We start from the raw sequence: 142,265 nt of genomic DNA, 5'->3' as shown, positions 1-142,265 counted from the left end.
CTGGCCAGTAGTGGGTCCCTTTTGGAGCTGGCTGGAGCTGACTCTGATCTGATGTGGGGCAGCTGCTGGGCTCTGCTCACGGAGGCCACCACTGCAGCACCTCTGCTACCACAACTTTGCCTTGTAAACCCAATACACGTCTAGCTATCTTGACCAAGCAAAGCAAGCAATGTGGCTAAGTCACGCTATCATCAGCCATCTAGTGGTGGTAGGGACAAGAGAAACTGTTGCCTGGCCATACCACAGCAGACTGCCTGGAGGGCAAAAGATGTTTAGTGAAAAAGAACATGAGAGTGGTGGGTAGGGGAATATATGTCCTCCTAAAATGATTCAAACATAGCTAAACCCCTCAGGAAGTGTTTAACAATGACGTTAAAGTAGCACGTGAAGCATCCAGAGCGGTTCTGCTTGTGTTCGCTGACAGCACTGTGGGCATCTTCATGGGAATATTTCCAACCCCAGACAAGAGGTGGGCTCTAAACAACAAGTCAAGCCACCCTGCTCCAGGACTGACTTAACACTGCCGTCTCCTTCAGTCTGTGCCTCCCATCACCTTTAAGCTTTGCTCGGAGAAGGGATGTTTGCTTGTCTCAGCTCTGTGGAGCTGGGTTGGAAGCTGCTGGTCTGTTCTAGGGATGCCCAACATCCCAAAAGGAGCTGAACACGGATTTCTGTGGGCAGTAGGTGGAGTGATGTGTGGGTTTTCACTTCACATGCTGCATGGTCTTTGGGGGTTGGGTGGGTGTTGTGAGGATGGGATGAGTTTCTGCCCCGGGAAATGGGAACACTTGGCCTATGCCCACTGAGTTTATGGGCTTGTCAGGGTAGTGGCTGGTTCTGTGGCACTAGGGCTTGTCTGTAGAGTGCTCATCATGCTTTTGTGCCAAACGGAAATAGTAAAAGAACCTATCTGCAGATGTAGCAAATATGGGTGACCTATGTCAGCTTATTTTGGTTTCTTTTTCTAGTTAGTACATTCCATATAACAGTCAGTTTCTGTTATTAAAAACACTAATCAGAGCTGTATTTCTAAAGTGTGATTTTTATAGTTAATACTGAAAACGAGTTGAGAAAGCAAAACTTCAACCTTGAATTCTGTAAAGATTTCTTTTTTTTTAATCAGCAAATTGATCACAGCTACTCATAGTTTTAGTGCTGTCTAGCAGTATAGAAACAGATGTATTTTATGTCATGAATTACTTGGAGGCCATTTTCAGCAAATCTTTAGGAATTGCAAATACTGTATGTTAAAGAGAATTATCTGCTCCTGTATTGTATGCAAATGGAATAACGAAATACAGTTCAGTGTCTATACTATTTTTCCAACATTGCTGTCTCAGCTTTGGCTTACACAAGTTCTTCTTTGAGGGTAAAATGCAATTTCCCAAAACTAATGAGTAAAACATTTTAAGAAATGTTTCTATGTGTGTGTATGTACACACACACACTTTGAGTCGTGTAGTAAGACAACCTCAAAGAAACCAAAAAAAAAAAAAAAAAAAAAGAAAGGAAAAGATGATGTACTGATATTTTGGCCTATTTAAAAAGAATTGTAACAAATCTATGGCTTGAAGTAATGAACATTAAGAGTTTGTATTGCACTCTTGTGAAAGCTTTTCATCAGAGCGCAATGATCCTCAGGTATTTCTCTTCTGAAATAACAGACAAACCTGTAGTTATGGGATGTGGGACAGCAGGTATGAGATTCTGTGTGGCACACAGTCTGAACCCACTGTGAGCTAAGGTGGCTTTTCCTAGGTGATATACCAAGCCTGGAGCAGGAGCTACCTGCTGGGTGGGACGGTGTGTGCTGCTGGTGCCTCTGTCATCACAGGATGAATTGTGGCAGGACTGAGAGAGGAGGAGGATGCCACAGAGAATGAACTGTCAGATATGGAGGATCCCAGAGGAAGAAAGGGCGCTGCCTTAACGACTGAGCGTACAGATGTGATGGTGAGTAGCAGCAGTCATATATACTGCTTCTTCTCTCAAGGGGGAGGAGGATGCTGGGATCTCCAGCAAAGTCCTACATCCAACATTGTCCTGCAAACTCCCTAGGGAATATAAAATGTCTTCCTTCAGAAAACAGTAGTCACTGCTGCTACCTGCTCACACCTACTCTCTCTGACGTTTGACAAGAGTCTTATTCCCCTGATGAATGCACTTTTATCCTAGTGGTAGATCACAGTTCCCCTGAGCCTCTTTGGCAATACACAGGATGGGGCCCTGGGCCCACCTTCTCCTCTGTGCTCTTCTCATTAGCCATTTGCAAGGAATGTGTAGTGCTAGCTTTGATAAGCCTGAGAAGGAGGGAGCAAACAAATCTACCCCAGAGTAGCAAAAAAAAACAAAAAAAACAAAAAAAAAAACTTTTTTTTTTCTTTATATATATTTTAATTCCATATTCTCTAAACCTAGCCAACCCTTTCTGGATTTTTCTCTTCATCTCACTTTCTGAGATGGGTTTTGCCAATGGAAATGGGAGAAGCAATGGTGGAAACCTAGAGCCCTGGCCAGTTTTATGTACGTTGAATACAGGCAAGCACTTGTTGTTTCCCTTTATGTTCTGTGCACAGCCTGGGTCAAGATTTCTCTTGCTGTGCTATGAGGCCATGAAGTAAATTGTGCAACTTCTGTTCCTGCCCAGCCATTGAGGGTTTGGGGTTCTTTTTCTTCAGATGATTTAGTTTCTGATAAGGAGTTTTGTTTGCATAACTTTTGTTGCAAGTTTAAAGCTGTGTTATTGGGCAGATTCAAACAACTATTGATAAGTTTCCCTGGAGAGCGAGCTGTAGATGGAGGGTCTCTTCTTTGCTGGAGAGAAAAACAGTAGGATTCAGTGCTGCCATGAATCTGATAGAGGAGAGGAGAGGGAAGGAGAGGAAAGGAAAGAATGGTTAAACAGTCTTAGTGAGAGAGGAAAGTATCTGTCAGTATTTGTGCTGAATTACGGATGCTGCAGAGCTTCAAGGAACTTCCATGATACTATAAATAACCACTGCAACTGTAGTTCCAACCCAGTGCATCTTACTTATGTGGGCACAAAACATCCATAGTAACTTTCCGTTGAGGTTGTGCTGTAAACTTGCAGCTCTTCAAAGAAGCCTTTAAGGTTCAGCAGATGTTTACCAAGTAGCTGAAAGTTGAGAGTGTAGGGGACAAGCAAGGACCATAGTCAACAAAAAACCTGCCCTTCTATAATGAAAACAAGGAGGAGTGGATGAAATTAACGGTGACACCATCCTGAACTTGACCACTTAGACCTTGGCTGTGGAAAGGTAGTGAGAGCATCTGTTTTGAATTGCTCTTCTTTAGACTTGCTGGTGGATCTTAGCATGTCATGTCGTCATCCCCTGCCTCCACTCGTCCATCTGTGATGCTGGAATGTGGAATGGCTGTTTAGTCCCCTGTAAAAAAAAAAAAAAAAAAAAAAAAAAAAAAAGCCTTGCTGGTAGAGTGGCACCCGACACCTTTGTGTTGGTGTTGCCAAGATGGGGGAGACCCCATGGGGTGCTGCATGTGGTGGTCTGTCCAGGATGCAGCTGTGGTCTGGTGGTCTGGCTACTGCAGAATGTCTGTCTGCCCAGGATGTTTAGGACAGTGCTTACCAAGGCTGTCAGGTGGACAGGACTTCTCTCCTTAACCATGCTAACATGCTAGGTGCTGGTTTCCTTCTGACTCACAAGAGTGTGACAGAGGGAGCTGGCCCTGATGTATTGCCTCGATAGAAACACTGTGAAAAGCCACAGCTTACCTACAGTTCCCCAACGCTCGTGTGTTACCCAGAACTTCCTCTGCCTGCCTCACTAAGATCTTAAACAACCAGAAATTCTCAGAAATGGAGTGACACAGCACCTTAGCCATTAGAGGCTGACAACAGGAGCCATAGGCTGTAAACTCTCAGAAGCATGGGCAGCTTTGTTGCCTGTACTTTTCACAGCTGTGCTGTTGTGAAGAAGGCTGTGCTACTGCACAAGTAACTTCATGCTGCAATCGCCTGGTGTTTCCCATGCAAGTGTGATGTGCTGGCAGCAGAGTCGAGACAGGGTGACCTGACCTGCTGCCCTATTGTCCCTGCACCTGGAGGAGCTGCCCACCCTGGGCTTACTGCTGTTGTCCAGACTCAGTGTGGTGAAAGTAGGGGTGCTGCCGTGTCTGATCAAAGCAGGGACTGGCCCTGGTGTGCCAGAGGTGCTTGCATAAGGCTTCCAGGAGAGTAGGGTGTCTTGGTGCACCAGCTAGCCAAGTTATGGTGGCAAGGGTCTCAGCTCCTGTTTTCTACTTCACTCTGTCCTCACAGCTTGCCAGCTGGCAAGACTGAATGGGTCAGTGAACAGAAATGGCTGTGCATCCAAGTGGATGGACACGAGCAAGGTCAAAACCAGGTTCACAGGGCACAGAAAGCTTGTGGGACCAGGGAGGAAGCAGGGGAAACTGGGCTGCAAAGTCAGGATCCACAGTGAGGAGCAAAAGGGCTGCACCAAGCCCTATGCTGCACCAAGCCCTATGGCCCCTGATGCACATGGCGCAAAGAGCATTAGTGTAAGGCAAGTATCAGTGTCAGGACCTTTATTTTTTCCTCCCCTTACTTCCATGTCCAGTAGCAAGTCTGTGCTGACAAGTCACTCAGAAATTTTTCTGAGAGGTTTAGTTCTTACTTTGCTGGTGGCAATGACCAGGTCTCCTTGTGTGTAGATGCAGGGCTCCATAATGGGCTTTCGTATGCCATCATAGCTCCATCATTTAAGAAATAAATTAGTCACGTTTGACATCAATTTGGGGGGTCTACAGTGCCACTTCAGAGATGCTTATTCAAGGTCTCCTAGAAGGAACATTTTATGCCTGCATACGTGCATCCCACATATTCACTGGTAGGACAAATCCCTACAGCTTATGAAGAAGCTTGTGTTGATGGCTTGCATTTGAAGTTAAGACCTTCCTTTGTGTGGGGGACCTATGTAAAGGCCATTCTGGGCCTTTCCCAGGAATAAGCAATTTTAGTGCTAAAATGTAATACCCAGATTTTAGTGCTCAGTCTCCTGGTTCAGTTCTCATCCTCCCAGCTACCTATTTCATACTGCTCCTCACTCTCTGAAGTTGAAATACTATAATAAAATAAAACATTTTGCAAAAGATCAGTAATTCATTTGTTAAGCTAATGGTTTCTGGAGAATGTCAGGTCATGTCAGAAACATTACTCACTTACATGATGATGACAAGTTGTCTTTCCTGGCTACATGTCTAAGAGCAGCTTTTTTTCTGTCCCCCTTGACATTTATTACCATACCTATATGATACAAGACCTGCTGGCAACTGTAGCATCATTGTCACATCAAACTCATAACCTGTCAGCAGAGAAATGTTATCTCTGTACATGTCATGAAGCAAGATCATCTGAGCCAGACAATGGACACATTCCTGCAACTGGACAAATGAGTGCTTGGCCTCAGCTGTCCTAATATCTTCCTCGCATAGTCCATTATCTCTCTGGTGATGAAGAAGTATATTGTAGTTAATACAGGCCTTTGTGTATTTATTACTGCTAAGACAGGAAGAGACAGTTCTGTTCATCCCTCTGGCTTCTCATGTAAGACAGATTGACAGCATCATGCCAACAAATTTTTGCTTGAACCACAGCGTGTTTTGCAGTAGTAGTGAGGTCACTGAAATTGCTAGAATAAGACACCAAAAGTTAGATCTTAAATCTCTTTTGTTACAGATGATGGAAATCAGTGTCAGACAAGCAAGAGTGACATGCACTGTCTGCAAGAATAATTGCTCAATGGGATGCAGATCCTCTTGGGCCTAAGTCAATGCTGTGAGCTGCAGGTTTTCAGAGTGCTCTTTCTGGGACAGTTACTCTCCTTTAGACCAGGCTTATATGAGGTGTATTTGGGAGGCTTGGCTGTTGACACGTTTTTACAAGTAGAAAGGAAGAAAATGAGTCTGAGAGAGAGAGGACCTAGGACCGATGATATGGTGTTATGGAAATAGCAAGGGAGCCATTTTCCTCAAAACAAACAAACAAACAAAAAAAAAAACAGTCAAGGACTATTCTGTGTGAGTCTCTCTTGGAAAGTGCCCATCTACATTTTTTCAGAGAAGGATAAAAAGAAGTTTCTTCAGACAGCTGTTTCAGCACTGGCAGGGTGTGTTGCCATTTTTGGAATACTTCTGCTGTGCACAGACAAAGCAGTGCTTTCAGTTTGCATGTAATGAAGTCAAAGCCTTGGGCTCCAAGCTACTGAGTCAGTGTCTCCGCTGTCTTTGTTTTGATTTCATGACCTTCTTGTTTCCACCACTTTGTTCAAGCTGGACGTCTTTCTTTCTTGGGTGTGTTTATGTCAGAAGTGAAGAGAAGGGGATATGTGGTCTTCATTGGCCAAGTGGGAGAAGCTGCATGTGGAAGCCAGTAGATCCTCAGCGTTTCACAGTGCACAGGCAACTCACTCTGCCAAGGCTGGCATTACTTCTTTCCCACTCCAACCAGTGCCCACAATTCTCCCTGTCCTGCAAAGTTATGCTAAAGGAGAAGGGACTGTGCCATCCTGAAACCCTTAATTACCACCTAGGGCAGCACAGGTGGAGCCCAGCTCTTAGTCTTACAGGCTGGTATGCTTTATCTCCCAACACAGGAAAGCTCTCAGGTATAAAGTTTAGCCTTATCCAAAGCTTCCCTTCTACATCCTCCACATGATTTTACCCACCTGGTGTTTCACTCAATATCACATTCATTGCTCGCCTCACAAACTGCATCTGACTAAAGGCCTGTCTTTGTGAGAAATTTATAGGTGTGAATTTCAGTACTTGTCATCTTTCATGGTGAGGATCTCAAGTGGTGGTGAGATCAGGGTGTCTGCCTGACTCTAACTTTGAGGGAAGAGTAATGAGTCCCACCCAAACACCATTTAATACAACCTAACCTTGTTGTCAGACAAGGTGGTGCAAATTAGCAGATGGGCTACAAGCACGCATTAGTTTATTGCATGCTATCTTTCCTGGGAATAACATGCTAAGTGTATTTGTACTCTTTAGTTTCTAGTAGATCTAGTGTAATTGTTGTTTTTGTTTGTTTGTTTGTTTGTTTTGTTTTGTTTTGTTCGTCTCTTGAGATGCTCCCTTCAGATGTGTGGGTGTCTGTCACCTTTCCATGGAAATGTAAGTATGATACTTACCTTCGTTCCCTGTGAGGAAACTGATTAGAGTATTACAAAGAACGAAAGAGTAAAAATGAGAGCAAGCAACAAAGACAAACCCACATGACTATAGTGCTTTGTGGGTTTTGCAGTGGAAACAATACCACAGAGACAGCAGTGGCTGCAAAGAAACACCCCATTGTCATGGTTGCATTTGGTCCTCTGGTTTACCAGGTGTCAGAAGATGGAGATTTCTAGCAATGCAACGGGCTAACCAGAGGCCAAGAATCCTTAGCCATGAGCTGGATGAGAGGCCTAGCTGAAGACAGGTCCAGCACTTTGGTACTGGGAGACATCTCCTTTTGTGTCTGTGCCCTGTTTTTCTATCCGGCTTGTGTTTAGCCTGGCAATGTTACTTCCTGTGTATCGAGTAGGAGAGAGGGTTTCTGCAGTAAGCGGAAGACTGTGGGGCCATGGTTATCTCCATGCCTAGTAGGCTCATCACATCTTGGGGTGGTGTTTGGGCTGTAGCAGCACGCAGCTGTGAGCAGCAGCTGGTACAGGAGGTGTTCGATGCTGGCTAAAAAAGGGGCTGCTCAGTGGGGTGAGCCATGACCACCTAGCATGGGTTCCCTGTGAGATCCTGGCATGTGGGTGGTGGGCCCCTTTGCTTGCCCGGCTGTGACATGGTGCCCAGAGCTTTTACGTAGGAGCTTTGATACGTAGTCCTATAGTGTAGGAAGACCACGTGGCTGAACCTGTCCTGAGGCCTTACGGAAGGGGAGGGAGATTTTCTTGTACAAAATCTCTGAGCAAGTTGGTTTTGTGCACACACCCCGACCTACTCACAAATGCTCAGGCCTGGTGTCACTTCTGTGATGCACAGTGTACAGGGGACAAAGACTATCAAGTCACAGCCACCTCTCTTGAGTTTCTCTTCATTGGGCACAGCAAGCTCATTTTCTGAACAGACCTTCGAGAAGTGGTTTCTTGCTGCTTTCTGCCTGTTGCTCTACCGGGGAAAAGTTTGATGGCTGTAACCAGGCTGTTGGGACATAGGGGCCACCCCACTGAGTCATTTGGGCTGTAACTTTACAAGGGTGTGGGCACTGGGTGTGACAGAAACTTGATTATCTGGAAGTAGTGGCCATCATTAGGAGTACAGGATATCATTCTGCTGTTGGAGCTTTACCTCTCTTCTCTCTCGCTTTTACACACTGACATCTTTCCGCTTGCATTTTAGTCATGCCAGTCTTAGTTCTTGTCACAGCTTCACAGCAGGTGTTATCCAGCGAGCAGGACAGCACCGTGCTGGCTCTCTCTGTGCCCAGAGCAAAGGGACAGTCCCTGCCCCAGTGTGTTTGTGGTATGAACGTGCTGACAAAAAGCTGGGGCCTGCTGGAAGCAGAAGTTGACGTCAAGGGATGCTGCTTTGAGGAAAAAAAAAACAGACAACGTTGAGCAGAATGTGGACATTGGTGTCAACATAGCAGGGCCTCCTTTTGCCCTGCTTGATGGGCCCAATGACAAAAGCTTCCTGTGGCTGGGAAGAGAGGTCCCTGCAGCCCCGTAGGGCCGGCACTGCCAACACGGATTGCTTGCTGGGAAGATACCAGGGCATTTTCCATGCCTCAGCCTGTTTTTCTTCCACTGAACATAGAAGTCAGACACAAAAATGTCATCTTGCTGCTGTTGCTTTTTCTCTCCATTTGCATGTGCCTCTGTTGTGTGTTCTTTATAAGGAAACAACAAAAAAAACAAAGAAAAGCTAGGTTTTCCGTGATGTGGAAATCAGTAATGTGTGGCCTTGTCTGTGGCCTTAGTGCATTTTTCCTCAGGTAACTTTTTTCCTTTTGTGCAAACAGAGGTGCTTGCTAAAGATGAGAAAGATGATAAAGCTGAAGAAGGGGAGGGGTTTTAGAAGATCTTCCTATAACTTCAGGAAAGCAGAATGACATGAATAAATGAGAAAGATTTATCTAACGTTGTACATCTCTTGTGCCGCAGCTTTTCTTTTGTCTTCTTTCTTGGCTTACATCTGCGATAAAAAAGCTGATAGATTTCAGTGGCTGCTGTTGCAAAAGGATTGCTGAGAATGATAATTCAAAATCCTCTGCACCCCATCTGTTTCATGTTGGAAACAGGAATAAAGATTTTATTAGCTTCTCATATTTTTTGGACCTAACTCCAATCCCTCCTCCCATCTTCTTTCCTCACGTTCTTTCCAACACCAACCAGCTCTGGGGCTAATTTCTGGCTAGACCAAGGCAGTGTGCTCATACCCTTCCAAGCTCATCCCTCTTCTGCAGCTTGCTCAGATGGATGGCTATGCTGGCAGGACACCCATGTGTCGCACTGGCCAGCCCCTTGTCGATCAGATGCTGATGTGAAGCTGATCTGATGCTTTCCCAGGGAAGTGCATCTCCTTTCTACATGTCGCCCAAGAGCTGTCAGTTCCTGCTCCCCACTAGGGGACCTGGACTTGCTGTCCCCTCTCTGCTGATGGGTCGCAGGGGAGTGGAAGGGTCCCCATCACTCCCTCCCCCAAAAAAGATACATCTGTCCCGGAAGGGAAGGTGGCACGTGGTGTGGATGCTGGAGCTGAACTCTTCACATGAATATGGAAGAGGACAAGGGCACCGGCTGGCCCTCCAGCTGGGTAGGCAGACCTTGAGGGCATGCACATTGGTGTACATTTTCCTTGTCACTGCAGATTTCCCCGTCCTGATACAAAGCAGCCTGTCAGAGGGTATTTCTGTCTGTGCTTTCTGTGCCTGTGTGAGAAACGAGAAGTGCTAGAGTGAGAGGGGGAGGAGGGCACGAGGGCTGTGCAGGCACAGCCCACGACCGCTTGCTTATAGCAGACCATCCTTTCACCTGCCAGGAGCTATCATTAGACAAGGCAGCACTGGCTTTTTGGACCCTGAAAATGAACTTCAGGAGGATTTTCCTAGTCAAGTGCTTGCTGCTTTGGTTTCCCAATGTAAAAGGTAAGCCTTCATTAAGTTTTTGCTTTCTCAGGCTGGTGTTGTTAAAGTTGCATTTTAAACTATTTACAACTTGGTGGGATGTTACTGATAAGAAACTAGTTCCACTTTCTTAGTGGGTGAGGTGTTTGGGCACATTTGGATTATTGCTATTATTACTTGATTTAATTTTCAGCCACGGTGAGGAGGGTAGGACCTGAGTTTCCTATTTCAATTATATTAATAAGCTGTAAACAGTTCTGGTTTTAAGTTAATGAGCTTTAATTTGACACACGTATAATGAGAAATGTCAGCATGCAGTTTTCTCTTTGCCCTCAAGGTAGCTTGTACTACATTAGAGATCTAGTTCACAGTGCGTTGTGCAGAACCATTATCACATGTAATTACCTTTTCTTATCAAAGAAGAACAAATCTTTTTGAAAGTGCAAATTATATTCTTCCATAAATATTAACAGAAAAAGTGATAGATCCCCTTGTCAGCAGTGAGGCTGAAGGAGCCTGTTATGTGGAAACAGTAAGCAAATATGTACTTATATTTTGTATAATACTGCTCTCATTTTTTAAAACATTAATCTAAAAACTTAAGGTGTTAACGTGTAGGTTAGAGAAGGTTTTAAGAGGTGAAGACAACACAACCAGGCACGGATTTTTTTATTTTATTTTTTTTTCTGTTCATTTCACTGCAGATTGTTTAATTTTTTTTCCCTTCAGAACAAAATGAATAGATAAATAAGGAATTTATTTTTGGTACATGATGTATAAAAGAATCTTCTCAAGCAGAAATAAAGTATATTTCCCTTGAATGGAAAACTGGTTTCAAATATACACGAAGCTGTAAAACAGAAGACTTCCTTACTTCTCTAAAGCTACTATTTTGAGCTTTTATTTGTAACTCTTTCTTGCAACTGCAAATGAGCTCTCTGCTGCCAGTTCTGATATTTCTGCCCGTTGAAGAACATTACAGTTGGCAATAGCAGAATTGATGTTTCCTTAGCTAAACAAAAAGCATTAGCAGAATTGATGTTTCCTTATCTAAACAAAAAGCATTAGCAGAATTGATATTTCCTTAGCTGAACAAATTTTAATATCACACATGTGGAAGCCTCCACTTTCCATCAGCAAGTCTGAGTGTTGATGTGATTTCTGTAGAGATATGGCTAGGTGGTCAGTTCTCAGAGATTCCACTGAATTTTCCCTGAAAATGTAGATTTTTTTTCTTTACTTCTGGAGAGAAAGAAATAAATGCTAGTATCTGTTATGTACAGAAATCCTATTACTAACTCTAAATACCTGTTCATGACTAAGCAGAAATGAGTATTGAAATTCAGACATTTGATTATAACCTGTAGTGTCATCAAAGTGGAAACAAGCTGTTTCCAAGTCTGTGTGATAGCTTGATTTCAGAATATTTCATTAGAGACATCAAATACCTCAAAAAAAATGCAATAGTGAACTAAGAGCCTCTCCTTAGACTGGGGGTGAATTGTAGGAAACACTTCAGTATTAATTTCCTTGTTGCAGAGGCACAATATTTTAATTCTTTGGTTATCTCCAACATTGTTAGCTTTGTGACACAGAAACCGGATTTCAATTTCTCCTCTGTCATAGAGTTTATCATTGTACTAGATACAAGGAATAAAAAATTATATGCTACAGTGAAGGAGTGTAATAAATGCGTAAATGCAGTTTTTCTGCCTGTGGGAAAAAGTGTTTGAAATCTATAAAATTAGAGCAGAATCAGCTCTGCCTGGTCATGTGAAAAGAAATCCCATCCTGCCTCTGCTTTATCCTATAAATTGAAAAGGAATGAATACAGAATATAGAAGAAGACAAATGAAATAAGTTGCAGTTCTGAATTAACGTTGTTATTCATTAGCATACTCCATCCGACACTTGTAAGCACTTCTGGTGTTTTTTTATCTCCTAAAAATTTTCCACCCACACTTGGGATGGAGGCAGTGCCTGCATTGAAGTGACCTCCCGACAAAATGTGTGCTCAGAAGCCCCTGCTCACCAGAGCTGTGCCTTAAGGAGGCTGTGGAGCACCCTTGAGCGTAGAGGACATGAGACCCAGGCACAGCGGGAAGAGTATTTGATCTCCAGTGGCAGTAACGTGCTTAACATTCAACAGCCCTTGCTTTTTCTGAATATTGTCTTCATGAAAAGTGCTACCCAGTCCTGGCTGCACCTTTGTGATGTAGCCTCCTCTCACCTGTTTTGCAGAGGGCATCTATGATCAAAGGGCACCTGTCAAGAGATTTTTTTTTTTTCCTTTGCTTGTCTCCCAGTATCTCCAGGGCCTGATAATTTTGCAGGCTGAGGTTAGCTGTTTTTCTCCCCCCTTACTTGTCTGCACCATGATGGTGTGCTACACACACCAGGTGGATGTGCTGCAGAGTGGCAAGGAGGGGGCACCAGGAACCAACAGTCCTGTGTCTTCCTCCAGTTCGGTGTCTTGCACTCACTGATCGACACAGGCACGTCTTTTAGACCACTGTTGTTATTATTATTGCCGTCACTGTTGCTGCTGAAGTGATCCCATGTTCCAGTTTGCATTCTTGCTGTCCGCAGTAATGATTGCAGTGACAAGAGCTCTAAATGTCAGCCTGTGCCAAATGCTAAACCCAACGAAGTGACCTTATCTTCAGGTAGGGTTAAGTCCATGGGCAGCCATGAAGCTCAGCATCTGAAATCACTCTGAATAAATCAGCCCGAGATTAGATAGCCTGCTTTTGAGAACTGTACCCTTTACTGCCTCATGTCTCAGGTTTAAGCTGGGTGCTGAAATTTAGCTAATGAACGATCAAGAAGAATTTTGGAGCAGGAGAAGAAAATGTAAGTAACAGAGAGGCTTAGGGAACTCAGAGTAGAAATGAAAACCTTTTGGGTCACCGTTGTGGCTGGTGAACAGGACAGCAGTGGCTGTTCAAGACTTGCTGATGGGCTGGTTGTGCTTCCCTTCAAAGGTGCCGATACCAGAACGATTTACGTGGTAGTGAATGGGTCAGCTTTTTTCAACATCATGACTACTGAGACTGTGCATGAGGCAACATGGTCAAGAAATGATCAGAGGTTACTTCAGATAAAAAATAAGAAAATTAAGTATTACACAGACAGTAAAGGCTGCAGGTGTAACGTACTCTCCAATGGGACTCTACAAATACAGAATGTGGTGACAGAGGACAGTGGCATGTACACAGTGCTTGTTTACCACGAAGATGGAAAACTGAAGGCAGAAGAAAAAACAACACTCATTGTTCAGGGTGAGTTTTTACTTTCCCCATAGCATTCCCAGCCACAGATGAAAAAGACCTGGTGTTCCCACACCCTCATACAACCTTTCCTGCTCATTGCCCCATTTCTGTTTCGGGGGGGCTCCTGTGAGATGTCCGTCTTTGCTCCTTTCTATTACTCCTGTTGATTCCCTCTGGTCCCCTGTTGCTTTCTGGCTCCTCTCTTTGTCAGCCACCTGATCTCTCCATGTGCCCAGGCAGCACTAAAAGCCTGCAGATAGGCAATAGGAGACCATACTCTTCTTTTTTCTTTTTCTTTTCTTTTCTTTTTTTCTTTCTTTCTTTCTTTTTTTTTTCTATTTTATTTCTTTTTTTTTTTTCTATTTTATTTCTCTTTTTTTTTTTTTCTTTTTTCTTTTTTTTCCCTCAAACACAAGAAACTCCAGCAGTCACATAACATGAGATGCACCGCAATAGGCAAGGATTTGAATCTGCAAGGGGAGACAACTCCTGCATCCCCATCCTCAGACAGCATAATGCAACAAATAAAAGCACCTTTAAGCCCACGCCTAGGGAGTTCATCTGCATGGGTTCAAAGTACGAGGGCAGCCTCCAGTTCCGTGCTGTATCTTGTGCTGAGAGATGATAGTGGTAGCAGCCCAAGGTTTCTGAGATGAATAGGAAAGATGGGGATGGGTATTCTGCTCTTCAGTGGCTGCTATCACCTCTTCAGACTGCTAAGCCATAAGGCAAGATTATTTTTTTGTTGTTGTTGTTTTGTTTTGTTTTGTTTTGTTTCCTAGCAAGTGGATTGTTTTTGCTCTGTTCTTCCTCAGCCAGCATGCTGACCTTTGCCAACCTCGAGTGTGTGGGCATCAGCTGGCACTACCGAAATTATGCCTTCACGAGGCAGCAGCAGCAAAGACAGCTGGAATGGCAGCCTTTTTGTGTAGTTTGAAGGCCCCGTGACTAACAAAAAGACTGCTGAGAAGTGAGGGTGTCTCACTACTTCGAAAACCATAATTGCAAACTGTCTGCAGATTCAGGAAGTTGTTGAGGCCTGAATCTACTTACTCATGCTTTAAGGCACTGAGCTGTCATTGGGGTTACCTGAGTTTAATTTTTTATTAAGGCAATAAGTTGCAAGTTAGCTGTGTGCTGCATCAAGTCACCTACTGTGCAGCAGAAAGCTTGCCTTGCCTCTGGTACACAGTTTTGGAAGTAAAATCCTCTAGTAACTGTTGGGTGAGTCAATTGTCATCCAGTTTTTACCTTGATATTAGTGTTGGAAAATAACTGTTCTATAACAGAAAAAAATATGTTTAGGTGATGACATCATCACCCAACTCCATCACCAGAACCTGGACTCTGGTGTTTCACACTGGGACATTCTGCTGAAAGATAACTTACAGCTTGCAGAAGAGGAGCTTAATGAGGAAAGGGACGCTGCCATTCCTTCTCAGTGTGAAACTAGACATCATTTGCTATGAGCAGCTCTTAATGGCTTTAAAATTTATGCTCTCCATAGCTTACACTGCCTACAGCTATAGATGAGCCTGGTGTGTAGTTGTTTGCCTCGTTTAAAAGGTAGAAATTGAACTTTTTCCATCTGATGCCCCTGCCAGTTGTCCCTGGTTGAGCAAAAGTCCTGAAAGGCTTTTCTGCTTCAATCAGTGTCACCAGTGACAGAGAATCTGGAACTGAAACATAACTCGTTGCTTGCAGGACAAGGAGAGACAGATATTGGTTCTCTCTGTCATATTGCCTTGTTGAGAGCTAAGAGTGGTCTGTTTTGTTTTGTGATTTCTGTTCTGATGGGTTTTCATGCTGTGGCTGTCATGCAAGCTGAGTGCCTTTGGTGATACATAAAGCACCGTAAGCAGCTGTTTGTTCTGCCTTAGAGGAAATCTCTCCTGATGGGTACAGGCAGATCAGAGCTCACTTAATTTGCACCAAAACACTGAAGCAGGAGTTGCAGAGGGCTGATTCCAGTCCCCCCCATTCACCTCCTTTTCCTTCTTTCCCTACACTCGCTGAGCTGGCCATGAGCCAGGCTGGGCCTGGAAGTCATCCAGCCACATTGGTGCTCTGATTTGCTGAAACGCTCTCAGACGGCTTCCAGATCTTGGCAGAGCTCCACAACCATGGCTCCTCCCTTCCACCCCCAAATCACTCGAGTAAGCTTTAGCATCCCTTCAGGTTGCACAGTATATGGTTAACTACCTGGAGTTAAAGTGCCCTTACGATGTGAACTATTCTGAAGAGGAACTGGGGATAAAACTCAGGTTTTAAATTGTGGGTAATGCTGCAGTGAAAACGGGTACAGGAGAAGGTAGAGTGTAGAGTGTAGGTGTTCTTGCTGAAATAATCATGCCTTGTTTAAGGAAGAGACACTTTATAGAGTAGTGAGAAGGGAATAGAAGGAGACAAAAAAAGATCAGAAGTGTGTTAGAACACATGTAGACTAATATACTGCATTTTGGTTATCATTGCTGTGTTGCTTCTGCAGTAGAGGTCTAATTTGCTCTTTATTCTTCTCTGGTCTCATTAGCTGGTGTTACTCCCTCACTGCTTGTTGGTGGCTAATTTATTGTCCTGCTTAATAATGGAGATTTTCAAAAGGAGAAACCTTGTCAGACCTGCCTGTCCCCTCTCTTGTTTTTCAGAGCCCGTCCCTCAGCCAATCATCTACGCTGAATGCATTAATAAAACCACAGCTGTGAAATGTGAAGTGAAGCAGGCGACTAAGAACCAAACATTTATGGTAGAAGTGGTTCATGATAAAATTAAAAAAAGTAATTTAACAAGGGTGGAATTTACTACAACCCATTCTGGGAGGTTCAAATGTACTGTCAAGAATAAAGTCAGCGAAAAAACAACCGAGAAACAAGTCAAGTGCTCAGGTAGAAAATCCATTTTTACTACAATCTGTTGGTTTGACCTAGAGGGCTTGATGTAGTTGCACATATCTGCAGGATTGTTCCAGGTACCAGAAATATCAATGGTTCCCTGTACCCAATATCATGAGTCTAGAGCCACTGCTGGGTTTTTATTGCATGCAGCAGTCTGCAGCAGGCAGAAATCACTCCTCTCATTTTAATACTTCTTTATTCCTTTAAAACAAGTGGTACTTCCCAAATGATTACCGTGAAAGAGGTGATTTCAGTAAGATAGTATAAAACTACCCAAGCTACTACAACATAAATTAACAGATTGTTTTGGGAAATGTGGCGTGGGATCTTCTCCATATGTATATGAAGCCATGGCATTGACTTCAGGGGATTTGCTCTTGATTTACACCTTCATGGTGGGAAAATTTGTTGCAAGTTCTTTTTCTCCTCTCCATGCCTACAAAGGTGGTGGTTGTCTGCTATCTGTGGGTGTGCTTGGGTGCTCTCACAAGGGGAAAAATAAGCTCATTGGGCTCCCTGCTTGGCCAAAATTCAGGAAGGAGGTTTTGGAGAAGTTAGCTGAGCTTTGGGGCCACATGACTCAGATAAGCATGGCTCACACATACCATGGATTTCCTTACTCATTTGAAGTTTCACCTTCCTCAAACACCGTCACAGCAAGAGAACTGTGGGAAATGTATTTTAAATGGGCAGAATCATGCTGAAAATGATTAGATAGGCAAAAGTAGTTATACCCTTCCCTCCCTGCCTCAGTAAAAGTGTTTTGAGAGTTAAGGTGAAAACAAGGGACAGATCATACCAGTGTAAAACCACATACATGGTGCTCAGTTCTAAGCTGAGATATCCAGTGCAGCACCGGGGAAAAGTCCTTGAATTTGATGACCTTGGACTCATCCCTCCCAACTGGCAGCACTGAACTTGAAGCACTCACTGGCTCTGCTACAGCTAGTGGAGCATGGGGACTCATGGTAGCTGGTGTAGTGTTTCCAATGTCCTGCTGTTTCTGCCACAGCAAATTCCAGAAAAGTCCAAAGTTCAGCCCACAGTGTGAGAAGAGAAGGAGCAAATCCTTGAGGTACAGGCCTCACTAAAGTGACACCAAGGTGTACCGTGGCTGAGTGAAGGAGAAATAGCAGAGGAACGGGGTGGGCCTGGGCAGCCCAGGGAATGAGCCAAGCTAGCACAGGCCTGCATGCAGTGCTGGTGCAGGCATTATCCATCAGCCAGATGCTTCCATCTAGTGGGTCATCCTTGAGAAGAAGTGTTCCTTTTGCACAGGGTGAGACAGTTTGTTTTTCTGTCAAATAATTAATGGAGAAAGAAAATGTTTGCTATGCTGGTCTTGAAGGTACTCATTTGTGCAACACTGATAAAGTAACATAACCATGCATTTCTACCCTTCCTACACAAACTAAAACGTTCTCAGACCTTTCAGTGTGGTGGCAGTACATGAATAGCTCCATAGTAGATTTAAAAATCCCTAAAATTTCAGTCAAATCTTATTCCAACCCTGCTGCCATTCTTGAGTATCTTGTCCTGAATTTGAGGTCTATCACCTTGAATATTGACCTTCAGTGGACAAGGCATACTTCAGATGGGATTGAGCTCATCTAACTTTATATAAGCATAGCTTTTTGTCAGTCTGCTTGGGCTCAGCCTTATAGTCAACTGGGATAAACAGACCTTGGAAAGGCAAAACACATCTCAGTGCAACATTGGCAGCTGAAGCAGGTGAGATGAACTAAGTCACTGAGCGTGCTTGTTTCTCTCCATTACAGTCCAGACTGGTGCAGGTCTTCATACTGTAGATAAATGTCTTGACTTCAGCCTTGTGACTCATGCCCTCTGTGTGCATGTCTGGTGTACGTTATGGGTGGTACCAGTAGTGCCTTCTCTTTCGGAGTTTTGTCTCCCAGGGAGCAAAGGAAGGTGCACTTCTGTTGGGTACTTCAGCTCTGTAGCGCCTGTGCTCAGGCACAAACACCAAATGCCAGGAGAGCAGTCCAAACAGAGGTAGCAAAGGAAGGCAAAATTCCAACAAACCTTATTTGGCCAAAGTAAGGAAGGCTCACATAAATCTTTGTCCACCAATCAAACCAAACCCTTGTTTTGAGGCTGTAGGATATTTGGTTATTTTTTTTTTCCCATCTTCACTATCTTTTAATTTGCATAGAGCCAAAACTTGAAGCAGAAGTACCAAAATGCTATGCAGCAAGCTGATCTCAGTGTTTCCAGCTCAGTAGGAAGTACATAGAAAAAGTTTATTTCTGTTGGATGCTGAGCACTGCCTGGATGCTTGTTGTCCTTAAAAGGGTCCCTTGAAGGAGCAGACTATTTGTATTAATTTAAATAAGAGGAGCTGACACATGAGTGCTCTGGTTTCAATTTGCTGCAAAGAAAGTTTCCAGAGCATTCTCCAACACTGTGTCCTTCACAATGAGGACCAGTAACTTTCTGCTCTGTACAGAGAAAGGGTAAAGGGTGGGTTCTTCCACTGGGGCTGCCTTTATAGTCAATGGGAGAAAAATACAGAATTCTAGGTAGGCATTATGCAAGTTATTTCTTTTTCTCTAACAACCTCTTTCTTTCTTTTAACTAGGCCAGCTGGACTTCTATCTTATCATAAGCATAGCAGGAGGCGCAATTTTGTTTGTCTCTTTTGTGATTTTGCTTATTTTCTGCATCAGGAAGAAAAAAACAGAAAGGCTTGAAGATGATGGTAAGTGTTTAAAGGCTTTATGTTACTCTCCAGGCACCTAAAATCTTCAGGCTTCCTACTGATTGCACCCCTGTGGGCAGGAGCGTGCTGTTTGCCATAGCTTGAGCAAGAGCCCAATTTTCACATGCAGTGAATCTCAGCAGATCAGCTGCTATTGTCAGTCTTGGTTCCCCAGGATGTGCTTGGAACAAAAGACCTTTTGGTCTCAAACACTTCTGTTTATCTGTGGGAGAAGAATGGCTCCCCTAAATCTCAGCCCAGACCACCTGTCATGAACATCCATGGGGCTAAACATACAATTAGATACTCCGTCAGCAGATTTTTTTTCCAGTAAATTTATATAGTGTAAAATTAGGATCTTTGAAATCATTAGTCACATTTAGAAACACTGTACATAGTGGAAAGGGGCAAGAAGAGCTCAGCTTTTCCATGAGTTTCCTCAGGCATCTTCTGGTGCCGGTTCTCTCTACAAAGCAATGTTGTTGGAGGCCTATCAACACTGGAGGCCCAACATGGGGCACTTTATTAAAGACACCATGCTTTCAGAGTGGGCAGAGACTTCATCTGTCCAAAATTCAAGCTTCTTTAAGGCCACAAGAAATATGCTGATGGAGTCGTCTCTCAGCATGGACTCAGTGTTGATGGAGAGGTTTCTTTGAATTACAGCTTGTGTGCTGTCCCTATTTTGTGTGGGCAGAGGACACTGAGCTGCCACTCAGGAAGAGTTGGCTGGCCCACCCAGAAGAGGAAGCTGAAGTTATGAGGAGGTCACCCAGCAGCCAGGGGAGTCCCTTGGTGTTGCAGGCTTGTTTTCAAGTCCTGCACCCACATACTGTGTCAGGCTTCCTGTGTGGTCTTCAATAGCAGCTAGTCTCTGCATGAGTCAGTGCTCAGGCTACAAAATGGTAGAAAAGACTCCTTTGTACACCACAGCAGTCTTTGTCAAGGTGAAGAGGGCAACATTTGCAAGAAACTCCAGCTGATACCTCGAAGGTGCTTGTGGTCAGGCTGACAGCAGGTCTGAGAATGGCCTTTCCCATGGCCGAGGGTATGACATTAGTGCTGTAACTCACCATGGCCCTCTCACTTCACCTGGTCACAAAAGACAGGCAGGTGCTTTCCCTGTTCTCTGGGAGAGCTCACAGCAGTGCAACCACAGGATGTCATCTCAGAAGGCTTGGCATAGGCTGTGAGCACGATGCCAGTGTGAGCGTAGCCATCAGAGTGTTATTTTACATTATGGCTGTTCTTGTTTGAGTGGGATAAATTACTCCCTCAACTGTGCGGTGACAGCATCTCCTAAGTTCTTGGGTCTGGATTAAAAAAAAAAAAAAAAAAAAGAAAAAAAAAGATGTCTGGGAGAATGAGAACTAAAATAAGAAGGTGACCAGCCTCTTTGAAACAGTTTGGTGTGTGTTTAAAGACATTTCAGTGCCCCAAGAGGTAAATCCCTCAGTCCCTAAGCTAAGATGACTGACATTTCAGAAATGACAAGTTAATGATCAGCTGGCATGTATTTAATTCTTCTACATGTTGGGAAATTAATTCTGGCAATTACCAAGTGCCTGGAAATCTTCATGGCAATCCCACACAGACAGTGGCAGGGCAGAGTGCTTTTATGTTGCATACTGTAAGTGCATCTCAATTTCCATTCAGTGGTCTGTCTTCAAAAGATGACAGAGTAGCTCAGGCTGTGGGTGTCCCTTGGTGGATGACCAGCACAGAGGGGGCAGAGCTACCTCAAATGTCCCCAGGCACCTTGACCTCAGCTGGGCAACTGAAAAGCTTTCAGCTTTGCCTGGGGTGCATGGGTGACGGTGATTTTGTTTGTTCCACTGAAGCAGCAGGACAATCTGAGAGTGACAGCGGCCTTCCAGGTAAGACCAATATCTGGCTTTTTCTTCCCTGAGCTTTTTCCTCTCCCTTGCTGACTTAAATAACAGCATTGCCTTCTGCTTAGACCTGAGTAGGTGCCTGACTGCTGGGGTCTCCTGTCATTGCAGATGAGGAGAGGACGATGCAGATTCGCAAGGTGGAGACTGAGATGGCGGTGCGGGAGCTCCCTCGTCCGCCGGCCAACCCTACCCCCCGGCAGGTGCGCGTGCAGCAGAGGCCTCTGCCACAGCCCCAGGGGCAGCAGCAAGCCGTGCCTCCGTGGCCCAGGCCGCGTACCCAGCCGCGGACTCCAAACCAACTGAGAGAGAAACCTTGAGCATCTGGCCTCGGAGGGATGGAGCTCTCTCTGCTCCACGACTCGCCAGAAGAAGGAAGTTGGCAGTTGTCAGGGAACCCTCGCGCCCAGGCTTGTTTAATGCTCAGCTATGAAGCACTAGCTTTTGTTGCATAAAATTAGAGAGAACACCAAATAGCTGGAGATGGAGAGTCACGGTGGAGGACATTGAAGGGGCCTAATCCCTGGAGCCATGTTAATTCAACTGAGACTTGACACCAGTGTCTTTCTGTGGCTCACTTGTTTTTACTGCACCTTGTTGTAGTCTTGCTTTTTGGATGGATTATCTCAAGAAGAAGCTAGAGCCCTAGGGAGACAACACTGGCTTATGGATCTCACATGGTTCTGTCTCGTAGCTTTCTGTTCTCCTGCCATGCATTGGGACAGCCCTCTGGTTTCAGCATCGAATGCATGATCTCCTGGACAGAAAAATAAGTTGTACATAATCAGTCGCTTGTCCGATGTTGAAAGAATTGTGTTGTCCAAAGCAAAGAAGAAAACACTGAAGCCTGAAGCACGTATGTGGGAAAAGTAGGGAAGGAGTAAACCCTTTACTTTCTCTACCCTATTTAGAACAAGAAATTACATGCTTAAATTACAGAAAGATATAGGTTGGATTTTTTTTTCCAACAGACAAACAAACATGGAGACAAATTTCTGGGAGAGTATTGCCAACACTTGGGGTTTCAGAGGATGGATTAGACAACAACCTGCAAGGTACCCTCATCTGCTGAGGGCCAGGGGAACATACTGCATGGCTTCCACAAGGACTGCTTCAGCTGTTTTCTGTGACTTCTTGCTGGCAAATAAAATGAAACTATACTCCCTACGTGTATAACCAGGTGCTTGCAGAGAACTGTTGAGAGATCTCCCAAAGGGAGAGGTGTGTATCCAGACTGCAATAACTGCTCCTACATCACTCCACGTGATGGACAAATGCTGCTTACTCCTCTGGTCCTTGGAAATGTTCATAACTGCCTCTGTTGGACAGCTAAGGAGCAGGGAGAGGACATACCTCAGAGCTATGTCTGAATGGATAAATGAGCCCATTTGGTGTAACCTGCAGCATAGGTGGAGAAAGGGAGAGCTACCAGAGCCACAGAGCATGAACCATCTGGCCAGCGTTCTGTTGCAATAGGTAGAACATGTCGTACGTCTTTCAGGGTTGGTTATTCTGCGCGCATCATGGGAGTGAAAACAGCCATCCTTTGTTTCTCCTCAGAAATGTGACTATTTTTATCTTCTGGCATAAGGGCAGAGAAGAAACTTGTCAAAGAGAAGGAGGTATTTGCCTCATCCAGAGCTCAGTCACTTTGCTCGAACTCCAGTCATGGACACAGTGTTGGAAGTGCCACTTGTTCTTGCTTTAGCTTTCTGCAGCTTGTTTTAGGGTTTCTACTTATTTAAAGTTGCATTCAGTAAACATTTCATGGCTAATTTTGTAATACAAGCTATGTCCCTGTAGTGAATGAATAAAGAGAAGAGTGTGTGGTGAGTATTTCAGTTCATACCTGTGCTGCAATTCCAGTATCTGGATCTCACTTTGCTACAGAGGAGACAGGAAAAATGTTCTGGTCACTGAACCACAGAAACTTGGATGCAGGAGGTGTTGCAGAGATCATCAGTAGGCACTGGTCATCATGTGGGTACCTGCAGCTGGTGGGATTAGGTCAGCATGGGTGAACACAGCCACTGTGCCTGCCTGCCTGGTGTGGCCAGAGCTTTCCTTGTGCCCTCTCCAGAGCAAGCAGCCAGACTGGGACTGCTCTGGTTAGGGTAGTGCTGGTCCTTCCTGGGAGAGAGGGGGGCTACTGGGGCCTGGTGGGGAAGATGGGCTCCTCCTGGGACTCCACTGCCACCAAACAGTGCTGTCAGTGCCATGGGCTTAACAGAGCTGCAGGAGCACTTTGGAGATGCTCCTTCCCCATGGCTGGGGCTTGGTGAACTTCTGGCATGTGCCTTCCTCTTAGAGAGCTGCTTATGTCAAGGGACCTCACTCTGTGATTTACTTGGTGGGGGTCTGCAGCTGGTTGCCTTGTGCCAGGTGTCTCCATCACCCAGGGGCAGTCGTGCAGAGCCTGGCTCCCAGCCGAACCGCTGTGCTGGCAGCTCTGCAAACCCTGCCGGCCGCACTTGCAGCATGGTGGCAGTGCTGTAGCCACTCTCCTGCCCTGCCACTGACCCCTCTATGAAGTGCCTCGACAGCACATGCCCTCTGCCTGATCCCTGTTGCTGCAATCTGTGCCCTGCTCCTGGCTGCAGCAGCCGCTCCTGGGGTTGGTTTCGGGTCCTTGCTCTCCCCTTCAGCTGAAGAAGCTTTTCTGCTGTTGGTTGCAAACTGGGTCCAACCCCACCCTTGAGGCCAGACTGGAGACCACGCTGTGAACCATGAAATCTCAGTGTCTCAGCTGTTGTAAGGCTGAGCACACCCAAAATCTGCCTTTGGTTCCTGTTCCTGGGGGCAGGGCTGCCAGCAGATGCCCACAGTAGCAGGCATGGGTGCACTGGGGAGGTGCACATTTCAACCCACTGGGGTCTCCTCTGGCTCCTTCTCCATCGCTTTCTCTCTGAGGTGACAAGGGGCTCCAAGCTGAGTTAAAAAAGCTGAATATAGCCATGTTGGGTGGAGTTGTATGAAAATGTGGGCACCTTCAGGAAGATGCAGGGAAATGAGTGCAGAATACTAAGTCTGACAGGAGTCTCGTCAGGGCAGTGCTTATATTTGCTTCTCTTACCTGTTCTGTGGTAGTGACTCTTGCTTTTGTGATATGTTTGTTTCAATGTGCTGCAACAGATTATTTGTACGTACAGGGTATTTATACGTTCCTGAGTTCTGCTTGATGCCTACAAGAAGTCAGCAATTTGTGTGTGTATGTCATGGAGCATTCAAATCTTAGTGGTTTTTTTTTATGCTGTAGAGGATGTTTCAGTTCTGGAAAATGAGCCAACATTAAGACCTAAGAAATAACAGGAAGTGCTCAGCTCTGATGATACTTGCTGCAACCTTTCCTGGTTCTTCTTTCATAGACAAATCTATCAGTGAGTCACATCGGATGAAGTGTTTTTCTCCATTCCTGCCATGCAGGATGGGACAAAAGAGGGTTGATATGCTGAGCTGCACTCTACAAGGACGCTGGCTTGTCCTTCCATTCAAGAGATGCAACATATGCAGGAGGCAGCTTTGGTTGGTGATGGATAGCAAGACCTAGCACTGAAGGAATGGGAGGAAAAGTGCAACGCTATGATCAGAGCAGGGCAGTTGGGCAGTCATCATACTGTGCTCCAGCAGCTCTCACCTGTTGTGCAGTCTGAGTAGACATCCGAAAAGCAGTGGGTTTCTTTTGGGTCTTCTGTACTATTCGTAGGCCACTTGACATCAGCAGCACTTGCTGCCTAAACTTGGGCTTTCTGGTGAAACGTACAAGACCTGCTTGTAACCTCAGCCAGGCGTTAATCAGTCTAGAGAGCTCTTGCTCCTGGAACAGGCAGAGCTGGACCCAGTTAACTTAATTTCTAAAATTAAGTTAAGATCAGCCCCAGCTGGGACTGTCTTGCCCATCAGCTCCTTTCTCTGTTGTTACAGGCAGGGCATCATCGCCTCAGCTGTGCTGAAACCATGCAGTAGGCTCAAGAAATGCTGATTTTGTCTTTCAAACTGCAGTCCTGCATGGGGTGTGCTGTGGGTGATATGTCAGAGCAGAGCTCAGGTGCTGACCATGCAGCACATGGGCCATCAGGGCTATCACCTTCTGATTCCCAGAGTGACCAACGTTCACCCAGAGGGACCGAGGGGCTGGTCCTGCATTACGAGTGATGATGTCCAGAGGTCTGACTTCAGGCTTGTGAGTAAGATCAGTTTCTAGTAACTGGGAAATCTGTGAAATAACCCTGGTGGGTGATGCTATCTCACTCTGTGGGAAGAAAGGTTCACTGAATGCAGGCACAGGAAGAGGCCCTATGCCAACAAAGTGGCCTCCTCTCCCACTTTCTCCAAGGATGGGAAATCACCTTGCTGTGTTGGGCCACAGTCACTGATCAGCCATAGCTGGGCTCTGAGCATCTTCTGCCAAGAAGGAAGCCACACTGACATGTCTGCCCTGAAAGCCAGGAATGCGTCAGCATCCCGAATGCCTCCCTTTTGGTTGCTTTGGCTGCTGCCCCCCTTGATCTTCTGCTGGAATTGGGAAGGCACAGAGTGGAGCTGTGTGGAGAGAGGAGCAGGCTCACCAGGAGCTACCTCGTATCAGGATTAGTATGGGCATGCTGCCCTGGGGCTTCCCAGCAGGGATTTGGTCTTCTCTTTCCCTGCAGAGACCTCATCTGAGCTGTGGTGTGTACCTGGGGCAGGGGCCATGTGTTGCTGCCTTGCTGCCTCCCACTTCCTCATCCTCAGTGATCAGGACCGGTAGCCTTTCTGTTACCCTCTGTGAAGTTACCCCGAGCCTGCACTACTGAAGTGTTACTTTCTGTTCTAGCTCTCCCTTCCTACAAAACACCCACACTGGCTGGTTTGTTTTTCCTCTTTAAACCGAAACCTTGCACTTGGCCTCTGTGCCCCTCATGCCAGCCAAGAGAGAGTGGAGAGGACTTGTAGGGCCCTCGAGTGGCTACAGACCATGGCTCCCGCTCACCTTGCCTGCCCTGGGAAGCTCATCTCCAGGCTGCTTTGCTATTTTCAGCCTTTACCAGTGCTGCTGGAAACAGCCCTGGCTCAGAAAGGATTGAGGAGAGGAATGGCTCTGTTCAGAGAAGGCGGGCATTGCTGTGTCGAGGTGTGCATGGCTTACACTGACTCTCCAGGGCTCGCAGCAAGGGCAGGGCAGTGAGCCCCAACCGCACAGGAGCTGGGGTGCAGAAGTCCTGCTCACCCTGCCCCAGCACACGACACTCATTGGTGTGGGCAAAGAGTGTGTGAGTGGACGGAGAGGACGGAAACCAGGGCAGAAAAACACCTCAAGGTGACATTTGGTGCCTGCCCACTTGGCTGTCAGCAGCACCAGCCCCAACACTGCAATGGCGCTTTATGTGCCTTTGTTTTGGGTGATATTGTTAGATGGTCTCTGTCTCAGTGCCTCTGAAATGCAGGTGCTGAGATAACAGGAAGAGATAAGCCCACAACAGAGGAGCTCTGCGTGCAGCAGCGCTCATTGGCTGTGTTTCCCATGCGCTTTCTCTGCCTACATAATAACAGAAGGAAGGCATTTGGGGTTGCTGCCTGCCCTCCCACACAAATACCTGCTTTCATTTCCAATCCTTCTTGGTGACTTGGGCAGGTAAGCGAGCATGGGGTGACCGTGGGGTAAAATGAACAGCTTGGAAACCAAAACCAAACGGCCTGTGGGCATCCTAAAACTGTGTTTCCATGCTTACAGCTCCCCAGCTGAGCCCTGGTGAGGCAGAGTGGGCGGTAAGTCTGGTGTGTTAGGACAACTGAGCCCTTGACGAGCCTCCTGCTGATGTGTCATGCCTGGTGGGACAACCTGGGACCTCTCTGGTTGGCAACCCGAATCAGACAACCCCTTCTTCCTCTGTTAAATGCAAGGTGAGCTTTCCCATCAAGAAAGGGAACGAAATAAAGGGGTGTTGCTTTGCTAATGAGTCTCTTCAACGTAAGGGATCTCATGCTTTTCCTCTGTAAAGTGTGCACCTCACTTGCTTTCACGATGGGCTCTTCCCATGCCTTGGTGGCTCTCCTGGCAGATGCTGACCTGTGAGAGCAGGGGCAGGTCGTTGGCTTGAGAAGCTGCTGCTTGTGCTCCTGTGGGGGAACATGGTCCTGATTTCTCTTCTTGTCTGAGAAGGGAGCACCTGTGGGGTCTTGGTTTGTTACTGCCATCGCTGTAGCTCTCTGCTCTATTCAGCTTCCACTTTTCTGGAGCTTTTACAGCTGCTAAGCAAGCCACCTGAGGGAGCTGTGTCTTCGAGAATGGCTGCCTGCCTTGGGGCTCTACTCGCGGCTGTGCGGCTGGCAGGCGTGCACTGCAAGGGCTGCTGCAGGGCACGCACGGTGCGGGCACTGCACGAGCTAGATCTCCACTTTTACTTGGCTTCACCGTGATTTCAGTAGCCAGAGCCAGTGCGAGCAAGTGACAGAATGAGGATGTGGTTCCTAGTGCAGGGGAAATGCCTGTAACTCAAACCCAAGACTCGACCAGCAAAACCTCCAACACCCTTTTGCTGAGCTTATCATATCTGTAGACTCTGTTTTTGTTTCAGCCGTACAAAAAAAAAAAAAAAAAAAAAAAAAAAGAGAGAGAGAGAGATTAGCCAAAAGCTAGCCTCTGCAAAAGAGGAACTGAGCAGCACCAAGGCTTAAAAAAAGCACTGTCAGGAAGGAAATGTGTCTGCACAGAAAGTGATTTTTAGGGAGACTTCAGGCCTTGAACTGGGAAATTAAATTCTGCATATTGGAGGAGTTTCTGGGAATCCAAGGACCACAAAAGAAAAGTCTGCTTAACAAGCAAAAAATTAATGGAAATAAACGGAGCCCCCACTCTCTTTCTATATCACGCCTCTCATCTTAACTAGAAATTTGGGCGGCACACAGGCAGCCTAATTTCACACTGCTGGGAACAGCAAATACGTCCCCAGTGATTGCTGCCAAAGTACACGTGCTTATCAGACGCGTTCTTGCCTATCCCACCCCTCTTCCTTGTTGTCCATGTGCCACAGGAATAGCTGGGACACGTTTGAAGGTAAGGGGAGAGGCTGGGTGTACACTTCTCTGAATATCAAATGTCACCTGCAGTGGATGCAGCTATGGCTAGGGTCAGGCCAGCTGCTTGATTGCTCCCAAAAGCTGCTGCTAGGGACTTGAGGGCTTGTCCTTTTCCCATCTACCAGCCCTGAAAGTGCCCTGCTCCCTTGTGCCAGCTCTTCCCCATCCCTGAAATGGGCTGCTCAGCTCCCAGCCCTGCTGGTAATTAACCACTTGGTCCTGGTGGGGCTGATGTTTCTGCTGGGCTAGGGCACTGGACTGGCCCGTGGTGGTTGAGAAGAAAGGGAGATCTCTGTTGATGCTGGCAAGACCGCCTCAGGAAAAGTGGTTCAGCTGTGGGAAAACCACCAAAGTGCAGCTCCAAAGAGTCACGGGTGTAAGGGGAGGTTGACAAGGGAGGAGAGGCATTTCACAGTGGCACTGGAGGAAGACATGCCTGTGAGTCCTCTTTATCTCAAAGCATATGTGCTGGAAAGAGTAACTACTGTGACAGAGCACCTGAGGCAGATTCAGGCCCGATCTCTTATCTAGAGATGAAAAACTGCTCTGCTGCTGTCGGGCACCAAAGCAGCTGTCTCAACTGATTCAACGTGAGTATGCACGTGGTAAGTGGTGAGAACCCTCTCTGGAGGCTTTGAAGGATGTGTGTTTCCAAAGCCCTAATTAGAAGTTGTACAGAAGCACAGTTTAAAGGTCTAGGTTGGTCAGGTGAGAACCAAAAGCTCTTCTTCTCCAAGGAATAGAAACAAGGTTCTGTGTCCATTTCAAAACAAAATAAAAACCTGCTGTAGCTGCATGGGATGAAATAAATGAGAATTATTTCATTTTGTTCCTGGTCTTTAAACATGCTTATGGTCTAAAGTTGCACCAGGGGAGGTTGAGATTGGACATCAGGAAGAGTTTCTTCACAGAGAGGGTGGTCAGTCATTCAACAGGCTGTGGTGGAGTACCTGTTCCTGGAGGTACTTGAGAGACGTGTGGACGTGGCACTAAAGGATGTGGTTTATTGACGAGCCTAGGTAGGTCAGGGTGCTGATTGGACTTGGTGATCTTGAAGATCTTTTCCAACCTAGATAATTTCTATGATTTCCTGTGGAAGCTTTTATGCATGCAATGTGGGATTTTGGCTGGCCACAGCCAGTGGTGGCCAAGGCCTCAGGTGGTGAACATCATGGCAAGAAGAAGGGACACAAGATCTGTACCCATGCTTAAAAGGGTCAGCTAGCCCATTGCCACTCAGGGAACTGATCACTGCTTGGTCTCACCAGGGGGAGACGGGGATGTGTGGGCCATACAATGACGACAACAGTTTAGGGATGCCTTATTTAAGCACGGTACCTATTAGCCAGGTTCTGGCACACACCTCTAGGTAGGTAAGGCAGTGTACAGCACAGATCTACCATACAGCTCCTGTACAAAGCCTTGTCCTTGGGCCAAGCATGCTGTTCAGCTACCTCCAGAGACAAGAGGTAGAGGCAGTGGGTGCCTGCAGCATCCTGCTCCTTGCTGGTGGGAGCCTGGGGTGCACAACGGCTTGATAGTGCTGTCATCTAGCGGGACAACAGGAGCATGGTCTGGCCAGGCCCTTGTGCCCTTTTCTCCCTGTTACTTTGTTTGTTTGTTGGTTGGTTGGTTGGTTGGTTGTTTTTTGTTTGTTTGTTTTGTTTTGTTTTGTTTTGTTTTACATCCTGACTGGCAAGCCTGGGAGTGTTGAGGAGCTTTTCCCTAGAAGCAGCAGCGGAAAAGCTGCTAATGGTCCAGGTTTCCCAAACATTTTTTTATTAGGTTTGTGTGTCCAAGCTCACGAACTGGGCTGGCCCCTGATGTTCCTCCTCCCCATTAGGTACATTCTGTGTCTGCAAAAGAGACCAGCTCAATGCATAAATCGAATGAAAGTTGTCTCCCATCTGATGTAGTTCTTGTGTTGCGGTCAAGGAAACCTGGGCAGTCAAAGCTAGAGGCTTCCCTTAGACACTTGATTTCTGTGATTCATATTCAAAACACGTCAGTCATGGCTTTGTGTTCACCATCCCAGCTACAGGTAGGTTCAAGTTTTGGCTCCTCTTGTAGCTGCTCAGACTTGTTCTGCCACTCACAGAAGAGGAGGCACAGGTCCCTGCTGGAGGCCCTGGGCTTTCCCACAGGGGACACTGAGGTGACTTGTCTTCAGGAAGGAAAAAGCCTTGTGAAAGGAGTGGTATTTGGGAGGCATTCAAGGCTGAGTGGCAACGGAAGGGCAGAGGTGGGAGTAGGGTCTTGTAGCTCATCTTTCATTTTTTCCCAGCCTCTCCTGGCCTCGTCCTGTAAGTGCCTTGTTCCCCACACAGCAAGGGAATTATGGAAAATCTGACGCTGCTCGTTCTGGGGGTAGGAGCTGGGACACAAACACAGCTTGGGCAGGGAACTAATAGCAGCCTCCCAAATGAGAAACATTGGTGGGCTTTTCTTTTTAATGATGCAGGGATTTCTTAGCTGCATTTTAAATACTTGGTCTAGGTTGAAATCCTTCATCTTGTTATCTGTGGCACCTGTGCTTGTGTCAGAGAGGGTGATCTTGGCTGGTTGAGGTATCCCTTAGGAAACAGGGTTATGAAAGTGTACCTCTGGTGGCCCCCATTTGTGCTGTCCTTCTGTATCCTTCCCCAGCAGCTCCTTATTTATTTATCTTTAAGCAAGCAGATTAACCTGCAGGTTACACCTGCTTAAGTGACATAAGTGATTGGCTTCTGAAGGACTCCTGGTTTAATTTTCATTACTCTCTTCTGCTGCATGAGGCATTCCTGGCCCAGCTGACTACTCCAGCAAGGAGTGGCAGCCCCAGCAGCTGCAGGAGCTCGGTGGGTGGATGGAACTCCTGGTGGGACAATGGGGGCTGCAGAGGGCCAGGTAGGAGAGGGGGTTTTCCTTCTGTCCATTTGCTGAGCATGGACGTGAACAAGGGGATGGAAAGGAGGAAGCTGCCTTCTGCTTGGAGCTTGCTGGCGCTGGAGCACAACCCCAAGGGAAACAGAAGCATGGGTTGGGTGGAAGCTCCCAAATCACCATGGTGTGGTACCAAACCAGCCAGGACCAGGCCAGAAGCTTCTGATGGGGGCCCCAAGGGCAGCACCCACCATTCTTGCCCTGCCTGGGCCCCCACGGCAGCAAACATCCGAGGAGAAACCCCAGAAAGGCCAGAAGAGGGCACCTGGAAACAACTGTTTTGTGCACAGCTGTGTCTGCTGTTGGGCTCTTCCCTCTCCTTTTTTTTTTTTTTTTTTTTTTTTTTGTGTGTGTGTGCTTTTTTTCCTCCTCCCCCCATTTTTCCTTTGCTTTTCTTTGCACAGGCCTCAAGAGCCATTTTCATCTTCCTAGGTACTCGCAGCTTCATGGCATGGAAGGGGAGCCCAGGACATCTCCCACCAGCTGCTCTCCACCATCCCCACCCGGCTGTCCCACGTCCTCTCCCAGCCGTGCCCCCCCAGTGCACGCTGCATCCCTCTTGCACACGTGCCTGTGCAGAGCAATGCTCTTGGCTACAAAATGCACATGGGTGGGCGAGTGCATCATAACCACACAACGAAAGCAGCAATCCTGGCACCAAACCCAGGCCTGATATTTATTTATTTATTTTTTCCTGAAAAGCGCCCTGAAACATGCAGGCTTCAGTGAAACAGCACCTGCGTGCAAACCACAGTGGGGCTGGGAGGAAGGAAAAAAAAAAACCACCTCGCCCAGCAAGAATGTTAAGCAAAAAGCAGCTCTGGGCTTGGCTGCCTTTCTGAGGTGCTGTGGCATGCTGGCTATGAAACCCTAAAATTCAGAAAGCTGAAAACGTTGAGCCAGAGATCCTACACATCGGGACTGCAAATCGAAGCTCTCAGGCTGGGGAAATTTGCAGAGGTCAGCTGCAACACCCAGCTGGGTGCGACACTGATCTAATCCAGTTTACAGAGCCCCTGGGGTTCATTCAGAGTAAATTTCGATGAGTGCCGTCCCCGCACAGCATCCCTACCACGCTTCTTTCTGGGGGTGCCAGCATCTACGGTCTTTCCCCGTCTCACAGGTGCAGATACACACTCTTTTCACCCTCACCCCCTGAACACGCACTGCTTCCTCCTCACTTCCCATGGGGGCGTGCAGACTCAGGCATGAAATCTCTACCAACAAATGCTTTTTACGTGCTGTGCTGTGCGGCTGGGGTGTATGCTCTCATGTCCTAATTGCATCACTTTCCTGCAACTCCCTCCCTCAGGTGAGCACCCCTCTCTTAGTCAGTGCATGCACATGATAAACATTTCATGCAGCACAGCCATGCCTGGGTAACCCCCACACAACCCGCAGTTACATGCACATCTCCTCTTTTAGGTACAGAGGCATGAACTTCTCTAGGTGTTTACAGACATCCTTCCCTAAAGGTCCATACAATATCAAGTTTAAATACATGAGCTTTCTTCCTTGCACAGACGTGAGCACACACTTACTTTCCTTTCTCCAGAAAACACAAGCTCTGTTGATAAGCTGTCCCTGGTCTTTCTGTTCCCCATTGTTTCTGACGCTGTTTTCCCAAATTTCTTCTCTCTCTCTCACTTGTTCAGGCTGCCAGCTGAGCTGCAAGGTGCCACAGACAAGCCACATGAAGTTGTGTTTGTCCAAGGCCTTTTCCTGGACCAGTGGGTGTCTTGTTCAAATGGGCTTCACGTGTGCTCTCCCTCCTCCACCCCACTTTGACGGTACCACAGTGTTTTGATGACACATTTCCTCCCCATGGGATGCTCTGAGCTGTAGGGGCAAGGGCCGGGGCTCCTCCTTGGGGAGGTGCAGCACCTCTTCCATTGCTGTTGCAAGAGCCAAAAAGACTCAACATCCACTCCTGCAAACAGCTTCCTCTTGCCAGGACATGCGGGGCCACACATCCAGCCTGCCTGGGCTTGCTAACTGCCTTGGCCCTGGGCTCAAAGGGCAGGAGCAGCGGGAAGCTGGGTGAGCAATGCAGGCACTTGGGTCAATTGGGAGGAATATGGGGGCATCGGCAAAGACCTGCAGCTTTTGGGAGGGCACAGCTTGTGGCAGGGGATTCCTGTCACTGGAGGGAGGGCAGGCTGTGGTGTGGTGCCAGGGACAAGGGGAGGTGGTGAGGGTCTCTACCACCCTTCCTGTCCCATGCTGAGCATCTTGCACCTTGCTGCTGCGCATAGCCCAGGGCCATGAAGGATGCAGCCTTGCTGAGGCTTTTGCAAGAGGTGGAGTACCTGAGGTGTCAGGCTCTGCACCTGGGCAGGGGCTCTGCCCTGGGGAAAGGGTGTTAGCCCCAGCCAGCCTTCAGCTGTGTCCCCAGCTGTGCTTCACTTTTAAATACAGGCTTCCCACTGCTCACTGTGAATCTGCTCAGGCTGGGGCTGTGGAGAGGTGCAGGGGATGATGCTGAGAGGTATGTGCAGGCTCTGTGGGATTATCTCAGTGCAGATGTGGCTTCTGGCTTTGTGAACCTCAGCCTATCCTGGTGCATAGGTGATGGGTGGGAAAAAGAGCTGTGTCAAGTGCCTCTCTCTGCGCTGACCCCCAGCTGCATCCGTGTGTGGTTTGAGGCTCTGCTGAAGTAGGGTAAATGGGTGCTGATTTAGCTGGAAGGGTTCCTGTCTCCAAAATATCTTTGTGATGAGGTGTGAGGGGAAGCTCCTTGTTTGCAGGTCCCTCTCTGACCCCACTAGGGGAAGCAAGGCCCATCCCTGTGGTGCCCCCAGGGGCTGGTATCTTGTCCTAGGTAGCATTTTTGCCTTGTGGGTGATGCTGATGACAGGTACTTGGATGAAATACATTCAGAAACATAGCAGTGGGAAGCTGGGCTCCACTAGTTTCTCCCTGCAGTGCTGTGCTTGATACTGAACCCATTTTCTTCCCCTACTGGTCTCAGTCTCCTGGTTCTCTTGCTGGGCTTAAAGCCCTAAACCAGTCATGCCCCCATCTCTGCTGCCCTGTTTGCCTCTTGCATGGGGTTTCTAGACAAGCCAGAGGCAGGAGCCATGTGTCCCTTGTGTGCAGTACAGCAATGGCCCCAGCTCCTGGTCAGCTTGCTGAGGTGGAGACTTCTGGGTGTACACAAAGAGCATTGTTAGTGGGAAAAGCGGTGCAGGCCCGTAGGAAACACGTGAGCATGGATGGAGCCAGCTGTCCTGCGTGGGAAGGAGGGCGGCTGGCCCAGAGGGTGCGGGGGAGAAAGAAAAGCCTGACCTGGAGCGAGCTGCTCCTCTCCATGGCCAGGAAGATGAGCGGCTGGGGCTGGACGTGGGTGCATGGCACAGGGCCACGTGATGAGGAGCAAGCTCTAAGGGCACTGAGAGAGCTGTGGATGTCAGCTCCTGCGAAAAGGCTGTTGGATACCTTGTGGCCTGGGGAGGCTGACAGTGTGGTGTGTTTCTGCTTGTCATCATTAGCAGGGTTTTTACACAGGCCTGCTGTCACCTGGGGCTTTGTCTTCTCAGGGAAAGGCACAGGACCCCTGCCCATGGTCTGATGTGTAGCTCCGTGCTTTGCTTCTGGGCTGGCTCTGTGCCATGGATAAACATCCAGGGTATTTAAGGAGAGAAAACCTGCTCTGTATGGCCCCTTGCATCCTGAGCAGACAATTCAGGTGGCAAAGGTCATCCCAAACACCGTATATGTGCTGGGGTCTGGGCTGGATGTGGCTGTGGAGGCTGTGACAACCGTGTGTTGAGCAGGGGAACTTGTTGGTGCCTATAGGGAGGCCACAGCTCTTTATTCTTCTCTTTGAGAAATCCAGCTAGGCTCTGTGTTCAGGAGTAATCTGAATTTATATGCTGACAGCCCTCCCTCAAAGCCGCAGCAGTGGTATGGGACTCAAAGCAAAGAGTGAGGCAGCCTCCTCTCTGTGTACGGTGAGCCAAAATGGTCCGATTTTTCCTCAGAAGCTTCTGGGTGACCAGCCATGTTAACACAGCTGCAGCTGTGTCTCTGCAGGGGTGTTGTTTTCCAAGCTGAAACCCAGAACAATTTCCTCAAAGATGAGCTGAGGAAAAAAGTGACTATGCTGAGAGGAGCAGCGTTGTTACTTGAGTGATGGGTTGGCTCTGAACGATTCTCTCCAAACTGGAGAATCACCCAATTTAGGTGGGAAGGGACCCCTTGGAGGCCACCTAGTCCAAGCCCCAGGGAGCCCCCAGATGAAGGAGGAAGATAGCAAGGTATTTTTGTGTTGCTGAGGAGACAAAGTCTGGAAATAACGTTCCCCCAGACCTCCCAGGTTTGCATGAGTTTGCAACTGTGCTTTCTGCTACTGGTTGGTCTGGGCGTACGAGGAGAACAAACGTTGGACGCTGTTTTGCACTTCGGTCAGGTCGTGCTGCAGCCAGGAGGAGCAATGGCCCATAATGGAGAACATATGGGCTCGCACAAAAACACCCTCGCTTCCCTGCCTGTAAGATGGAAATAATAACTCAGTGCCTTAACGAAGAGTTGTAGGGCTCGCTTAAATAATTAAGACCTCATCTGGAGGAGATGGCTGGAGGGCATTGTGATTTTGATGGCAGGAGCGTGGCCGGTATGCCTCCTGCCCTCACACCCACATGAGAAGGCAATGCTGCCATGCCATGGGGATATGGTGGCCCTCTACACAGCCCTTGTGGTGGCTGTACACGGTGTGAGATCAGCCCCATGTGGGGTGTTGGGTGGTTTCACTGGTCCTGTAGCTGTCTGGGTCTGTTCCTCGCTGCTGCTGTAGAGAACCAGCTCCCTCCCCTCTGGCTGTCCTTGCACACGTGTGCTCTACATCAAACATTGGTTGACTCAGAGCAGGGGCACTAAAAAAGTCCCCACGGATATGAACATTTCCCAAGATAGCAACATCAGGGGACTATTTATTTATTTTTTTCCTCCTCCACCTCCATATTTTTTTTTTTTTTTTTGGTTTTTAAACTGAAACTTTTTATTCTGCCTTCAGGGAAAGCATTACTTATCTTTCTTAGAGCTGTGTTTAAAAGAAAAAAAAATTATATCATTTTCCCTTTCCATGCTGACCTTTCTGGGGCAGAGGAGAACAGCCTTTAGTGAAGAGAGTTGGGGAAGGCTCCCAACTTCTCCTCTCTGTCTTCCTCCAGGGCACCTCGTCCTCACTTTTCCATCCCTCGCTCTTGGCATTGGTTCCTGGAGGAAGGGAGGTCAGCTCTGCTCCGTCTCCTGATTGATGGCTCTGCTCCTCCCCACATTGTTTCATATGTTCTTGGCCTCTCTTCTCCTGCTGGGCCTGACACAGCGATGAGATGAGGTCAATGCTCAGGATGTTTCAAGAGCTGAAGCCTGGGCTCTGTAACACGTGAGGTCCTCTCTGGTCCCCTGGGGTTGTGTGGGGTCCTTCTGCTGCCCAAAGCTGCCTGAGAAGCTGGGTGGCTGGGCTGCACAAACTCATGGTGGTTTTGTTTGGTCAGGGTGAGACTGCCTCCAAGCATTTTGCCATGTCCTGAAAGCCTGTAAGAGTGAGCTGCTTCTGAAAGCACCAAATGAAGTGTTTATGAGAAGAAATTGCCCCTGAGAGCCTGGCTGCCACCATATGGGCAGGGAAACCAAATGGCTGGGAGACCTCATGGGACCACTGTGCCAAAAAGGGTCCCTTGCAGCCCTCCCTGGTGCTGGGACTATGCTGGCACCTCTGCCAGTCCAGGGCCTCATCCTGGCAACCCTGTGCAATAACTGGTTGAAGTCCGTCAAAGCTGAGAGGCACTGAGCAAAGCAACTCACCAGTAAATGAAGTGGCTTTTTTTCCAGGGAAATTTTTGCTCAGCAGAAACTATATGGTTGCATCTGATATGGAGTCTGAAAGTGGCCATTAGCTTGTTGTGGATGAGAACAACATAATTGAATTTAAGGGAAAGGTTTAAGAGGAAATAAACTTTTCCTTTTGCGTCGAGTTTCCTGCACCACCACCACCCCATCTCTTTTATTTTTTTCCTCCAGCTGATAGCTGCAAATGTCAATAGGTTGCAGTTAATATGCAGAGATAAAAATAAGAACAAAGGGAGGAGAAATGAGGAGGAAAACTAGGGATGTCCATCTTCACTAGAGCTGGGCGTATGTAGCAATAAACGTTCACAAAATGTGCTTCTGAATAAAACATGCAGACTGTCTTCCTTAGCGATTGTGACCCATTTCATTCCCAAACACTGCTGAAAAAAATGTTCTGCCTACAAAGATGTTCACGAAAGCAAGCCATCTTTTAGAGTAATGTGAATAAACGTAATTGAGCGCCCGCACTGGCGTTATTCTCAAAGCCATTTTGAAGAGCTCTATTGGTTGCGTGATAGGCTCGTGGAACAATTCGGCATGATTGCAAATAACTTGCAGCTAGAAGAGGATGTGTCTTCTGAGTGTGAAGCATGGCCTCTGGCTGGAAGCAGTGCAGTGTGACTTACATGACCAGTGGCATAAAGAAAGGGGGGGGCTAAGGGGTGGGATGTTTTCTGAGATGGGGTCTCAGGGAAGCCGTATGTTAAAATGCCTTCTTGCAAGGTACTTGTCAGACTCACCTGAGGGGCAGCCCTGTTTGCAAGGAGACAAGCTGCTTGCTGATAATTCAGGGCTGGGTAATGGGGCTGTGTCTGTCCAAGGATTTATCTGCAGCGAGCAATTTGATCAGCTTTAATCAAATGTGACAGCAATGTGAAATGCAAAGATTTGGTCAATCGGTTTGAATTAATCCCCCCCGTGCCTCCATCAATGTCACCGAAACAGGGATCAGGGCATGCCCGTGTTGCTTCCTCGCTCAGCCCATGGCCATGGGACATTGATCCCCAGTTCCCGCACTCCTCTTCCTCAGCCCTTCTGGCCTGGGCTTTCCGAGGTGGGGATGGAAAGGAGCTGTTCCTTTGCACAGTGTCTGTTCACCTCTGGCTGTTTCAAAGTCCTCTCCGGTGGGTTTTTCACTTTTTTTTTCCTGTTGTAGCAGCGAGTTGCGTTTCATGTGCCCTGAACGCTGGGGCTTTCCCGGCGTCTCCCGGATGGCTATTGCACATTAAGCTGTAATTGCACCGTCAGGGAGTTTTCCTTTCTGATGCTCTGCCAAAACATTCCCTTTGAAAAAAATTATATCTATAGAGGTTAGCCTGGGCAGGAAATAATCCAGACAAATGCATGCTACCCGATCTTCAGGCCAATTAATCCAAAACAGATACTCGGGGAGAGGGTGATAGCGGAAACGCTGAATGGGGTCTGTGGGGAGTGGGCAGCAATTTGGACATGCTGTAAGCTTGCAGTGCAGATGCTGGCAGCGGTGCTTAGTGCTTGTGGGCTATGGGGAGGGCAGGAGAGGGCTCTGCTCGCTATAGCGAGTGGGAGGTGATGCCTGTGTGCAGCACCACCACTGCTCTGTGCTCCTCGGGCATCCCCAGCTGCCTGTGGGTTGTGTCTGGAGGCAGTGGCTCACAAAGCTGCTGGACTGGGGTAATGTTGTGGTGGAAATAACCCACGGGTGATGTGTAGAAGAGCTTTCCCTGTTCCTGGCTTCCCCCTGGCCAGGAAAGCGTTTTCCATGCAGTTCAGGATGCGCCAAAGGGCGACCCTGCACAGGGGCCAGGTCTTGGTAAAAGCAGAGAGCATCCATGGAAAATTAAGAACAAATGGCAAAACAAAGAGGGGAAAAATGCCTTTTTTCACTTTCTTGATTCCATTTGTGAGGATTTGAGATTTTGGCTTGGAAAGGAATGAAAAATTGTTCTGAAAGCTTCATTTTGAAAATACTGAACTGAAGCCTGTTGGCTGCCTGAAGAGTTGGTTGGTCGCTCATTGCATTTTTATTTATTTATTTATTTTCACATGAAGAGTTGTGCAGGCTGTGCCATTCCACTGAAGGCTTTGGTGCCATCAGATCTGGATCGATGAGGGGAAAGGCGCTACCAGTCACAGCATCATGCAGTCCCCAGTAGGAATGGGGAGACGTTGTGGAGGCATGGCTTTCTGCAAGCAGTGCAATGAAATCTCTGATAAGATTAGTAGTAATCTGATGAACATTAACCATGGGGGTGGAGGGGGATGGGATGCGACTAGGAAAAGTTTGATAGAGAGGTCTAATAGCAGGAAGAAGATTTACTGTGAAATAATGAATGCTTTTGCACTACAAATTGATTTGGAAGAAAGAAAAAAGAGGAGTCAATCATTCTCTCAGGCATTCTCTCTCACTGCTGTTTAATTTGTAGTTGTAATGGAAATAATATCTATAAACTCTCACTCAGTAGCTCTTCTTCCCTTCCTGACCCTACCCAGGAGGAAAAAAAAAATAAAAATAAGCCTCAAAGCATCAGAAAACCTTGAATGAAATCCTTAAACAAAAAAGTTACCTTCAGGAAGGGGTAGCATGAAATATTTTTTGTATAGATTTTAGTCCTGTTAGCTGTGCTATTTAAAAATGAATTGGATGCAGCAGGGAGATCAGCAAGAGCTGTTGTTAATAGCCTCTCTCTTTTCAAGACACATCTTAAAAAACCCAAGCACGCTCCCTTTGTGGGATGTACAGCTGGAGTGATAGGAGCTGCTATCCAAATCTGAGCAGTGTGAAAGGTGGGTCGGGTGTCCAAGCTGCGGTAGGGGAGCTGTCAGCAGAGCCGGCAGTAGCCAAGCACTAGAGGAAAGAAGCCTGAGACAGCAAGAGGGAAATCTGCCCTTCACATCCCTCCTTCATTTCGGGGAGCAGGCCTTGCCTCTGCCTGCACCCCCGAGCCTTTGTGCTGCACCCTCCAGGCCGCTCTGAGTGTTCCTCCTTCAGGCTGTGCTCACTCTTCCAGTCCAGGTCTCTGCAGAAAGAGGTTCCTTCTGGAAAATGAGAAGAAATGATGGTCAGTGACTGGGAGGAAAGCAGGGACGTTCTTAGCAGCCTTTTGGCCAAAAGTTGAGAGAATGAAAGGTGGAAATTAGGTGGGGAAATAACTTCTGCTACAAACAGCTCTCTCAGCTCATGCTAGCAGTGCTGGCTTTCCTTTGACGACATTTTGATTGCTTTAAAGTCACGTGCTGTGCCTGCTGGGTACTTTTTTCCATGGCTAAGCTTGCAATGTGAGCAGCTGAGCAAGGCTTCACAGCCTGCAGGAGCGGCTGATCTCCCAACACAGCAACAGGTCCCATTAAATGGACCATGGGCCATGCAAGATGCATGGCCTGACCCTGCACGGCCCGGAGGGGGGCAGGAGACCCTCTGCTGCAGCTCCTCAGTGCCTGTTAGAGGTGCAGAGCCAGGTGCTGAAGGGTCCGGCAGGACAGGGGGACGGTGCCCTCCCCTAGGGCTTTAGGAGCCCTGCAGCTGGTAGTGGGGCTGGGGGACAGGGCCCTTTCCTGGACCTTTCAGGGAGAATGAGGTGAGCCAAAAATCTGGGAGCATGTGGGCTATTCTGCTCTCCGGGCAGCAGATGTGATGTCCTTAGCCGCTTCTTGCTGGCAGCAGTGCTTCAAAGGCCTGCAGAACAAAGCTCCTGTTTTCCTTCTGTTTCACCTTAAAGGCAAGAATAAAGCAGGTCTTCCCCATGGACTAGAGGAAACATAGGAAAGTGTGCCAAGGGGAACATATGCCTGCTGTGGGACGTGAGGCAGGATTTCCACTGACACCAGTCATGGCACACTGCACCCAGCAAAGCAGAGGTGTACAGGCTGGGGACCCCCAGTGAGGCAGGGATTTGGGGGCTGCCAGGGCGTGCTGCCAGGGTCTCACCGAGTGAGGTGGGAGCACACTCTCCCTGTGGGCAGTGGGCTGGGCAGTGAGCTGTGCACTTGCTGCTGGTGCTTAGTATTTATTAATGGCTTGGAAAAGTGGGGGAAGCATCGAAGCAGCAAGGTTTGCAGATGGCATGAAATTATTTAGGTGAGAGAAGGTGCCCGGCGGGACTTACCCGCGGCAGGTGAGTGGGCAGGCGAAGCTTGCTGTTGACAAACACGGTGCAGAAGGATGCCTCTGTGTCTTGCCAGCCTCTCAATTTACCATGGCCGGCCGGGTGATGGCAGGGGGAGGCTAGGTGTCACTGCACACAGCTCAGTGGAAACATCTGCTCAGTCTAGAGCAGCCATCTCAAGAGGGAGTAAAATGGCTGGCTGCATAAAGAGAAGGATTTAAAAAAAAAAAAAAAAAAAAAAAAGATGAAAATGCCACCTCTCTGCTGTCTGAGCAAAGTGGTTGATTTATGGACTGGGGCAATCTTCTATTGCACGAGTAATGCAGGTGAAAAATGGGAGCCAAAAGTAGGCAAAGAAAATGATGGATGCAGAGAGATGGAAAATAGTGACTGTGTCTTGCTCCCACTTGTATAAGGAGGGTTGTGGTGAGGTGTCTGAAAAATAAAGACAAATCAGTTTCTAGAATAACAGAATGGTTTGGGTTGGAAGAGACCTTAAAGACCACTCAGTTCCAACCCCCTGCCATGAGCAGGGACACCTCCCACCAGACCAAGTTGCCCAAAGCCCCATCCAGCCTGGCTTTGAACACCTCCAGGGATGGGGCATCCACAGCTTCTCTGGGCAGCCTGTGCCAGGGCCTCACCTCCTTCACACTAAAGAATTTCTTCCAAAACTCTAATCTAAATCTAAACCTCCCCTCTTTTAGTTTAAAGCCATTGCTCCTTGTTCTCTCCTGCAGCAGGGGTGCTGGCACCTCTGCCCTGTGCAAAGGCTGGGTCTTGCTTAAATTACTCGAGCAAGACAAGCCTTTGCCTCTGATACGGTGAGGAAATGTGACCTAGTTAAGCCCAGCCAGTTTTGAGTGTGATGAAATGGAAGAGACTTGTGTGTTGCTGAAATCTGCCGCCAGAAGCAGGGCATTAGCTGCACAGCCTGCCCAACAGCCACCCAGCGAGGTGTCTGTAGGCATCCCACCCCTCCTCATCCTCATTCCCAGTGCTGCTGCTGCCAGATGGGCAGTGGGCACCCCTCTCCCAAGCAGCCCTGGCCATCCCACACTGTGCATTGCACTGCTGCGTGAAATCCAATTAAAGGGTGAAATGAATTTCGGAGTCGCTGCGAGGGGACGGGAAATGCCCATGCACAGAGGAGCAGCAAGGAGACTGCTATGGCCTCGTTTTTAAGCCCAGCCCGACTGAAAAGCTGCTGCCGTGGCTGCAAGGGAACTATAAACGTACCATGCAATAACGTTACTGCTTTGATGGATGCTGTAAAGGCTCTGAATGCTTTTCTTTCTCTCTCTCTCTCTCTCTTTTTTTTTTTTTTTTTTTTTTTTTTGTTACACTATGGCCTTGTACCTTGCAGCCTCCCTCGCTGTAAGATGCCAGCTTCATTTGTAACTCAGCTCCTGCCCTCTCCTCTCTCCGTATCTTTTTCTTATTGGTCACAAAACCTTTATTTGCCACCCCTTTCCTTGAGGACAAAAAGAAGTGCTCTAGTATTTCAGGAAACAAAGCATTTCTCCTCTCCTCTTTCTGCTCCCAGTACAGGTTTATGCCTCTCTGAAGCAGAGATGACTAGCAAGGAGCTTCTGCATGGGCTGCAAAGCGCGTGGAGCATTTCTCTTGGGGGACTGCCCTTGAGGGACCTTGCGGGCTGTGGAGGAGAGCCTCTCCTCAGGCCTGTGGAGGAGAAACTTCTAAGTGCTGAAAGCTATCAGTTCTGTCATTTTCCCCCTTGGAAAGTCCCCCTTTCCTGCCCCCCTTCCTGGTATGTGCTCAAGCTGCGGGGCCGGGTGGGGACGGAGGCCAGCAGCACATGGGGGCCAGGCAGCCATTAAGTTCAGGGGAGAAGAGATCCCCAAGGGCTGGGAAGGCTGCAGGTGCCGGGCCTGGCTGCAGGAGTTCCTGTGCTGTGGGCTGCCAGGAGCTGGAGGGTCCTCAGGGGAAAGTCACACAACACTTCTGGCTTTTCTGTGCTTTTCTCTAAAATGTCTGCTCTGGGCCGCTGCTAGCAGCAGCGTCCCAAGCTGGATGCCCACAGGCCTGGTGAAGGGCAGTCGTTCTTGCGCCCTGCTCTCTGCTGTTTTTTGGATTTCATTCACCCTCCTCCTCCTGCCTCTCTGGTTGTTTCCCTGCAAGGATGACTTCTCCTCTCTCCTGTTCTGCTCTAGTTTGCTTGTGCCTTATAGGATTTGTTGCAGCATTCAGCCCTGGCTTGGCTCCGGCTGCGGGTGACTCATTCTCCGTGCCTTGCCTTGGTCCCACCTCCCTGCTCTCTCTTGGACATCTGCTCTGTGCTGCCTAACTCTAACGTAGCCTGCCCGAAAATGAAGCCCTGCTCTGTCTCCCTTTACAGTAAAAACCTGCCTTCCCCGGAGGGCTGGGGTCTCTCCAAGGGCACTGCAGGCTCCTCAGTGGTAAGCACCAACAGCAAGGCTTCGGGATGGTCCCCTCCACCTTCTTCCTCCTCCTGTCCCCAGCCTAAGATGTAGCTGGTCAGTGAGGGCGTGCAGTCTAACAGAAGCGGAAGGTTGAATTTCTGGCCAGTATCATCTGACCAGACAAAAACCTTGATGAATGTGTTTTCTTTTTCCCCTCCTTTACTTAAACGAATTCAGGCGAGACCAATGTTTCCTTCTTGGTGAGGGATTTCTGAGGTTCTGACTCCATGGAAAGTTTGACGGGCTTGGGTGAGCGGCCAATTTTTGAAGACAGCATTTGTTGAGGGTTTGCTCAGTGCCTGGAATATAAAACCGAAATAAACATATACATTCAGTAGCTCTGCTGAGAGTTCAGGGCTTGGTGTGTGTACTGTCCAAACACACAGGAAGGATTCTGCTGCTGCAAACCCAAGCAAACCAGTCAAATTAAACACAAAGGTATGCACTTAAGAAACACCCGTGCAGATCTGCAGTTGAATAACATCCGTGCTGTGAAGGGACAAATCCCAGGCACATTTCTGAGTGAAGATTTCCACAGCTTCTTAATCTTGGTAATAGTAAGTCTTTCTATAGGTGCTCCTCACCTTGAAGTGTCTCCAAATGCTTTGTGCATGTGTATATGAAGGTGGTGGTGGGCTCTGGGGTGGGATGTAGCATCTGGGATGTAGCATCCATTCTGCATGACCTACTGTGTCCTTGGGCTCATTCTCCCCCACACAGAGCCCCCCAGTACAAACACAGTGCTGTTAGCTCCCTCTGAATTCCTCTTCCAGCCTCCTCCCCCTGCATTTCTCTGGACTTTCTCCACATCCCTCCTTGCATCCCTTGCTCCCATGCTCGCCCTTGTGCCTAGAGCGCCCTCCCCAGTACTGCTGCACATACACTGCTCCTCTTCCTAGGCAGTCCTCTACAAATCCTACTCCCTCTTCCTCCCTCTCCTCCAGGATCCTCTGTGCTTGAGCTTGTACCTTCCAGTGGAATTTGCATGCCCTGCCTGTTTCAGCTTGTAAGCCACCTGGGACAGCAAAGATGTTTTATCTGCAGTGACAAATTGCTGTGTGAAGTTACAGTGCTACTTGAAAAGAACAACCTCCCTAACAACGTCGCAGCCTGATGGCCATGATATACCTGGGAGAAGGTTAAAGAAAACAAAGGTGAGTGCTGATATATTGAGGGCTGAAACTAAAGAAACGTACTTAAAGCTTTCTTTATCTCATGCTTTGCACTTAGCCCTTCTAAGATCACCTGTCAATTCCCAGCATCCCATTTTAGGCAGACGAAGAACAAACTTCTGTGTGCCTCAGGGGTGGCTGGGCCATACCAATTTTAACAGCCACCCAGCAAGCCCCCACAGATTCCTAGCTTCAGATTATACTGATTGTATGGTTTAAGTAGTCTAAAACCAGGACTCTAATGCCATGTGCTTAACCTCACTCATCAGGCCATACCATCTAATCTTCTGCCATACCCATTCACCTTATTTTTTGCTTCTGGACTAGGCTTCTTTGGAATTTCACATGTCTTTACAACTGCATGGAATGGCAGGCGGTTGGCAAGTAAGCTGCCTTGAGCTTCTGTTCATTGTCTTCTTGGGGGCTCACAGTTCACAGATTTCCACCCTTCTCCATGCCTTTGTCCCAAGCTCCATCTCTAGCTAGGTGGTTCCTCAACATGGAGAGCTTGGTATGCTCATGGAGTAGGGAGTGATCTCTCTCCACCCCGAGCAGGAGGAGAGCTGGTCACAGTGCAGAGGGAGACTCAGAGCCTTTGGCCCATTCCCCACAGACAGGGTGGATAGTGTGAGTCACGCTGCACGTGTCTGATAGAAACAGGCTTGGGGCTGGGCTCACTGATTTCTGCGATGAAACAGTCCAGAAAGCAGCCAGGAGACAGTACTAGGCCTTTGCCATTCTCTCTGTGGTCAGCAATATGAGGCAAACCTGGCAGCTCAAAGGCAATCGAACACCAGCTGTATGAAACCTTAGGTTGTTAACAAGATAAATATCTCTTATGAAGATGATGGAAAGTAGGATGGAAAGGATCTTCTGTGTTATACTGCCCAGTTCCCTGCTGTCTGAGGTGTAGGGGTGGTACCTGTAGGGAACTGCCCCAGCTCTACATTAAAACAAGCTGTGATTTTTGTTCTGATAAAACCTCGTGGAAGGCAATCCCAGAAAAGCACTTCTTGGAGAGTCAGAACCTTCTTCTCAGTTCCAGCTGAAATGTTTTCCTGGCAAATTTATACTCATTTCTGCCAGCACTGCCCTTTCACTCAAACAGTTCTCTCTTCCTGGTGCTTCCCTCCAGGGTATTTATAAGCAAAAAATATATCCCAGCCTGCATTTTGCTAGACTCAAGAAACCAAGCTCATTTACTCTCTTCTTGTAGAAGAAAGGTCTCTCCTCCCCTGGTCATCCTGAGAGAGGCCGAAAAAAGGCAATTTTAAATTAATTCATCTTTTAAATGGATGTACAGTATTCTGTACTTCTTTCATGGCGTTAAAATCTTCCTAGTCCTATTAGAAATCCCTCATCTGATGTGTCTTAGGTTCACATTTGTCTTTCTCACATCTGCATGATGTTGCTAGCTTGCAGTCATTTGATCGGCTAGTGCACTCAGGTCTTTCTCCTCCTCTGTCACTTCCAACTGATGAGCTCCCAGCTGGTAGCAGAAATTCTCGTTATTACTCCCTCAGGGCACGACCTCGCATTTTGTACTATTAAATTTGATTCCATCTCTATTGCTTCTGTCCCTTTTTCGTAAGAAAACTGCTCTGATTAGTCACCGTATAATGCCTTAGAGACCTAAAGACATATTCACTATATTTTTATTTTTAGAAACTGTTTGCTGTTTCAGTATTTTCATTCAGTGAATGATGCTGATGTCTCTCTGTATTACCACATCTTTCTAACAGGAACTCCAGACTGATGTGGAGAAGGGTAGTGGAAAATTGCCTCACGGATGAAATATATGGCAAAAACAGGTATATTTCCAAATTGTTTCAAGGAAATAATTCTTTAAGTTGGTTGTCATTCTGTTGCATGAAATGATCAGACACGGTGTCCAATCAGCTGAGAAGTGCAGGTGTGGAGATGTTCTGTTTTACCTATTTTTTTCTGAAGCAATCCACCTTTGCTGTGTCTGAATTTACGGCGTCTCGCTGTCAGAGCACATATCTCGTCTTCAGCACTGTCACAATGATGGCTTCCAGCACTTTTGGTTTGTAACCACCAAAACTATTTTTATGATGTTCAAAGTACTTCAGAAACAACTGTCTTTATTGCTTAATTATTATGCTCAATTACCACGGCAGTGGGCAGCTTATGAAGATCTGCGATGGTGATGAGAATTCATTTATTCTGACCTCCAACTCTCAGCTACAAATAATTGCTTTACCCAGAGAAGGCCTGATGCAATGCAAAACAGCCTCCCTTCACCTAGGATGCCACAGCAGCCCTGAAGAGCCTCTGAGGCTGCGCGTTGCCCACTGGAGAGAGTCCAGGACTGACAGTCCTGGGGTGCTTTGGCTGCACTGTGTGCTGCAGGCAGGCTTTGGGTAGCCACAGAGAGACAGAGAGCTTGGTTTTGAGAGCATGCTTTGGAAGGAGACATCTTTGGAGAACCATGCTGAAGGAAATTGCCACTGCGAGAGCTATTTTACGGACAAATGTATTGCAGGAAACAGATGGGGGGATGTACACAACAGTACTGCAGAATTTTATTTCCCATATCTGGATTGCTAGGTGTTTCACAGGGCCGTGAGCTCTTTACTGGACTACTCCTTTCGTAGCTGTCTGAGCAGCATCCAAAAGCAATGGGCCTTCCCTCCCAGGGGGATGTCTGCAAATGAGTATTGAGGTTACTTGGGCTGCTTGTGAACTAGACAAAGCCACTGTGTGCAGGGAGCCACAGTGGTGCTGTGGTATTAAAATCAAAGGCGGCTTTCACTTGTTCTCACTCCTGCAAATGGGGCACATCCCAGAGGCGCAGGACAATGTGCTATAGTGGTCTTCAGAGGGGTGAAACTTGGTGGCCAGGAAAGAAGTTTCCACACTGCCTCCCATGTGTGCACTGAGGGTGCCCTGTGTGTTGGGGTACAGTGGGGTGCCTGCAGGGAGATGCATTTCTGTGCCCTGCTGCCCTCAGTCAAAGTGGCAGAAGTGTGCACCCTTTCAAGATGTAAGTACCCTTTTTTTTTTTTTTTTTTTTTTTTTTTGGCAAAGAATGTTTCCTGCCTTGTCCAAGCCTGTTAACGAGGTGCCTGTGACACCTGACAGGGCCTGCCTATGGAGACATGGAAGAAGGAAGAAAACAGCAGAGGGAGAGGGAAGGCAAAACATCATTTTGGAAGCACGAGAACTTCTGAAACATTAATCTGGTGGATAACTCTCTGCCAGCTGAATTTCACTAAACCACTGATCTGAATCATGTCACAGATGGTATCGTCTTCCAAAGTGTTAGCAAAACACAGGGCTCAACCTTCAGTGGCCGTGCATCGCTATTTCTGATCCAGCACAACATGCCTGTAAAAGACAGAGCTTGTAATAACTGCAGCTCAGGAAAAAAAATAATAATAACAGTTTGAGATCTGAATAGCTGGCTTGCAGAAGGAGAATTGCCCATTTTGCTCAGTGCAGCAGTGAAGATGGGCTCATAGGAAAAAGAGCAGCACAAGCTCTGCTAGACTGTGAGATCTGCTTTGATGCCCTTTAATAAGTGTAAAATCCCAACTGGCATTTCTAAGTGGAAGGCAAAGGTGTTAGGCTTGGTGAAATAGGACCAGTCATGACACAGGCAGAAAGAGAGGAGGAAGAGATTGCCTGTCAGCTGGGAGCTTCCATTCCTGTTATTTCACGACTGCAGGAAGAATTTAGGTTTGAAACGTTGTTTTAAATATTAAAACCCGTGCTACCTGCTGTGGAGATGGATAAATGGTCATGCTCCTGAGCTTTTGTGATCTGATAACAGAAGCTATGCCTGTGTTATCTCAACCTGGGGTCTGGCACCTGAATTTCGGTGCATGTCCTGGCCACATCCCACCTTCACGGTGGGAAGTGGCCAGTGCTCCCTACTTGCCTACTCCTGATTTCCACACAGGAGGGTAGCACCCAGGCCCTATGCTGATGTGCCTGGGCAGACAGCCCCTCCGTGGCTCAAGGAGGGCATCTGAAGGGGCTGCATCTTCCCACCAGGCACTGAGCTGCTGGGAGAAATGCAGGAGCTGCCCTAAGCACTCCAGCATTATCATGGTGCTACCGAAGGACCTAAGAGGAAATTAAATAGGGCCAGAGCTGCCCTAAGCACTCCAGTATTGTAATGGTGCTACAGAAAGACCTAAGAGGAAATTAATAGGGCCAGAGTAACCAGATTTGAATAGTATGTAGTACAAAAGGCTGAGGAATCTGTCAGCCTGAGGCAAGACCTCTCACAGAAGATGTCAGCCCAGCCAGTTAAAGTCAGGCAGCCTCAGAAGAAACTGAGTATAATGGCAACCTGCATAATAGGCGCTGCTACCACCTATCACAGTAATGAGATTTCATAAAGAAAAGCCCATCTCAGTGGCTTCCAGGAGGATTTACTGCAGCAGACAGCTGGGCACATGGGCTGATTAAACACAGATGCAATTTTGAACAACTGCAACAGCCTCTCATGTTTTACTGTACCCAGGCAGTTCTAGAGAAAAGAGATACAGCAGACACATTCAATCCTTTTTTAGCTCGTCTGAATGTATACGCGCTGTGAGAAAACTAACCACCGATTCCCTGTGAGGAGGATGGTGCAGCACAGGACCCATAGCAGGACGGTGGCATGTCCTCCGGGTTAGGAGGTGGGAGCTGTCATGTTGCCTTCTCCATCCTGGAGGAGGACCTGGAAGCAGGACTGGGTTCTGAGTCTGTCCTTGTTTGACTTGGCTGGGATGCTTCATGGTCAGCCAGGGCCGCAGGCACAGCCCCATCCATCGCTCCTGGCTATAAATTGGTGAGGCTGCTACACCTTTTCTCCTGCCTCAAAGTGAGCTGCTGCCTGGCTCAGTTAAGGCACTGCCAGCAGGAGCTGTGACTACCTGCACTTGTGATTTTGATCTGCGATTGCCTGGTGACCTGTCCAAAGCACAAAGAGATAACAGGGAAAAGGCTGGGGTAAAATCTCACTGGCACTGAGCTTATAGACAGGATGCTACTTAGACCTCATTTTCCCCCAAGGAAAGGTTTTGTTTGATCTCAAGGTGGGCTGGATCCCACTACCCTTCCTCAAGGCCCCACTGCAGCAAAGCAGTGGCTCTAGCACCAAGCTTTGAAATGCTAAGTGAGCGCAAAGGATCTAAGGACCCACTTCACAGACAGGGCTCATGCAGTGGTGAGATAATCTCAAGAAAGAAGGGAACGGTGCAATTAAGCGAAGGGATGCTAAAGGCAGGGGAGATTTGGGCTTCTTCCCTTATGAGTCTTTGTAATACTGGGGCTGAAGCAAAGCCACGATTCCTTAAATCACCTAACACCTGGAGGGAGGCCTATGGCAGGCTCACAGCACAAAGTGGATGCTTCTGCTACTGGTGTTATTATCATCATCAGTCTTGCTAACCAAGCAATGATAGAAAAACTCATCATCTGAGGAGCTGTGTCCACCCTCCCTTTCTACAAAATATGGCTTTAATTATACTCAAAGGATCTAATGACAAATTAGGGACTAGTCACTGCCTTTTGAAGTCAACAAAAAGATTCCTGTTGACTGGATTTGGCATTGGCTGAGGACCATAAACTGCAGGAGAATGTTTGGATCTCTGTGAACCTGCACTGGACTCTGTTGAGGGGTGGCTGGTGGTGTCAGAGCCAGCAGAACTGAGCACCCATGGCTGCCAAAATCAGGAGCACGGTTTTATCAAACCGTCCTCTGCTGTCGTGTTCATGTTCACTCCTGGTCTGTAGAGGCATTGCAGGCTGGTCTGCAGCAATCACCACTTACCCACACACCGCCCCATTGCATCCCTGGACTGCTGTTTTCCTAGCTGTAAGGTGGGACCAGATCATCAACTCATCACCAGCTAAGAATCTGACCTTTTTTTTCTCTCTTCCCTTGTTCTAGGAAAAAATGTCAGTCCACGCTAATTTTAAAACTGACAAAGCTATCAAATTAGATTCAATTAGGCTCTTTCCACCCCTTGCACATGCCTGGAAAAAAAAAAAAAAAAAAAAAAAAAAAAAAAGCTCAGTTATTGGAGTTTAGCTGACGATGCTTTTGTGCAAGAAAGGAAAGGCTCCAGCGAGTTTCTCTGTAACTGAAGCCATATGGGATCGAGACTTGTTGGACCAATACTGAAACGTGTCTGTGTCACAGAGCATTTTGATTCCAAGACATACAATGGACTGTTTGCAAAGTCACGTTGCTGGTTAAAACTACATTTTTTTTAATTGACAAATAATTTCGGGACTCAGCTGCTTAGGAGGATATGGTCTAGCTGATTGCTTGGGAAAGTTTTAAAAAAACCCAAGCTAGCCTGAGGTTCTCTGTTGACTTGTTTTCATATTACATCTAACAACCACACTGTGGTAAATGTTTGCCAGCCTTTTAGGCAAGTTGCTTAAGGCACGTCAAGAGATAAGGAGAGTTAAAAATGATTTTAACCTCCTAATTTCCCATCCACCCTCCCCAACACATGCATGATTGCTGCACCGAGAAGCAGGTGAGTTGTTAATGCAGATTAAGTTGTCCTTCGAGGAGCTACTGCAATTAATCACCCAGTAACTCCCAAACAAAGAAGTATCGCCATGACACATCAGTGTTTCCAGATTTGGAAAGGACTTGATAAACGCTTAACTGAACTCACGCAGCAAGAGAGCTGTGGTGGAGAGAAAAGCACGCCTCCTCCTGAGGAGGGCATGGATTCAAGGGAAAAATAACTTCCCTGTTCTGCCTGCTTGGTCAGTAACCTGCATGGTCAATAATAGCTTTTATTTTATTATTTATTTATTTTATTTTACTTTACTGTATTTTATTTTATATAGGTGTTTGGCAGAAAAGAAGCAGGTTGGAGGAAGTCAGAGGTGTTTCATCCTCTCAGAGCTTGCTGATGACTGGAGGCTTCTTCACTTCCATGTAGCATCTTCCGCAGCAGCCCGTGACCACTTAAAGTCTCTCTCTATTACAATACAAGGTATTCCCCCTCTTTTTTGGTTCTTGTTCTCCATGTCATATGGATTTGTAATGTTAATGGAAGGTAGCATTTTGTAGTCCTCAAAGAGCTTTGGTAATTCTGGGTTAAGTCTGGCCCGGGGAACTGTATTTTATCACAGAACAGCGTTCATGTTATCGGTTATTGTACTGCAAAAGGGCCTAAAAATCTCATTATGATCCCCTCTCCAAAAGGTGTAGTATCAAAAGGCATTAACGAGGCAGGTAAGAGGATACCTGTGGTTATGGTGCCACGTGGCACTGTAAATTGAGGTAACCTGAGCCAGCGTGCACTGGAGAAAGGCAGTCACTGGTGGCAAATCCCTCAGATCACGGCTCAGTGCCTCCAGTGCAAAATCTGAGCCATGTAGAAATGGAGTGGAAACATCATGAGGGACAAGAATGGGAATGACCTTGTAGAATTTGTTGCTAACCAAAACAGGTGAAGTCACCTGCAGTTGTGTGGGAACCTGCCTGCAATGGGGCTAGGTATCAGCTTCCTGGTGTGGATTTTGCATCGTAATTTACCGCTCAGACAAAAAAACAAACAAACAAACAAACAAAAAAAACCACCACACAACACAAAACCAAAACAGACAAAATGAAATGAAAAAAACAAATGTTTTTTTGTGTAATGCCTCATAATAAGCTCTCTCTGTTGCGGCAGCAGCTGCAGTTTTTCCTCTCAGATTTCTCTTCTGTTATTACTGAGAAAGAATCAGCAGCTGCTTAGGAAGTAATCCAGAAAGATTCATTGAGAGGCTCTTGGTGATTTTTCAGATACTGATCGGACAGAAGTAACGTCATTGAGGAAGGGATGGGGTCTCCTGTGTTTCACCTGCTCCTCATAAATTAGTGGCTTGTGATAAGATGGTTTTCTACAAGGAAACAACAGGAGGAAGAATCGAGAAATAACAGGCCCAGGTGATGGGAGATGAGTGCATTTTTAATGTCACAGAAGGGGTGTGGGAATTGCTTAGGTTACTTTAATGATCATTTTTGCAGCTCTCTAAAAGCTTTTGCTCCACGACACTGCTTTCCAACTGGCTGTACCTGGAGGGATCACCCAGAAGAGATACACAGTGTCCTCAGTGTCCTCAAGTAGCATACCTTCAGGACACAACCAAGGTGGGGTTGATTTGGTGCTGTTGTCATGCCCTGTGTTTCACAGCTGGGTTGTCATCAGGACAGCCATGTCCACCCATGGCTGGAGGCCAAAACCTGCTGGCTATCCCCCTGCCCTCCTGCCTCTGAACTCCCCCTGATGACACCCCAAGCCCAGCTGGCTCCAGGAATAACGCAGGGAGCTGGGGTGAGGTGGAGCCTCCAAAGGTCTCAAGGCCGTGAATCTTGCTATACAGAGAATGAAATGCAAAAGTTTCCTCCTCCTCGGTCACTTGCAGGTAGGGGAAGAAAACAATTAACCCCAGGTAAAAGCAGTTGGGCCAGTGAAGTCCAATGCTCCCAAATGCTGTCCACTGAAGTACATGAGCTCTCAGGAATGTGGAAGAGATAACTGGAGGCTAATAGAGCCAATTACTTCTATGGAAAAATCCCAGCTCTTTCTCTTTATTGGAGTGGGCTCACGATCATCTATATAAAAGAAAGCTGTGTTCTGAGGACACACGCATTTGCATACGGATGGTGTTCTCTTGCAAATTATTTGAATAAAAATAAAAGAAAAATGAAAACAGGAGTTTTCACTCAAGGGAAAAGTTAATGAACTCACTTCTCTTTCTTTCACTCCCTGATTAAATATTATGTTACCATTTTATCTTTGTGCATGAAGAGTAAAGCCCGATTCTGTATTTTGCCAGCTTCATTCATGAAGCTTTGTATTATTTTTACTGTGCTAGAAAATTAAAAATGACTCTCTCCACATGAGAAGCAGAATGAAGAAGAGAAGAGCAGTAATTCCCAGCAGTGTGGAGGAAGGAGAAAGTGAAAGATGAGACATCTTTTGTTTGTTCGAATAGGCATGAGATGTGCTCCAGCATGTGCTGATGGGAGTATTTCAAGAAGACCAGCTACAGAAGCTCAGTGAGAAATACAAAAGGCATTACCTGCTTTGTAAGATATGTATGACCTTCCTTTCTGAAGTTTTTTTTTTTTTTTTTTTTTTTTTTTTTTTTAAACATTCATTGTTTCTGAGAGCCCATGGGCTCAGCAGCAAATTGCAGTGATGTTTTAGGTTTGACTGCTTGCTCGTTCTGATTCAGACCCCGTGGATTTTCAGTTTTAGTAGCTAGAGTGGATTTCAGCAGATTTGCAGCTAGATGAGCTGAGCATCATTGGACTTGCCTTTCTGCAGCGGGCAGGCGACTCAGCTGAGCCGGTGTTGCTCACATGGTGCACCACATTCTTTTAGGTGGCAGGCTCTTTTTTAGCATTGGCAACACTTAGAGAAAGAAGTCCAGACTCGTATGCCAGAGGTTGGCTCCAGAATTGGCTTGGTATTTTATTATCACATCAGAAGGCTATAGCCATGGATTTGTTGACTGCTGGATATAGGAATTTTGGAAGGAATGGCTGTCTGAGGCGGCACCAGAAAACCAGCTCTGTATGAAAGCAACATGATGGGGAAAGTCTGTTCCTGCTCAATATGGCTGTTTTTCAAATATTTTTGAGAATGAACATTGTTGCTTACAATCTACAAGTGGATGCAGGATTTTTTAGAGCCTTGATGCCTGAATGGCTTGCAGTCATGTACAGTCATGCAGCTGTTGAGATGTAAGCAGGGGTAACAAGGGATCACAGAAGAGATGTCCACATGCAAACCTTGTAAAACACTTTTCTGGAGGAAAAAAATATACATTCTTAGTAAGGGTGAATGAAAAGCCAATAAGCAAACATGCAAATGAGAGTGGGAAGAGGAGTTTTACCATTTGGAAGTAAACTCCTCCATCCAGGGATTTCATCTGTGCTACTCCTACTGGCCCATTTCAGTAGGAGCAAGTCTTCTAGCTGCCAATCAACCATTTTCTTTTTGATAATTATTCATATTGCTGTAGAAACGGAAATTATCTCTATTTTCTCACTTCCCAGTTGAAAACTGTAATTGCAGCTGCTCCCTCCCCCTTGTTTTGGAAGTTTTACATGCAGAGAGTCATCAGCCAGGCTTGCCTTAAATCAAATCTTCCCATGCAGCCTGGATGCTAATCTAGCAAGCACAACAGCTGCCTATTCTCAGCAAGGAGAAAAGCAACACATTTCTTCAGCCACTGGCTAGGGAATTCCTGCTCAAAGAAGAGGGCTATGCCTCGTCTGGAGCCTTTATAAAGTTATATGAGGCAGTTTCCTGAGGGCTTTCACAGTTACTGCTGATCATCTTAAACTAAAACAGGGCTTCCAAAAATGGCATGTAAATCCCCGTAACACACCTTCAATTTCCATCTCCACGGCTACCCAGCTGCCCTGATCCTCTGTGACAGGATCTGGAAACTCTGTGATGCTTCCTTTTGCACTACTTCTACCCAAAAATCTCTCCACGGGCAGATGTCCTGCTCGCTCTTGGCTCCTCGCTCACAGGAGACATCATCTCTGCCATGTGGTGGGTGACAAGCCGAAGGGGAAACCCATGGGACATGTGATTGGCAGGGGACACAGGGATCTCTGCTCTCCCACAAGCAGAGGGGTGATGATTTCCGCAGGGGTATAAGAGAAGAGCCGGAGCCCCCCACACAGGCCTGCCCTGCCTGGCTGTGCTCACTCATCTGCCCAAAGGCTGGGTCTGAAGGTTTCTTCAACACCATGTTAATAGCATTTATTCATGCTGCTTTTACTGAACCTTCTCATTCTGCTCTAAGACATGCAGCTTGTGAATAGCAGCTACTCCCCAGCCAGGGAAGCGGATTTGGGGGGACACGGTATATGCAGCCTTATTGGACATTTTCCAGTGACTTTATATGCAGACACTGCCTTCTCACTGAGAGCCAAATTCTGCCCTCTTCTGAAGTCTCTTGGGTCTAAATTAGTGAGATTTTTATATATCGTGACTTGAATCTCAATGTGTTTCCTTGCTTGCCATCCCTGCGGTCACAGGGTAGGCAAGGAGAATTTGTGCTGCAGTTTACCTTGCGATAAGTGAGCTTTTTTGGTTGTCCCAGTGAACCACATGATCAGCATGCACATTCCCCATGTTGCCAAAGCAGGAGCACTTTCTGCAAGGGACCATTTTCAAGGATGCAGGATTTGCAGAGGCACGGATGTATGGAGCAGTGTTCCAGCAGCACGCAGGATCCCCCGCTGATGCTCATCTGAACATCTGTGGTGAGGTGCATCTTCTCGGGGTAGCTGGCACTTGAGGTTCCTCCCCAAATATTACCCAGAACTCACAGAAGGAGTGCTGGATGCGCTAACAAACCTTTTGTGCTTGTAGATGCCCCCAAAGCGCTGCAGGGTCAAGAGCACAAAGCCAGACTAGAATCAACGAGGCCTTATGCAGGCACTCATGAATAACGAGCCAGCTAGTGGATTTGCAGATGGACTATAACAGCTTGTTATCTGATGTCTCTTGGGCTCAAACACTGAGACATCTGCAGTTTTTGACCTGTTTTTTCCCTCTGCTGGCTCAGTACCTAGTTAGCTGGTCATCCAACGTGGAACCAAAACAGAGGGAAGAAGACAGCAAATAGCAGTGAGCAGGAGATGCTGGAATAGTAAGATGCCAAAAGGACTGGAAATACAATAAGAACACAGGTTGCTTTGCTCTCCTATAGCTTTTTGTGCATAAAGCTTTCTAAGTTTGTTTCTGGAATTCTGTTGAAAGCAGAAGTTTCAGCTTGCCAATTGTCACTGAACTTTTATGTTGGTTTTATTCTGCATGCATTTTACATCTCTAATCACTTCACTCAGCACTGTGAGTTAAAAATGAACCTGAAAATCAGACGTTGGGATTTCACTGGCTTTCCCTGTTTTTTAATACAAAGCTCTCTTCATCTCATCTCCACCCGCCCCACTCCAGGGTGGGAAGAGCCCTCAGAGCACCCTGCTGGGTCATTCTGTGGGCTGTCCTCTGCTCCTTGGGGCACAGCGACCGTGCCAGCTAATAGCGTGCCTCTTCCCTGCTTCCAGGCTCTCATTCCTACAGAGTGCACCCAGATTGTCAGAAGGGGTCATGATCATCAACCCCAGCCTAATCTCCTAATTAACTCCCGCTAATGTAAGTGCACTCAGGAAGATTCTTTTAGCCACTCTGCTCAAGAAATTAGAAGTCCTCTCTTGACGAGATAGCGTTTCTTGCTTCGTGGCTCGGTGTAGTGACAACGCTGTCTTGCTGCATGAGAAGGATTTGCCTCATCCTGTGGTGTTCATTTCTCATCCCTGGATTATAGATTATTTAAAATCAACTCAGGATAATAGGTGACAGCTCAGTGTATGTTATCTGCAGCATTTCAGCCTTGCATAGGCGGAGGCCTCCTGGCTTCTTGCTTCTGTAATTTCTGTGCCTCAGAAAAGTAAAGAAGTACAGAGTGGGGTATGCACCTTGTAGTGACATGTGAGGCTCTGGGACCTCCCTGAGAAACGTGCTTTCGCAGCTTCTGATTTAATTTGCCACATTGCATGGATGTCCTGCTCATTGTAGGCAAGGTTAGAAAAGGATTTAAGCCTGTTTCTGATGTGGAAAGAGAGTAGTCCCACAGGTAGTAACACAAAAAAGAGCTAAGCTCAGACTGACCCCAGGAAAAAAAGCAAAGCAAGCTCCCAAAATGGAGCATAACTGGACTGCATCGAGAGAGTGAATCTGGAGCAGGATGAGAATTGTACCTGCTTGCCTTACAAGCAGAGACTCTCCCCGCCTTCCCAACTTCAATTTTGCCTCGGAGGATCCATATGAAAACAAACAAACGCCAACTGAAATGCTTCTATTGTTTTCTTTCTCTGTTTGTAATGAAAGCTGTTCCTTTAAAACAGAGCAATATCCTCCCCTATGATTTTTGCAGTCACAACACAGAAATGGAGAAAACCTGAAAGCACAATTGACTCCTTTTGATTTTTCCTAGACATGCCAGTGGGAAAGAGAACAAAAATCATGCCGAGTAAATCTAGATTTTTAACTGTCTCCAATGATCAACAGAAAACAACCAAATGTGTATTCTGGTTTTATAGTTTGCGTTTAAGCTGATCAGCAGATCTTCAATTTGATATTCAGTCATCATTACATAAAAATATCTTTTAGATCATTTCTTTATTAATTAATCACTTCTACAGAGTTTAGACAGCAAGTTTTTGGGTGATAATTTAGTCACATACTGCCTTGGCAGGCAGATTCTGTTCACAAATTCTTTGGTTGGTGATGCTCAGGTTGGTACTGGAGGTCAAATCCCCTTTGTACTGAACTTGACAAGAAAATGTCCAATAGTATGAGCAGGGTGTTGATTTTATCTGTACTGTATGTGCCATGGCAGGAGCTGCCATAACATCTAATGCCAAACCCTTCACACCCATATACTGCTCTGAAAGTACAGCTCCTCGTATCGGGTACCGAGCAGTCACAATTCTGAGCAAAAATCAAGGGAGGGGCTGCAGCCCTGCTACTGGAGATGTAAAAGAGAGGCATCAAGGAGAAAGATGTCTCGTTTATTGCCTAGCAGGTTGGATTACTCTTCTGTGTGTGGTTTGCTTGTGAGGCACCAGTGACATGGGTGTGCAAGCTGCAGCCACTCACAGGTCTCTGCAACCTGCCTGCTTCCTGGTTATTATCTTCCTCCTAGACCATCATAAACATTTCTGCAGGCAAGCATCTAAGGTCATGCTGCTAAATCTGTATGCGTGCACCGAAATATCATGATACATGGTTTTCTCCTCATGTGTTTAATGCTGAAAAATTCCATCAAATTCAACAAGAGCTCAGCATGTAATATAAAGCAGCTGTTTATGAGTGCTCAAGTACAGAATTAAGAACCAAACGTCAGGCAGCCAGATTTGAAAAATGTAGTCAGCCTGTAACTGATGTGCCCTGCTGAAAGGAGTCTAGTCTAAAAATGCTCACGAAGTGTGATAGTTTATGATGTAAAGGAACCTGTAGCTATCAGTGTGTGCTTCCTACTTGTTCTGGGTTTCATTATGCCTTCCTGCCTCACAGAACAGCTGTAACATTAAACCCATTGAAATTTGTAAAGTGCTTAGAGATCCGCTGAAGGGAGGCAGGAGGGAAGTAAAAGGTACTCAATTTTCATTGCTATTTTATCAGGCAAGATAGTTTCCAGAATGTCTTCATAATAAATAAGAATAAATAGCTGCAAACGTAGAATCTATCCTGCGCTCGCTAATAGGTGAATAAGGAGAAGGCGAGTGCAGATTTGAAGATTTGAATTCATATTTCATACCTTTCTTGGGACCATGGCTTGAAGCACCATGGTGCACTTCACTTCTGCTAACACTTGAATAACGGTGGCAAACAGTTTGTTTGACCATTTTCTCCTGTCAAATTTCAACTAGATTTTCAAATAAATCATTCACCAATATTTTTTCCTCATGACTTGGTTACCTCAATAGCCATCTGAACAATATTCATCAAATAAATTACCCACTTTTTTTTCCGTCAATCTGCAAATAATTTATTCACAAATACTTTTTACAGAAGGCAGCCAGCTCTAGCCAGGACAAATCAAGGTAATTTCCTGCCCTTTTGATCAAATGCCAGTAGGACTTTATCTTGGACAGCTCAATAGAGACAGGTTTTAATGCATAATACATAATGGGTAAGCTGAGTTTTTCACAGTTCTTTGTGAGCTCTCTGCTGTTGCCCATATTTCTGTTCAGCTACCGAGAGAGGAATGACAGGGGGCATGTATTTTATATCCAGGTACGTTTGGAAGCATTTCACCAAACTGACTGTGCATCTTAGAGGCTGTCGGGCTCGTGCCAGCTACAGCTGTGCTGGGGCAGCCCCTTGGCTGGTTAGTAGGGCAAGGCGAGATTGAACAGGAGCTGAGGATGAGTATTGTGCCCGCTCCAAAATCCAAAGCGAACCTCAAAGCAGAAGGAAATCGAGACTTTGGCCAGCACACTGGGATCATGTCCCTAGCTCTTGAGAAAAGGATCTTTAATGAGTACCCACGGCACCAGACGGCACATCTAGGTGTAGGTGTCTGCAGGACAGCTTTGCGCTGTGGTTCCCTTTGCCCAGGGCAGTTTGGGAGCTGCTGACGGTCTCCTTCCTGCCCTTAGTGTCTGCCCTGTTGCTGACAGAGCAGATGAGCATGGACTTACCTGTCTGCCTAGCCCTCTCTTTGTTGTGGAGAGCTTATGGCTGCCACACACCAGCAGCAAGGGCCCTCAATTACAGCAGGCAGTGGCACCAAAATATTGTTCCAGTGCTTAGGGTTCGCAGCCAGCGATCTGCGCTGCATGGGAGCTGTGCTTCTGCAGCCCCTGCCCCTGAACAGGGTGCTGGGTCCTTGCCTGGCTGGGCCCTTCCACTGCCAAAGATGCATAGGACTTCTGAACGCTGCACTCTGTGCTCCCAGTGGGCACTCGGCTCACATTTGTCCTCTGCTGCTCAGGCAACAAGGTGGGGAGCGCAGCAGCTTGTTTGTCAAGAGGGAAACTGCAAAGCCTGGCAAGTAAGTGTTGGAGGAGTGGTGCGAGTAGAGAGGGTTTGCATGTGGCTTTCTTGAGGATCAGTGTGTGTTCATGTTTATGCACGTGTGCGTGCATGTTGTTGAATATAACCCTTCAATGGTGATCCTTCTCCGAGAGACTGCTGGCTAATCTAGTTACCCCAGAATGAGAGGTGCCTTCAGCCAATGCATTATGCAGCAATCTAGGTATGAAGAAATGCAGGCAAACATTTCTGCAGTGTCATCAATAAATGAAATAGATGTGGTATCTACGCAACGACAACAATGCCAAATGCTGAAAGTCAAACTGGATGCCTTCCTAAGAAACAAACAACTGACCACATATTTACCCTGCACGTCGTAAATAAACATGGAGAAAGCACAAAAACAGAGGAAGATATTTGTCTTGACTTTATACTCAGAGAAAGCTTTTAACTCAGTCTGGCTCCTGTAGCTGAACTATACAAAATGGAATTGGCAAGGGGAAAAAATGACATAATCACATACATGTAACAATCCATTGAAAGTAGGACACGCAACAAAAAAAAAAAAGAAGAAAACAGGCTTTGAAGGAGAAGGTAGACTAACTCAGTGGTCAGCTTCAGCCCTGTTCTTTTTGGCATCTATGCTGGTGACTTATCAGCCTCAGAGAAATGGTTTTAAAATCGAATGAGGGATCTCAAACATCTGCTTAAATTGTCACAGCATTTCAAAACATTGTTTAACACAGCCTGCTGCAAGGCCACGGCGTGAGAAAGGAAGAATATCAGTAATGAATGGCTGTCTTGGAAAACAGATGCAAAAAGAGACTTGAGGATTCAGCATGGGTGATGGACTCCACAAACTGTTTGTGTAGGGTAGGCAGTTAATGGTGTAATTCTGTTTTCATGTATGTGGGAAGGGGAAAACCAAATAATGATAAAGAAATAGTTTTTCCTCCGTGTACAGCATGTGTACAGACCACGATGATATTGTATCCAGGGTGGGTGCCTGCATGTCAACAAGCACGTAGAAATGTGGGAGAATCCGAAAGATGCTGCAGGGGCTGGGAAGTGAATCCTTTAATGCGAGGCGTCGGCGAAAACAATCCATTCTGTTTAGCAGTGAGCAGTGATAGGAGCACTGTGTATAGTTACTTATCCATGAAAATGGGTTGTGAGTGCAGGTTTGTAGACAAAAGCATAACAAGTTCTGATGTTTCGAAGTCAAAGTCGGACAAATTCAACCTTGAAAGAAGCAATTTTCTAGCAGCAAGAGTAATGAGACGTTGGAGTAAATTAGCGGATGGAACAAGGCACTCTCCATTCCTTGGAGCCTTTAAGACAAGATGTGTTTTCTTTCAAATAAAACTGCCTTGATCCAGCTGCTGGGAAAAAATTCATGGCTTGTGTACACATGTCAGATTAAGGGGTTATGGTGGCCCCTCCTATCTAGAAGTCTGACCGTGTATATGGGAAGGAAATTGGTTCCTACTAAATGTGAAGTAAAAGGGTGAGGTGCCACTTGTTGGGAATACCACACACCACAACTCTAGGATCATAGGCGTTTATGTTTTCTTTTCACCAGTACAATTCCAGTGCCAAGCCATAGTGAAGTAGACACCTGCACCTGGCAGCTACAGTAAATGCAATGGGGCCTTCCAAATTGGACAGTCAGAAGGCAAAGCTTTCCACGGGTACAAAGAAAATCCTCAAGACCATCTCTTGGAGAAAGCTACTGCTGCAACCATTCAGTAATTCAGGTCCTAGCTCGCTGATCCTAACCCAGCAGCAGAACACAGGAAACATGAAGCACAGAGCAAACAGAGTGGGGCTTCTGCAGAGCCAGTGGATTGTGCATGCAGTGAACTTCGCAACCGTGACTACATCCATATGTACCTGTTAGGATTGCTGCTGCGAGGCTTAAGGGGTACAAGGGGACATGTTTTCAGGACTAGAGTTTGGTGAAGGATCAGTAGTTTAACCAGCATGACAGAAGTAGACTGGTAAGGCAGAGAGAGCTAATCAGTTTTCTGAATTTGACGTTAAGAAACATGTTTTGGTATACAGAAGAGATGCTTTTCAGTGAAGGAAAAGAATTTCAGAAAAAATGTATTTGAATGCTGGCCAGAGGAGGAGGTAGAACAGAATGATCACAAACAGGTGGCAAGAACAAACGGGCATAGAGGGTATTGTAAACACAAAAAAGTCCTGTTTTGTTTGGGCAGCCGCTGCTCAGTCATGTTTGTGGCTGCAGCCTCACTTGCAATTTGGAAGACAGGATAACTTCAGCATGGCTGGGACCAAGTGTCCCCCAGGCACCTCGCAGCTGCAGCTCTGCAAAGGTATCTCACTTGTACCAGAGCTCAGGTAATTGCAGTTGAAGCATAAACGTTCTCACCAAGCCTCACCAGGTGGCTCCTGTCTCATTCCTATCAGGCAACACCCTCCCTCCTGTGAAGCATTACGGAATTAATGGCAAAGTCCAACCCCAAATCCCATCTGGTAATCATTCCTAGGCGCGAACACAGTGCGCACTTCCTGCTGGTGGGAGCAAACAACCTCACCCAACCCAAGGCGTGCTCCAGGCCGAGGTGTCCTGGGGACACCGGAATAAAGCCTACGCCAGCCATTTGCTGCTGGAGGAGCTGCTCAAAACCGTGCACGGGCTCTGGAGGCTCCCTGCACAGCAATTGTAATGCGGGCCTAGCTCTGCCAAAGCACAGCAAACCAGGTGGCCTGAAGGGAGCCTGGGAAGACAACAGCAGGACACACACATGGAGGGTGACGATTTTGCAGCTAATAACCATCCTGGCTTGTATCAGGAGTAGTGTAACCAACAAGACCAGGGAGGTGATTGTCCTCCTGTACTCAGCTCTGGTGAGGCTGCACCTTGAGTGCTGTGTTCAGCTTTGGGCCCCTCACTACAAGAAGGACATTGAGGCCCTGGAGTGTGTCCAGAGAAGGGCTACGAAGCTGGTGAAGGGCCTGGAACACAAGTCCTGTGAGGAGTGGCTGAGGGCACTGGGGTTGTTTGGTCTGGAGGAGGCTCAGGGGAGACCTTATTGCTCTCTACAGCTACCTTCTTGCATATAACTAGTGACAGGACTAGAGGAAATGGCCTCAAGTTGTGCCAGGGGAGGTTCAGGTTGGAAATGAGGAGACATTTCTACTCAGAAAGAGCAGTCAGGCGTTCGGATGGGTTGCCCAGGGAGGTGGTGGAGTCACCGTCCCTAGGGGTGTTCCAGGAGAGGCTGGACGTGGTGCTTAGGGACATGGGTTAGTGGGTGATGCTGGTGGCAGGGGATGGTTGGACCAGGTGACCTTGGAGGGCTTTTCCAGCCTTATTGATCCTATGATTCTACAATATGGCAAGGAGATTGAAACTCCCCAAGTTTCCTGAGCCTTTTGCTTTCACGGGAGATCAGGAACTCAACCCCCCCGGACAAACCAACACGGTAAGGCTGCGGTGCTGCGGCAGGGGCGGGCAGGGGGCACCTCCTGCCCTGCCCACACCTCTCGCGGTGCAGGCAGCGGGCACTGCCTGCGGGGACGGGGCGGGCTGCGCGCCATGTCGGCCGGGCCAGGCCCAGCGGCCGGGGGGGCGGCGGGGCTCGGCGGCGGCTCTGCCGGGCCCCGCGTGCTCGGAGGCCGGGCGGCGGCGGCCGGGCCGGGCGGGAGGCTCCGGCTCCGCCCCGCTCGGGGCTCCGGGGGCCGTCCCCGCTCCGCCGCCCCCCCGCTACCTGCGGGCAGGGGCGGGCGCTGGGGAAAGTTTGTCTCCGTGGTTGGCTGCGCGGCGCGGCGCGGCCGGTTCGGGGCGGGCGGGCGGCTCCGTGCGCTCGGCGGGGCAGCGGGCGGCGAGCCGGGCGGCGGGGAGCGCTGCCGCCGGTCCCCGGGCCAGGGAGGCGAGCAGGAGGCGTGCGGCATGGGGCAGCGCGGGGACAGGGCGCCCTGCCTCCCCCTCCTCCTCCTCCTGCTGCTGCTGCTGCTGCTCGGTGAGCGCGGGGGGCCGCAGGTAGCGGGGGAGGGCAGGGCCCGCGGACCCCCTGCGCCGGGGCCGTGCCCCAAACTTTGGGGCGGGGGCTCCCCGGGGACCCCCCGGGGCATGGGGGGGGGCCGGGACCCGCTGGCGCAGGTGCTGGGCGCTGGCTCCTTCCCGCGGGGTGGGCGATGGCTGGCTGGCTGGTTGGTGGCTTTTTTATGATTTTTTTTTAATTCATCGTTTTAACATTTTGGGGTCCCGGTGAGTTGGGGCGGGCAGGGGAGGTGGGAGCCGGGCTCCCCAGGTCCGGGGGCATGGAGCGGGGTGCCCCCCGCCCCGCCCGGCACCGCCTGCCTTCAGACAAAACGCTGCCCGCCCGCCTGGGCTGCGCTCCTGCTTGGGACACGGCAGCGCCCGTGACGCCTTGTCTCAACTCCGCCAGGGCGCCGTCCTCGCCGGGTCTGCAGAGCGGGCAGCCGCGGCTGGCAGTCGGGCCTCCCAAATCTGGGCTTGCCCCCGGCTGGGTCCCGGGGCGGTCAAGCTGGGCGAGAGGTGCCCGCTCTGCTTTCCCCGACTTGCAGCCGGGGCTGGCTGCCTCGTTTCTCTTCGGGTGTCGGCACCGTGCCGGCTGGGGAAGCGGCGGAGAACCGCCGAGGACACCTTTAGCCTCTTTGGTTAGGAAACGGAGAGGGAATAAACATTTTTTCGAGAGAGTGGTTTAGTAGGACAAGCAGAAAACCAGGACTCTCGGATAAAGTGCTCGGGATCACCCAGCAAAAAGTAAATTTATTAAGGGTGGTGTGCAACAGGGAAGTTTTTCTTTGTTTTTCCTCCTTAATTCCAGACAAAATAATTCCCATAACTTAAAACGTGCATGCACAGATATCGATCCACCATTTGCAACGTGTTTTGTCTGTATGGTCTGTCCTTTTTTTTAATTGCAGTCGTGCTGTTAAAATTGAAAGTGCTTTTGTGTGCAGGAAAAAAATACCCTGAACTTTTCGGAATGACTTGTCTGGTGTGCTGCGGTGTGACTGTCTCCTGATACAATTTGTAGCTTCTCCGAGCTATTCCAAATGTTGCGAGAAGGCTGTGTGAGAGGTTGGGGAGGTGCTGCTCCTCTCACTCTGGGTGAGAAAAGTGTGCTTCTGCAAACATGTGTTTTCCAGGAGCTCTTTAATAGAGGAGACGGGCTGTTGTTTCTTTCTTTTAATTAATGTGCTGCAAGTGTTGATGAATTTCTGTATAACCAAGGTGAAGGGAAGGAGTTGAAGCATGAAAAAGTTCATCCCTTGCGTGTACTTAGGCTTGATTGTTTCGTTCAGATCTTTATGGAATAACCCAGCAAATGGCTGAAGTATCTGGCCATGACAAATAGGAATGTTTTCTCATCCTTTCTCCTGGATCGAGTACCACTGTTGTTATCTGTTAGTGCCAGTGTTGGTAAGGAGATGGTGGATCCTGAATTAAAGGCTTGATCTAGTCTGTCTGCTTCCCTCTGGTGTGGTTAGATTCTGAGGACAGAGGGCAGCACGAGGGAGTTTTGCACTGCCATTCCCTCTTTTATGTGTGATTTCATTCTGCAGTCAGCCTGCCTAATCAACCTGTGAAACACTCTGGAAACCAAAACATCCTTCCTAGGACAACACTTTAAAAAAACCCAAACCCACAGGTATCTAGCGGTTACTAGGCCTCAGACTGTAGCGTCTGAGAGTGAGCCTTGCAGCCTCTGGGTTTTATTTTTTTTCCTGTTCTTGTTTGAGATTTAAGGTAAGGTTTTCAGTGTAACTGATCAAAAGCTCATTTTTGTATACATGCTGTGGGACAGGAGGAGAGCAGGCGCTCACTAGATCCTGAGGGAATACCACTGATGCTGGGTTTCCCAGGGGTGACCTTTTTCTTACTGTCACTTAGACCTGGGTGACACACGCTGTCTGCTGTGATGGCAGCCAGTGCCAGCATGCCAGATCCCCAGAAGCCTTGTGTGCACATAAATATGTTATTTCCTACAACTTGCACCTGGAATTCTGTAGTGTTTGTTTTTCTTTTCCTCAGGAGCTACAGCAGCAAGTCATTTGAATCAAGCTTTAGCTCAGGCTCTGTGTTAGAAAGCTTATGGCAATTAGTGTAAGTTATTGCGATCATGAACTTAAAGGAAAAGCACGCTTTAATCTTTTCCTGGGTTTGCACCTAAAGCATGAGAAAATGGGTGAGCCATAAGGTTTAGGGCGGGGAAGTGGTGCATGGACGAGCGCCCACGCACCTTTCAAGGTGTGTTGCAGGGAATTTGCTTCCTTTCCCTGCTGGTGTCTGCTCACCTGCTGGCAAGCTCAGCGCTGGTGGCCTTTGCTCTCCTTCTGCTGGAAGGAGGTGGACTCGTGCCCACACTACTACTCAGAGGGGGAGCAGGCGGTGAGGCCTGCATACCTCTGCTGTAGCTTTAGCGGTGGTTAAAAAGCATATGCTGAACACTGGAGCTGGGTTGGTGGGGCACTGGAAGGCAGGTGTTGTTTCTGAGGAGGAAGCATTTCCCATGTGTTTTTGCCATGCTGATGTATTTTCTTAGAGTGTAGGCTGTGGGAGTACGTGGAAATCAGAGGAAAAGCAGTACAGCAAGTGTTTTTACCCTTGCACCCTGTGCTCCTTCAGGTCAGCAGATGATAACTTGGTCACCTCTTTCTGGCTCTTGTGCATCTTTCGAGGTCCAGAACTACTTTTCAGTAGCACAGGTGCTTTTTCTGAAATTTCTTCATCCCTGTTTTCCAGATTTCTCAATTGCTACGTTTCAACACTGCAACAGCTTGCTCTCTTTAGGTAGCCTCTGTTGTATTTGGCTCTAATCCCTGAATCGAAGTGTAAGCCTGCCCGAACAAGATTTGAACTAAGCAGTAGGGGTCACTTAAAAATGCAGCCACATGCTCGATTAGGGGGGATTGTAGGTTTAAAAAAAAAATAAAATACATATATGTAGATAAATCCACCTCTATATACAAACAAACATTTGGGGACATCTGAGATTTCAGCTTTCATGTTTGATAAACTGATGGGTTTTATGTGGTGGTGGTGTGTTTTGTTTTTTTTTCCTAGTTGCCACAGTCCTTTTCAAACACCTGCAAAACTGATCTGTGTGTCTTCTTAATGGAGAAAAAGTTGCATATCTAAGTGAGATACTTTTCGAAACTAAATGTTACGATTGTCTCTTTTAGATGCCTTTCACTGATACATTTTTGTGTGAAGTCCTGTGTTTTAGGAGGAAGAGTAATGGACACCTTATCTGAAGGTGTGAAGCCTTCCTGATATGTATAGAAATTAATCATGTATAGAATTATATTAATTATTTATAATATAATTAATTAATATAATTACATTAATTATATTAATCATGTATAGAATTTCACTAGGAAAGTTAAATTGTAAAGGACTTGAGGAAAACATTACTAATATCAATTGGGTCAAAGTAAGGGTTATGTCGGTGTCTGTCAAGGTCTCTGAGTTTTGAAGGCAGGACATTAGATGAGTTATGAAGTGAGGGTGTCTGTTATAACATGAAAAAGGTATTTTTCTTTGCATTTTGCTTTTTACTTTTCGTGGAGATGTTACCTACAAGGCCTAGCAGTCCTGCTTTTTTAGAAGATCTGCAGTAGTAAATAATAAAGCCTGATGTGTAAGATACCTGTAATGTTTGTTATGGATACTGATGTTTCACTCTGTGCCCAAGAATAATAACTCAGGCTGAGGGAGTTGGCGTTGTTCAGCGTGGAGAAGAGAAGTCTCTGGGGAGACCTTACAGTGGCCTGCCAGTACCTCAAGGTGGCCCACAGGAAAGCTGGGGAGGGACTCCCTGTCAGGGGGTGTGGTGACAGGACAAGGGGGAATGGCTTTAATGAAAACAAGTAGATTTAGATTAGATACAAGGTAGAAATTCTTTATTCTGAGGGTGGAGAGGCACTGGCACAGGTTGCCCCAGAGAAGCTGTGGGTGCCCCATCCCTGGAGGTGCTCAAGGCCAGGCTGGATGGGGCTTTGGGCAGCCTGGGCTGGTGGGAGGTGTCCCTGCCCATGGCAGCGGGACAGGAACTGGATGGTCCTTAAGGTCCCTTCCAACCCAAGCCATTCTGTGATTCTACAAGTAAGCCATTTCCTGCACAACCCTCGTTCCTAACCCAAAGAAGGTGTACGCCAAAACTGAATTAAAGAAGAAAGGGAGAGACTGTCACTCCCTTTCTTGTTTGGGTGTTGATATTTCTTGCCTTAAAGAAGGAATGAGTTTGTTTCAAGATACCGAGTTCTCCAATTGTCCTTTTTTTTTTTTTTTTTTTTTTTTTTTTTGTAAGTTGATTGTTAAGAAAATCTCAAATTGTAGCTTTCTTCCAAGGCTTGAATACCTGCTGAAAAGTGCTCTAAAATAATGAGATGAATGTTTAAAACATCTTATGCATTAGGTTTTATAGGGGGCAAAGGTATAAAAATAGATAATCAGTTTCAAAAAAATTGTGTTTGAGATAGGATGATCTGAAAAATAGCTTTTCAGATGCCAAAAGCCGTGAATCTTATCTTTCTAGATCATCCGCGTATCTAAAACAGGATTCAAGAACTTAACTTGAACTTACAGAACTTAGCTCGAAATACTGAGATACTGCTTTTTGTATCAGAATCTGGCTTATTCGTAGACATGAGAGTTTGCAGATTTGAAAAACAGCTGATTTAATCTAACTAAAGTCCGAGACAGAAAAAGGGATGGTCTTTTTTTTCCTCTGTAGTTGGGAGAGGTTTCAGAACTGGGTTACCACTGGAAACGGTCACAAACTTTAGCTACGGCATTACAGCTAGGCTTATGAGTGAGCTTAGAAGGTAGGACTAGTCCTGCTAAATATCTTGACCGAGTCTTCTAATGTTATAAAGCTGTATGGGAATGCTAGGAAATGTGAATTGATGTAATTGTCCTGGGGACTGCTTGAAACTTGTGCAAGTGTTGCAGTAGGTGCTTTTCATTATGCTGTTGGGTGAGGCACATTGGAGGGAAAGCCTTGTATGACTGGGTCTCAAGGAACAGCCCTGAGAACGATGTGTTGGTGCTTTTTTTTTTTTTTTTTTTGTATGCAGCGATGGCAAAATTGCGCTGCAGAAATATGAAGAAGAGCTGAAGCAAGCTGAAATAGCGAACTGCTGATAATCTCTACGGCCAGATGGCATTTGCATGGATGCTGTAAAGGAACTGAACTGTTAGCCAAGCTATGGGAAGAATAAGTCAGTAAATAAATAAGAGACCAAGTTGTGAGCAGTGTTTTACTCCTTTAAAAAAGGATTTGAGGATGGTTTTTGGAATTAATTGACTTGTGAACTTCAGGAATGAGAACTAATTAAAGACTGGAGCTCACAGGCAAGCTGTCACAGCTGCTGATAGACAGGGCTGCCAGCAATGCCTGTAGTACGTCTGCTTGCTACTTTTTGTTATGAGGGCCATCTCTTAAATTGTTTATTACTCTGCATGGCTTCATGCATTCAAGCTGAAATTTTTAGGGTTGGGTGTATACCCCACATTGGCTTTCCCCCCCCGCCCAAAAAACAAACAAACAAACAAACAAACAAAAAAGCTCAAACGTTTCCAAGCATTACACTTTGGGAGTGGGGAAGGCAGGAAGAAGCAGCTTTGTTATTATTATTATTATTTTTTTTTTTTCCCACATGTTCTAGCCAATTCCCTCTCCTCAGTCTCGAGCAAATAATAATATTGCAGCTGCTAAGCTGAGAACTTGTAGCACCTCAGTGCTTTAGAGCAAGGGCTGGAAATTTGGCTGGAGTTAACTTTGCACCAAGAATGTGGCTTTTGCTGTTCTTATGAAAAATGTCCAAATTTGGCCACATTATAAGGCTTGGAAAAGTATCCGTTTCTAAAGGCTCGTTAGGGAATTAGTCTCAGGTCCCTCGAGGAAGCACTCTGTCATTTTTTTTTTTTGAGGTGTCAGAGGATTACAGCTGGAATTGGGGGCAGGGAAGTGGAAGCTGCCTTTTTATTCCGGTTTCAGAGTTCTGTAAATGTGTTGTGAAGGTTTTTTCTTTTTTTTTTTTTTTTTTTTTTCCTCCTTCTGCCAAATTGGCCAGTATTGGAACAACGTGCTGCTGGTCTGTGTGGATCACTGATCATATCTGCTTGTGAGAGCATGCTGCTTACGGCAGACACAGTATATATCATCTTTCTTATATATGGCCTTAAAAAAAAAAATCAATGTAAACTTTATGTGTGGTTTTCAACTTCTGTTCTCTGGCTTCAGTTCTTCTCTCAGGCTTTTTCCCAGGTGTCCCCCTTTGTCCTTTACTTCATGCTGGCTGTAAACCAGTTCCTGCTGCTGCTATAGTTTCTCTCGAAAAAGTAAAGAACTTATAATACTCTTCCTGTTTAATAGGCTTGATCCGTCTGGGCTTGCCTCTCTGCTGACTTTCCTATAGATGTGGTTCAGCTATGCTGCTTAATGCTTGCTTCGTGATTGTGATTTGCATGCTTTCATGCTTTTTGGGTCACTCTTTTCTTGCCATATCAGTATCTATTAAAAAGAGGTTGGTGGAACCATTGCTGGGGTCGGGATGGTTAGCAAGAGTCTGCTTCTGACAAAAGCTAGCTCTGCTTAGGTTTGTCAGCCTTAAGAAGAATAATTGCCAATGTAAAGGACTTTGTTTCCGTGCGTGTTCCACTGTTAGCTCCAACTGCAGAGATTTAGCATCGTGTTTCAGTCTTTGATGCAATGTGGCTGTGGGGAATCTTTGAGCGGGCTGTAACAGCATTGTTCTCCTACACGCATTAAAATGATTGTTGCAAGAGAGGCATCCGCAGGGACCTCTGCCAGCTTCTTATTGATGTGTTCGGTTTCATCTATTGACACACTACCCTTCATTATTACACAGTGAATCCTGTGGCAGTGGAATTTGCTATTAAATCTGCCCTGCAAAAGAGAATTGGCAGTAGCTGCTTTAAAAGCAGCATGACCCCTGTGTTTGCAAAGAATAGCTTCTAAATATGAAACAGATGCTGAACTAACACAGGATGCTTCCTAAATTTTCAGGGTACCAAACATAATCGTTGAGAGAAAAAGTCAGAATTGACACAATGGGTGAATAAATCATTAGGTTCCAGTACTTTTTTTTTTTTTATATATTTTTTCTCACAGTAATGTATGTTTAATCAGTACATGCATTTTTTTGCTCTTGAACATAGTGAGTAATACTGAGGTAGAAAATAGGCAATTACTTGTTAGTGGAAACTGTTGGAATACACGGTGAGGTGTTGGTCATCTGTGCTAGATGGTGGGAAAGGTGGTGGCATCTTCCCTTGTCTTTTACCATAGCCACTACCTATTTTGTGCATTCAGAGCACTGCCTATAAGATGCACCCAGAAGTTACAGCCTCCGTCTTTTCCCAAAAGAAGTGGCATGTTCTTCAGAAGCCCAGTGGCATCCTGTGTTTCGGGAGGTGCTGTCAGTGGATGAAGTTTGTGCCTATATAAAGAGCCTGTGTGTTGTGTGTAGAGTGTGCTTGTTTATATTCAGTTTGTATGGAGATCTAAATGAATGCAGAGTAATAAGCCTATTGCATCAACCTCGTTTCCCTTTGATCTCATGGCTGGGTTCTAGGCAAGGCCTGCTGTGCCTTTTGGCTTAGAGAGCCTGAATGCCTGGAGCAGGCTTCATCAGTGAGAAAACAAAAAGCGTGACAGCTTATCGCAGGCAAAATCACCCTGCGGTCCTCTGCAGCGGGGAGGTGGCAAGGTAAGCCTGGGTCCTGCATTTCTGTCACAAAGCAGGGTTGAACGGGCATTAAAGCTATTGACTGAGCTCTGTATTGATAGGCACCTGTCAATAGCTGCCAAACTGCTGACAGCCCTGGGTTTGTTAGGTCATTCATTTAAAAAAAAAAAAAAAAAAAAAAAAAAAGAGAGAGAGTAAATAACAGCACTCACTTGGCATAGAACACAGAACTGTGTCTGTTGTTAGGAGTTGGAGTAAGGAAGGCTAGGAGAGAGTACTGGAGTAGGACATGCTCCAGAGAGAACGAGCAGTGGGAGAATGGCTTGCTTAACATGGGAGAATGAGTTAAAGGTGTGTCTGCTGCCTGGGGCGGTGCTGCTGGGGCAGTTATCCACAGAAAACAGCCTTGGTAGAAGTCAACAAGTTTCTCAAAGCTCTGCAAATAAATCTTGAAATACCCTAGCTTTCTGAGCAAAGTTTTCTGCTGACCGCTGGCAGGTAAATGGCATAGCTAATTTTCAGCTCCTGCAGAACTTAAAACAAGGAGTGAAGTGGGATGGGTGCAGCTGCAGGGTGTGTGGTGGTGTCTGGACTGATTTTTGGTGCCCGCCTTTTGAGTCCGAAAGGGAGGCTTGAGGGGGGAGGCTGTGGTACTGTGAGCAGAGTCACTGGGTGGGGGTGTCTTTCCAAAGCAGCAGGACAAAGGGGACTTCTGAGGGTCCCCTTGTTCCCACTCATGGCCAGAGGGCACAGGGAATGTGCCTGTCACAGAATTTGTCTTCCTGGTAAACCCATAGGGATCAACTAGATAAGCCAAAGCTACTTGGAAAGAAGCTATTAAGGGTCATTTAAAAGATATTTTTGCAACCTTTTTGGTGTGAGCTGGCAGTTTTTGCTTTGTATGCATTTAGAGAGATTGTTCTCCCTGCCTGAAGCCATAGAGAGACACTTTGTTTTTCATGCTAAGTCTGGTAACCTACAGACCAATGCAGGGCACTCTCCTGGACAAGGTATTTCCATACCCGGGCTTTGTAAGGTGGGTCCTTCCCTTGCATTAATGATTCCTATCTAGAATGAGAAACCAGTCCCTGTACAAGGCTTTCCTGGAACAAGTATATGCCATCAGAGTAATTTGCTGGCTTCTCTTTCTTCTGTATTTTCTTCTTGCATCACACTTCTGGTATTGGTGCATTGGGGTGGGAACTTGCTTTGCATCTGTGTGCTTGGCCAAAGTCCAGCGTGAGTTCTGTTCTCGTACAAGTGACAATCTGGGGGCAGAGTTGCCTTGTTGCTGTAGGATCTCGCTTGCAGTCGAAAGCAGGACTTTGGTCAAGTGCCTGTCGTAAGTAAACAGCCAGTCCTTGGGATTAAAGCCCCGCGACCGAGGTTTCCTCCTCAGAGGGAGCCTCTCACGTAAGACCTTCTGTGCCTGGCACTTGGCCTGAAATGCGTTCAGAGAAGCAGTTTGTGAGGGAAATGATCAGTAATCGAGTCACAGGGTGTGTGCTTTGAAGAAGAGCAGGTTGTGCACGGGGGTGGGAACCTATCTGGAGGTTTTGGTAGGTGTAGGAGGCAGTGGCCCAAGCTGCAGGTTCTGTGAGTGGCATAGTGATGAAAAGCTTTGCTACCACTTCATGATTTTTTAATTTTATTTTATAATCTTGGTCTGATGGCTTAAGGTCTCTTTTGAGCTTGTTTGCATGGGAGGGGAGGTAAAGGGAAAAACAGCAGCTGAGGTACTTGAGTGTGAGAAGGGAACATGGGCTTCTAGAAGGTCTAGCAGTGAGACCTGCTGGACCTCCTTTTGACCTTCTCCTTAGGACTTGTGTGTGTTAAAAGCTGCTTGTAGGTTACTGTTTCTTCCTACCTCCTTACTCAGGTGTCAGACTCTTATGTTGACGGGGATAATGTGGTGGACAACTTTAGGCTCGAAGCCTCGTGTTGATTGTCAGAGGACAAAGAAAACTACTATAGTACTCTGTGCCATGAATTAATGGTGGGGGACAACGAGTCGCGGGGAGTTTGGTAACATGAGGACAGCTTTCTGCTTTCACGTGTGTTGGTATGAACCTAGCCCAGTGGCTGCCCTGTGGTGGGCCTGTGTAAAATGGGGTTCTGGGTGAATGCATGTCTGCTGCCCTGAGTGAAATGGTGGCAGGTCCTGGGTGACACGCTAGTCAGCAAATTTGCTCCCTCACCAGCTCGGTACCCAGTTTCTGATGCCAAACAGCCAGATGTGTTGGCTGACACTTGCACACGGAGGCTGCTGAGGGGACATTTGCCCTGCTCTTGCCTCTTTTGTCTGAGTGGGCAAGAGAAGACCTTTGGCCTGAAAGTTACTGAGTGCTTCTCATTGCTATTTAACATCGCTGCTTCCCTCTGCACCTCTCCGTAAATGGCTGTTTTTATATGTGTTATAAATATGAAAGGCTCATATATTGACAACTGTTTTGTGTACATATAGCCAAGGAGATTTTTTTAACTCATGGTAATTAATGCCCTATCTTTAAGACCTTCCTGGAGTCTAGGGTGCACGCCACCAGATTATGACAGAAAATGACCTGATAATTGCTCTGATCTGTTCAACAAGACCCCTAAATCCCTCACAAGCTGTTTCATCTACCATTTTTGTAGTAATTTAATATAAAATTTGGTCCTGAGTGTTAAATTTACCCTTATGCTACTTAAAAACAGAGGTCTGTAGTACTTTTTGAGAGGCAGCAGTGTGTATGGTAAGTTGTGCTGAGCATAGCCCAATTCCACTTTGTCTGTAATGTATTCAGTTGATTTAAACTTGCTTGTTTTGGACACTTTAAAGATGTACAAGATGGAGCAAATATGGCTACCTGTGCTTTAGTTCTGCATCCTTTGTTGCACCTTTTGGAGGTGCTGGTTCATACATTCGGAGTAGTTTGGATGGGTGGTGGGAGCTTGAAGCAGGAGCCTGAGAGCATCTCCTAGCTAGCGTGTCTGTGCAGAGGTTGTTCTCCTTTCTGTCCGAAAAGATGGCATGCCTGCTTTGTATTGGAATAGATAAAAGGCAGTGAATGCCCACTGAGAAACTCGAACAGAACTCATTTAGTGAGAGCTGTGCTTATCTGGCGGTACGTACTGCTGGCATTTTCAGGAGAATGGAATCTCTCTTGCCCTCTTTCAGAACATCTATTTCTGCACATGAAGTCATCTTTTGCCTGCCTTTTCTTTCCTCCATTCAAATCTATTATTTCTGCCTAAGCAGTCTTCTCAGCAGCATCAGAAGCATGAATGCCAGCAAGGATTTTGTCAGGTCATTTTGGGTACTTTGTTCTGTGGGAGGATCGCTATGGGTAGAAGCACTGGAGTGTATACTTGTGGCAGGGACAGCCACGGGAGGCCGGGGGACTTTGCAGAGCCCGTTGATGGGGGATGATGGCAAATATATAACTGTGCATGTGAAATCGTACGGAAGGTCCTCACTGTGTCCGTGTCAGAACGGGGACTGGTGTGCCATCCCTTCCAGCTCTACCAGCTGGCCTAATGAAGGGTTTCTAAAGAACACTGCCTTAGACTGCTGTGGTTACATAAATACTGCTACTAGATTATACAGTTACTCTGTGACTCGAAGTTATAATTCTGATTATGATTTCTGCCACATGCATGCTGAATTATGCATTGCATGGAAGCTGTCACAAGTTTCAAGTAATAATAAAACTGCAGTTTAAAACCAAGTAAGCTCTAAAAATGAAATAGTTGGATGAACACTCTTTGAATTTATGGTGCTAGTCATTTGGAAGCTCTGGTGTCCATTTCTGGACTTTTTCCCCCATGCTTAGCATATTTTAATTCTCAGTTTGCTCAGGTTTTTAATTTTTTATTTTTAGTATGTTGAGATAGAAGCTAATTGGAATCAATTAGTGTTTTCTTTCCTCTGTCCTTTCAGATTTCTGGCATTTAAGGAGGAAATGGGGACAAATATTTAACTGAGTGACATCCAGCCTTAGCAGCAGCTTATGAAGTTAGGCTGAGAAAGCCTGTGCTGTGCTTCTCCCCCTTTACAGGCAGAAATTAAAGAGCATCAAGTAAAACTTTTCCTGCAGGAAGTTTCCCATAAATACAGCCCTGACCCATGGTATTAGCCTGTCTTTGGTATCTGTAATGCCTGTACTTCGACAATATTCAGCAGTTGCATATTTCCACAAACATACATAAATGATGAAACTGCCCACAATAACGATGCTGTTTTTGTTACTGGCTTCCAGTATTGGTGTTCAGGGTTGGAGCTTTCACCTCCGCTATTGTTTCAGGCTCTCTGCAGATGATTTAGAGCCTTGGCTTACAATAGATCTGTTTTGGGTGGATTTCACTCCCAAGTTCAAGCTAAAACCTGTGTAAATGTGTCTTCCATGTAGAAAATAGGGTTCTGATTATAATCTCAGTTGAGTTCTGCTTACAAGATGATTTTTTTTCAGTGATAATCAGTTGCCTGCCCATGCCTGTGACTTTTCCCTAGCAGTCAACTATGTACAAACCCTTTCTTAAAGAGCTTATCAGCGAGGAATAAGAAGTGTTTTTGATGATTTACAGCACCATGCCCAAGAGCTTTCTTTTTTCCAGAGATTTTGTAATGTGAATAATGTGATGTGAGTACAGCTTTATTAGAATTGTAAACTCCCATAATGATCAGAAGGGAAGAATACATCTGCCAGGCGGATTAATGAAGATGGTTCTTTTCATCAGTACAGAGATTTTTTTTTCAATAGGATCTCAGAGAATTCTGGGAGATCTTAGTGATTGTGCTAAGCAACTATAGATGATGGATAGGAAGTGAATTTCCTGCATTGACCTGCTAAAAGATGAAAGTACAGTAGTGTGAACAGGGCAGGCAGAAAATACAAATACCTTAAAGCTACCCAGGGAACATAATTACGAAAGTGTTAAACTGATTTTTTTTTTAAACATCTATTCTCTTCAGCAACGTGGATCTCCTTTTATGATAAAAGCAGAGCGCTGCTTTTCAGCCTAGGGATGAACTGGACGTCTGGTCTGTACTTTCTGTTAAGACTTTGTAGCTGTCCCTTGTCCGAGGCTTGCTTATGCCTTGTGAAAGGGACAAAGATCTTGAAATGATCTGTGTTTTGTCTGAGGAAAGGCGAAAGCTGAACTAGTAGCGTGCTTTGCACCCCACGTTTGGACTCTTGGTAGGGCTTAGGCTATAAAACTGCAAACAGTGGAAGCATTTGTGGGCTGCTCTTGCATTGCATTATGGCCGGCGCTCTTCTGCCTGGATTCTCTGAAACATCTTAATTTGATGTTGTGTGTTTTAACTGGCTGAAGCTCCTGGGAAATGCTCTTCAGATCGTTAATCTCTAAAAACCTGTTCTTATTTCTGAAAAATTTAGTGGGGAGGCAGGGAGTGAGGTGAGGCGGAAGTCGCGCGGTTAACTGGAGCTCTCTAAGTGCTGCTGTGCAGCTCTCCGCTAGCAGCAGGAGTGCCTGCTAGGAGCTTTGCTGGTTTCCTGCAACAGTAATAATTCTGGCTGCTGCCTAATAACAAACAAAATTTGTTATAGGGTAGTGCTGTTAACATGATCTACGGCTGCCATGCCAGCGAGAAAGCTAAAAGCAGTTCAATTTGGGATGCTTTAAACTCAAGAGAGCAGGGTGTGGAAGTAGTATTTGACACTTTAAAGTACAAATTACGAACAGAGTAGAAATTAAAAGAGAAATACTTTTGGTGTATTTACATGCCAGTCTTTGTTATGGTCTTTTTAAATTGTTGTCTTGTTGATGCTAGACCTGGCAGAGCTGCAGAGCTGGGAGGAGGAGGATCCTTTGTTTCAAACCATAGGTTGAGAAGTCTGGCTGCATTAACACTTGGAAAGAGACACAGGATGTGTGAAGGCGTAACTCCTTTTCTTTTGCCCGCTGGGGCTTAGATGCAACACTTTGACTTTCTCAAGTGATGCTATCCTTTTGAACACTATCATGAGGTATGAGAGCAAGGGGAATTTCCTGATATTGCACAGCGTTCAAGTGCTTTTCTTGCTTATTCCTTTTTTTGCTAATGTTTGTGAGAACAGGCAGATTGCTTGCAGCCTAAGTGACAAAAGAACACCTCTTGGGTATAGGTTGGTGTTGTACAGCTGCAGTTCACATTTCTGGTTTTCTTATGTATGGGTCAGTGTTCTGCGTTTGCATCCTGGAAGATATGTCAGTTCGTATTGTCCTTGGTGCTAAGGCTGGGTGAACAGTTTGCCTTAACCTCACGTGGCTTCTAGGACATGTTCTGAAAAAGGATCAGGACTTGCTCAGCCCATTGGACAGTGGTGCTTCATGATCCCATTTGCTGCGCTTAATCAAAGGTACTTCTGGGGAATGTTAGCCCTCCCTGTGTCTTGAGTACAGCTCTGTTACCAGAATGCCACTGGGGAGCCAGAGGGGCAGGTCAGAGAGATGAACGTTAGCTAAAATCTTGAAGATGCTTAAAAGATGCTACTGAGAATCTTTTCTCACTGTTTAAAAGTGTGGGCTGCTAATTCTAGTGTTTGTGGACACGTCTGCAGTTTTCCCGATGAATTTTAACACCCTTCGATTTCTAAATGGGTGTTGTACTTTCCACTTTCTGTTTGTATGCTGCTCTATATTGTATGCTGTTAGACAGCTGCTGCGCTTGCACCAGACATCATTTCTTTTCAGTCAGTGTTAAAATTACTCCTTTGTGTTAATACAGTGGCTGGTGTAAGACTTCTGAGACTTAGACCGCAATGTGCTGCTGCTGATGCAATGGTAATTTGGAACTTGCAATGTTGTCTGTAGTTCTTATGCCCTATACGTGTACTGGTTCAGGAGCCTGAAAATGTCTGGTATGCTCTCTGTTGGGGTGAAGCATGGCTGTGGAGTCTTTTGTGCTGCTGTAAAAGGCACTCTGGGTCATACCTGTTCTTCCCAGTGCAGCAAATGTGAGGATGCCCAGGGTGAAAGCAATCTGCTGTCTGTTGCCGCGTAAGCTGATTATAAGTGTTAGTTACTGAATAATTTCAGGACATCCAAGTTTCACCCAAATATTAGGAGCTACTTAATTTGTATGTAGGTTGTCTTATTAGGTAGTGTAACCCTGGAACAGCTCTGCAAGGAGACTGGAGCAGAAAAGAAACAAGCGGTTTCCCTCTGGGCTTCTCTCAAAAACTGTATTTTCTTCCTCCTGCTGCTTTAACATTGTGCTGGTTCTCTGCCCTTTCTCTCCCGTGTCATGCCCCAAAGGGTTCCCTCTCTTTTCATTTTCAGACTTACTTGAAAAAGCTATGTTTGTTCTTTGTTTCTTTTTCTTGCCTTTCTTCTCACTCCTGGGCACAGTGGAACCACCAGTTTGGCTGCCACTGAGAAGCAAGCAGTGGAAAATGGCACTTCCTCCAATCCTCCAGAAGCTGGAGAGAGAGAAGGGTGACCACAAATGTCCATTTAGCCTCATATCTTGCTTCTGACAGTGGCCAAGACTGGATGCCTAGGGAAGAGTGAGCACATCCTCCCCATTACCATCCTCTCATGACCATCTCTAGCTTGGAGACCTTCTAAGTTAGAGGTGGTATCCTCACATTTAGCCTCGGATTTTTCCTCCAAAAGTCTGCTGACTCACAGGCATTGCATTTGACCTCTTGAGGTTTCATTTTCTGAAGTGTGCTGGGTGAGGGTGCATATCAGCTGCTCTTTGTGTGTTAACTTTCCTCTTCTCTTTTATCACCTGTAATGTTGACCTTTCCTGTACGCAGCATGGCAGCGACAGCAGCAAAGTAAATACTTGTGAGATAAATTTCTTAATATGCTTCCTGTTATTCCAACTCTTAAGATGTGTATTTAGGCATGCTTATCTGAAAATTAGTGGCTTGTGGCTGAATGCCAACTGCTAAGACTTGAAGAAACAATATTTTGCAATGCAGTCTTTCATTATGTGGCTGCATGTGGATTTTCTCAAATGTCTCATGGTATAAAATTGTCCCTAAGCTTAAACGTGTGTGACATTCTGTAGTGGTATGTGCTACTGTGTATACAAGGGAGGCTATTCAGCATTGATTGCAGAGGAGAGTAGATACTATGGCAAATGCTGCAAGTTAGTCGAAGAAATAGCAGTGAAAACTCTCTGGCCTATAATCTAAAGGGAGAAGAGACTTTCAGTTTGTGATGGGGAACAGGAGACAACTGCTTGATTTCTTCAGGCAGGTACTGAATTGATGAACCTTGCTATTTTATTCCACTCCTGGAGATAACAAAATACCTGTGCTGAATGCAGGGCAAGTTTTTCAGAGGTGAGAGGAGGTGGAGAGCTTCAGGCTGTGAGCTTGGAAACATTATGAAGAGACTTGGAAGGTTAATGTTAGGGTTAATGTTCAGGGTTTTTTGAAAACTGAGCCTTTGGATTTTTTGAACTAGCTAACATTGATCATCACAGTGGAGTGTTTTTTTTCTTTTTTCTAGAAGGGGCAAATACGAAGAGGTTGCTTCTCTCCAGGATGGGGTAAATGGGAGCAGAGTTGTATCAGGAGTAAGCCTTGCACAGGGTGGTTCATTTCTCTGCAGGTTTCTGAATCCATCACACACTGCCTGCATGCCCGTACCTGCCCACCCATTCCAGCAAGCCTCCTCTCTTTGGCCGGCCTGGTTAGGATAAACAGCAGCCTCATACAATGTCATTTCCTTTCACTTGCGAGTACAGCTTTCTAGAGGTAGAGTACAGTTAAAAGACAGCTAATTACACAGCTAATTTGCCTTCAAGCTCTGGGAGGCAGTGAATGCCAGCAAATTTTCAACTCTTGCACACTTTTTTGGAGACTTTGTCCTTGGAATTTGTTGAGCAGGGATAAGGAGCGCTGCAGAGAGTGGGTGGATTCCATATCCCAGACACGTGTTGATGGCTTAACTCACATTTGTGATTTTGGGAAGAGTTCCCATCTCCACATTCAAGTTCTCAAAAGTTTAATATGAACAGTACCCTTTAGAAGGAGCCCTCAGGCTGTATCCTTGTTACCATTTTACATGGGATAAGGACTGAATTGCTGATGTGAATCTCCTCATAGCACATCTGCTGTGCTTCAGTTGCTCTTTTGGCTTATGGCACCAAATGCAGAGTGGTGCAAACCCCAAGCAGATGTGTAGTGTAGTTCTTGGGACCTCACCACTAACCTTCTACAGCCTTTTCTCCTTTGGGACCGGCTGCTGAAGCAGTTGTGCTGGTCTTGTGAGTTTAAAAATGATGCTTGCTTTTTAGATGTTATTGAAGTAAATAGACTGTCGTGTGTTCCATCTACTGATCTAAATACATTATTTTCAGTTTTCAGGAGTCTTAATGCAAGCAACCTGATTGATTGGATGTTGTTTGTGAAGGCTTTTCCCATGTCTTTGGAACTGTATATGCTGGTATTTAAGAGTCTCTTTCAAATAATGAAGAGTGCTGTGGCGTGTCTGTTTTAAAGCCAGCTGTTCTGCAGACCCATCTGGGGGTAATTTTATTTAATGTTCTGTGTGGGGTTACACATACCCTCTTAAAGACCTTGACCTGAATCCTTGCATGTCTTCTAGGTGTTGTTTATGCCTCTGGTCTCTTGTATTTTTTTTATCTTGACCTCTTCCTTTCTCTTACCCCCTTCTAGACCCCTTGCGGTCTTATACTTTGCAAGATGGAGTCAATACCGTAATGAGAAATGTTTCTTCCTGAGGTGGGGTAACTTAATGTGTAATTTTTTTAATGCTGGAGACCAGGCTTAGATGCCTTTTCTGGGGCAAGGGAGTTTCTCATAGTCCCATAGCAAATAATAAAAGCTCAGCTGCAACAAGTACTGTAAATACCTTGCACTCCTGTTCTCAGTTACAGAATTAGTTATGCAAATCTTATATTAAAGAAGGAAGAGCCCTGGTGTGTCTTAAATCATACTTCGGATGTGTACGCATGCGTATGAGTGCCCCTTGTCTAGAAGGAAAATATCTGTGCTCCTAACGTGCAGGCTCCGTAGAGATTAGCATACTAAACAGTAGTGCTCCGCATGACCTGAAATTGGCTTTTGAGTGCTAATTGGATCTAGGAGTTGAGAGGAGGGGTTGGAAAACATTGCCCTCTGTTTTTTCCAGGTTACAGACAAAAGTATAGATGCGATGGTGGTGCAGGTGACCACATGAAGGCCTCAGGGCCTCCCGAGCTATGGGGGCACCAATAGTTAGAGCTGTCCCCTATACATTTGCTCTTGTCTTCTTTGTCTAGTTCAACAGATCTCCCTGTCTTCATCTTTACGTGAAGAAAGAGTGTGCTACAGTGAAATGGGTGCTGAGCTTGAACCCAGGAGTGCCTGATCTATTTCTAATGGCTCCTGTTGTACCACATGAGCGTGGTCTCGTTGGTTGGTCTGTCCAGGTGTATCTTCTGCAGCAAGACAGCTGGCCCATTCGGTGTGCATCTGCTGTGGGCATTTTTAATGTGGCTCTTGCTCGGAGGTTATTTATGTTGAAGACGGACTGTTAGGTAATTAAATTACAGATGAAGAGGATTACTCAGACACTGAGCTCCGTCCCTCCACTGGCTCCTGTGGCTGCAAATCAGCTACAAGTCAAGCGCGGGGCCAAGGCAGGCTGGTGCCATATGCTGCTGTGGCCAGCAGTTCCTGCTGCCCCGTCACCTCCTTGAATCTCTCACCACAGCAGATGCAAAGAGAGCAAAGCTGCCCTTGGGGATCCCAAAGCAATTGGAGACTTCAGGAGCCTGTCGTGGTGTTGGGATGTTTGGTGTTGTGGCTGCTGCCTCCTGTAGCCAGGCCTGGCTCCGGTTTTGCTGAGGTCTGCGTCTTGGCTTCTCTCATCCCATGGAATGCTTGCTGGGAAATTAGCTCTGTGTGCTGAGATGTGAAATGATCCTCAGCAAGGAGTTTTGGGGAAATAGCGGGTAAAATCAGTGTCTGGATTATGAGAGTGTGTGTGGCTCCTTAATCTCCTCTGTCAATCCACGTTAGACTTTGGTATAGGTGAAGTGCAGGGTTGAATTGAAGGGGACGAAGAGTGCCAACTTTGAGCAGGTAAAAAAGACAAACAGCTATTCCGTGGTAGTTTTTCTGTTTTTTGTTCTTAATAGAAATGAAAGGTAGAAGGCTTCATACTGGATTCAGCATTTCCTAGCATTTTGAGTGCTTTTGTGTATTGCCTAACATTAAAGGTAACTTTGAAAACAAATGATCACTCCATGCCAATAAAAATCAATACCTGCTGCTCTGGGAAGAAAAAGGAGTGATAATCATGGAAATTGTTTTGAGGAGAGAGGGAAGTTGGGAGTGTTCTATGGTCTCCTTTTTAAAATTAATATTTTGTGAAATTATAGATTTATGAAGCACGTGGATATTGCTGTATGTGCATCTCTTAAAAAGTCTTTTGACAAAAATACTTTTTCTTGGCTTTAAAGCTTTCCCATCACTGCTAGGTGCTATGCTCAGTTTAAAATGATGCTGCTTGAAAAATTTATTAGGTTCTACAGTTTAACACGAGCTTGCCTTGGATTTAGATTTTTTCTGTCTTATTTTGGGTTTTCACACTCTGTGTGATTTTACTTAATGCAGATTTAGGAACGATCTGTTCTAGTCTAATTGTTTTCTCAAGTTAAATCCAAAGAAGGCTCAGTTCAATGCTAGAGGTGTGCTGCATTCCACACAGAGCAAAGAAAATGGCTGGTCTCTGCCCGGAGGAAATTACAGTGTAGAGCAAATGGATTTAGACTGCTCTGCTCCCTTCCAACTGCTTTGGAAGAGATCTGAGATAACAGATAAGTGCAAGTTAATGATGTTGCAGAACAGCACTGACTTTAATTCTGTATATTCCAGTTTGAGGAGGTTTTTTTACCTTTGATAAATGTATGTTTTTTTCTTGAGTTGGGATTAATATTACATTTTTTCCTATGACCTTTCTCCCCACACACAAAAAAAAAGTGGAGATATTTTTAAAATGGCATTTGTACAAATTGTCGCAGCCCAGCTTCCAACTGTGCCAACTCCTCAGCTTTGAGTCATGGGCTTTATTGCTTTGTCAACTTTTTTTCTTAAAATGTGACATGTTGAACCTGTCCTCTTGCAATACAAATTGCTTTGAGGTAGAACAAAAGAAAATCGCCTGTCTGGTGAGGCAGTCTAAATGTCAGTTTTTAGAGTCCCTGGATGTTTTGGATGTCACCAGGTAACTTAAATGGGGTGCTCTGTCAGGGTAAGGTAAAAAAGAAGTTCTGCGAGAGAATTTGGAGGAAAGTAAATGAAGATCATTAACAGGGGCAGGTCTTTCAGGTAAGAGCCAGGAAGCAGCATGTTGACTCTTGCATTTCATTGCTTTTTCTCTTTCCGTCCCACTTCGCCCCTAGCAGCATTTTGGAGACTTATCAAAAGTAGTTCTTTACATGTAGCCTTTTATCTTCAACTGTCAGTCAGTGGTAGATAAAGGAAATAGAGATCATATGTGGTAGTTGTTTGACATCCAGAGGAATCTAAAACACAATCTTCAGTATTATCTCTGCCTGTTAGACATTTCTTCTGTTTGGACTGGAGGTGCCGCAGTTTTCTGCCCACCAAAGGGTACGCAGTTTAACAAGCTAGGCTTTTGTTTTGCATAGCTGGGGAAGGTTTATGTGGCTCCTTATTTCCCCTTTTTGTGGTTACCCAAAGTAACATCATGTTGAGCAGAAGGGATCAGGCCTGATTCCCTGTGTGTTCATCTGGCCTACTGTGATGGTGTGTCTTGCATTTCTGGAGTGTATTTAAAAAAAGAAAAAGGGGGAAAAAAACTGTTTTTGTTTTCTGCTGATCTCAGGTGGTTCTCGCTAGGCTCTGGCCGTAAGCAGTGATGGGAGAGAAATTTATTGGAGTGCTTTTCTCCACTGATGACAGGTAGAGCCTAGCTAGCTAGCTAAGGTGACAGGCATCTAACACAGCTGTGCTAAAGGACTTTTGGAAATGGGGAGATGCACCGTAGGATAACTGGGAGCTGAGCCCTAGTGAAAGCCTTGTGATTCACTCAGGGGCATTTGAAATCCCTTTTCTTGGGGGAGATGTGTGTGGGATGAATAGAGGAGACAGTAGTTCGTTACTGTGCTGCAAAAGATGTTGTTTAATCCTTTCATGTGAATCGCAGTCCACGTGGTATAGATGGAGTCCAACTGTGAAGGTACTTGCTTTTTCACCCAGGGCTGGAGATGTGGCTTTTCGGAGATATCTCAGATAGCACAGAGATTAGAGCAATCCAGCAGCCTTACAGTTTGATAGCGTTTCTGAGGCTTCACTTAAGATGCAGTATGCGTTTCTTCATCCTGATAGAGATAATGGGTTTTAAGCAATTACACCCAGGCTAATTCCTTTTGATAAGAGCTCTGCATTATCTAAAAAAAGAATCCCAGCCGCCTGGGAAAGAACAATGTAAATGTCTCTCTCATGGACTCTTTCATTCGCTCTTCTCTGATAACTTCAGATGATGCACTGCACAGCTTTCAAGCCATAAAAACCTACCAGTCCTTTTTTAGGTAGAGTATATCAGGCAGGGAGGTAGAGCAGTACCGTTGCTTTGCAAGGGACAGAGCCCAGGCTGCTTCGAGTAATTCCAGGCTAGTATATGGCAATTACCCCTTACATGTAAGGGATCGGCTTTGGTCTCTTTTAAAGGAGCCCCTTGTGATTCAGGCTGCCTGGTTGTAAGGGACAGGTTGCTTCTGCTGATTAGGATGATATAAATTTTGTAATTTTGAAGGAGTAGCAAGAGAGCTTTGTCTAGGGTAGGTCCCAACCCCTGTGTGTCTCTTTTGCACTGGAAAGAAGAGTGTGATTTTGGTGCACGTTATGCAGGGATGGTAAGAGATCTCGCTTATTTCTTTTTAAGACCAGTAAAGAAATTTCAATAATTAGCTGGATTTCTGGTGCTATAAAAAATAAAAATCCTTTTATTCTCCTTAATCTCTTTCTGTCTTTCTCTCTTCTACATAGGCAACGTAGGATAGAAAATTGAATTGATTGCATTTAAAAAGGGGCGCGGGGAAATTCCAAAGCAATGTGCTGTTTGTGTTAAGGTGCAACTTCTAGGAAAACAGTGTTATATATTAAAAAAGAATATGTATGTATGTAAAGGCATTGAAAGGTTTTCAGACATTGTAGACTTGCTTGTTAAAGCTCCTTTCTCTCTCCCCGATAGTCACACATGTCATTCTTGATGTGGAGCTGCCTGATAATTGAAGCTGGGAGGAGAGGCGGGGGGGAAGACTGGAGATAAGGATTGTAATCTCTCCTGCTGATATGCTTTGGTTCTCCTTCCCTAGAAAAGAGCCTGTGACTGTGTGGCACGCTGCCTGTCTCTTTACCTGTCTGCTGGCTAGGAAAAGTTGCTCAGTGCCTTGGGGCAGGGGCCTGAACAGCTCTTTTCAGAGCAGAGGAAGAGGATTTGTGTGGACATGTCTCAGCAGTAGGAAAAAAAAAATGATGCCAAAATCAAATCCCTTTTTTCTTCCATGTTGTAAAATGCTTTCATGCGTCACAAACACTGTAGTTGAGCAGGGTGCTACAGAATTGGGAGATCAGGTGTTTTGCTCCAAATTGGAGGTGGAGAGCACAGCTTTTCGTGCTGAGGAATCTACTGCATGTCCTCTGGTGTGTCACAGGAAGGGTTGTCCCTGCTCAACCCCCTCATTTGTATAGGGTTGCAGCAGAGTTGTACCTGGATTGAAAATAAATGGAGGAGTTGAGAGAGGGAAAATCGTTACCCCTGTTTGCATAGTTGGGTGCTGTATGTTTCCTGTCATAAACCGTTGTGAATTTGGAAGGGCTGCTCTATCTCCTTCCCAGACATGCTAACGGTTAGTTGGCAAACGAAACAACCTTTTGTTTGGAAAGCTCTTCTGAGATGCTTTGGGGATGAAAGGCATCAGCAAAGTTGTCGTTACATCTCCCCAGCTGCCTTGGGTGAGGAGCTGGACAGCATGTCCTTTCAGATGCAGAGTGCTCAGTCTGAGCCAATTTAGTCAGTCGTCAGTTCTCACTTTTTGGGCTTTAATTGACTTCCTACTGCATGTCACATTGCGTTTTCCTTTGGAGGGTGGATGTAGAGAGTCAACCTCCTTCTCCCGGCTGCTAAGAGAACATGGTTTTGTATTAGGTGGAGCTGTCTCACGTGGGCTGGGGGAAGCACCTCATGTAAGACAGTGCTGAAGCAGAAGTGTGTTCTTTGCAATAATAATACCCTCTCAGCCTTGTGGGTGACTTATCAGATTACTTCTCATCGAGTTCTTTCCCAAATGATATGTAGATACACAACCTGTGTGAAGATGAAGTTCCCAGGAGGCTTTCCTTATCTATGGTAATGTCCTTAATGTAAGAGGAAATCCTCACCAGCTCCTTTCTTGAGGAGTTGCTGCTGGTTAAGAGTTTAAACAGACCACTTGTTATCTAGGTCCTTCTTGATCTTGCTGCCTTGTTTTCTTGGTTATCCTAAAAATGACAGGTTGCTATTTAATGTACTTGGATTGACTTCACAACCGATCTACTCAGTCATCTGCTTCCTGTGCGCTCTCTTTGGAAATATTTCATGTCATGACAGCAATGAGATGGTGCATCTAAGTGATGGGGCAAATTAAACTAAGTACTTCATGCAGCGTCAGTAGGGAACAAACACTAGCTCAAAACTAACTCGGCTGAGTCTGGGATATCTTGCCTCTATGTTGTTGACATGGCAGTCCCCAGATTATTATTCTACCTTTAGACATACTTTGCCTGTGTTTCTGGTTGAGTATTTCATGTATTTCCGAGGGAGAATTCTCTAAACAAGCACTTGATGAACAGCCATAAGATCCCTGTGGTTGCCCTCCTACTTGGGTGTTTCTGGCCCAAAAGCACTGATGTTGTCAGGTGGTCCTGTCACCTGCCTAGTTAGCCCAAGCAACAAGTCCCATCCTTTGTGTTTGCCTGCTGGCCTCCTTACAACCACTCCATTACCTTTTGCCTTGAAAAGTAGTTTCTTGCAATTTCATCTAGTGCTTGGGAGCTCTATAAATACCGTTTTGCATTGAAGCAGTTCATCTTGTACTCGGATTTGATGTCCAGCATTGCAGTTTATGATACAGAGCCAATTACAGAGTCCTTACTAAGTACCCATCAATTTTTTTTCAGTATCACAGAGAGCACCAACCTAAACTGCTTATGTTCTGCTGAGTTTTGTCACTAGCATGTACTCTGTTCTGTCCCGATCCATCAGTTTCTACAGTTAAATAGTATTCAAGTGAATTCATTAAGAACATGTCACCTTATATTAACATTAAAACATATTAGGTGCCATGAAAAATCAATGTTCCCAATAAATTCACTGAGTGCGAATTTGAACTTTGATTGCTCTGGGAAGATGGAGGGAGGCGTATGTGAGTCTAACACAGGGCACTGCAAGAACAAAATATTTGCAGAAGCTCCCATTTATCTGCCAGAGCAACATGGATCTTGCTGTTGGCAAGATTGGTGTCTGCAGCTTGGTGCCTTCTGCTGCAGTTACATGAGACGTTAATCCCTAATGCACAGCGAAGAACACAACACCTTGTTGAACAGCTAGGGATATCCTTGCTGCTGACTGCTACGGGACAAAAAGCAGAACCCTGAATTCATGGGTTGCTAGACACTGAGCCTCCTGGGTGACCTAGAATAGCAACTCACCCTCGAGTATCAGCCCTGTGCTCTCTCTTCCCTACCTGCAGGCAGTTAGGGCGCAGCAGGTGCTCTGCAGTAAGTACACATCCTCTTACCTCGTGATGCTGTCTCTGTGCTCCTGCCTCATGAGAACCCTCCTTTCTTTTAGCAGTAACAAATGTTGTTTGCGAAGCAGGAAATCATAAGAAAATGTTACAGGGTGTCCTTTTTCTCTCCTGCAGCTGTTCCACTGCCTGCCTTCCACCTTCCTGTAAAACTGAAATTGTTGCCTGCTTCTGGGACTGTTGTGAAGAGGGTATAGGCCGTGCTTTGCAGCAGCAGGGTACCGACTCTGAACAGATTCACAGAGGAATCCCTATTCCCCTTTCTCTTTCCTTTTGTCTGCCTTCTCTTACAAAGATGCTAATCACCACTACCTTCATTAAATGTCAGAGAGTCTTTAGCAACCTCGGAAGGAAGAGAAACTGAGCTGTCAGTGCTAATCCAAAGCACAAACGTGTAGCCCTTGCCACATCAGTGTGCCTTTGTCACCTCTAGATTGGATTAGTGCAGTGCACGGTATGTGGGTCTACAGCTGAAGACACATGCAGAACAGTGTTGTCCGCTTGTTTTAGCATCACGGGAGAGCGTTTTCTAGAGAGAAGACAGCGTTTAAAAAGAATGCCCTCAGTTGGGATCCTGAGCTGACTTCTCACTCTGGTCTGTTCAAAGCTGTTTTGGCAGTCAGGCAGTGCTTTAAAGCTTACCTGCTGCTGTTCCTGCTTTCTGTAAGAGGATCAGCTGAAGGATTGAATGGGGCTGAATCTTAAGGCATGGTGAGAATATATTGGCTGGAGCCCCTCAGCTATCTTTTTTTTTTTTTTTTTGGTTGTTTTTCCATATTCTGGATTTTAATATATGGTGCTTGTGGTTAGAGAGATCCCCTTAAACACGGGGACAAGACATAGTCAAGGTTTTTCTCTCCTGCTCACAGGTGAAAGACGCAGAGAAGTTTGGCCTTCTTATTAGGACTAGGCAATCACTTGATCAGGTACATTACAGCAGTCTTCTGGGAGGGGTGTAAGAGGGTAAGAGACATATTTTGATTGCAGACTGGGGTTAGTGTGATAAAATACTAATGTCAATTATACAAAGTCATGGCAATCAGGAAACTGGGCTGTTAGGAACGAGCCTGTGCACATGAACAGCCTGCAAGGCAAAGAACATGCTGGGGACTACCTCTTCTTACCAGCTGCAGAGGTAAAGACAGCGTCAGTCCTTGGTTTAACTGGTGAATTAGAGCAGTTGTGAGTTATTGGGCTTCATGCATATGTGGGCTATTTGGTTAAATTTGACATTGCCTGAGTGATATTCTAGATCAACCTTTTGGTCCAGCTGCTCCTGCTATAGTTATGGTGGTCTACTTGATTTTTGCAATATCTACCCTTTAGCATTTTGGCTTCTCTTGTTCTGCTGTTCTCCTGCTCTGCCATTTTGCTGTGGATGTGGAGCTGTGGTATCCATGTCCACAGCCAAATATTGGTAAGCATTTTGTTGCTACTGTTTGGAGACTGAACTTTGGTAGTACATCTCTTTTGCTGAACAAGTTTCTCTGGTTGGAACCAGAGTGAAAGCCGTTTGCTTTTCTTGAAGTGAGAATCTGCCAAGATCCACGTGCAGACACTGTGGTTGTTCTTTGAGCTACAGAGCCAAATCAACCAGAAAAGTCTCTTTCTATATCTGCCAGGTCCTCTGGCTACTTTAAGTGGTTTGTGCTTTTGCCTGAAGCATAACACGTTGCTGTGCCAGCCTTCAGCAGAGAACTGCTGTTGTTTTTCTGTCCTTCGAGTTAGATGGTCCCAGAAAACACAGTCTGAACACTGTTTTCCCGTGCTTTTGGAGGGAGTGTGCTCTGCTCCTGCTCTCATGTTCTGGGACTTCCATTAAAGGTGAATTGTGTGCTGGAAGCAGGTGTGGTTGCAGAAACCCATTCAAGCACTGTTTGTGGAAATCAGTAATTCCTTTAAAGTCACTTAGAAAGGCAGGGAAGCTCATCTGCATTAGAGAAGCCCTGATCCTGTAGGGAAGAGGTGACTTCATGCTTGGAGAATGTCAACTTGCTATTCTTATGGCTGTCAAGCTGAAGGAGAGTTAGAACTTCTTCTTTGAACCCTCTACTGATGTCAGCGGAAGACTTATAAAAATGCCCAATTAGATTATGCCATCACTGTAGTAATGAAAACCACTACTTAATGCTGTTTAAGTGTATTTCTCTCAGCCTCTGGTGGAAACATGGCACTTGGAGGCTTACCACTTTGTCTCTGGTGGAAACTGTTAACCACTGGACCTGTGGCTAAATAGTGTTCTCTTTTTTTTTTTTTCTCTTTAAATTCTTCTCTCCTCATGTCTGTGTTTCATTACCTAACACATTACTAAATAAGCAGTGAACCAAAGATTGCCCATGCTGTTCCAATGAGATTAAACGTTAATGGGAAAGATGGCTCTTACTAGTTATAGCTTTCTGCAGGGTGGGTGCCCAACCTTACCGTATTTCACATTATTTTGGTCAAAGGCTATCCTGGTGATTTCCTTTATTAACTGCCTGCTTTCTTTCTCCTTATTCCCCAACCTAGCTTTCTGCAGGGGACGCATTGTGAGGGTACCCAAAGGTCCTCTGATTCGAGTCTTGGGCACGGAGGTGGCGATCCCTTGCAGCGTGAGTGACTACGACGGACCCAGCGAGCAGAACTTTGACTGGGAGTTCGCCCGAGAGACTGACTTCGTGCGGATAGTGAGTACCTGGGATTCTACCTTCACCTCTGAGGAGTACCAAAAACGCGTGGGCCACGGGGATATCAAACTGAGACGGAGCAGCAACGATGCTGTGGAACTCGTGATTAAAAACATCCAGCCAACTGACCAAGGGAGATACAAATGCTCCACGCCCAGCACTGATGCCACCGTTCAGGGAAATTATGATGCTGAGGTCCAAGTGAAAGGTATTTCTGAAGAGTGAGGTGTGCTCTAAGTTTGTTTTTGATATTGATTATAGATGTACCTTAATGATGTTGAATTTCTGTTGCTTATGAGCATTGTGATCTTTTTTTTCCTGTTTGATTCTACTGAAGCCAAAATTGGGAGGCATGATAGGAGCAAGGGCAAGCCAGGCAAAGAAGCAAAGGGGACCTGTTACTCTGAACACCACTTTTGCTTTTCTATCTAGGAAATATGTAAATAAATATGGGAAAACTAAGCAGTGTGTTTTCCTAAGATGTCTGCAAATGCTTAATGTCACTAAGCCTCTGGGGAGAGGGGCTAACTTCAGGTAAAAACATCGCCTGCGTTCCTTCTTATTTAGTGTCATTTAGAGATCTTTCTGTGAGGGAAGTAGTCTTCCCTTTCATCTTTAGCATGTTGTTCCTGCAGTTATGTCCTAGCCTTGCTCTCTCATTTAGGGTTCTTCAGTAATAATTTGGGAGACTGTTTTTTCTCTTTGTGTTGTCTCTTTTTCTCGTGAAAATCAAGATGGTTCTGGATCGGAATAGTCTGAATGATATTACTTGGATAAGAAATTGAAGTGAGGGGAGGGTAAATGAAGTTGAATGCTTGTTATGGCATGTTTAAAGGGGGTGACGAATGAATTTTCAGCCAAGTTTCCTTGTTCCTGGAATGTATTTGTGTGGAAGAAGGAACAATTGGAGAGGTGGTACTTTTAGTGCTTTATATCCAAACAGGTTATTGTGGGTGTTTTCTCCTTTCTTCGCTTTTATGATATTTGTGTATTTTGGTCTTTTTTAAATAGTAATTTCTGATGGCTTATGGGTGAGCGGTTCAAAAGCACGTTCTTCAACATCTCTCAAGCTCTCTGAGGGTGACTCCTTCAAGCTGCGCTGCTCAGCAATCACCACCTCACCGGAGCACACTCACCTGCACGTGACTTGGCAGATCAAAAGTGGATTGTCTTGGCAGGACATCCTATCTTTGACTCATGAAGGCAAATTCCAGCCTGGCCCTGGCTATGAGGAGCGCTACCGTGATGGAGATATCCGCTTGGACACAGGAGCGAATGATACGTATCGACTATCTGTGTCCCAGGCCTCATCGGTGGATGCAGGCGCCTACAGGTGTCTTGTGAGCGAGTGGGTGAGAGGGGCGGATAGCTCATGGCAGAAGATTCAGGAGAAGAGCGTGGAGATAGCAAGCGTGTCGATCCAGCGGACTGGTGAGTGTTACAGCTGGGCTGGGGCCATGGCTTGTAGCTACTGTAGTGCTGTGCCCAGGAGGTGATGCTTCTTGAGAGCAGAAATTGGATAAGCTGAACTAAATAAGGACACCTTTCCAGGAGAGCTTAGAGTGCTGTTTGGATAGCTGGCCTGTTTACATCTGGGTTAACAGCATATGCTTGGCATGAGTTTGCTAGCTTTTATTCTGGGAGCAATGGGGATGATGGCATGGAAGGACTGACTGGAATCTCTGATGTGCCTAGACTGAGATTTTTATCTCATCCTTAGTTCACTTCCTCGGGTTACACTATTTCTTAAATCGTGTTGTGTTTAACCCCGAGCATCCTAAACCTGCCCTCTGTGCTATCATTAACATAGGTTATCTGAGAGTACTAAACTGCTGTGCTTCCCCTGTGAAAGTGGACTGTGATTCATGACAGATGTGAATGTTGTGTATTAAAATGGCATAGAAAGATTGGCAGAAAAGAGAAAGGCAGGGATAATTTCAAAGGACAAATTATCCTCTGATTTCTATCGCTACCACTGGATCACTGGGCTGATGGCTCCGCTGTGTTGGCGGGCACTGCTAAATGCATCATTGCATGCTTGACTAAGGAGACAGAAATACACATAGTGCTGTGCTGAGGATATCCAGATATCCCTGTCTGTGTAGGTTTCAGGAGCAGATGCACTAAGCGCTTAATTGCATTAGCATTGCCACTGCTAGTTGGAGGGGGGAAGCAGGGGGTGATGCTACTTGTCTCTCAATAGGTGGTAAAACAGGCAATGATGGTCTCAGAAATGTGAGATTATGGCAGTATTTTTTCAAAGTATTCAGACAATAAGGGTATCTTTTCATTTTTGTCATCTTCTGATTGATATAGGGAAAAGTCAGAACTGCTGGGTTTTGGCTAGCTCCCTTGGATGTAGTTTTAGTATCCTGATGGTGTTTAGCCTGTGAGATTTGACAGGATCAATCTGCCCCTTTTTCAGGGTATCTGTTACACAGTAAAGCTTGCAGGTACTCTCTGTTGAGACAGGGGCAGCTGATTAAGAGCTGTAGCTGTAGTCCTCTATTTTGTTGCACATATGGAGAATTTGGCTGAAGTTGGTGGGCAGAAAACAGGATGAGGATGGCCAGGACCAGTAGCAGTGCCTAATGGGGCAGTTTTTTAATGTTCCCTCTGTCTGTCTGTGTCTCTTTTCTCCTGTTTGGTTTGTAAAGTTTTTTTTGGCCTTCATTTTCAGCTCAGTCATTGGCAGCAGTGGCACTTTGTCAGGAGCAAGAAAGCTTTCTAGCCTCCCCCTCCCTTCTTACCTGCTGTAAACTGTAGGGTTGAATTTGTAGAAATAAAATAAAAATAATAACAGAAATTATTATCTAACATAAAAAAAAAAAATAGTCATGCACAAAGCTACTTGTGTAACTACTTGCATAAGTAGCACAGATTACTTGCAAAAAGGAATTACTCTTCCATCTACTTTGGTGTCCTTAAATCATGAACTCTTTCGGCCTGACTTTGTTCCTGTATGTCTTTTTTAATAGCGCCTTGCACTAGAGGAATATAATCCTAAGCGAGGCCTTCAGGCACTTCTGCAACCAAAAAAGGAGCCTTGAGAAGGCACATACAAGTAAACTCTCTTAGAGTCCCTCTCCGTGATTATCCTGCCAGGTTCTGAATGCCGGTCACTAGTGCATGATCAGAGGTGCTCCTTGGAGAAACACTGCTCTTAACTTTTCAGAGGGCTCTTGATTTGTATTCTGGCATTTAAATTAACTAGTCTCTTAAATTAACTAGGCTTTCCTACTGTTTCCAGTCCCGGTGAGGCATTCATCAGATAGGGGACTTGGCTTTACCTCTCAGGAGAGGCTCGATTCAGTCTGTTCTGTGCTATTGAGTGGTGAGCAGTGAGATGAGTACTGCTTGGTTTTATTGGCAATAGTTGTGGCCACTCAGAAAAACAGTTTGGCATTTCTATACTGTCTCTAGTTTCTGGTGATAGTCCTAGAAAGCTTTTACAGATGGGTATGTATTAGGTACTAGAACATGGCTTTACATAGAAATCACTGATCTGCTCTTAGCTGCCTGTTTAAGGCAGGACTAGTGGAACTACTGAGAAGAGCTGCTACAGTTCTGGTGTAGGGCCTAGTGGTTTCAGTGGACATTTTCCATTCTGGGAGAGTCCCCAAATACCTTGACTCTCCTGTGAGAATAAATATCCTTCATTTTTTCCTGTGTGAGGGTGGTGTACAGTCTGTGGTTAGGACAAAGCCTTCGCAGACCAGTTGTTGTTGAGGTATAGAAACACTGTTCTCTTCTCCTTCTTTCTCCCACCCTTATCAAAGATCCCTTGCTTGCTTGATAATGTGTGCTTGTCTTATAATAAATGATGCAGCACAACAGTCGAGGGGTGCTTGAAAGTGGGGCTACTGAGCTACTTGAGAAAATTCTGTAATAGAAAGTGAAGGTCTGCATAATTTACAGTGAGTGGGCTCTTTAAAATATTAATAAAAGCAATGTTTTATTTTTTGTTTGAATTTTTCTCTCTTCATTTCCAAGTTCTAGATGTGCTCATCTCAACAAGCAATCTGTCCGTGACTGAAAGAGACTCCCTGGATCTTACCTGCAACATCACAACAGACAGGAGTGGTATTTTCCAGGCCGAGGTGACGTGGTATTTCTCTGGGTCACCCGACGACACCTTGTCAGATGCTCAGGTTTTGCTGAGCATGGACCATGACTCTGTTGTCAGTGATTCAACTCTAATCAGCCTGAGCCATGTCGATAGGAATTCCTATCGCCTCTTGGTGCGTGATGTGGGTGTGGAGGACTCTGGGTATTACTTCTGCCAAGCAGCTGTCTGGGTACCGCTGCACAACGGGAGCTGGCATAAAGTGGTGGAGAGGACATCTGCGCCAGTCAGTGTGGTGGTGACTGCATTAGGTGAGTGATTCTGCTCGCAAACTTCATGGATATTGTACCATGCATTCCTTCTTCCTATCAGAAAAGGGAAAGGACCTTGCAGGATCTCATCTCTTCCACATTTGCATGTATCATCTCTCTCTCTGGGCTTGTATGTTTTGGGACTTTAGGGTATCACTGAACTGTCTGTAACTGGGAAACAGAGCTTAAAAGTCCACCTTATTTTCCAGGGGCTGAAGCTACCTCGGTATCATATTGTCCCCTTTCATTTCCCGTGTACTGTCAGCAGGGCTTTGATACTGCAGCAGGTGTTCTTTCTGAGCTCCAAACGCAGTGATACCACATGGTTCCCATCATTTTTGAATCATTTGCCATATAGTTATTTATGATGCAAACTTCATAATGAACTGCAATATCTTTCAAATTGTTTCTTTGCTTTAATCGCTAAAGACACACCACATCCTACCGATAGATTTAGGATGGGATGGGATTTTATACTGCTTTATTCTCTTCCCTCGACAGGCAAGTCTATTTTAGGAGACCACACTATTGAATAGTATGACTGAACAAGAGAGACCTGGCTAAGAGCTTAATTCTGGAAGTGTTGTTTAGCACAGTAACCACTAAAGTAGGTCTTCCCGCAGTACTTAATATCCCACTCTGGTGCATTTTTGATCATTCAGTTCTAGACATGAGTGGGTTTTTGTCCTTTTTAGGACGCAAAGGATTATTTGTGCACCTGAATGTATGGGTTCCTTAAGTTACTGCAACATTTTTGCAGCAAGTTCTTTTAAGTCACTAGTGGGAAAAAAAAGATCTACTTAAACAGTGATTTGATGATCTCTTTATCCTCTCCTTCTTTCATTCCCCAGCTGTTCATAGTTATTTTCCCTTCTTATTTCCCTTCTTGTACCTCTAATACCATCATTTTTTTTATATATTTTTTTTTCTTCACAAGGGGGCTGTGCTTAGGAAGAGTTGTGTTTAGCAGTTGTTCATTCTAAACAGAACAGAAGCTGAAGTGGAGGTCAGAGGTTCAACAGGCTTGTCTAATCTACCTGGCCTACAAGAGCAGGCTGACAATATCTTTCCCTACACCCCCGCCCTGGAAAAAAATGTGTTTTGGAGATCTACTGGATCATACACATGCTGAAGACTGTAGATATTTTACTTTGCATTATCCTTTCTGAACATTAAGCTTTGGCTGTCTCTCTTTATGCAAATATGCTTAGAAACAAAGTTGCTTCGGAGAAATGCTAAAAATGAAACTCCAGCAAAACTTCTAAAAAGTCTGGCTTTTTAAGGGTACGTTAGCCTTCCTATGTTATCTTCTAGTTTAATCATGAGAGAAGAGTAACTTCAATTCATAAGCAATGTAACTCAGGATGGTGTTGCAGGATGCTGTAGGTAAGGCGTTTCCACCTTTTTCCTGCTGAAATTCACAAAGGATTGTTTGTGTTGGAAGCATGGATGAACCTAGATGTGAACTGGAGAACTGGCAGAGCTGTCGTACTTGATGTTTGTTCCCAGCTTTTATTGGATGCAAGCATCTGTGCCTAAACGTTCTCCATGTACTCATTTGGAGCCTCTTGTAATCAGTCTGATGGTACTGCCCAGTTACAAAGGCAGAGTTCCTCCAACACAAAAGGACAGAATGGGTTCAGCATATAGAGAGTCTGTTTATCAGAAATAAATAGCTGTAGCCACAAGGTTAAATTGCAGTGATAAACATTGTAATTTTGCAATTTGGCATTGTACAGAGCAGTTGAGCTGTGGCTCTTTCTTGCATACTTGCAGTGTGTGCTAGAGGTAAGTGCACGTGTGATAAGTCTTTGTTTTCATTCTTCAGCCATTTGATTACACATTCAGCTTCTGCGAGCTCGCCCCTTTCCCCATGTACGTGCATGTGCACACACGTGTTCATGCACGTACAGGTGCACCATGTGCTCACATATTCTTTTACATTGCCAGTGCCTGTAGAACTATTCCTTGCTTTTTCCATTCCAATTGGGTATTATCTGGGGAAAGGAGAGAATAAAATCTACTCCTCGGCAGACGCTTGGTTGCTAAGGACAAAGGAAAGTAGAATAATTTTTCAGCATTTGAGGTTTTCAGCTGCATCCAGAATTCACCAACTCCTCCTTCTTAATGGAAGTTAAGAGCTGCTGGGGTATTAAGTCATTGAACTGTCAGTGAGGCTGTTCTTTGACAGCTGACAGAGTGGAGGAATGAGGTTTATCCAGCCAGCCTTTTATTCTTTCTAAATCCTCTGTCTGAATGTCTGTCAGGGTGAAGCGCCTATCTGGAGTGGTGCTGTCAAAGCCAAGACTCTCTTCTTAGCGGTCCTTTCCCTCCCCGCAAATAAAACAACCTGAAGTGATTATTGAAGAACTTGACTTTCTTGCAGCTTTTTCCTTTCTGTGTTCCTATCCTGAGAAGAGTTTCGGCTCTTTTAGTCTTTGTTGCTGTGAAAATATTAATTGGTCTTGACTGCCGCCTGTTTTGGTGGTGAAGATGAGTCAAGGGGGAATAAGAAAACTGCAGAGTGTGTGCAATATATCATGAGGCCCTGGAGAAGACTGGTCTTTTGTGAATGAGACAGGAAGGGTAGAGTAGCTGTAGGATCTGTGGGGATTTGCTTGCACCAAAAATGGGTTTTGGCCACCATTAATAATCTATGAGTTGGTTGCAGCAGAGGAATTGAGTGAATTTTTATTTTGTATTACTCATACCGAGAGTCTGCAAAAATCTATGCTTATGTTCACTATGTAGTGCATAGTGAGCTAGTGTACAGTAAATTTCAGCAGGCATCATAATAAACACAAAGTAGGTTAACAGTCAGAGATGCATATATCAGGAGAGCTTCGCAGAATAAAGAAGCACAGTGCTATACAGCTGTGCGGTACTGCTGCCAACAGTAGGTACTTTGGACTTAGGTGAGCAATACCTTTACGTTTGTTACCTAGCACTGCAGAAAGTGATTTAGATCCTCCGGCGTCTGGTCTGTTTGTATGCCCTTGTTCTGGCTAGATGCAAGGACACTGCATGCCTGCATGCAGAACGCTTAGTGGCGAGAGATCCTTTCTCCAAGCTGGCGTGGCAGCAGCCAGGTTGCTTGAATAGAATTGTTTCCTTCATTTGCATCCCAAGTCCAAAAGTGCATGTGCACACACATTAGCGCAGCAGCTCTATTAAGATGTTTTATTATCTTGGCTCACTGGTGAGCTAAGTCTAAGTTTTAGCCTTGGATTGCCTTCTCTGTCCCAATTATAGCTTCAGTTAATTGTTTCTGGGAGGGCAAAATGCCAAATACAACATAAAGCAAGAAATTAATATAGAGCACTGAATACGCTTATAATACAAAATCCATGTGATGAGTATTGGCTGAACAGTTGGAAGGCTAGTATTTTTTCTGAATAATAGTAGGCAGCAAGAGAGAAAAATATTCTAATGCTAGTAAATAAACATGTATCTCCTTTGTGGTGAGAGGTCCTCGCTGTAATCTTTTTCCTTTACTATCTCCATAGTCCAAGAGAAAATAGTCATGTGGCTGCCTTATCTCTTTTAGGCTTTGGACAGCCAGCTATTTTAGATTTAAATACAGCAGCCCCAATCTTAACCCGTGCATTTCAGGCGATCCTTTTCAAGCCTCAGGGTTTCTAGCCTCACAGCTGTACAGCATCTACTTCTTTGTTCTGTGGAGCTCTTCTGATATCTTTTGATATACACATTGTTGGCTTAACCTACTTGTTATTTATTATGATGCCTGCTGAAATCTACTGCACGCTGCTGTTTGTGCTGCCCGTGGCCAGTGGCACTGATGCCCCCTGATTTGGGTGGATGGGTGGGTGAGATGTTTAACATTCATTGCATGCTGTAGAGAGATGATGGGATGTTAAGTGCAGAGAAGGTGGCATTTCAGGATGGGAAGTGGACTCTTATCCTGGAGACAAACTGGGGAGATGGGATGGCTCTGGACAGTGCAAAGACAGAGTGTAACAGGTCTTCTGGCTGCTGGAGGCCTTCAGACAGGTGCAAAAGTGGCGGGATATCTGAAACAACTGTGGGTTCTTGGGGCCAGGCCTAAGGAAGGGAATGATTTTGCTCAATAAAATCACTTTGTCCTGATTTTTCTGAAATGGTCTGACAAGACACACAAGTCCTGTTTGGAAATTCGGGCCTAGGGTGGCTCACTTCACACCAGTACAAGTCTGAGAGCTAGAGTCCAAGTTCCCAATCACCAGCTCTTGTAAGAAAAATAGATGTTCTGGCACTTGGCTTTGGGACCATGTGCTTTCACAAACTGGATGTTAGCAGTTAGCAGTATCTTATTTAACATTAAGCTTTGCCACTTGCTCCTTTCTGCTTGTATCTTCTCACTTCTTTATTGTGGGTTTTCTCTCCCACAGAGCCAGATTATGAGGTGTTCCTGAATGCATCTAAAACACCCAAGTTTTCAGATGACCCCACCGAGCTGGAGTGCAGGATCACAAATGCCCAGGACACCGAAGCAAACATCCGTTTCACAGTTTCATGGTACTACAAGGAGCACCTGCCCGGTGACGATGTTGCGACAGAGGAACTGCTGGCCACCATGGATGCAGACTGGACTCTACTTCTCGGGGACAGGAGCAGAGAGCGGACTCAGAACGGGGAAATAATCTTCTCTAAAAAGGCTGTTGACACCTTCAGTTTACGGATCCAGTGGACTTCAGAAAGTGACAGAGGGGATTATTTCTGTGTCATCTCTGCATGGAGCAGGCACCGCAACAACAGCTGGGTAAAAAGCAAAGACGTGACTTCTGCACCTGTCAGCATTTTATGGGCTACACAAGGTAGGAACCTTGCACCTATTCACTGGAAGTCCTGGAAAGCTAAGATAGTTTTCTCTTGAGTAGATCCATCATGCAGAAGGCCTACAAAAGGCTTTTGGAAATGTGTCTCTGTGTTATGAAGAGGAAAAATTACTTTGTGTAAAGACCTATATTTTTGCAGTTAAATAATTAGTAAACAGCACTGACCAGTTTTGTGCAACAGCTTGGAGTGGAAGTGCAAAACAGATCCTTTGCTCAAACTGCGCTGAGACTTAGAGGAACCAGGCTGTCATTGTGACAGGGTGTATCCAGCAGTAATGCTGGGGTCACTGCTCCCTTTCATGACCCAGAGTATTTCAGTATCTCTAGGATGCATCTTGTTGCTTGCAACGAGGCTGTCCTGGGTTAAAAAATGAATGTCACTCACTTTAAGTCATCTCTTACTGTCAGTTCGATAGCATTTTTTTTTTGATTGTTTGTTTTTTTCTATACCAACTTGTAATTATAAGCATGTGTTTAAAGGGCACTTTTGAGTATGTTCATGAGCATAGTAGTACCAGAGCATCAAAAAAAAAAAAAAAAAAAAGCATGTGACAGCAAAGTCATTCAGTGCTTTGCTTGGACCTAGGCCTCTTTTTGACAGAAGTGAACTGCCCTTTGGTCAGTATTTCAACAGTCCTTGGGAGCATTTCTTAGGAGCTAAATAAAGGTACCTGAATCACTTGGTATAAAGCGGGTGCCTGTAGCCTGATTGTCCTGTAGAGTGATATCCTTTTGGCTTACGTGTGAAGCCATGTAAGAGGGGACTGCTGAATGGGGGAAGAAGGAATGGGGTAGCCTAGGATGTAACATCTTTGTCAAAAACAAAAAACCAAACACACAAGCAAAACAACAACAACAACAAAAACAGCAATTAGCTAAGCTCTCCTTGCACCTCACAGATTTGTTGAGCGGTCTAGCTCAAGTAGCTATAGACAGATGACCGTTTCAAAGACGTAGTCTTAAATGAATTTAAAGCTGTTCAGGCATTATCTTTATATGAACTGGAGAACTTCTGTGATTTTGTTCCAGTGGAGACAGAAAATGGCAGGCTGCTTGTTCAGACTTTCTTCAACCCCAGACCAAGTCTGGTCCACAGAAAGGGTATTTCCTTTTTTGTTAGGAGCTGGCTTCTCTAGCAGGAATGAGATCCCTCAATAATGGCGAATGCCGGTCACAATCAGTTCAGTTATGCCATAGCTGTGTGTGTGTGCATGCACGCGTAATGGATCACCGCCTTCAGAGCAGCTAGAGAAACCAGCTGGAGTTGAAAAGTCTCAGCCTGTGTTGACATTTCTGAGGGAAAACAAACCGTGACAGGTGTGAACGTTCCCTTGTTTCTGGTTTTGTTCCAAAAACTCTGCCAATTTTGCCACACAAATGTAAATGTTACAGTCCCCATGCTGAAAAGTACGTTTGTTGGCAAAACTCAGAGCTGGGGTATTTACGACGTGAAAGCAAACTCTCCTACAAACATTCTTCTCCTGAAAAAAAAACACACACATATGTATGTATGGAGGGGGAAATATTTAGGCTTGATTTCCCCCTTCTTCCCTTCCACTCCCTGCCATGCTCTTCCAGCAATCTGGCCCCAGATGCCGTTCCCTGCATGCCCTGGCCCCAGTCACAGCTGGTTCCTGCAGGCTCCAAACGGGGCTGTGAGCCTGGTGGTGCAGCACCAACTATGAAGGAGTTAATGTGCTGCTGCCTCTGCTCTCTGACTGTTGTTTTGACAAGTATCTCTGGTGATTTGAGTCCCGAATTGCTCCCAATGCTTATAAAAGCAAGCAGCCAGGCTCCCACGTGTTTGCCTAAGGAGAGAACCGAAATTTGCCTGTTCCTTGGATAGCTTATGCCTACATAGAGGCTTTTCTTCCAACTATTTCACTATTTGCATTGTCTGTGTTAACTTTAGAGCAGTGCTGGGGGTGGAGAGGACTTCAGAGAGATCTGACTTTGAAAAATCTCACTCTGAGTATCAGAGAAAGGCAAAATGATTTTGTTGCATCCGTGGGGCAGTCAGTAGAGGGGTGTTGAGGATAACAGGCCTTGGCTTGAAATGTAAACATCACACGAGGATGTCAAAGTCCTTTTTCCTTGTGTTTTATAATAAATTGTATGCTTGCCCATTTTCACTTGAGGCTTTTTATCCTTTTTTTTTTTTCTTCTGTTCTATCCGTTGGGAGTAGTAAAGCTCATGTGTCATTCTGCTTATTCAGCTCTGCAAGTGCTGATTGCACATCACCATTGCTTTTGACATGGTCTGCCTGATTTCTGTTTCTTTGCTTTTTTATTTTGTTACCTAATGCCCCCCATCAACGGCAACAAAGCATCTTTGTCCCAAATATGAAAGCATCAAATGTGTTGTTGTATTCAGATTATTTACTTCCTGGGATTTGTACTTTATAAAGGGGTAAGGGAAGGCAGGGAAACTTTTTTTTTGACTGGTTCTGTAGATTATTTTGAACACAGAAGTTTGATAGTTTGAAAAGATTATTTTATATATCAGTTGGAGTGTGAGTGCTACCTACATTTAAAACAAAGGTGCTGTTAGCAGTGGAATGCAGAATCAGTGCTCGTTTCCTAAACCAGTGTTGTCAGCTTTAGATCTGCATGAAAGCCTTAGCAAAAGAGAGCATTATCTTTTAATTGAAACTCCATATCCCAAAGATACTATTATTTGGGGTTTTGTTAATACTTCTGTCTTTAATTTGCAAAGTAATTGTATTTAACAGAATGTTACTGGTCCTAAACGTTTGCTCAGGACCTTCCATTAAGTTTAATGGGGAGCAAGGGCATCTTCATCTTGCAGAAAGTCCTGCGAGCAGGGAGCAGGTGATATTTCTTCTACCCACTTGTCTTTGCAATTGCTGGTGTGTAACACACTGCTCAGTACAGACATGCAGAGAAATCCCCATCCCTGTGGCACCACTCCGTCACGCTATGTGCCAATTTGGGCCTGAGAACAAGCTAGTGCGTTACAGTAGGTACACGAGCCAGGAGCCCCTGGGCTCCTCTTCCCCTGGCTGCACGAGGACCAAGTGGTTGTACTCATTGCTTAGGAGCTGAGCAGGGCAGTGAAGTCGACATGGGGGGGAGGTGTGCAGCAGTGAGAGCAGTTGCCTCGTGTATACATGTGTCAGGCCGTGGTGTAGGCAGCAGCGTGCCGGCTGTGCTTTCAGTGCTCATGGTATCCGAGCTACTGGGCCTACGATTGTACCATGGGGTGCCATATAGCCGCCGCCTCCTGCGAAGGCAAAACTGTCGTTACCTTAATGTCTGCTGCATTCCCTCCACTTCCAATCTTGTTCAGTGCACTGGGGGATGAAGCAGCTTTTACGAATATTGGGATGGTGTTACCTGGCGCTGCTGACAAGGCATTAGGCTCTGAGATTAGTTACTTGTGGCTGCTGCTTCTTTTCAGACTGGAATTGGTGGAGCACAGGGAACATGTTTGTTGTTTCCTTGCCCTTTAGCTGCTAGGCTTCTCTAGCAATTGGACTGACAGATTAGGTGAAAACTGTTTTCAGTCATTTCCCAGGAAGCATCCTTGAAGCTGAGCACACGCTTAGTCGAAGGGAGCAGCAAGAGAATTAGTGTGGGTTAGCCACTTGGAGTGGCCCGGGATGGAAGGCAGCAGCACATGCTGCCAAGCTCCAAAGTACAGTTTGCTCAATTTTTATCTAAATAATTTGGCCAGGATTTCTTATTCTGCTAGCCCTCTGTCTTGTAATAGGACCCAAACTGGTTATGAGCTTTGGGTATGGTTTATATAGGTTCTCTTCCCCTAGTGTTTTCCAACAAACTCTGCAGATTGCAGCCTCCTGTGTGCGATGGACAGGGGTATGTTTTGTCCTGCTTTTCTTACACAGAGCTTGTTGAGAAGGAGGTGAGACTCTGCACAGGACAGAGAGGCTCTTGCCTGTGTGTGTGTGCCTGCATGGAGGGGCAAGTGTACACAGTAGTAGTCAAGACACAGACACTGCTTTCTTGTCAATTCTCAGAAGATTAGAAAAGAGGTATCAAGCTGTAGTTCTTGGAAAGAAAATGTTCTTTGACCTCTCTGGCCTATATTTTGCTTTCTAGCAAACAACAAACACTTCAGCACCTCTGGGTGTTGTTTATCATGCCCCCTTCTCCATTCTGGTTTGCATTTCTTATGTTCTCACATAAGAGAATGTGCCTCTGCCTTCTGTGGTATTCATCCAACGTAAAGGATGAAGGGGCTTTAGGTTTTTTCTAAAGGTAGAAAAATCCTATGCAAGGACTTCTAGAAGGATGTTTCCCAGTCCTTTGTTCAGCATCCTAATTTCTAACCCTTTTGTATTCAACCACTGTTATCCAGCTGCACTGCAGGTCTTCAGATGTTCTCTTCCACAAACTCTACAGACAACATTGCTGCGTTTTCATGCTACCATTACTACTTTTATTTAACAAAAATAATTGGTCAAAGCAGCATTTTCTGTTGCCCTCAAATAGGAAGCCAAGAAAACAACAACTGGGAACAAAGCTGGATTGGTCCTTGCTGGGGACAAGACAGTTCCCTGTGTGCTGCTTCCTGACCTGTGTCTCAGAGAATAGTTAAAGTATTCCATTTGCAGCCCAGATGGTAGGGAGGGTTGCAGCTTCTCAGCTACATCTGTACTGTTCTTGTCACATTAAGGTATTTTCCTTATGTACATGTATGAGAGACCAAGTGCAAGATTTCTTTTTCAGTGTCCAGGACTCAGCTCTCTGACATGGAGATCAGAAGCACAATGGACATTTGCATCAGGAAGCTTTTTGCCCAGAGCCTTCTCACAAGGTCTAGTGAGCAGCAGTAAGGCAGAGAAGTATGGTTAGCTGTTTGTGCTTCTGCTTTTGGGGCAAAAGTATGATTGTAGGCTATATTCCTAAGATATGAGCCAAGTTGATTTGTGCTGGGATCCCAAAAGCTACCATCTTATAAAGAGGGTGTTATTAGAGTCTCAGGGCACAGAATGAGAAAAACAGATCTGTAGTCTAGAATCAGATGTGAGATGAGCTCTCACCCAGGAGAGCAGGGGATGTATGCACACAAAACTTCAATTGTGATTGTACCCTCAGTGCTTAAATGTGCAACCCTTACGTTCCCACTTGCTTAGTGGGTGGAAGTACAAGGGAGGCTGGTGTGGAGTATCAAATAATTCTGTGCTCAGCGAGACCACTTGATGCTGCCCCTGCTGTTTCTTTATATAGCTTTGTACTGTGATCTGCTTTATACAGTACCGATTTAAAGTTGTCATACCAGGTTTCTCATCTTGCGGGCCGTGTTTACTCATTGTGAAAACTGCTGCTTGAAGGCAAAACACTGCAAAATGTAATCTTGACAAGTATCTCATTGCTCTTATGGGGAGGGCATAAATATTACTTCGTTTAGTTCACTTTGGGGAAAGCGTTGCAGTCTTACTATCGCTTATTTTCCTTATCCTGAGAAGTTTCACCTTGTGTAAGGGTGATGTGTGGAGATTTTGTTTGATGCGTCTGGGCCCATTTTTCATAAGGAGGGGAAAGGAGAATATGCTGTAGTGAAGTCCAGAAAGCTGCATTGGCCAAGTTCTTGCAATACTGCTGCTATGGGATGTTGCTGTAAGCTGTGTGCTCTGCCCCAGCCCTTCTTTCCTAAGGAAGAACCTGGATGTGCAGGATGTCTCTTCATCACAATGCCAGGAAAATAACAACTCCCTTTCCTTTTATCTAGATATAATTTCAGGCACTCTTCATTTTCTCATTTTCTCACTGTGAGTTTTTTGTTTTTTTTTTTTTTTTGTCTTGAGGCTTTGCTCCTAGATGTATAATTTTCCCAAACCCTATAATTAAGGGATTCTTGGGATTGAGAGCCTGCATACTTGGAGGATGCTGAAGGGAATGAAATCAAGTAGTAAGCGTTGCTGGTGCCAAACTGCTGGGGACACATCAAGGTCTGTGTTAGGCTTGTAATCAGGTGAATGCACTAGAATCGAGTGAAAAGAGCATTTGTGGAGGCGGATGTGTGCTGACCTCTTCAAGAGCAGTGTGTGTATGAGTGTACTGGAGGCAATGGGTTCTCATGTTAACGCCAACTTTCTTGTCATGCAATCTTGTCATGATTTGGGGGGTTCAGCTCAATGTGTCTGGATTGCTGTTAGGGTGAATTTTTCAAGAGAAATAAAAAGCAGCTCTACTAAGTGCTGCAGATTCAGTCAGTGGCAGCTGTTGTCACTAGTCACAAGTACTTCATCAGCGTCCCTGTACTCTGTCGCTAATGGGGCTTTTCCAGATCCAACATCAAACTGGGGCTCCAAGTCTCATCTGACTAGTATCCATACTCTTAAATAAAAATGTCCTGGAGGTTATGCTGTGTCCTGTGTGTTGCATCATCTGTTCAGAGTATGGTGTTTGTTTGAATCCTTGCATTTCGACCCAAGCTGTTGTGTGCTGTTAAGTAGCATTCTGGGATGTCCATGTGTGTTTAGATAAATGTGCTGGGATTTGTCTCTGCAAAAAAAGCATTTTGCTTATTAGTAACCTTCCAGATGAACAAGTGCAGCAATAACTGCACTACTTATTAACCCCTTCCTTGTTGCTTATTTCCTTCCCCCTTCAGATTACACGCTGACTGTGGAGGCGGTGAAACTGAAGCCATTCTTCGTGGCAGGCCACACCTTTGAGATGACATGCAAAGTGTCCTCGAAAAACATCAAGACGCCGCGCTATTCTGTCCTCATCACGGCAGAGAAGCCGCTGACAGATCAGTCGAATCCCAATGGAACCACTCGCATAATTTCCCTGAACCAGGATTCGGTGGTGCGGTTGGAAGACTGGACGGACCAGACCCGTGTGGATGGCGTGGTTCTGGAGAAGGTGCAGGAGAACGAGTTCCGCTACAGGATGTATCAAACCCAAATTTCTGACGCTGGGCTCTACCGCTGTGTGGTGACTGCCTGGTCTCCAGGTGGTGGTGGCATGTGGCGTGAAGCAGTGAATGGCTTATCCAACCCCATCCAGATAGACTTCCAGACATCAGGTTGGTGTAGCATTTGTGTGTGTGTGTGTGTGTGTGTGTGTGTGTCTGAGCCAGAAGGGGAGGGAGTTCTGTGACACCCTTCCAGTGGTTTCCCTGTCTCTGGGCAATACCTGCTATTTTAGAAATTGAAAGGCTCTCCAGATGGTGTGATGGCTGGGAGCTTTCCTTGTCTCCTTTGGTGGTACTTGCATCCTTTGTGTTACAAATTGTTTACAGAAAGACATTCGATAACCCAAAGGTTACGATTATAACTAATTCTTCCTTTACTAATTCAGCTTTTATGGTCTTGCAGGCTCAGAGCTGGTTCTCAGTATGGAATAATTGCTGCCACATTTGCCAGATTCATTGCTAGGTTGCTGTTAGGTAACAACCACTTTGGAAGAGTATTAATATAAAGTGGATTTCTGTTCCAAAACAAACTTCATTAGCATAGCATTAAATTGCCTGAGCACACCTTCTCGTTGATATAATTGCAGAAAATGGTGAGGTCAAGGCAATGGCAATTTTTCAACAATCTCAGCAAGTATATCCTGCTGCTGAAGACCTTTAAGGCCTCTTGTGGATGGTTTGCAAAGCTCCACAAGTTGGAATGAATTTCAGTGCCCAGATGTGCATCCTGTTCCCCACATCCTTGCTGAAACCCTCACCTTTGTAACAAACCCTGCCTGGTGGGGTTTTCCCAGGGAAGTGTGCCTGTCCTGGTATATTATGGGGGTGAGAGAAAGTGGGGCAGTATTGGTTTGAATCGTCAAGGTGCGTGTTAACGCTGACTTCCTATCATGCCGCGTGGGTGGGAACTGTTGCAGAGTTGTTTTTGTAATGGCAGTGAGAGTTTCATCTTGTGATTTGATAAACCAAGCTCGTGATGACTTGAACACTTCTAAAGAGCTCTTGGTGTAGCCCAAGGGTGCATCCTGTGTTGGAGCTCTCTGCTCAGCTGCTTATCTCAAACCTCCTGCACCCCCCTGTTGCTATTCACAAACACAGCTTGGGTGGAAGTCTCTCTTCACATCCCTTATTCTTCGTGAACTGAATTACTCTGCATATAATATGGGACTGAAGGGTTTTAGGAAGAAGCAGCTGTGACTAGGCTAGAGCAGCTTGACTTCTGGTTGCCTCCATAACTAAGGTAATCATTCTCCACCAGGTGATTTCTAAAACCTCAGTTTCTCTGTAGCTGGTGTGCAAGGAAAAGGACAAGAGCTGAACGTAGGGGGTATCTGTGCAGTGAGAACTTCACTTTGTAAGAAGTTCTGAAGTGTATCATCCCGATACAAACCCTATTGAAGACACAGCCTGACCTAAGCTGGGCGAAGAGAGGACAGGGACTCAGCTCAGTGCCTGCTCAGTTCTAGATCATCCCAGTTGGCTTTTCAGTGTTATGGTAAGTTACTGTTCTGAAAATATCCTATTAGTTTGCATATGTTCCAAAAGGCTCTTGGAGTAACAGTGTCACAGCTGAGTATTGCTGTAGATTTGTCTTCTAGAGATACGGTTTTAGTGGGCTGTAGCTTCAGCCTTGCTGCTCTTATTGTTTGAATCAGACACCGTGGGAGAGCAAGACTTACAAAGGGCTGGTGCAAGAAACCATGAGGGATGAAATCTGGCCCAAACCTCCCCCCTGCAAGCTCTGACATGGGGGCTTTCCTGCATGAAAGTGGTGCTTGGTAGCTCTGCCAACACTGCTTGCGTTATGTCACTTTGAACTCCCCCCAAAAAGGTTTGGCAAGAGGCTATTAATATTCGTGGTTCGGAGGGAAACCTATGAGCTATGCAAGGGAGGGAAGTGTGCATGTCACAGTCTTGACTTCTTTCTGCTATCAGCTTCTTTTCACTCCCTCCTCGCCCAGCTAGGATTTCCGGCACGTGGAGCGAAGGAGGGGAGGCAGCCCGCAGCTCTGCCCAGGGAATGTGTGAATTCCTGGAGCCGGGGGAGGGATGGTCCTGAAGCCCTGTCAGCCTTCCATGCTTTACTAGAGAATGAAGGCAGAAATGAGATCCAGGCACAATTTACTGGAGAGCTGTTTCCCAAAATAGCCTCGCCATGTAGCCAAATCTGGCTTAAAATACCTTTATTCAACTGATGGATGAACTTTGTGTCCTTCAGTAGTTGCTCAGATATCCACACTGGACATTCATCTGTGGGCATGATTATGACACACGACAAGCACAGTCAGAATGGATGCTGGCAGGCTTGCTTCCCTACTTACATACCCTCCTTTCCCCAAAATTTTCTTCTTCCTTTGGTACAAACTCTGACCGGGTCAGGCAGCCAGAGGTAAGTGGCAAAGCTGCGGGGCAGCTATAAAAGCACAGCTCAGATATCGCGTCCTTGTCTCGCTTCCTGTGGTACAGGCAACTGTCAAGCTTGTTCTCCAAAAAAAGGAGCTGATGCCAGATTCTCCCCAATGGGAATGGTGTAAGGCAGAACTGCTGAGGTTGATGGATTTTCTGGGGAAAACGGGAGGTTGCCCAGAACTGGAGGGAAGAAGCTAACCAACAGAGGGTCAGAGACAGCAAAGAGGGGCATGTTGCTCTCCAGGTAACTGCAAAAGCTGGAAGGCACCTCTCTGCTAAATCTAGAGTTCGATGGGGATATGTGGTGAGTGGTTTATGTGTGTGTTTGTCCCCGATAGTGCAATTACCTTGCTAACAGTTCTCCTGACTTCAAGGGTCTCGAAGTGTAGCAGAGAAGCACTTTAAGTGTGGCAGTGGTGGGGCCTTGCTAATGCAGTGTAACTTAAAATCCAGAAGGCATTCCTCTCTTCTCCCGACTACGAGGGCTTGGGCTGCCACAGCATTTCCAGCTGGCACCATGTGGGGGATGGAGCGGGGAGGAGATCGATATGGAAGCAGCGTTTTCAGCAGAAGGAAGCCCTTAAAGGGTTTTACATGAAGGTTTGAGTGCTAGGAGGAATTTCTTGCTCGGTTGTTTTTATTGATTCCTCTTCGGTAGGGGGCAGGGAGGTTTGCTTGGGTTGGAAATCCTTCCTGCCAGCTTGACTCCCTCCCAGATCCCTGAGTCGAGCGATGCTTCAAGGAAGGATTTTGGTGTGCGTACGCGCCGTGCAGCGTGATCTATCTGAGCAGCAGGAGGCCTGTAAGCATTTTATATGAGCTGGGGACTGCGCGCATGAAACTTCAGTGTTTCCTGCCACAATGGGCTTGAAATGTGGCAGTGCTCCGAAATGTTTTTCCATGAACATCTGTGGAAAATGTCTCGCTCGGATTCTTTCCATTCAAGGCAGAACTTGCTGGCTGCAAGCAGAGACCTCCTCTCCTCTTTCTCCACTTGCTGTTGCAGAGGGACGTATTTATTCCACATAGTTTATGATCTGAAATGTTAATGTAAAGGCATTTGTTTGAAACTTCCTGAACTTAAAAAAAAAAAAAAAAAAAAAAATGTGGATTTTGTTTACAGAATTATATAAACTGGAGGGGGAGGGGGAGAGGAGGGGAAGGAGGAGCCTCGTAAGTCTTTAGTTTGCATATTTTCAATCAATGGCAGATTGTTCTCTGCTGGATGTATTTTAAGACCAGAGGGGGATCTTGAGAATCCTTCGGGTCAGGCCTTGTGAATACTGTGGAGCACTAGACTAGTTTTGGGAAATGAATGCCTGCTGTATGTCCAGTAGCTATAAGCAAGCTAAGCTTATTTGGGAAGGAGGCAGGAGGAAGCCACCCCATATGAAGTAATATTCTTCAGTGCTGCTTTTTGGTCAGCTCAGTTTAAAACAGAAGTTCTGCCATCCCTTCTCAAAGCTTGCCCAGCACTGGGAGGGATAGGAGCAGCTGCTAGTACTTGTCTTGTGATTTTCTCTTAATTTCATTTCATTCTTCTTGCTGAAGCCCAAATGCTGCTTCTCCCCCATCGAGCCATCAGATGATGTGTGTGTATATATACACAGCATTTCGTTCAGCCTGGAACGCATCTGTTTTCTGTAGTTTTTTCCTGTTTTCCTTTTCAAGCCAGCTTATCAGGACAGCTTCTTGTAAGGCTTATGATCTTGCCCACCTGGCCCCAAATCTCTCCCTTTTAAAATCAGCTCTCCTGGTCACCTGGAGGTGCTGCTCCAGTGCCTTTGCACTGCTAGGGCTGAGCAGCAGATGTGAGAGGTTGACTTTTTGTGTGTGTGTGTGTGTGTGTGTGTGTGCAGACTGTCACCGTCAGACTTAGCTGAGCCAGCCAGCAAAAGTGGCTTCTAATAGCTGGGAACTTGCTTGAGATCAGAGTGCTTATCTGATACAGGTCTGTGTACAGGTATTGGGTATGAGTGGTTCCAGCTGGCCTGGAGCTGGATTGTTTATCCCGGGGCCATATATTCTTCTTTGGCATTCATCCTTTAATCTTCTATCCCTTTCAGCCTGTACCCAGCAACCCAGGTTAGTGTTTAGGTTGTGTTTGCCCTCTCTGTGCTCACTGGGATTTCCACAGAAGTGACTTATTTTCTTTTGCCTGAAGGAAAGCAGAAAGAAGGAAGCTTTTAATTGTGTATTCAGAAGTACGTTATGAGAGGGGACCGTTTGGAGCTGGGCTGTGCTCTGAGCTGGCTTTCCTCTGTGCCATTCAGCAAAGGGCAAGTAGCTCTGGAGAGGCAAAAATAAAAGAGAACTTGAAGGGAAGTGTCTCAATTAAATCTTCAACTCTGGATTACATCTGCATGTGAGCTCATTGCACAGCAATGTATTATCATTCTCTTTGGAAGAAGTTGAGATAAACTAAGAGCTTCGGAAATATGAGCTGAGTATTGATGCTGAACTGGCAATTAAAATGAAATGATGCCCTGCAATGACCCAGAGATACTCAGCTGCAAGAAAGTAAAGCAGAAGGGTTCTTAAAGGAAAGAAACCTTAATCATGGAAATGAATAAACGGCCATACAGCAGAAATTCTTTGGCGAGAGAGGCTGGTATTTTCCAGCCACCGTTAATGGGCAGGAACATGCTTTGTCATTGTATGCCTTTGTGCCTGTGTGCACTAATTTGTATCTGGAAGTAGAAACCTCAGACTAAACTACTAGAGGCTTCTTCCAGTAATGGCTAGTATGACGCTTGGGGTGAAAGTTGCTGGGGAACAGCTCTGTGAAGAAGCTGGGAGAGGACGGGGGCTGCAATAGTGTGGGTGAAGGAGCTCGTTATCTGGAGAGTCAGATCATGGGATCCTCACTTTGAGCAGAGATCTGCTGCCAGGGCAGATATGAGTAATGCTTTGGATGATGGAGAACTTGTGGATTGCATCAGTTTTTTCCCCCTTGTGGTCCGTGGTGCTGGCTGATTGCAAGAAGTGGAGCTGGATGCAGTGATTGCTCCTGCTGCGCTGGGCTGTGCTGGGTAACGAACTGGGTACAGGGTTATTGCTGGAGCAGCCTGGTCTGGATCTCTCTTGCCAGATAGATTACTTGACCTTTCTCTGCCCTACTTTGTCTGGAAAATGAAAGTAACTCCTTTCTGTGGGGAGATTGGAACTTGTTTTTGCAGAGAAAATAGTGCCTGAGGTGAAGTAGAAAAGGCCAAAACATCACCTAGGACCTGGTTAATTAGCTCTTCTATTGTAAATCCAGATGTTAACTGGCTTTTGGTTATTCTTCTTTCTCCCCCCTTCTTTTTCTTGCTGTTTTAAAGTGTTTGGATTACTGAGCAGTGATGGAAAGCAGGGAGAGTAAGGTGACATCAGGTAAACAGGGCTCAAGGTTTATTTTTTCCCAGTACATAAATCCTTAAGCTGAGTAAATTAATTGAATAATTAAACCAAACAGGTCCTGATCCTGGAACAGAGTTTCTTTTTAAGCATTTCTAGGTTCATACTAGTAAATTTCAATTGATCAATTTCAATTTACCAATTTTTCAATTTCAATTTACCTCAATTACTTCCATTTTTATTTTTAAAGTAGAGTTTTTCAGGCATGCAGAAATCAAGAAATGATTCCAAAAACTATTTATTTTCCTATCTTGACAGTAGCTGCTTTTTAATATAAAATTGTTATTACTTTATTTAAGAAGAATTTTTAAGAGACTTTTCTAAGCTTACATACGGCCTCATTTTAGTGAGAAATGGAGTGTTCGGCTTAGTTTAAATCAAAGGTCTTAGTAGAGGATGGCAATATAGGGGAAAATGGATGCTTGGCTCTTAGAATTGGGAATGCTGGTTTATTTTGTAAGTCTGCTTTTTTAGTTTCTGAGCTAGCTGAGATTATGATGCTTGTGTTCAAACCAGAAGTTACTCAAATCCACTTATTTTTCAGCTTTCAACCTCCTGAATAGCCTCCCTACACTTTGCTTTGTTCCTGAGGAGCTTTGCAAGTCATGCTTCATCTGCCAGCCTTGCACTTGAAACTAAATTCCAACTTGTTTGTTCTCGAGTGACCTGTAGTTGCCAACAACAGGATTTCGAACTGTTAAATACAGGTGGCAAGGTGAGAAAAGCCACATCATCTGTCTGCAGAGTTCTATTTTTTCTCGATGTTCATGTGGCATGAACTCAGGTCTTGTTGAAGGAGAGCTTGTTACCTCCCCATCCCTTCCTATGACAGTACAAACGCTTGGACATGGCAATGGAGAGACACTGATAGATGTTGCTGTTGTCCCTGTCTTCTGAGGGTTTCCTGTTAACCAAGTGCTTGCAGCTGTAAGCTTGGGGTTGAGTGTGTGTGGTTGGGTTTTTGCTGTTTTGTTTTTTTACTTGGGGGGTAAAAACTTCAGGATACCACTTGGGTTTTGTGTGATGAGCTCTTGGTGGAGTCTAGATCTGGGGCTGCTTGAATACTGTGTTGTGATGGTAATGGGGGGAAAAAATAAGGTGATCCACACCTTGTGGAAGATTTTGTGGCATGTTTGCCTTGGGAGGTCCTCAAGAGCATTGGAAAGGTGTCTGGAAACATCCTGTGTTTGCTCTGGTGTCTTTTTTTTTTTTTTTTTTAAACTGAAGTCCTTTTTTTGAGCCTATAGTAAAGAAGATACCCAGTTAGCTAAGGTGATGGCTTTACTTGTAACTCACTAACAAACACTGGTTTGCTGCTGCCTTTGCTTGAGATTCACATGCAGTTCATTCCTGCTTCTCTTATCCTGTTGCCAGGCAGGTTCAGCTGAAGCCAGAGTAAATTATTTAATCCGGGGGACATAAATCAGACAAGCTATTAAGTTAAAAACTCTTGTCATTTTTTTCTTTAGAATAAAACCAAACAGAAAACCTTGAACCCTTCGACAGAGAAGGGTGACAGATTTTTCACGAGGGATAAAGCCATGTTGTCAGCTTTTGTGAACCTTTCCCAGGCTGTGCAGTGACTGCAGCTCTGGCAAGTGTACCTTGTGTTGGGTGGTAAGGGGTTACACAGTTGTCTTGATCCAGATCAGGGCTAAATAGGTGTCTGTTGCAAGCAGCCTCCTGTCTTTTCAAGTTCTGGGGTGAGGGAAAAACCATCAGTGAAGATGCTTTATTCTGCCCTTTCATGCTTGAGGGCAGCCTGAGGTCCAGGGCATGGGGCATGTGGGCAGAAAGGTCGGCAGTATTGCTAAGGTAGAACGGTGCTCTTTCTAAAAAGCTGCAGTTTTCAAGGCTAAGCTAAGGGGACTTCACTGTAATGAAGTTTATTTACATTTTAAAAAGCTTTTAATTAATAATATTTATTTTCCTCTTCAGCTAGAGAGAGGGAAGAGCACTGTCAAAATCCAGTCCTATTACAGGGCAGTGATTTTTCCTCTGGAGTTACAGAAGGTGATTTTTAGATGTACCCCCTCGTAGGGAAATAAGCAAAGGGAAATTATTTCTTGTGGCTTACCAAGGGGAAGTATGATCACAAAATGACCGAGCAGGAGCTGCCAGGCAGCCTTCTTACTGCCTAGGAAGCTTTGACTCTTCACACGCAGGTAGGCTAGAGATGTACTTGGTGACCCAGAACAGGAGGGTCTGTATGGGGTGCTGTGTTGCTGTGATATGGCCTCTCCTGGCCGAGAGACCAACCAAGCAAATTGGCATTTACCCTAAAGACACTCAATGGCCGGGGGTGCTCAGACTCCGGAGGCTCTGCATTAGTGTGTTTTGGCCTGCCAGGTTTGAAGCCAGCATCTGTTGAATGCCTGGACTTTCACTCTAGAAATAAGACCGGAAAAGATGTCCTATCTACACGTACCCTTCTGTCTTTCCTTCTTCACCCTGCCAGGGCAGGAGTCAGCCTTAGCCTGACAAAGTTGGGATCATGCAATTCATCTCCTTCGCCTGATTTCTGCTAGCATCCGGCAGGCCAGGGCCTGTTCGCAGGACCAGGGCATGTCTCAAGCTCCTGACATGTCACCTCAGTCACTGCCAGGCTGTTGTGTAGACACTGAGCTACAGACAGTGGCCAGGATTAGTATGGAGCTGTTCTGTGTTCGATCAGTGCAGCAGACGGTGTGTGCTGGGATGTTCCTGGCAGACGTGACACTTGCTTCATTTGTGTTGCTGTGAGAGTTCACACGCGCCACGAGGCATTGCTGGTTACAGCTGGCTGTGGTGCCCTGGTCCATCCTCCCTTCACAACTAGTCCCTTGGGACCTTGAACCTCTATCTGCACAATTACCCCACCCCACCCCCCAAAAAAGTGAAATACCTTGTTTTATCTGAAAAAGAATAATCAAGTCAGCTGCAGGAGGAATATGGTTAGAGGTGTGAGGAGCTGGGGATCAGCCTCTTATTGCAGGTAACCAGTGATAGGACTAGAGTGAATGGCCTCAAGTTGTGCCATGGGAGGTTTAGGTTGGAAACGAGGAGACATTCTCAGAAAAAGCAGTCAGACGTTGGACCAGGTTGCCCAGGGAGATGGTGGCATCACTGCTTCTGGGGCAGAGGGCTATAAGAGGTTTGCAGTGTAACAAACCACAGCAGATTGTGTGCTGTGGAAGTTGTGGGGGGAGGATTTTGGAAGCCACAGAATAATTATTGCAATGTAATTGGAATTTACTTTGTGTGCTGTGTAATCTCTGCTGAAGAAAACAAGCCAGGTCCCTGTAGTCTAGCATAGTTTCACCAAAAATGACAGCTCTAGCTTCATGGCATCTCCAAGTTTCTGTACAGAACCTCAGTTTGGAAGTGATGCGATAAGCGTGTGCAGCGTGGTGAGCTACCGGCATAGCTTTTCACAAAAACCTGTTGGGAGGGGAGGGGGAAAGTGGGCTGCTTGGCTGATTTCCTTAAATGTTCTCTGTCAGAAGTGTTGTTTGCCACAGATCTTGAATGGATTTGGAATTTACAAGTCCTGTACTTAAACTGCTAGCATGTAAGAGCAGAGCATGGCAGATCTTCCAACAGTTTACAAACTAATTTTCTGTTCTTGTTGCTGCTGATGCTATCCCAGAAGTAGCTGAGCCAGGTAATGATGGCAGCTAAGAGATTTCAGAGAAGGCAAAAATCTAAAATCTTCTAAAATCTGAATCCCAAGTGCCTTCTTCCGTTCCCTGGCCCCTTTCCCCAAAGCCATTCTGGAGGCCACAGTTAGCATCTGCTTTCCTCCTCCATATCTCCTCTGCTTTCTTTAGTAGAAAAATCACTAAGGGTATTTTGATGCATTCTTCGTTTTCTGCCCTGTAAAATGGAGAGTACCTAGCAATGTAGGCATGTCTGAGGAATTGTGGTTTTGTTAACTTTGCACCAGAGATGTAGTTGTTGTCAAAAATGTGGGCAAGTTGTGTTGTTTTTTTTTAATCTTCTGCATCTCAGAAGTCAAACACACATGTTGTTATGGTGTCTGAGCATTTCATAACAGCCTAATGGTTTTCATCAATATCATCATCACTTCACAGCTGAAGGAGTTACTATACCCTTGGGCATTGAGACATCTTGTACAAAAGAAGCTATCTGTAGCAGAGCCTGAAGGAAAATCCACAGAAAAATGTTATCAGATGCATTCTTGTATTGTCTGTGTTTCAGTTCTGCAGCAGAACCTCCTGTATGGTTAAATTACTGGTTTGCTCTAACTTGAATTCCTATTGACAGCTTCAGCCAAAATGATCTGTGCTGGATTAGCCAGAGGACCTGAACTCTATTCTTCTTAGACAAGTCACCAGTGGAAGAAAGGCTCGTTTTGTGCAGGACAGTGGAAGGCAGATATGGGCAGCGACTTCTGTGTTGTGTGACAGGTCTGGCAGTCTGGGTATTAGTGCAGCAATTAGTGTCTAAAAATGGGTAACTATTTTGCCCAAACTTGCATGACTGCTTATCCCTACTTCAAAGCTCCGTTTCTGCAAACACATAGAGGACGATTCAAAAATACACAAGAATACTTTTGGACGTTGAAGAAAAGCCTGTCATGAATAATTGTGGTTACTCTTTTCTAGGTCCTGTGTTTAATGTCTCCGTGCATTCTGACAACCTGACAATTTACCAGGGTGAACTGGCAGACTTGCTCTGTATCATCACAACGGATGGAATGGCACTGGAGCCAGGTATTTTGAAGAAAATATTTTACTTGTAACTCATTCGCCTCCAGATTGTATACCAGCAGTTATAACCCCGTGTCATGTGAGTGAAGCTGGAGAATTGAGAACATTTAATGTTGTACAGAACTAGCTAAATACAGGAGAGAATGTTTGCTTTACATGGCCAAGTCTAAAACAAGATTTGTGTTTCACATTCTGAGGTGAGAGGGGGAAAAAAGCGTTCTTATTCCTAACCCCTGTGCTGTCTGTACCAACTGACCCCACTGCTGGCAGTCAGCCTGCAACCACTAGATGGGCGTGAAAACTATTGCTGTCTCCTTCAATTAGAAAGAAGGTCCATTGGCAAAGCCTGTCAGGAGAAAGAAGTTACCTGTAAACCAATCTTAAAATCACCTGGCCGGTCAGCTTAGAACTTCACAGTGAATTTAAGGCTTAATGTAAATCTAAGAATCACAAAAATTGACTTCTGCAGCCTAAATACTGAAAATGAACATTACTTCCTGATGCCTTCAAAGGTGAGCTTCCTTTTTTTTTTTTTTTTTTGTGTAGAAGAAAAAAGAAGCATGGTACCTATGAAAAGGACAGCAGACACTTTAAAGAGAGATTTTTGTGAAGGGCTGAAAAGTTCAGAGAATTGCTCAAAACTTAGCTGCTTGCCAAAGGTTGCGTGAGCTGCTTTTCATCAAAAGGCTGTGAGAGTAGCTCTGGTTATTGTATCCAAAATGTGGCTTTGGAGTGAGTTTAGTGTGTCTTTTAAAGTTATTTTTATGTGCAAATATAAAAATATATTTTAAATCTATAAATGTGTTTAAATATAAATATATATACACCTAAATGTAAAGGTACCATGATTCATGTGGGACAGAAATCTATGCAAAAGCCACTACAAAAAAGGGGCTGTGTGGCAAATATTAGTTAGTGTAATAGTTGATGAGATGAAGTACCAAGTTTATTGAAGGTGCATCACTTTGAAATTGCAGAATGGCTGTTTGATGTTAAATCTGAGTGTAGCAGGGAGGCAATTTGCTAGATTACAGTTCTGTGCTGCCTGTGAAAAAATGATAGAAGTCTGTAGATTGTATTATTGAAATGCTTGGTAGGGGGGAAATGCTGAGTAAACTTTATTGTTGTCAAAAGAGTCATAGCCTGGGATATTGGACAGTCTGCAGCAATGTACGTCTGTACATATGCCTCCATCCGTCCTGCAGTTTCTGCTCAGCAGAAAGCATCTTCTGAAGTTGAGGTGTTTCTAAGCTGTTAAAGGTATTGTTGCAAGGCAGTACCCAAAGCATCTGGCTTCCTTTGCAGAGCAGTAATTGCTGGCAGGGAGCAGCTGCTGCTTCTCCTGGTGTTCGACAGCTAAAATAAGCTTGGGGTTGCCTTGTGAAAGAGGCCTCAGCATCCCTGACCCACTTAAAACTTGAAAAGATGCCACTTACTGAGAGTGGGGCTCTCCTATCAGTGCTCTGCTGCAGTTGGGTTTGTGATGTTTTTGTGTGCTTGGTAGCTCGAGACAGAAGCACTGACAAGATAAGGGTAATCAAATGGATTTAAATAAAAAGGTGGCCTCTTCAAGGAGCTGTTGATCAGCACAGTTAAGTTTAAACTGGGAAAATTCTTGAGAGAGTAGGGATGTCTGTTGAGTTGATAGATGATGCCTGTATTTGGAAACATTACCCTTTCCAGAGATCATGAGCAGCCAGCACACAGTTTTAAATGTCAGCACTGTAACGCGTTCCGTAACTGGGTAATATCATATTGAAATGGCACATCCCTGCCTCTCTGGTTGCTGGCGTCGTTTTTGTTGTGGATTTTTGTCTGTAACGGGGCAGATACATGCATGACGGATACCCACAGAAAGGAGGAAAGAAGCGTGGTACTGTGGCAAGTAGGGAGAACATTTTGGTCTGTGCTGTGAGCCTGCAGTTGCTGAAAGAGCAAGGTTTGGGGTCTAACCAGCCATGCTCTGTGTGTCTCTGTGGGGAAGTCCCATGTGAGCACTTCAGCTGGGCCTAAGAAGCTGGCCCCTCTCCAGTCCTTGCTGGTCCTCTCGGTGAGACAGGCAGCAGAGCTTCAGTTATGTGGAGGAGGACTTTAAGGCCTCACCCGGTAACAACCAGATGTAATCATTCAACGGGAACGCTTTTCACTCTGCATCCCATCTCTGATGGGTCTCTACACTCAGTCAGTATCACAATTTAATTCACAACCAAAATGGAGAATTTACACTTTAAATGATTGCCAAAACATTAGACAGACTGTGAAAATAACAGTGCTGTCTCATCCCAGTGGGGAAATAAGGCATGTTGTTGGGGAAAGCCTACACCAGATAATGAGATAGGAAAAGCAAGAGCTGCCAGCATCTCCTAGAAGAAAACAGATGACAACAGTGCCGGCATGGCCTTTCCATTTGGGAACTTGTTGAGAAGGGAGAGCAGAGCAGTTGCATATTGATGTTGCTATCCTGCTGTTCTGTGGGTCATTATGGCTTTCAAGAGGTCTGCTCTTCTGGGGTCAGGCCTTCTGCAGTGGGGTATTACAGGCCCTCTTGTGTGCAAAGAGGGATCAGGGAATTTCATAAGATCTTTTGTTAAATGCACTTCCTGCACAGTGTGAATGTGCTCGGTGTGCCAGCTGGCTCTGCTCTTGTACATGTAGTGTGATGTTAAAGTATGCAAGCAGATCAGCATGTATACCTTCAGTGGTGAGGTGAGGTGTCAGGTGCCAGCTCTTCTCCCTCTTTGTGTCCACAGTCAGAGAAATAAAGTACTTTCAAGGAGCTGAGGAGAAGTTAAGTGACCAATGATCTTTGGAAGTCCCCTTCTTATGTCCATTCCTTGCTAGAAGAATAACTTATGGGCTGGCCCATCCTCTAGCAGAGGCAATTCACAGCTGTGTGTGAGTACACACACCCACCCTGTGGGAAACTTTCAAAAGGGTTGAAAAGGTTTTGGCATGACTGCTACGTGGTTTAATTTCCTCTGCTTCTTTGAGACCCCGCTGAAGTGGAGTGTGTATTACTGAGCTCAGTACATGGCAGCAACCATTCTGTCTAAAGAAGTGCTTCTTTGGCTTGGCATCCGTAGCTGGTGTTTTGAATTGATATGAGGGAAGTATGTGTGTGTCAGGGGGGAATAGTAGTAGTACTTCTGTGCCCTGAAGATACAAAAGCTGCTTCTGATGTTGCTGTTGAATACACATTTTCACAAACGATCTCTCTAGACTTCCCAGATCACCCCTTCTTGGGCTATGTGCTTAGGGATTTAAAAGTATTACTTACTCTGCCTGAAAGAGATTTATTTTTTTTTTAAATCTGCTCCAGACGGACCCAGTGGGCACTCTGGAGAATTTAACAAAACCAGCTTGTTTACCTCTTGTATGGCTTGAAGTGGTTTGCTCAGCTCTCTAGGAAGCCCTATTCAACCTCATTTAAATGTAGTAAACAAAAAGGGTCTCAAAATTGTGATTCAGCGCTGTAACAAGATGCTGAGAGAGCTCCATTCTAAGCAGTGGAAGTGCATGGTTCCTAGGAGCTGGTCTAGAAATAGGATTCCCAGTTCTGTGGGGTGATTGGCCAGAGAAGCAGCTGAGACCCAGACAGCTTAGTCCTGTGTGTTAAATCGAAATGTGTGTAAAGATGTGCTTTACATGTTGATGATGCTCACTAGCTGAGGAGGGGAAGGATGGCACCACTCTTACTCTGCTTACAGAGCCTGTGAAGCATCCAGTGCCCTGTGTTCCTGGATGAAAGGAGCTGGGTTGCACGAGCAGTGGGTGCTGAGGTCCTTGGTGGCCTTCTGCAGCACAACATCCCAGTGACGAGCTTTCTGTAATGCATGGTCCCTTCCTGACCTTACTGGTAAAAGAAACCTTTGTAGTCATAAGTGTGTCTGTGGGTCAAGTGGTTCTGTTTTGTTTTTTGAAGACTGGGGACAAAAACTGAGTGTCTGATTTGTCTGCATGGACACAAAGGGTGTGTGGAGTTAAACAGATGCTTTTGGGAAGCCTAGCGTCTGGCCTTCTTTATGTCAGTAAAATTGCAGATTTGTTAGCATGTGGGAGCTGTTCGGCATGGCCATCACTGATCTTTGGAGAGTGCTTGATCTGTGTCCTTGTTTTGCTAAATTTTACTGTGTTTTTACAGCATGAAAAATGAGAGAGATAGAAACGAATCAGATGACTTTGCTGTGTGAAGCTAGTTCAAGGAGGATAGCGACAAAGAGCACTCTGAGCCAAATCCTCCCTCTGACTGTCTGCAGTGAGTCACTAATTGCACACTGTGTATACTGACTAATAAAATATGTTGGCATAATACTGTTGTCCCATGTTGTAATTACAGAAGACAGATTCAGCTATTTCAAAATGACAGCAAGTGCCTGCATTCATCTTTGTACATTGAGGGAAGAGAACCTCAAATTAAGTGAGACTTAAACAGAGGAGTTCTTCAACAGTAGTAAATCCCCCGGGAATCTGAAGGCTAGGTTATTTTTTCCCCCCTCCTAAACTTACTGCTGAAATCTATTTTAGTAAATGCAACCGTGTATTCAGTGTAGTTGGACGTAGCCTGGAAGGTGTCCATATGCTCCTACTGTACCTGGAAGCATGGAGCAAATGTCAGCCTTCATGATATTTGGAAGGAATTGGTCATGCCCAACCTGACTGCCTGTGGCTGGTGTTAATGCTGTGTTTGGAATAAACAGGCAACAGAGATGAACAGTAGTTTATAGAAACGGAGCTCTCTCAAGCAGAGGCCCTGTTTCCCACAGCTACTTGGGAGAGTACACAAGGCAGCGGTCAAAGTTTAGTCCTGTCAACTGAAAATGTGTGTGGTGATCTTGATTAGCTTTGCTTTCCAGGGAGGGGATCGGAGTGGTATGCTGAGTAATTAACGGTAGTATTTGTGGTATGATGTGGCAAAGTGTGGTTGTTATGAGTGCTGCTGGTCCATATGGCCAATGCTCACCACCACGTAGGACCAGGAAACCTCTTCCCGTGACAGGACTACAAAACACACGAGGTGCTCTCTTGAGGCTCTGTGTTGTCACCCGGAGCAGCTGGCCATGGCAGGCAGGGCAATAAACTGGCTGGTGTCCCAAATGGTTTGGTCAGCCAGTGTCTCTGGGAGTGACTGAGTGCTGCCATCTGCTTCCTCAAGTTTCTATTTTGTTTTTGAAGATGTGTGTAGAACAGTGTACCTTACTGGGGAATTAATTGTACCACAAACAGTGAGTGGTTTTTGTCTGCAATAAGAGGGACTGTAGCAGCTGATGTGTAACCACAAGTAGCAGAACCGAGGATGTCCCTACCCTTTTTTAAAAGATTATTCTAAGGTTCCCTGTCTTCCTAAGATGTCAGCTTGCCTGATAACAGCTTAAAAGTTGTCTTCAATTATATCTGCAAATAATTTAAGTACAGCAGGAGGTTCAGGGCTTAGATGAAAGATCAGTTTTAAATTTCAGATTGCTAATGCTGTATTTTTCACAGGTCTCAATACCAGCAAGTGAAGGTTTGATATATGCCCAAAATCATAGGACTGTCTTAGGTGTGCAGAGGTTAATCCCCTTGCAGAATGTCTGCACAAAACTCAAGACAGAATTACTACCCTCTGTTTCCAGTTTGGGCCTATCAGTTTAAGTGCCAGGAAGGAGGAACTACTGTTGAACCAAACGAGCAGGCATCTGAGGCCCTTTTCTGTCTACGCTGTGGGTCACGCCGTGTTTCAGACCCTTTGACAGGTATTGCTGAGCTCACATTAGAAAAGCAGCGTGCTGATTTTTAAAGCAGATACTCAACAACAGCCTAATAGGGCTAAGATTGAGATCTGCTAATGGGATCAATAGCATTTTGCACGAACGTAAAAAAGGGCTTAATGTGCTGATGAGCTCTGTCTACCTGTCAGCGAGGTTAATGTGGAAGGTGCTGCAAATGTTTTTTGTAGGCTATCTCCTGGGATAGTAAAATTCATACAAGGCACAGTGCACGATGGCCCATGACACTTACTAACAATTGCAGAAATAGTGCATAAAAGCATTGTGGTCAAGCTTTGCTTCCAAATGCTTTATATTTTTGCACGTAATTTTTTTTCTACTCCTTGTAGAATCTCTTTAAGTTTAGGCAGACTAAATGTGTGGAAGGGGCCTTTAGGAAAGAGCATTCTGATTTTGTAGCTGTGCAGCTGCTGCGTGAAGGTAGTGATTGCAAATCACTCTGCTAGCAAATGCCTAGCATTGCCACTCCCTTTTCAGTGTAGGCTCAGCCCAGTTTTAGCACTTCTCATGACACCAGGCCTGCTTGGTGAAAAGTTAGATCGGAGAAGAAATAAGCATTTTAGGATGACAGGTAGGAAAGCAAGAAACCCCCTCTGTGTTGTTGCCATAGCAAGTCACCCTCCCTGTGCAGCTATATTCTTCCTGTCAGTGCATTTCATTGCAGTTCACTGCTTGAATCCTCCTCGAAAGGACACGTTCAGGACATTCTTCCCTGCCTCCCCTACCCCCACTGTCAGTCCAGTGTTGGTTACGCCATTGGCAGATTAACCTTTCTGCTGAGAAGTGGCACTATGAATAGTCTTTGCAGCTCACCAACGTGTCCAAATTCTCCTTTTTCCCTGAATGCAGATGACATGTCTTTTGATGTCTCCTGGTTTGCTGTGCGCTCCTTCGCGCTGGACAGAGAGCCCGTCTTGCTGGCCTCGGTGGACCGAAGAGGGATTGTGACGCAGAGCAGGAGAAACGGGAGCAGTGACCTCAGCCTGGAGAGAATCAGCCCACTGGAATTCCGTCTCCGTGTGCATGGCTGCGAGGACCATGATTTTGGGAACCATTACTGCGTGGTGACCCCGTGGGTACGGTCTGCCACCGGTGTGTGGCAGCAGGAACCTGCCGTCAAAGCCAAACCTGTCTTCCTATCTGTGAAAATGGATGGTAAGAGATGACTGTGTGTGTTGCGGGATTTTTAGCACCTTGTTATGTTAATCTGTGACAAATGTTCTCTATATATGTTTTTAATGATGCCTGTGATAATCTCATTAGATTTTGTTATCCTCTTGCTGTTGTTTTCAATTTGTAATTCGAAGTTCTACAGACTAGGTAGGCCTGAATAGGTCATACTCATAAGCGTGAAGTGTTCTTTTTCCTGATGCCTTGCTGACATTTTGCATAGCCAGGGCATCTTTTAATCAAGGTGTAGCATTCTCTCCAAGTGTTAATCTTCCTGTTCCCTGCTGGAAGAAACACTGGTTTGCAGCTGGGGTGTGCTGAAGTAGTCATGTTATGGTTAATATCAAAGCAGGGAACAAAACGTCAGGGCTCTGACTCCTTCCTCCCTCTCCTAACCACAAGACATGCTGCTCCCTGCACTTAATACCTTGCCTGCTCTACAATCAGAGTTGCAAGTGTTGCTAGACTTTGTGAGAAGCTAGATGTGTGCTAGATGCTTCATTCAGCATGTAGCTAAGGAGAAGAATGAATTTGGGAGAGGCTTTGAACTGGTTGCTTTCTTCTAAGTGTTTCCAGGAGAGGTCACAATGAGAAGTTCTGTGAACTTGAATCAGAAACTTTTGTTCTCCCTACTATGCAGATAACTGTCATAACTGTACTTTCTAAGCTCCTTCCATTTCTTGACCCTGTCTTTTAAGTGTGCATCAGGTGCCTACAAATCAACTTTCTTGTTCATGCACCAACTTAGGAGGTTGATTAGGCGAGGTGGCTGAGTGGCAGTGAATGTACTGTACAAGTAGTTCTAATCAAGCACAGTGTAAAGTCCTTGCCATTTGGAAACAGTTTTATAAAGAGATGGCAGCCACAGTCTGCCTGTGATAGAGAACTGTTGCCAGGCCATTGTTTGGAAAAACAGGTAATGGGGTACTTCTTAGAGCTATTGTCACTTTGCTATATCATTGCAAGGTTTCTCTGGTGCCTATAGCCTCCCCAGAGCTTTGAAATGGTGGAGGAAGAAATATGGTGAAGAAGGAAGTAATGGAGTCCAGTAAGGTACTGGTATCCCAAACCTCAAAAGACAGAAATCAAGAAGGAGAATTAGCTTTTCCTTCCAAAATAATTAACCTGCCCATGACTGAAAAATGTGGGATTTACTCCCTCTTTAGGCAAGAACAAATAATGTTGATCTTTAAATTTCTCTGTGATATCTAACGACTTTTGTTTTCCTTGCTGTTTTTCAGTTTTGAATGCTTTCAAGTATCCCCTGTTGATTGGCATTGGTCTGGCCACTGTCATCGGACTCTTATCCTGCCTCATCGGCTACTGCAGCTCCCGTTGGTGCTGCAAGAAGGAAGTGCAGGAAACACGGCGAGAGCGTCGCCGGCTGATGTCAATGGAGATGGACTGAGTGCTGGAGCCAGGCACGCCTGCGTTTTGGGAGAGACTCACAGGGCTCTTGGACTGTGCTGAGACACTCGCTCACAGGCCCAGACAAGACAGCACGCTTCCTCTCTGATTTCAGCCTGGACCTCAAGCTTCTCCTTGTTACACATCATGTCCTGAGAGCTTTCAGGCCATGTTAAGTGACTCAAAGTTCTCCTTCTTCCAGCAGCACTTTCTGCATAGGGATCGTGTCCTTCTAACGTACAAACTGTTGAGTCTGCTTTCAGCAGGGCCCTGTGACAAAATTCACTAAATTGTTATTTTATAAATATTTTGATTTAGCCCCTCTTGGTTTTTGAAAAGGTCTTCCTCTACGAAAACATGACAGGGAGGGCAATGTGTGGGAAGGGACTGGTAGAATCGTCAGGCTTTCATTGTGTTAACTAATCTACTTTTCCCCTCTGCCCTCATTGCAGCATCCTGTCCACTTCCTCTGTCACCACGGTATCTCACAGACGTCTCTGTGTTGGCTTGAAGCCTGGAGAAGGGTATTCCACTGGTGCCTCATGAGGCTATTCCAGCAGGGAATTGATTTTTGGCTGTTAGCATGCCTTCTCTTCCCTGGCTTTCAAAGGGTTTACGATTAACCTGAAAGCATAACTTGCCTGGAGGTCTTTGAGACTTTTTTCTTATTATTTTTTTTCTAGTTTTCTGTGCTCAAAGCTCTTGACTGTGGTGAACAGGGGCTAACTTGTCAGCCCTGAAGAGTCACTCTTCAGACAAGCATTTGTTGGATGTCTGCGTATGGCCACCAGCTCCCCAACCTTTCTTTTCTCCTCACTACAGCTGCTCACGTTGTGCCTCAGACCCTGCTCTGCTTGTGGCATGGGGGGCAGCATGGTATTTAGAGACAAGATCCAGCCTTCTGCTGGCCTTGGCAGAGGAAGGAGACCTTGCCCAACTGGCAGTGGCGTGACTCATGAAAAAAATGTGAGATGGGTCTTCATGTGCACTTGGCCGACTGATCGTGTTTTTAGAGGAGACTGGTAAACTGTCCCCAGATGCACAGACCAGATACCAATGCTGCTTCTGACAGTCACTCAGTGGTAACCCTTGAACCTGTGAGCAGAGTCTGACTGCAGTAGCTCAGAGTAGGAGTATGAGCAAGCTGAAGAGGGCAGCAAAAAAGTTCCTGTGATCCTGGTCTTGTGCATGGGCCTGCAGTAAGGTTTTCGCCATGGGTTCAAGGTATTTTCCTAGGTGCTATATTATAAGAAGTCCTGCTTTGGTCTTCCACATACACTGACCTGGCTGCTGCCAAGGGAGCAGCTGCTTTTCCGGGCAGTTCTGTCTTTCCAGCACAGCTGGTATTTTAAGCAATAAAAGTCAGAGTATAGGTACTGTGTACAAACAGTAGGACTGTACCACAACCTGATGTCACAGCCAGGGTCTAGTTTGCATCAGGAAGGGTTAAAATTGCAGAGATGAGGTCAGGGCTCAATCCTTTAAAGGTTTTGTAGGATAAAAGAAAAGACTCTGGAGGATGGCACCTGCAGAAGGTAGCGTTCGTGGTGTGCTGTTGCCAATCTTAGATGTTAGTTATGTTCTAGGCCATCTCCTTCACTAACAGCTTGTTCCAGGGGAGCTGCAGGTCTGTGCTGCAATGGCCTCATTTCACATTAGCTAGTGGACCCTTTTACTCACCACTACAGCTATTCCATTTTTTTTTCAGTAAGGTTTTTTGTTTTGTTTTCTTAGCTTGTGTTGTGACCATTTTTCTGAGGTTGGCATGAAGATTTTCTCTAGAAGGCTACGTTCTGCTCCCAGCACGCAAACATGCACACAGTCACACTGCTGGTGGGTTAACCTTGGCTGTACATATGGACACACACAATGTCTAATGATTTCTTGGAAGCTGAATGTGAGGCATCTTCAAAATGGACTTGATTTGCAGAGATGTAGCTTGCAACTCACTGTTGGACTCTCTTTGGCACTTCGTGTAGGGTTCTAGAGCTGAGAGACCCACAGCCTGTAAACCTCTGGAGGACTTTGGCCTAAACATTCTTAGCAGCTTCTCTTTCTGTCCTGACGTGTGTGGTGTTTTTTTCCCTCCTCTCTTGAAGAGCTCTGAAAAGTCCTATGTTGCAGACAGATGTAGCTGCCTCTGCTGAGGAACAGGGCAGAAGCAATCTCTAGTTTCCACTGCGAAAGCCCGGAAATCTTTATTGATGCTTTACAAAGAAAGGGCGTCAAGGAGAAAATTCACTCAAATATCATTTTGACAGCAAGAATTTTTCTTCCTCTCCTGTTTGGCTGCTGTAGTGAAATCTTGCTTTTTCTTGAATGTTAAGGAACACCATTCTGATGTCTGGGGTGCTGGCTGTCCTTCCCACACTGATCTACACAGCTTCTTTCCTGCTTTATTGTCTGCTTTCTTCACAGAAATGACCTGTGGAATTGGGGTGTCTTGGGTGGGGAGATTGGTAGTGGTGTTGAGGTTCAAAGCACAGCATCAGTTGCTTGCTGTCCGAGTAGACTGACTCCATATTTATGTGCCCTTGGTTAAGTTTTAGGGAAAGAGGGTCACGATGCAATAATTAGGGAATGAATGAGCAGGGACCCGCCAGCTCTTCCCAAGCACGCAACATAGCACACTTTATCCCTGCCGGAAAAAAACTCAGGGTTATTTTGGTCAGGGCTCCCTGCTCCTCTAATGAAAGGTCCCCATGTCTTTAGCTAATGCTGGCCTTCCTTCAAGGCCAGTAACAAACCATCTTTGTCATTCCAAGTGAAGCAAGTTTGCTGCTAACTCACACTGCTGCCAGCCCCTTGGAAGGCAATGCTGCATCACCTTAGGCCCTGGATTTGCTGTAGTTGGAAGGCTAGAAGCTGAGGGGCTAGGCTTACCCTACAGGTTTCCTTCTATTTGTGCCAATTTTGTATTATCCCCTTTTTTTAAAAATAGAGTGGAAATCTTGTCTCCAATGGTGGGGAAAAAAAAAAAAAAAAAAAGACTCTTGGTCACTTTCATGTTTTTTTATTATTATTTCCTGTGTGACCAGGGTTTGTGTGAGTGGAGGTGTGTGTGCACCTGGTCGTGTATTAAACCTGCAGAATATCAGGAGAGTGAGCTGCCTGCGATGCTGTGCAAGGATCCGTATCCTCTCTGCTGCAACCTGTGGTATTGTCTAAGTATCCTAAGGGCTCATGTTGATCTTCCTCTGTTAGCATTGCCACATCTCCTGGGTAAGCTGGTAAATTCCTCCAGGCACTTGGGAATTTGATCCAGGACAAGCTCGAACATCCAAACATCCGTATAGCAGAAGGGCAAGATGTTTTCTTTCTTTTGTTTTAATTTCAAAGTTACAAAATGAAGTGTTTGGCACAGTTCTGGAATGCAGGTACCCAATAGTTCTAACAATACTGTGTAAAATGTTTCTTTTTATGTTTAAAATAAAGAGCCTTTTTGATTAAGTTTGTGCTGTGGGTCTGGATGTTTGCGCTATGGGAGTTCCCTCCTTGTGCCTTGCACATATGCAGACGCTATTGTTACTGCCAGGTTGTCAAATGTAAACCTTCCAGTCCTGTTCCCAGCACTGCTTGCCCTGCAAAATAAGCATCGGTCCTTTTACAGTAAGTTTAAAATATTTGCCTACGTTTGTATGACGAATTGGGGAACTTAATTGTTTTCTGAATCGACCCTGTTCCTACCCCGTTGTAAGTCAATATTTTCGTTGCCAGAGCGGAAGGGACAGATTTTCTAAATAAGATGGTTTTGGCCTCGTTTCTTCCAAGCGGCTGCTTGTGATGATAACACAAATGCTGCTCGTCATCTATGAGTTCCAGGGAAGCAACTCTGCGCTGAACGTTGTACCTAATATGAAGCAAAGTCTTTTTCCACAGGTTATTGCAGTGGGCTTCATCTTTAACACCTCGGCCAGCCCCCTTGAACTTGGAAAAATAGGTATCTCAAGAACGAAGTTTATCTGACCTACTGGAGACATGTGTTTTAGAAGAATGGGAACCTGCAAGTACATGTTTCTTACCATGAGCTGTAAAGGAAAGGCCAGCTTATCTCAGATGTGAGAATTAGGTGTGGCAAGAGTGTACAGTATTGGCCAGGCTGGTAAGAGAAATGAGGCAATAGCAGCTCCCTCTAGTGATAGGACAGGAAAGGAGGGAGGAAACCACAGCAGGTAGCTGTAGTCATTAATTCAACCAAGACATGGATGACGTTTCGAGGTTTTTGTAACATTCACTCTCACAGAGACTTTTTGTGAAAACAGTTCCAGGATGGATTTTAGTCTTTTTTTTTTTTTTTTTTTTTTTCCTCATTGAGTGTATAACACCTGTCTTTGCATAACAATAGCCAATGGGTTATGGAAAGGATCCAATCCACTTTTTACATATGTTTTATGTTATCCAATCCACTCTTTATATCTATATATGTTTTATATCCCTGCTCAGGCTTCTAGTCTTCAGCCATGCTGCTTTTCTGCCATGTGAATCCTGCAGTCTCATACCAAGGTTCCTGGCATGTTATCTGCAAAGTATCTCCCTGAAGCCATCTCTCCTATTAGCTGCACTAATAGTGAGTGACCAGTCTTCTTGAAGTATTTACTTGGAGCAAAACCATTGCAATAAGGTGAGTCTTTCAGCAATGAAAGGATAATGTATGTGTCTTTCTACTTTTGGTGTTTGTCCTTCTCACCGCCCCTCTCAGCCACCACAGCCCAGAAATGTCTGTCTCTGATGTTTCAGGGAGAGCCCCTTCAGAAGCTGAGCTCTTAGTTCTCAGCCTGGAAGTTTGTTTTCTTTAGAAGAAAGACGTTTAAGGTTCTTTTGAAGTTGGAGGCTTTGCCTGTAGCCTTTCAGGTGCATGCTGAGGTGTCCTTGCCTGGTGCCATTATCTTTTCTTCCTGTCTTCAGCTCCCTGATTTCATCCAGGAATGTCTTTTGTTAGTCACTATTCATCTCCTTCCTTGACCTGAATGTATGCACTATTAACAAGATGGCTCTCAGGACCCATGGGCATGGCATTGCTGTGTTTAAAGCTTCCCTTATCTTCTGCGGATGGCAGCACCATGTCCTCTGAGTGTCGCCACTTCCCACCCAACTGAGCCCATGTTGAGAGATGTTCTCTGAGTCTGTGGGGGTAACTGGGGAGGCACTGCAGGGTCTCTTGTGTGGAAGGTGTCAGTTAAAAGTGAGGTGATAGCTGCTGTGTTGCAGTACTGGGAGCACTGTTTGTTAAGCCCTGGACAGCAATGGCAGCGTTGAAGGAGGAGTTGCTTTCAGGGTGAGACTTGCAATCCATGCACAAAGAGGTGACGTCTAGTATACACGCTTATAACCCTTCCTAATGCCTCTATTTAACCAAAGCTGTATGCCTTGGAGGTTTTCCTTGGAGCTGGATGTAGCTCCTCCCTTCTGCTTGAAGGAAAAAATGTTTGGCTAAGCATAAATATAATCCAGTCTTTCTGTGACATCCTCCTTTAGCGCGAATGGAGGATACCAGCAGCAGCAGCATCGATGTTGCCACGTTGTGTTCTCTTAGGGTGTTTGTGCAGCAATAAGAGCAAGATGGGGTGGACAGCATGTTGCTGTCCAGAATGCTTTATACAAACTGATGCCTAGGAAGGTGAGAAGGTGACATATAGGAGCAGAGCATCTATTATTTTGCTGGGAGCTTCTGTCTGGTAGCTAAAACATCTAGACTACTAGCATGCTTACGCTACATTTTAAGTCTGGCAACCCATCAGGCCCCAAAATGAATTCCTTTGGACACTTGTCCATGTACTTAGAGAGAAGCTTCATATTCGTGGATGGAGGTTGCTTGAAGTGCTTCAGGAGGAACAGAAGTCAGCAGTTCTGCGATTTCAAAAAGAGCAGCTCTGGCTCTGCTATTGGACCTTGTGAACTTGCTGCTTTTCCCATGATCTTAGAGGAATAAGTGAGAGGGTAGCTGAGTTCTACCAATATAGCAGAGACTTGATGCTAGGTGAGCTGTACATGTTCTGCCATTGCTACCTTGCTTCCTCACTTGAGGTAGGATTTCCCCAAGCAGCCCTTGTGCTGCTCTGTGGGACCCACAGTCTCTCTCCATTCGAGCCAGAGCTGCCTGCCTGTGGCTCCCAGGTGCCGTGCTCGGTGTCGCAGGGTCAGGGCAGGGGAAAATCCATCCACTCTTAGATTTGCAGGCTGCCATCAGTGAGAGGCATGTGCTTCTTTAGGAGCTGTGGAGCCCCTGTGGCCCCCTCTAAGACAGGGGAACGCACCTTTTGTACACCTTCCAGCCAGGCCTGCTAGCAGAGCAGCTCCCTGCTGCAGCCACTGCTGCAGCAAGTTTTGGCAACTGGAATTTATCATTTTCCCCAGCTTATATGTGTTTAACAATTGGCTGCAGCAATGGCTGTTTAATTCCCTTGCTAACATTTCCAGGGCAGCCATTTAATTTTTTTTAAACCCTCTTGCTTCTGCAAATCCTGTAATCAAATCCAAGCTCTGTCAATCTAATTAGTTTTGAAGCACAGCATCTCCATAACTTAGAGACCTAAATAAGCAGCTTAATATTAAAACCTAGCTTCTCTCCCCACTCGTTATACCGCTCTGTATTCCCCAGGAGAAGTTCCCACTTAACAACAGCCTGCTGCGAATGCTCTCCCTGCTCCCCTCTTAACCCCCCTCTTCTCTTCCCTGTCCTCTGCCCTCCCCGTGTCCACTGGGAACAAAAAGAACCAGGCGCGAGCCTCTGCTGCTCTGCTTCAAACAGTCTTTCATGCTGCTGCTTGCATAGAAAATGCTGATGCTGCTTCGAGTGCCATCACGGAGAGGTTTGGAGTGGTGCTGAGCCAGAGAGGGGGCTGCTCCTGTCAACTGTACGATGACAAGACTGTGTCCTGAATGTGATGCAGAAGGGGGATGCTGGGGTTTGCAGAGAGCAGGCTGTGCTGCCTCAGAGCCAAATCGCACGGCCAGAGGAGCACAGCCTCTCCATGCAGGAAGGGGCAGCTACCGAGTGGTACCTCTTTGCCACAGCTCCTTCCCTTAGTGCTTCAGGAAGCTGCTGGGGGAGAGCTGAATTAGCATCCTTGCTGCAAGCGTCCCTCGGGTGCCTGGTCCCCAGCAGCACATCGTCCCCCTAAGGTTGCTTAAGGTTGCCCAGATGTCAGGGCACCTGGAGAGCTGCAGAGGTGCTACTGTGGAGGCAGAAAACTGCAGTGCTTTGGTGCCAAGGAGGAAAGGCCGCCTGTGGGAGGCAACAGGCACTGGACGAAGGGCTGGGTGAGGTGCTGCAGCAGCACCTTGTCACCTCCTCCTTTGGTCAGGTATTTTTGATGAGTGTCACTTAGAGGGACAGCTGGCTCTGTCTTAGCAGATGGTGTGGCCCCACAGAGCAAACCAGCTGGTGCTGAGGCCCGGGTGACCACCTTGCTGTGCCTCAGGGGTTTTCCTTCAGATGAGTGTGTCAGTGGCTGGAACTGTATTTCTGCAGGTTTTTGGTGTCTCTGTGGTGCCCTGGCCAATTTTGTTCTTGCTTAACTTTTTACAGTAGAAATGGCATGAGTGAGAGCAACCCTTAGCTCAACAAAAAACAAGTTGTGGGTGCTCTCCTCCTAGGCCAACCCTTGTTGAGAAAAGCCAGAGCCCTAGAAAGCTGCAGTTGCAGAGGATTGATGTTAGTCTGCTTTTCAGCCTGTTCTGCTCTTAGATTTCAATAGGTTGTTGTGTCGTGTCGTTCATTCCCCACCCCAAAAAGGAGGTTTGTTTCAGTTCCTATACCAAAGAAAATGTCTCTTTTTAGGTGCAAAACCATCCAAGCAGCCTTTCTGTGCTAAAACTGCTGTGGGTTTTGCTCATGAAAACCTTGCCTTTGCTGTACATTGGAGCCACATCCAGCTGGGGTGCGAGATGTGAGTGGCAGCAGCAGTCCTGCTGTCCTTCTGGACATCAGCCACTCCTGATGTCCCACTGCCATCAGGAGTGGCTGTGACTTCTGCACTTTTGCTGGACTTCCCTTGCTTTTGTGGCTGTCTGGGAGCTGGTGGTGTGGTTCGGTGGTGTGGCAGGGTGGAGATCTTTATCCGCCACCATCACGCTCGTCTCTGCAAGCTGTCTGTGTAGCTCCCAGCAAAGCGAGCCTGGCTGCATCAAGAACCGGTGGATTTGGGCGTTCGTGCTCCGTCAGGAGGGCTCTGCCCACGGGAGGGATGGCGGATGAGCTGGCGGCCTTGGGGAAGCCAGCTGGCTCCTGCTCCCTAACTGGGGGATGCAACCAGCTGCCTTTGATGTCTGAGCCGGACTGAGAAAAACTGATGGCAGACTTCAAAGTCTGTTGTGCCAGCTCCCCTGATTATCTGAAGGCTTGTAGCGCGTCCCCCAGGACTGCCGGATTATCCTGGCTAATGCCGCGCTGTGCCCTGCGTCCCCCAGCTCTGCCTGGCTCCGGCCCCTCGCTTTCAAGGCTGTCCCCTCCTTAGTCACCCTGGGGATGTGGCAATGGCATTTCTGGGCTGGGGAAGCAGGGCACATCCCCTGAGAGCTGCAAAGCAAAGGCAAGAGGTGTCAGCTCCTTCACTATCAATGGCTTCCCCCGTAGCATCTCTGCCCTGCTGCAGGAGCGATCCTGCCATTCCCCCAGGACCCCAACAGCGTGTGAGGGGGGTGTCTGGTCAGAAGTGAGCTGTCTGTGAGGCTTCACAGTCCCCAAGGACACTGCTGACAGGCCCTTTCAGGTCGAATCTGACTTCATCCTGGCTGTTCTGGGCTCTGTACAACTTTCCACGCTGCATTTTTGGTGTTTTTCCAGAAGGCTTTGTCCCAAAGTGGTAGAGCGGCATCCCAAAAGGACGGGTGCGCTGAGAGGTGGCCCTGCCACACAAGGCGAGGACTCTCTGTGCTCCCCAGTAAGTGGTATTTCCCCATCAGTTTCCCTCCTGTGTCCTCTCTGAGAAAATAGGGCTATGGGATCTCTCTTCCCATGCCTGACTGACGAGGTTTCTGCTGTCAGTGCATCCCTGTAAAGGATTCTCTGCTGCTCCTCCTTCACCATGGTAAACGGCCCTGCTGGGTGCTTGGTTGTGCAGGAGGGAGCAAGGAAGTTTTATACTGTGCAGTCCTGGGCAGAGGGAGCTGTCGTTTTCCTCCGCAGAGCATCATCATTGCCAGTGATGGGGCTGGGCAAGGCAATCCTATTCTCCCCGGTTTCTCCACTGTGAATGCAAGGAGCGGTTCATGCGTCATTTAGCGTTTTGCAGGCTTGGCATCAAACTGTCCCCGTGTGTGTGTTTATCTGCACGCTGACGGCAGGCAGCTCACTGAGGTTGAACTCCAACCCTTTCCCTTTTCTCTGCCACTGTGGCAGAGGTGCTTTTCCCTCCACCGAAGGGATCCCTCCATCAGGATCATCCCCGGGGCACCTCTGGGTTGCTCTTGGAGAGCAAACCTCACCCCCAGCCCCTGAGGCAGGAGGCAGCAATAGTTTCAGCCCTGTGTTGCACCCCAAAAGAGCTGCTGCTCCTCCACTCCCTTCCATTGGTAGTGAGTGGCAGGGGACAGGTGAGATCCTGATCCAGAACCTCTCTGTCTCCCCGGGCTGGATGTGGCTTTCTGGGGAGCTGTGCAGTGCTAACGGAGCTGCGTGCGCAGGCTAACAGGCAGTCAGTGCTGATAAAGGCACCAGCCTTGCAACGAGGAGTCTGTGCATCTGTCTTCTGGCCCTGCAGGCTGTCATGTGAATCCATTTATTAAATGGGGCAAGGGGGGGACCTTGTGTTTGTTTTGGTTCATTACATGAATCTTGTTCCCTCCGGGAGTCCAGCGGGATCAAGCAAAAGGGCTTGTTTTATGGCTACTTCTTGCTTGCGAATCCCTGAGCCAATTTAGCCGTTCAGCCGATGCCCCAGCAGGCTGGCGGGAGCAGCACAGCTCGGGAGTCAGCGCTTCATGCCGCCCTCCTCCCTGCCAAAACCAAACCAACCCTTTCAGAGAGTGCCTCCACTGCAAGTCAGAGATGCACATGTGGTGGGATGCAGCCACAGCGCCTGCCTCCAGTGCTGAGGCCAGCATCCTCCTGGCATTGCTGCTGTCATCAGAGTGCTGCTGGTCCGGGGGTCCCCGTGGCCTGTGGGGGCCATCCTGGCCCCCAACTCAAGGGAGAGGGCAAGCACTTTGCCTCGCTGCATGCTGTGTGTGAGCTGCTGCAGAACAGAGAAGTCACAGCTGGTGGCCTGGGCAGCACCCTGCCCCATATGGCATGGGGCCAGCTGTCACCTTGGAGAGGTGCACCACATTGATGTCACGTTCTGCTCCCTGACTTCTCCCCGCCTTTTTTCTAAGCAGCGGAAACCGCCGCCGGAGGCTGGCAGCTTCCTCCCAGCTGCTTTCAAAATTGTGGGGTGGCTGTCACCATTACCCATGAGGGCTTTTCACTGCCTCTGTACGAGAGGACTCCAGCAGAGCTCATTCCCATGGGGCTGGCGTGGCGCAGGGTGGCTGCTCTCCTCCTCGTCCTCTTTCTCCACCTGGGTGAGTGCCCTGCAGGGGCTTTCAGCGACAGGCGAGTGGGAAGTAAGGCTGGTGGGAACCCCGCAGAAGCTAGATGTACGGGCTGCCTCCCCAGGGCTGCTTTGCCTCCCTAAATGGGGGGACAGGATGCTCCAGGTGGGTGGCTGCGCAAAGCGACTTGCTCAGGCTGTAGGGTAAGGACGGCCCCCGTGATGCTCCGGCTCTGTGGCTGTGGCAAGGGTCCAGTGGAGCATGCTCCTTTTGGTGCTGTGGGCTGATGCCAGATGCTGGCAAGATTTCAGTGAGAAGATGTGCAAGCCCGTGTTGCATGGCTGTTGGGGGTGGGGGGGGAGGGTGTGTTACTTTGCCCCCCCAAGTCTTGGGATGGAGTTTCTGAAGCATTCTTAGGCTGTGCCACCACCAGCTTTCTTCCTTGGTCTGGTCTCCTCACTGGTTTCTGTCTTGGTGCTCGTGTCCCTTGTGCGTTTTGCTCAGCACCAGTCCAGAGTGAGCATCACACCTGGGAACTGCATGGGATGGGAAGGTGTGCAAGTGGCTGTTGACTCCCCTGAAGCAAATTCACAAGTCTGTTGATAAAGGGCTTGTTCTTACAAATTCAAGGGCACCAGAATTCCTGGGGCTTTGTGCTTCACAGAATAAGACCGTGCTATAACTCACTTCAGTACTACACTACAATCCCCTGCACACCCACATCCATCGCCCTTTTGGGTGCCTCCAGTAGCATCCATGCAAACTCCTGCATGATGACTCTGCCAACAGGTGTGGGTGCTGGCCAGCGGGTGGTGACTGTCCAAAAGGGACCCCTTTACCGAGTGAGGGGGTCCCACGTCACGCTGTGGTGCAAGGTGAGCGGCTACCAGGGCCCGGCCGAGCAGAACTTCCAGTGGTCCATCTACATGCCCTCGGCCCCCGAGCGTGAGGTGCAGATTGTCAGCACGGCCGACCCCTCCTTCCCCTACAACAAGTACATGCAGCGGGTGCACAGTCAGGAGATCTACGTCGAGCGGGTGCAGGGGGACGCCGTCCTGCTGCACATCAAGGAGCTGCAGGACCAGGATGCTGGGGAGTACGAGTGCCACACGCCCAACACTGACGAGAGGTACTTCGGGAGCTACAGCGCCAAGACGAACCTCTCAGGTGGGTCCCCAAGGGCAGCCTTGCTCCATGCTAGGTGGTGCTGATTTAGGCTTTTCCACTTCCATTTTCCATTCTCCTACTGATACCGTCAAGATGATGTTAGAGCTCCCAAGGAGGATGTGCTGTTCTGTGTGCAGAGTGACACCAGGGCACACGTGGGTCTACAGCCTGTAGGGATGCAGGTGGGTTTCCCACTGCAGATGGTGAGATGTGCTTATCTTCAGGTCTATGGCACATTCCTGCTGTGGGAATGCTATCCTAACCCTGAGTGGTCAAGGTTGGGATGCCCAGAGGGTACCTCAGCAGGTTGCTCTGGCCATGGCCCCCCAGTCAGGGCAAGGGATGGGAGAAGGTCCCATAGCTGTCAGACCCCTCAGGGCTTGGCTGTGGTTATTGTAGTGACCAACAGGATGCCCATAGAGGCCAAGAAATGCTTTTCCCCCTGACCGGCTTCTCTCTGTGCTTCTCCCTTTGTGCCCAGTGATCCCGGACACCCTCTCGGTTTCCATGGGGTCCCAGGTCCTCACCCAGGCAGAGGGGGACGCAGTGGAGCTCACCTGTGAGGTGTCCAAGACCACGGCCCAGCACACACACCTCTCTGTCGGCTGGTACCGCCTTCAGGGAGCAGGGGAGCACCAAGCCGAGGAGATCCTCACCCTCTCCAAGGACTTTGTCTTGAGGCCGGGGCCATCTTACACACAGAGGTTTCTGTCGGGGAACGTGCGGCTGGACAAGGTTGGGGACACCACCTACAAGCTCTCCATCGTGGCAGTGGAGCCCTCTGACCGGGGGCAGCTGTACTGCGAGGCAGCCGAGTGGATTGAGGACCCTGATGAGACGTGGAAGGACATCTCCCGCGGGCAGACAGAGAAGACGGTGCTGGCGGTCACGAGCCAGGGTAAGGCCCTTGGCTCCTGCTCCTTGGTGCACCACGGGCCCTATAGCAGTGGCCATGGCAGCGCTGTGTCGCAAAGCTTCTCTGCTCACACGCCTGCCTCTGCCACTACATACATGGTGTGAAGGGGCTGTGGGTCAGGCTTTGAGCCCCACTGCTAGGTGGGGACCAGAGGATGTCTCGTTCCCCTGGTGGGTTGTGGCATGGCTCAAATAACATGGCTGCAGGTGCCAGTGCCATGCCACCATGTTAGAAGTAGGGAAACCTTGTGGAAGTGCAGTATCTGTGCTGTGGTGGCTGCTGAGGGTAGAGGGGAGGTGCCGCAAGGCCGCCGTGGTGCTCACGTCAGAGCAGGCGGTGCTGCTGAGGAGAGGTGGCCATGGCACAGCCCCTCAGCAGGAGCAGCCCAGCAGTGCGGCACTGCCGCCCCCACCGCGGCCGAGCAGGCCAACGGTTTCTATAAACGTTCCAGCAAATATTTGGGAATGCCGAACATATCTGCAGCAACTGGGATTCCTGCTCGCGTGCTGTTTATGAAGTGGTGTTTAAATTCGGAGGGCAATGTGCTTTCCATAAAGTACTTCAGCCCCACCAGCAGCAGCTGCTGAGGTGCTCTGTTTTGCCTCCAAACCTCAGCACGAAGCCGTGCCCTTCGTGTGGGACGGGGGTGCACCGCTAAGCTGCAGAGCACCTCTGTGCCTCTTTCTGGTTTAAGGGGGCTGCAGACCATCTCTCTGTGGTGAACGTTTTCCATTCCCATCACTCTTCTAACAAAAAAGGAAACATTTTGATAGTGAACCCCCTCTTGTTTCTCTCTGTGCAGCCACTGCTGTACTCTCTTGACTTGTGTTTGCCCACAGACCGTGACCTCCATGTGGGCATCACCGCCTCCAAGAGCACCCTTTCTGAAGGGGACATCTTGCAGCTCAACTGCACACTGGGAGCCCAGAGGAGCGGCAGCAGGTACTTCCAAGTGGCTTGGTTCCTCGACGGCGTGGAAGTGGCCAGGCTTGGCCCCTGCGGGTTGTTGGCTTGGAAGAAGGAATACGAGGAGAGAGCCGGGCTGGGGCAGCTCCGAGCGTTCAAGCAAAGCAGCTCAGTTTACGTCCTCGTTGTCTATGGTGTGGGGCCGAAGGACAGCGGTGCCTACCACTGCTCTGCTTCAGAGGTGAAGGCACCTGGAGATGTTCAGAGCATCCAGACCAACCTGTCATCAGCCGTCACAGTTGATGTGAAGCCCATAGGTCAGTCAGTCCTCGTGGCTCTTCTGGGTAAAACCTACAGTGATCCCTGGGTTGGGGAACACAGTGAGTCTGGCCTCACCTTGGCAGGGACAACGTAGCTGCTGCTTACAGCAAGAGTGTGAATGTGCCAGTTTTCAGTAGGAGATAATGGGAAGAGCATTTGCCCTGGCAAATGTCAGTGTGACAGATGCAGCAGCTGCCAACAAAAGGTGTATGTCTTTAGCCTGGTCTCTTTGAGATCAGATTTGGGGTGAATAGGTGGAGTTGTTGGGTCCTTGGAGGTTGGATCCTTGGCACAAAAAGCTGTGGGTAGCCCCTGTTGCTTCTCCTGGGGACCAGGGGGTGACCTAGCGGAGCAGCTAATGACAGGGAAGGGGCAGCAGGGTTTGCTGTCATTTACAACAGGGTGCCGATTTGGGGGAGGACTTGTGAGAAACTGCTCCAAGAAGAACATGTAGGGGATTCTTGGTCTCCATGTCATGCTAGACAAGGACTGTTCTGGCATAGCAGGACCTGCCTTTGAGGCTCTTTTTCTTAGATGTCCTTTACGATGCGCCCCTGGTGCTGGCACCTGACTGCTTTTCCTGGGTACTCAGGGCTGCCCAAGCTTCACAGAGGCTTGGGAGTGGTGGACGAGGGGACAGGACAGGACCTGTGGCTGGGGCTAGAAGAACAAATTGCAGCTCAGGAGAGGGGAGATGGGAAGGAGGTTTCATCGTGATGATGAGGTTTGCAAAGTGAAAATGGGGCTAGGGGCTGGCATGGGGCAGGGGTGGTGGGTGGTAGCAGGGAGGACTTCTGCCCCAACACTGATGGCTCCCATCCTCTTGAGCAGGTCTTGGTCTGCAAGCCACGCTGATAAGCCGGACGGCCACCGTCAGATACACCCAGAGCTTTGAGCTCATTTGCAAAGTGAGCGCCAGCAGCCTCATCGAGGAGGTGCTGCTCTCCGTGGGGTGGTTCTTCCAGCCCAACCCACCTGATGGCAGCTACCAGGAACTGGTGCGGGTCCTTCCCAATGGCACTGTGTCCTGGGGGCCAGCGCAGGTCAACTTCCAGGGCAAAGCCCAGCTGGAGAAGGTGGATGCCTCCTCCCGGCTGCGCATCCATGGCGCGGTGTCCAGCCACGCGGGGACGTACCAGTGTGAGGTGGGGCTCTGGAGGACCCCACGGGGGCAGCCCACTGCCTCTGCCACCTCCAACGCCGTGGGGATACAGGTCATCCCTCCAGGTGAGTGGTGCTTCTGCAGCTCCTTCAAACCCATCGGTAGTAACCAGAGCAGCTGGGACCGCTGATGCTGGGCTGTCCTCAGCTGAGTCACTTCTTAGGGTGCACAAGGCAGTGTGGCCCCTCCTGTTTCCTCCTTTGGATTTTAGGGATCTTTGGAGGCTGTGGGGACAGTAAATTGCTGGTGTGGATGTGCAGTAGTAGTGTAAGTGGCATGAAGATGAGCAAGTGTGATCATAGATCATCCACACAGAGTGGACAGCAAGACAAGTTGACATTTGGCTCCAAATGTATTGCAGCCATTACTGGATACTGTGATGCTGGGAGGCGGAGACCCATGTTGCAGGAGGTGGCTACTGGCTCTAGCACTGCCTCTCAATGAAAGGCAGCACGAGCCATGAAGGATATTTAGGAGGTGCAGAGTAATTCTGGAGAGGAAGCCTGCTCAAGCAGCAATGGGATGAGGCTAGGCTGTGGAAAGTAGAGCTGCAAATCATGAAAATTGCCAGCCTGTTCCTTTGTGCATAAAATCTCTTGCTTGGAGCCCGCAGAGATACTCAAGTTCATGACTTCTGCTTCAGTGTTTTATTTACCACTGGGTGTTGGTGGGTGCTGCAGGGGGTTAAATGCTGCTCGTGTCCAGCCTGGTGGCTCCAGGTGGGACAGAGCTGCGTGAAAGGTCACAGCAGGAGGGGGGAACGAGGACAGATCCTCTCCACTTCTGACTTCTTGGACAGTTCAGCATAAGACCCTTGGCAGGGCTCACACTGGGTCCCTGCATGAAGCTCCTGGATGTCAGCAGGCTGAACTGTGTTCTGAGCAGCTGAAGTTAAGAGCCTGCTTTCTTCCAGTGGCCGCAGGATCACAGCATGGCTGGGGTTGGCAGGGACCTCTGGAGGTCACCTGGTCCAGTCCCCTGCTCAAGCAGGGACACCAAGAGCAGGTTGCCCAGGCCTGTGTCCTAGTGACTTTTGAAAATCTCTGAGGAGGGAGATTGTGCCCTCCTCTGAAGATGTGCATGTCCTTAGAGCAAGGCTGGGTGCCCTTTTAAGTTCTGAAAAAGGCAAGTGCATTGGAAGACAACTTCTTGCATCTGCTTCTGAAGTGTGCTCAAGTCTGCCTGCTCCATGTGTGTATGTGACAAGCTTGAACAGCTTCCCAATTAGGGTCATTGC

At 46.4% G+C, this 142,265-nt stretch overlaps 3 protein-coding genes across 3 annotated transcripts in view; all 3 read left to right on the top strand.

The window, feature by feature from the left end:
• Nucleotides 1-10,065: 10,065 nt before the first annotated feature.
• On the top strand, nt 10,066-21,199 carry CD2 (CD2 molecule; the record flags this gene model as incomplete). The annotated part of the gene is made up of 6 exons (XM_084292834.1): nt 10,066-10,126; nt 13,090-13,386; nt 16,023-16,259; nt 18,868-18,987; nt 20,829-20,864; nt 20,991-21,199. 6 exons carry the CDS (start codon nt 10,066-10,068, stop codon nt 21,197-21,199), a joined length of 960 nt encoding a protein of 319 aa, XP_084148960.1.
• A 42,676-nt stretch (nt 21,200-63,875) lies between these two features.
• Nucleotides 63,876-126,084, top strand: PTGFRN (prostaglandin F2 receptor inhibitor; the record flags this gene model as incomplete). Its single annotated transcript, XM_084306024.1, has 9 exons — nt 63,876-63,945; nt 90,942-91,307; nt 92,111-92,530; nt 95,093-95,476; nt 99,865-100,290; nt 106,913-107,332; nt 117,637-117,744; nt 124,356-124,661; nt 125,918-126,084. 9 exons carry the CDS (start codon nt 63,876-63,878, stop codon nt 126,082-126,084), a joined length of 2,667 nt encoding a protein of 888 aa, XP_084162150.1.
• An 11,245-nt stretch (nt 126,085-137,329) lies between these two features.
• CD101 (CD101 molecule) overlaps nt 137,330-142,265 on the top strand; it is a gene marked incomplete at both ends in the record, with an annotated part of 9,621 nt that continues 4,685 nt past the window's right edge. Inside the window, 4 exons of the mRNA XM_084292700.1 lie at nt 137,330-137,723; nt 138,205-138,621; nt 139,479-139,862; nt 140,695-141,093. Of these exons, the coding sequence (XP_084148826.1) occupies nt 137,330-137,723; nt 138,205-138,621; nt 139,479-139,862; nt 140,695-141,093 (1,594 nt within the window). The remainder of the gene's footprint in view (nt 137,724-138,204; nt 138,622-139,478; nt 139,863-140,694; nt 141,094-142,265) is intronic.

The sequence above is a fragment of the Netta rufina genome (genome assembly GCF_964035555.1).
Source record: "Netta rufina genome assembly, chromosome: 1".
Lineage (NCBI taxonomy): Eukaryota > Metazoa > Chordata > Aves > Anseriformes > Anatidae > Netta > Netta rufina.
Note: the sequence above shows the minus strand (reverse complement) of the source record. Positions and strands in the feature narration are given on the sequence as shown.